This window comes from Strigops habroptila, chromosome W (genome assembly GCF_004027225.2).
Source record: "Strigops habroptila isolate Jane chromosome W, bStrHab1.2.pri, whole genome shotgun sequence".
NCBI classification, from domain to species: Eukaryota; Metazoa; Chordata; class Aves; order Psittaciformes; family Psittacidae; genus Strigops; species Strigops habroptila.
Genome location: NC_044301.2, coordinates 12,514,999 through 12,659,177, shown reverse-complemented (window position 1 = coordinate 12,659,177; position 144,179 = coordinate 12,514,999). Strand labels below are relative to the sequence as shown.

Below are 144,179 nucleotides of genomic sequence, written 5' to 3'. Positions count from 1 at the left end.
ATATTCCGTCATTCCAGGTCATTGATGCCAATGTGTGGGCATATGATGATGGTGCACTCCGTGTAAGTTTCCACCACATGGGTCGTGTACATTCGACTTCATCTGGATCTACGGATGTGTTCCTGGCATCTGGCCTATGATAGATCATCTCTAGAATGGCTGATTCCCTCAGGGACTGGATGCCTTTCTCTATCGTGGTCCAGTTGGCTGAGCAACTCGTAATATCATCTTTGTAGGGAAACCTTTCCTTCACAGCTGCCAGGAGCCACCTCCAAAGACTGAGGGCTCGCTTCTCTCTTACAATCACTTTGTCAATTCCTCCTTCCCTAGCAAGTGATCCCAGCTGCTTGGCTTCCTTACCTTCTAGTTCGTGACCGTCGGCCCCATTGTCCCAGCACCGGAGCAACCAGGTGACAATGTGCTCCCCTGGAAGACGGGTGAAATCTTTTCGCATATTCCGCAGCTCGGTTGAGGTCCGGGGTCGGGAAGCGACCTCTTCTTCTTCTTCCTCTTCCTCTGATCCACGTAGTAGTATCTCTTGTTCAGATGCTGTTCCGTGTAGTAATGGCATTGGGTCTTCATCTTTCTTTGCTTCACGGGTTGCTCTTTGTGCCTTTCATTTGCTTTTGCTTACAGGGGCAACAGACATTGTCACAAACTGGCCATTTGGTTTAGCTGCAGTGTTTGTCACTGTGGTTGGAGTGGCTGCCTTGTCCGTCACTAGGACTGGAGTGACTGCAATGTCTGTTGCCAGGTTTGGTGCATCTGTTGTGCTTGGGAGTTGAGTAACACCAACAGCTGCATTGTCTGTTGCTGTCAGGGTTTGAGTAGCTACTGTGCTTGTCACTGTGGTTGGTGTAGCTGCGGTGCTTGGAGTAGCTATATTGTCTGTTGCTGTCGGGGTTTGAGTAGCTACTGTGCTTGTCACTGGGGTTGGTGTAGCTGCTGTATTTGAAGTTGGAGTAGTTGCGTTGCCTGATGTGGTCAGAGTTTGAGTAGCTGTTGTGCTTGTCACTGGGGTGATGTAGCTGCTGTACTTGGAGTAGCTGTGTTGTCTGTTGTGGTCAGGGTCTGAGTAGCTGCTGTGCTTGTAGTTGGCATAGCTGCTTTGTCTGTTGCTTTGCCATCAAATCCAGAGACATCTTTTTCCCTTTGAAGGTGCTGGAGAGTGTTGAGCAGGGCTCTGTAGGCATAGGCCAAGCCCCAGCACGTTGCCAAGGTTTGTCCCTCTCTGGTATAACCAGGACGACAGCACACCTCGTTTAAGTGTTTTACTAGTTTTTCCGGATGTTGCACTTGTTCAGTGGTGAAGTTCCAAGCACTGGAGGGGCCCACTGGCCTAGATACTTGCCCATACTATCCCACACACCCTGCCACTCATAACTGTCCAGCCTCAGGGAAAATCTCCTGGTGGTCCTCCTATATCGTCGTCTAACCCTAGACCAGATTTGAACCCAATACTGCTTAACTTTCAAGATCAGATGAAATAGGGTGTTCCCTGTCAGAGACGGCGGGAGAAATTGCAACACTACCATCCAGGGAATGATCAGCAAATCTCGTTTATTTTATCAACAGGCTGCGGTTATATAGACATGATAATAAGCCTCATACATAGTGCAAAAGCTAGCTCATCATTGGCTTACAGTCAAATGTCATCCCCGCCCATACTCCCTCGTTCCTGAGACTCTTGTGGTTATACAGACCCTGTTTTTAACACTTCTCCGGCCTTCAGCCAACTCCCCTGTTAGTCAAGGACACAGTGTCCTTGCCTTATATGTTTTTCTTACCCAGTTGTTTCTAAATTCACCAGCTGTATTTTATCATGTCCTCTTTCTTCCATCCAGAGTTCGATAAAACTCTCCACAGTTCCCAGGGCTGGATGGCCATGGGTAAACCACCCTCCGTAAGTGTGCCAACATGCTGATCCCCAGCACAATCAGCAGGCAGGTCTCAAGGGTATTCAAAGGCCATCCAAAACCTTCAGAACTCTCAAATGCTGTTGCAAATAGGCTGGTGGGGGAGCGGGGGGTGTAAGGGAATGCCTCCTTCCTAGGTTGACCCCCCGAGGAGAAAAAAAAAAGATATGCAATTGCTAAAATATTTCCTTATATACCTCCCAAAGTATAGAGGTGATGGCCACGCTGGAAGCACAAACCAGACCAGTTTCCTGATCAATGAGTCTATTGTATTACAAGTCATTACCATGAAGTACAGTGAAACAAGAACCTTAGCCCAGGCCCCCCAGCCGATAAACACTAAAACAGCAAATAGTGGCTGTAAGTAAGGTACAACATGCTGAAACTCTGAGATCAAGCGCAACAAGTCTGAGAGCCAAATAATCACCATTGTGATGAGTAGTAACAATGAATGCTTATCACAAATATGATTAGACACACTCTGGTCAGATCTGTCGTTATCTCAACCCTTCATGCCCCACGTTGGGTGCCAAAAAGAACTGTCATGTTTTGAGCCCAGCCGGTAACTCGGAACCAGGCAGCTGCTTGCTCACTCCCCCCCTTCTTCCTCCCCCTGCTCCCGGAGGGATGGGGAGGAGAATCGAAAGAATGTAACTCCCACGGGTTGAGATAAGAGCAGTCCCGCAACTAAGGTATAATACAAAACCACTACTGCTACCACCAATGATAATAATGATTAGTGAAATAACAAGGGGAGAGGATACAATTGCTCACCACCCGCTGACCGATACCCAGCCTGACCCGAGCAGTGATCTGGGCCTTCCGGGTAACTCCCCCCGGTTTATATACTGGGCATGACGTGCTGTGGTATGGAATACCCCCTTGGCCAGTTTGGGTCAGGTGTCCTGTCTCTGCTTCCTCCTGGCTTCCCCTCCTCCCTGGCAAAGCATGAGACTGAGAAAGTCCTTGGTCGAAGTAAACATTACTTAGCAACAACTGAAACCATCGGTGTTATCAGCGTTGTTCCCAAGCTGAAAGTCAAAAACACAGCACTGCACCAGCTACTAAGAAGGAGAAAAATGTCTTCTATACCTGAACCCAGGACAGCATTGTATCCTGCCTGAGCACAATCGTGTAGGCGGACAGGAAAGGATAGTAGGGATTTATTTGCTTTTGTATGGGAAGATCCAGGTACTGGAAGGGCGCAGCAACTTCGATGTACCTCTCTTCCCCAGGGATTTACAGAATCTCCTAATTTATTTGGACAGGCTTTAGAAGGGGTACTAGAGCATTTTATAGTTCCACCAGGGATAAAAATCCTCCAGTATGTAGATAATTTTCCTTCAGGTAAGAAGGAAGATAATGTCAGAGAAGCATCCATACAATTGCTGAACTTTTTGGGGAACCAAGGACTGAGAGTATCAAAAACCAAGTTACAATTTGTACAAAAAGAAGCGAAATACCTGGGTCATTTAATTAGTGAGGGAAAGCGAAGAATCAATCCCGAACAGATCGCTGGAATTACAACTTTAGCACTGCCAAAAACTAAAAGGGAAGTGAGGCAGCTATTGGGGTTGCTAGGATATTGTCGATTATGGATTGATAAATATACCCAATTGGCCAAATTACTGTATGAAAAATTGGTTGGGGAAGAGCCTATTTGGTGGCAAGAAAATGAGAAGGAGCAATTTGAAAATTTGAAACAGAAATTAATAACGGCTCCAGTTTTAGCACTCCCCTCCGTGGAAAAACCGTTTCATCTCTTTGTGAATGTGGAAGGGGGAATTGCATATGGGGTATTGGCCCAGGAATGGGGGGGTCAGAAAAAGCCAATAGCTTACTTGTCAAAACTAATGGATCCAGTCTCGCGAGGGTGGCCTACTTGTGCGCAGGCTGTAGCAGCCACAGCAATATTAGTAGTGGAATGTGAGAAACTGACCTTTGGAGGAGCTCTCATTGTATCTACCCCCCATACCGTCAGAACAATTCTGAGCCAGAAGTCAGGTCGATGGTTAACCGACTCTCGAATCTTAAAACATGAGGCCATTTTAATGGAAAAAGATGACTTGGTGCTGGTAGTAGATAAGAATCTAAATCCCTCTCAGTTTTTGGATGGAAAAGAGGTAGAAGAGGAGCCAGAACATAATTGCCTGGATTTAATAGACTATCAGACCAAGACTCGAGAGGATTTATTGGATAGTCCTCTCCCTTATGGGAAATCCCTGTTTGTGGATGGGTCTTCCAGGTGTGTGAATGGGAAAAGGTTTAGTGGATATGCTAAGTGGATGGGCAAGAAACCACGGTGATAGAACGAGGACGTCTACCAGGGGATCGGTCCACCCAAATATGCGAATTGTATGCTCTAAAAAGAGCCTTGGAGCTTATCCAGGGGAAGGCAGGGACAATATATACTGATTCCAAATATGCATATGGAGTGGTACATACCTTCGGAAAAATTTGGAAAGAAGGGTCTAATTACTTCCCGAGGTAAAGGATTAATACATGGACAACTAATTATAGAAGTGTTAAATGCTTTAGAGCTACCAGAAGAGATTGCAGTCATGCATATTAGTGGACATCAGAAAGGACCATCATTTGAAGCGAGAGGGAATGACTTGGCAGATGAACAGGCCAAAAAGGCAGCAACAGAGGAACCTATTAGAGTGTTTGCTCTGATTCCAACAGGAGTAAAACTCCCAGAGAAAACCCCAATGTTCACACCTAAGGAAAAGGATGAGGTGTTAAGAATAGGGGGTATTAAGACTTGTGAGGGTAGGTGGGTACTCCTGGATGGAAGACAAATGTTAAACAAAGCTATAATGAGGGAAGCGCTATCACGGCTGCATCAAGAAACTCATTGGGGAGCTCAGGCATTGTGTGATCAATTCCTAAGGCACTATGGGTGTATTGGAGTATACACATTGGCAAAGCAATTAGTGGACCGGTGTCTAATCTGTCAAAAGGTGAATAGAAAAGTAATGAGACAGCGGGCTTGTGGGGGAAGGCCCCTAGCATTAAGACCCTTCCAACACATACAGGTGGATTTCACAGAACTTCCACCAGTCCAGAGGTGGAGATACCTCCTGGTAATAGTAGATCACCTAACCCATTGGGTAGAAGCATTTCCATCTACTCAGGCCACCGCAAACAATGTGGCTAAGGTGCTGCTGGAACAAATAGTTCCCAGATATGGAATCAGTGAGAGGATTGATTCAGACCGAGGTACCCATTTTACCTCTAAAATAATACAAGGTGTAACTCGTGCTCTGGGTATAGAATGGGATTTACATACTCCCTGGCATCCACAAAGCTCAGGGAGAGTTGAGAGGATGAACCAAACTCTAAAACAAATGTTGTCGAAATTAATGATTGAAACCAAATTACCCTGGACTAAGTGCTTGCCTCTGGCTTTGTTGAGAATTCAAACAGCATCCTGAAAAGATTCAGGAGTTTCCCCATATGAAATGATGTTTGGGTTACCTTTGAGTCACCTATGGGAACAGGGCCGCCTTCCCCAAACAACACCTTTAGATTTCTATATACATAAGATACAACCTGGGGACTGGGTATTAATAAGAAGTTGGAAAGAAGATACTCTAAAACCTAATTGGGAAGGGCCATATCAGGTATTGTTGACAACAGAAACAACAATATGGACAAAGGAAAGGGGGTGGACCCATGCTGCTCGAGTAAAAGGCCCTGTTGATCCTCCGGATGGGTGGGCTGTATATCCACATAAAGATCCCTTAAAATTAACTATCAGAAAGAAGTCTCGTATTCTTGTTTTGACAGGAAAGGAGCCAGAATCATCAGAAGAGAATCAGCCCAATTTGGAGTCAGGAGTTCGAAACTACTGGTATCCACCACGCATTGTTCAGAACTACTGGTGTCCACTACACCGTAATAATGACTGTAATCCATTATTCATGGTAGAATGCTACAATGCCCACAATGCTCAGAAAGATAAAGAGTGTGGTAAAACCCTGTGGATACGGGAAGGGGACGACATTCATTGCCCTCGGTACAGACTTTGGTCCAGTTGGGAGAAGTGTGAGAGACAAGTTAGACTAATAGGGGTATGCTGTGTAAAAGGCAGGGAACTACAGGTCTAATAGCATATGGGACAGGAAATGCTAGGAAAAATTCCACAGATACCTGTCGTAACACACCGTCCATTTTTATGTACTCATTGTGGACCCTGTCACATAAGTGTGGTGACACGCTGAGGGACCTGTGGCTCTACAAGTATCCACAAAGGATTCACTGAACTACTTCTGTAACTGGTGTAAAAGGAGTTCTGACTGTAACAAATTGATAGACAAGGTGGGATTTTGCCAAATTGAACGGGACGCTCCCCTAATCCCTGCAGCGGAGTTATATTAGCAAGACAAGAGAGGCCAAGACCAGATTAGCCTCTTTACTCGCCACCAAGAAGATGCATTTCTCTGCTGTTGGTGGCAACCCAATAGGCATGAGAGGTGGGAGTATATGCTATACCAGACCTCAGCTTGTCTCAATGATACTAGCTGCAGTATTGGTCGTCCCTGTGACCCCTGATACTTGCCAAAAGTGCTACCAGACAATCCAGTATGGCCTCCAATAACTCTATACCTTCACAGCGCACACTCACATAAACAAAGTCTGCTATGATCAAAAGAACCTAGAGGTATGTCAATATGGAGGCCAGGAACACTGGGTTGGAGAAAATTTGGGAAAAGGAGGAATTAGACTGGGGTTGAGTTGCCCCAGAGGAGAGCAATGGTTATGTTTTACTAAGGTGGGACACTGGGACATACCAGATGGAGGTGGAGTTCAAGACATGGTCCAAGAAGAAATTGTCAAAAATGTAACCAGGCACTTGATAGAGCAAGGATGACAAAGAGAACAGGATACCCACAATAACATATATATAGATTTAAGAAAAAGAATGAGTAAAGAACTAGGATTTCCCTCGGTAGGCCAAAATCTGTTTGTTAATTTAGCAACCAAAATAGCTAAGGAATTGAATGTAGCAAATTGCTGGATTTGTGGAGGGCCTTTAATGACGGAAGAATGGCCCTGGAGGGGTATGAGTCTAAGTGCATTTGATGTGATCAGGTGGAATCACACATTTACCGCCAGTGGAATAAGAGGACCAGGGGGATGGGTTCTAAGCTCTATTCTTATTGGTATGGAATGCCTAAGGCGAGAAGGACTGAGATTTCAGAGCCCAATGGGTGATACCCCTTGTAAGAGGATCTTGAGCACTAACTCAACTTTTCAAAAGTGGATACCAAGACCCCCGAGATCATATTGGGCAAAATATAATGAGTCTAATAGAGATGGAAAGAGTTGTAATTTAAATCTAAATCTATAGTTATGTAAGTGTACTAAAAAAAATATTAATCCCTTCTCTGGAGTAAGGGCTATACCCAAATTTTGGGAAAATATAGGGACTGTCAGAGAAGGGTTCTGGAAAGCACCAGATGGGTTGTTTTGGATATGTGGCAGATGAGCATACCCTCAACTGCCAGCCGATTGGAAGGGAAGCTGTGCTTTGGAGTTAATCCAGCCTGGATTCTTTCTTTTACCCCCAGAGGACGGAGATGGGCTGGGTGTCCCTTTATATGAGAGCCTGAGACGGGAAAAGCGCTGTCGTTATCTCAACCTTTCAGGCCCCACGTTGGGCGCCAAAAAGAACTGTCGTGGTTTGAGCCCAGCCGGTAACTCAGAACCACACAGCCGCTCGCTCACTCCCCCCCCCCCCCTTCTTCCTCCCCCCGCTCCCGGAGGGATGGGGAGGAGAATGGGAAGAATGCAACTCCCACGGGTTGAGATAAGAGCAGTCCCGCAACTAAGGTATAACACAAAACCACTACTGCTACCACCAATGATAATAACGATTAGTGAAATAACAAGGGGAGAGGATACAATTGCTCACCACCCGCCGACCGACACCCAGCCCGACCCGAGCAGTGATCTGGGCCTTCCGGGTAACTCCCCCCGGTTTATATACTGGGCATGACGTGCTGTGGTATGGAATACCCCTTTGGCTAGTTTGGGTCAGGTGTCCTGTCTCTGCTTCCTCCCGGCTTCCCCTCCTCCCTGGCAAAGCATGAGACTGAGAAAGTCGTTGGTCGAAGTAAACATTACTTAGCAACAACTAAAAACATCGGTGTTATCAGCGTTGTTCCCAGGCTGAAAGTTAAAAAACACAGCACTGCACCAGCTACTAAGCAGGAGAAAAATGACTGCTATAGCTGAACCCAGGACAGGGGCCTGGGCTAAGGTTCTTGTTTCACTGTACTTCATGGTAATGACTTGTAATACAATAGACTCATTGATCATGAAACTGGTCTGGTTTGTGCTTCCAGCGTGGCCATCACCTCTATACATTGGGAGGTATATAATGAAATATTTTAGCAATTGCATATCTTTTTTTTTCTCCTCGGGGGGGTAAACTTACGAAGGAAGCATTCTCTTTCACCCCCCGTTCCCCCACCAGCCTATTTGCAACAGCAATTGAGAGTTCTGAAGGTTTTAGATGGCCTTTGAGTACCCTTGAAACCTGCCTGCTGATTGTGCTGGGGATCAGCATGTTGGCAAACATACGGAGTGTGTTTTACCCATGGCCATCCCGTCGTAGGAACATCCTATTTCGTTTAATCTCAAAAATTCAGCAGTATCAGGTTCGAATCTGGTCTAGGGTTAGACGACGATATAGGAGGACCACCAGGAGATTTTCCCTGAGGCTGGACAGTTATGAGTGGCAGGGTGTGTGGGATAGTATGGGCAAGTACCTAGGCCAGTGGGCCCCTCCAGTGCTTTGGAACTTCACCACTGAACAAGTGCAACATCCGGAAAAACTAGTAAAACACTTAAACGAGGTGTGCTGTCGTCCTGGTTATACCAGAGAGGGACAAATTTTGGCAACGTGCTGGGGCTTGGCCTATGCCTACAGAGCCCTGCTCAACACTCTCCAGCACCTTCAAAGGGAAAAAAATGTCTCTGGATCTGATGGCAAAGCAACAGACAATGCAGCTATGCCAACTACAAGCACAGCAGCTACTCAGACCCTGACCACAACAGACAATGCAGCTACTCCAAGTACAGCAGCTACATCAACCCCAGTGACAAGCACAACAGCTACTCAAACCCCGACAGCAACAGACAATATAGTTACTCCAAGCACCGCAGCTACACCAACCCCAGTGACAAGCACAGTAGCTACTCAAAACCCGAGAGCAACAGACAATGCAGCTGTTGGTGTTACTCAACTCCCAAGCACAACAGATGCACCAACCCCAGCAATAGACATTGCAACCACTCCAGTCCTAGTGACGGACAAGGCAGCCACTCCAACCACAGTGACAAACACTGCAGCTAAACCAAATGGCCAGTTTGTGACAATGTCTGTTGCCCCTGTAAGCAAAAGCAGACGAGAGGCACAAAGAGCAACCCGCGAAGCGAAGAGAGAGGAAGACCCAATGCCATTACTACATGCAACAGCATCTGAACAAGAGTTACTACTACGTGGGTCAGAGGAAGAGGAAGAAGAATAAGAGGTCGCTTCTCGACCCCGGACCTCAACCGAGCTGTGGAATATGCGAAAAGATTTCACCCGTCTTCCAGGGGAGCACATTGTCACCTGGTTGCTCCGATGCTGGGACAATGGGGCCGACGGTCACGAACTAGAAGGTAGGGAAGCCAAGCAGCTGGGATCACTTGCTAAGGAAGGAGGAATTGACAAAGCGATTGCAAGAGAGAAGCGAGCCCTCAGTCTTTGGAGGTGGCTCCTGGCAGCTGTGAAGGAAAGGTTTCCCTACAAAGACGATATTACGAGTCGCTCAGCCAACTGGACCACGATAGAGAAAGGCATCCAGTCCCTGAGGGAATCAGCCATTCTAGAGATGATCTATCGCAGGCCAGATGCCAGGAACACATCCGTAGATCCAGATGAAATCGAATGTACACGACCCATGTGGCGGAAACTTACACGGAGTGCATCATCATGATATGCCCACACATTGGCATCAATGACCTGGAATGACAGAATATCACCAACAGTGGATTGCCTGATTCTTCAACTCCGAGAGTTCGAAGACAATCTCACCCCTTCCATCATTTCAGCTGTGGAAAAACTGTCCCAGGAGTACAAACAATTGAGAGACGATTTATCCGATCAGTCCAGCTCCCCACGTGTACCAACCCATGCCTCAGCTATTAACAGAAGGCGCCCTACTGCTCAAGAAAGAAAATATAGGAGGTACACGCCACGGGCCGCCCTATGGTTTTACCCGCGGGATCACGGAGAAGACATGAGAAAGTGGGATGGAAAACCTACTTCAGCTCTGGAGCAACGGGTGCATGAACTGAAGAGGAGAACAACGGTCAAGGATGATCCTCCCAGGAAAGCTGCTGCTCCAGTCTCTGGTGAACAGTTTCCCAGATGGAGTGGAAGAGCTGATTTTACTCCAGCTCCTGTGATAAGGAATACTAATCCCTTTCTACAAGACAGAAGTGGAGAATTTTATGATCACTATTAGAGGGGCCCTGCCTCCAGCCAGGTGGAGGAGAGGGATAATCGGGTTTACTGGACTGTATGGATCAGATGGCCTGGCACACCAGTCTCACAGAAGTATAAGGCTCTAGGAGATACCGGTGCACAGTGCACCCTGATGCCATCAAGGTATCAAGGGGTGAAACCCATTTATATTTCTGGAGTGACAGGAGGATCCCAAGCGTTAACTATGCTGGAAGCTGAAATCAGCCTGACTGGGAGGAAGTGGCAAAAGCACCCCATTGTGACTGGTCCAGGGGCTCCATGCATCCTTGGCATAGACTATCTCAGGAGAGGGTACTTCAAAGACCCAAAAGGGTATAGATGGGCTTTTGGTATCGCTGCCTTGGAAACAGAGGAAATTAAGCAGCTGTCCACCTTACCCGGTCTCTCAGAGGATCCTTCTGTTGTGGGGTTGCTGAAGGTTGAAGAACAACAAGTGCCAATTGCGACCACAACAGTGCACCGGCGGCAATATCGCACCAACCGAGACTCCTTGATTCCCATCCATAAGCTGATCCGCAGACTGGAGAGCCAAGGAGTTATCAGCAGGACCCGCTCACCCTTTAATAGCCCCATATGGCCAGTGCAAAAGTCTAATGGAGAGTGGAGACTGACAGTAGACTATCGTGGCCTGAATGAAGTCACACCACCATTGAGTGCTGCCGTATCGGACATGCTAGAACTTCAATATGAACTGGAGTCAAAGGCAGCCAAGTGGGATGCCACAATTGATATTGCCAATGCATTTTTCTCAATCCCTTTGGAAGCAGAATGCAGGCCACAGTTTGCTTTCACTTGGAGGGGCGTCCAGTACACTTGGAACCGACTGCCCCAGGGGTGGAAACACAGCCCTACCATCTGCCATGGATTGATCCAGACTGCACTGGAACAGGGGCAAGCTCCAGAACATCTGCAATACATTGATGACATCATCGTGTGGGGTGATACAGCAGAAGAAGTTTTTGAGAAAGGGAGGAAGATAATCCAAATCCTGCTGAAGGCCGGTTTTGCCATAAAACGGAATAAGGTCAAGGGACCTGCACAGGAGATTCAATTTTTGGGAATAAAATGGCAAGATGGATGCCGCCAGATCCCCACAGATGTGATCAACAAGATAACAGCAATGTCTCCACCAACTAACAAGAAAGAAACACAAGCTTTCTTAGGTGTTGTGGGGTTCTGGAGAATGCACATTCCAAATTACAGTCTGATTGTAAGCCCTCTCTACCACGTGACCCGGAAGAAGAATGATTTCAAATGGGGCCCTGAGCAACAACAAGCCTTTGAACAAATTAAACGAGAAATAGTTCATGCAGTAGCCCTTGGACCAGTCCGGGCCAGGCCAGATGTGAAAAATGTGCTCTATACTGCAGCTGGGGAGAATGGTCCTGCCTGGAGCCTCTGGCAGAAAGCTCCAGGGGAGACTCGAGGTCGACCCCTTGGCTTTTGGAGTTGGGGATATAAAGGATCCGAGGCCAACTATACTCCCACTGAAAAAGAGATACTGGCAGCCTATGAAGGGGTTCGAGCTGCCTCAGAAGTGATCGGAACTGATGCGCAGCTCCTCCTGGCACCCCGGTTGCCTGTGCTGGGCTGGATGTTCAAAGGCAGGGTCTCCTCTACACATCATGCAACTGATGCTACATGGAGTAAGTGGGCCGCACTAATTACACAACGAGCTCGAATAGGAAATCCCAGTCATCCAGGAATTCTAGAAGTCATCATGGACTGGCCAGAGGGCAAAGATTTTGGGATGTCACCAGAAGAGGAGGTGACGCGTGCTGAAGAGGCCCCACCATATAATGAACTGTCAGAGAGTGAAAAGCAATATGCCTTGTTTACTGATGGGTCCTGCCCTGTTGTGGGAAAGCATCGGAGGTGGAAGGCAGCTGTGTGGAGTCCCCTGGGACAAGTTGCAGAAACTGCTGAAGGAGAGGGTGAATTGAGTCAGTTTGCAGAGGTGAAAGCCATCCAGCTGGCCTTGGACATTGCTGAACGAGAAAAATGGCCAGTACTTTATCTCTAGACTGACTCATGGATGGTGGCAAATGCCCTGTGGGGGTGGTTGCAGCAATGGAAGCAGAGCAACTGGCAACGCAGAAGTAAACCCATCTGGGCTGCTGCATTGTGGCAAGATATCGCTGCTCGGGTGCAGAACCTGGTGGTGAAGGTACGCCACGTAGATGTTCACGTGCCCAAGAGTCGGGCCACTGAGGAACACCAGAATAACCAGCAAGTGGATAAAGCTGCTAAGATTAAAGTGGCTCAGATGGACTTGGATTGGCAACATAAGGGTGAATTATTTTTAGCCCGGTGGGCCCATGACACCTCAGGCCATCAAGGCAGAGATGCAAGATATAGATGGGCTCGTGATCGAGGGCTGGACTTAACGATGTACACTATTGCCCAGGTTATTCACGAATGTGAAACATGTGCTGCAATTAAGCAAGCCAAGTGGTTAAAGCCTCTCTGGTATGGAGGACGATGGCTGAAGTACAAGTATGGGGAGGCCTGGCAGATTGACTGTATCACACTCCCACCGACCCGCCAAGGCAAGCGCTATGTGCTTACCATGGTGGAAGCAACCACCGGATGGCTGGAAACATACGCTGTGTCCCATGCCACTGCCCGGAACACTATCCTGGGCCTTGAGAAGCAAGTCTTGTGGCGACACGGCACCCCAGAGAGAATTGAGTCAGACAATGGGACTCATTTCCGGAACAACCTCATAGACTCTTGGGCCAAAGAGCATGGCATTGAGTGGGTATATCACATCCCCTACCATGCACCAGCCTCTGGGAAAATCGAATGGTACAATGGGCTGTTAAAAACTACACTGAGAACAATGGGTGGTGGGACTTTCAAACACTGGGATACACATTTACCAAAAGCCACCTGGTTGGTCAACACTAGGGGATCTGCCAACAGGGCTGGCCCAGCCCAATCAGAACTTTTACCTACTGTAGAAGGGGATAAAGTTCCTGTGGTGCACATCAAGAATTTGTTGGGGAAGACAGTCTGGGTTATTCCTGCTTCAGGTAAAGGCAAACCCACTCGTGGGGTTGCTTTTGCTCAGGGACCTGGATATACTTGGTGGGTAATGCGGGAAGATGGGGAAGTCCGATGTGTACCTCAAGGGGATTTGATTTTGGGGGGAAAACAGCCAATGAACTCAATTGTACGCTGTTGCCTGCTCTATAACACTTTTATAGCCCACCAGCTAGATATCTTCAGGTCGCCAGCAATTGACCCTGACTTCCCTCCGATCATCACCTCAACAAAGAATGAATTTTGAGGAAACCAGACGAGCTCAGCAGTGACCAGATGAGTTTGGCGGTATCATCAGCAGGCAACAACCCAACACTACATACCGTCCCTCCTGCCCTGAAAGACTATTACAAGAGATGGAGCCTGACATCATGGACTGGATGAGTTCAGCAATTTTATAGGGATTGGTCCATGGACTAGGGAATGATATCTTTCTCTGTGTGTGGGTGTGGGTGTATATATATGTGTATATATGGGACAGGGGTGATGGTGTGTTGAGAGATGTGGGAACTGAGCATGACGTGAATGGTATGGAATAAGGGGTGGATACTGTCCTGGGTTCAGCTATAGCAGTCATTTTTCTCCTTCTTAGTAGCTGGTGCAGTGCTGTGTTTTTTAACTTTCAGCCTGGGAACAACGCTGATAACACTGATATTTTTAGTTGTTGCTAAGTAATGTTTATTCCAACCAAGGACTTTCTCAGTCTCATGCTTTGCCAGGGAGGAGGGGAAGCCGGGAGGAAGCAGAGACAGGACACCTGACCCAAACTGGCCAAAGGGGTATTCCATACCACAGCTCGTCATGCCCAGTATATAAACCGGGGGGAGTTACCCGGAAGGCCCAGATCACTGCTCTGGTTGGGCTGGGTATCGGTCCCCAGGTGGTGAGCAGTTGTATCCTCTCCCCTTGTTATTTCACTAATCATTATTATCATTGGTGGTAGCAGTAGTGGTTTTGTATTATACCTTAGTTACTGGACTGCTCTTATCTCAACCTGTGGGAGTTACATTCTTCTGATTCTACTCCCCATCCCTCCGGGAGCGGTGGGAGAAAGAAGGGGGGGAGTGAGCGAGCGGCTGTGTGGTTCTGAGTTACCAGCTGGGCTCAAACCACGACACCCCCGAAACGAATAATTGAAATTTATGGACCGGCCACTTAGGCACAAGATGGAAGCTGGGGCTATTGCACCCCTATCTATATGCTTAAACTTATTTTAAGGCTACAGGTTGTGGTCGAGTTAATTACCAATCAGACAGCAGCTGATTTGGAACTATTGGCCCATCAGCAGACTCAGATTAGAGCAGCTGTTTACCAAAATAGGTTAGCCTTGGGTTATCTCCTCACTGGGGAGGGAGGGGTGTGTGGAAAATTTAACATCTCCGACTGCTATCTTAAGATAGACGATAATGGAGAAGCGGTTTTAAATATAGCTACTAACATTTGCAAAATCGCCCAGGTGCCAGTTCAAAAATGGAAATCAATGATAGATGCTAGTTGGCGGGATGGTGTGCTTGGAGTTGCCTGGTGGAAGAAGTTAGGATTCTTTATGTTATGCGCTCTTGCTGGGCTATTGTTTTTGCTATGTTTAATAGCCTGTTTTATAAGATTAATCTCTAGTGTTGTGGAAGGAATGCAGCTATGCCCATGAATTCAAAAATGGCCATGGCATCTGGAGCACAAAAGAAAATGATTTTACAAAACCAAGACAACAACAAACTGGAAAAAGCTAGCCTAATACTAAACAAGCTCGAGAGACTTCAAAAGATTCGAAAAAAAAATACATATAATACTTCAGCAAACTAATGGATAAAAGAGAAAAAGGGTGGTTTGTGATTAATAATAGAAATAGTTTGCTTCAGCAAAAGCTTGCTTTATCTTTGTTTTTGCATTGTATCCTGCTTGAGCACAATCATGTAGGTGGATGGGAAGAATGTAAATTCCTGAAACTGTGAAACAAACAGGAATAAGGGACTTTTGCGGCCGGACATAGGACATATAGCAGTCATGTTTGATTGAACCAACATCTAATCTGGAAGTAACAGAAAAAGGTATAAGATAAGGGCTTTAGGCACATGCACGGGGTTAAGTAGATCAAAGGTTCATATCAAAGAAGACTACTAGCCTTTATCAACTAGCTCTTAAAAGACCCTCCTGGAAGAAAGAATGAAGATTGCATCAGCCATTGGGAGGTGGGATTCGTCTTCCTTAAAGTCCTATGAATATGTAAAAGGCTTGACTATAAGAAACTTCGTACTCACAAGTGTGCATGCAGGATATGAAGGCATGCACCCAGCACTGTAAATAAACCTTTGCTCCACCGACTTTGTCCCCAGTTAAATTTTTCTAAAGGTGAGCACATTTCTCACAGGGAGAATAAGATTTTCAGGGGTTCTGATCTAGTGAAGCTGTGGTGGGTCACATGCTTTTATTATTTGCATTTCTTTAAATCAGTGATGTCAAAAATGCCTATCTTTGTAATGTGGACAACTTTATTTTATAATTCATCTTAATCCAGTTCAAAGGTGTCTCCAAATGATTCTACCACTAGGAAAAACAATAAAGGTATCTGGAAATGTCTCCATGGGAAAAAGAAATGAATGACTTGACAAAGGCAACCTTGTCCTTCCCAAGCTAGACACAAGGCTATTTTGTTCTCCAGATGGGGAGCTCAGCTGGGACATGTGCACGTGCAGACGCAGCGGCCTAAGCACTGCACCAAGTCCTGCCTGTGAGGAGTGTGAATAGCCCTGAATAGCCCTATTTAAGGCCGTGTTTACAGTTCAACCCTTGTTCAGACGCTTTCTGATTAGAGAGGGGTCACTGAGAGCAGTACTGTGCTCTGGGTTTGTTGTGCAGCTTTGAACGAGAGTTTTAGAAGCAGCAGAGGATGCGTTTCATGTCCTGGTATGATGGAAGGTCTAAAATTAATCTGCATGAAACACCAGCAACTTTGCATCACTTATAGTTATAACATACCCGTTTAAAAATATTAGAAGGTTGCTTCTTCTGGCTTGGGTATAATTATGCAGGATGTCAAACGTAGAATGAGGAAGAGCACAACAGATCCAGAGGACACACCCCCAGCTCTCTTTGAGGGTAACGAAAGCAGAGAGCACTCTGCCTCTGAACCACGAGTGAAAGATGTATTTTGCTTGTTATTAATACTTTGGTAATTGCATACCCAAGAGAACATTACTTTAAATTAGTGCAAAAGCTGTCATTGAGTGGCCTGGTTATTTAAAAAGAAAAACACTGGTTTGTTTCTGTGCCTCCTGCATAGGTTGTTGTCCTGGGTTCAGCTGTAGTAGTAATTTTTCTCCTTCTTAGTAGCTGGTGCAGTGCTATATTTTTTACTTTAGCCTGAGAACAACGCTGATAACACACCAATGTTTTTAGTTGTTGCTAAGTAATGCTTACCCCGATCAAGGACTTTTCAGTCTCATGCTCTGCCAGTCAGGAGGGGCACGGGAAGCCGAGAGGAAGCAGAGACAGGACACCTGACCCAAACTAGCCAAAGGGGTATTCCATACCACAGCATGTCATGCCCAGCATATAAACTGGGGGGAGTTACCCGGAAGGCCCAGATCACTGCTTGGGTCGGGCTGGGTACTGATCGGTGGGTGGTGAGGAATTGTATCCTCTCCCCTTGTTATTTCCCTTATCATTGTTATTATTGGTGTTAGTAGAAGTAGTTTTGTACTATACCTAAGTTAGCAGACTGTTCTTATCTCAACCCGTGGGAGTTAGATTCTTTCGATTCTCCTCCCCATCCCTCCATTAGTAGGGGTAGGAAGAAGGGGGGAAGTGAGCGAGCGGCTGCGTGGTTCTGAGTTACCAGCCGGGCTTAAACCATGACAGTTCTTTTTGGCACCCAACGTGGGGCCTGAAAGGTTGAGATAACGACAGATCTGACAGGAGTGTGTCTAATCGTATTTGTGATAAGCAGTCACTGTTTCGGATTAATAGTCACTCGTCACAATGTTGATTCATTTGCTCTCAGAGTTGTTGCACTTGATCTCAGAGTTTCAGCATGTCATACTTTACTTGCAGCCAGTATTTGCTGTTTTAACTTTTATCAGCTTTGGGGCCTGGGCTAAGGTTCTCATTTCGCTATACTTCATGGTGATGACTTGTAATACAATAGACTTATTGATCATGGTTTACATTCTTTTGATTCTCCTCCCTATCCCACCTGGAGAGGGGGGAGAAAAGGGGGGAGTGAGCAAGCGGCTGTGCGGTTTTGAGTTACCAGCTGGGCTTAAACCACGACACTCTTCTGTCAGGTGCAATGCATCTACAGCAGATCTCATCCACAATATACAGTATTTTGTTTGGGCCAGGAACAAAATGTGTCTGGGATGCTAGTGTGGTTTTGAACTGCTAGCACACAATATTTCTAACAATGCCAAACTATCCTCTTTGTCAAGCACTTCAGCATCAGATATTTATTTCTGAAACTTCTGGAGACAGGCCTCTTGATTGTTCAACCAAGGGACAGACATCACATTAGCAGCTGATTTTAATAAACAATATTAAAAAAAGATTGTCTTGAAGGAAAAATAGCAAGCTATTTGCTCTGTGAACAAAGGACAGTATTTCAACAAGGCTTAGTGTAGACCAGGTTAGAGAGGAATTAACTCTATATTAGGTATTGTTTGGTATTATGCTTCCCTATAATCACAGTATCAACATTTTAAGAGCATTTTCATTTATGAAGAAAATTAAAATTTACAACTTCAAATTATATATACTGCCCTATAGTTAAAATTGTTTCTGTTCATCCTTTCTCTACACATCACAATACAGGTGTCGTGGTTTGAGCTCAGCCGGTAACTCAGAACCACACAGCCGCTCGCTCACTCCCCCCCTTCCTCCCCCCGCTCCCGGAGGGATGGGGAGGAGAATCGGAAGAATGTAACTCCCACGGGTTGAGATAAGAGCAGTCCCGTAACTAAGGTATAATACAAAACCACTACTGCTACCACCAATGATAATAATGATTAGTGAAATAACAAGGGGAGAGGATACAATTGCTCACCACCCGCCGACCAATACCCAGCCCGACCCGAGCAGTGATCTGGGCCTTCTGGGTAATTCCCCCCGGTTTATATACTGGGCATGACATGCTGTGGTATGGAATACCCCTTTGGCTAGTTTGGGTCAGGTGTCCTGTCTCTGCTTCCTCCCGGCTTCCCCTCCTCCCTGGCAAAGCATGAGACTGAGAAAGTCCTTGGTTGGAATAAACATTACTTAGCAACAACTAAAAAACATCGGTGTTATCAGCGTCGTTCCCAGGCTGAAAGTTAAAAAACACAGCACTGCACCAGCTACTAAGAAGGAGAAAAATGACTGCTATAGCTGAACCCAGGACAACAGGGAATGGAAATTCTTCTAAAAGAGTTACTTCACTAGTAATATTCAAAGCCAAATTCTTCTGAAAGCAAGATTCTTCATACTGAAAAACCCTGTTTACACAATATTCAAGATGAACCTTTGTAATAGCACATGCCCAGACTGGCTAAGCAGTTCTCAATAAGTTAAAATTAAGAAATTAATGCTACTGGTTTCTAGAAGAGCTGTATCACCACCCCTTAACCTCAGAAGAAAAGAATATGCTAACAAGTTTCTAGAAAATGCTGATAAAAGAAATATCTTACCTGGCACAGAGGGAGGAATCTTAAATAAAATGTATTTTGTCTTCCCTGGAAAATTATGTAAATCACTTGATAACTACAAAGGCATAATAATGGAAATCATCCAAAATAACCATGTCATTGTGGTATTATTCCTGCAACCTTGCTAGATGATGTATGAGTACAAATTGCTCAAAGCCCAGCTTTTCCCAAACTACCTGGGATTTCATTTTGAACTCATGAGTTCTTTAAACAACCGATACCTTCCCTATTTCACTTTACCATGAATTCAGAAGTAAGAGAATGGTAGAAGAAATGTATTTTTCCAGGTTTGTGTCCTGCACATGTTAAACGATCCTTATGAGTCAGCCTGAAACTTTATTCATTAGCAGATGAGGAACCAGAATGACAGACAGACATTTATACCTTCTCTAATGTCTCCAGAGTCTGCGGATTAATTTTCCTGATTAAGTTAGTCTCACCAGTAGAATAAAAATCATCCTCAGTTTTCATAATGTTGATCAGGCAGTTGTCTATGAACTCAGGAATGGTGTGAGACAAATATGAGAATGCCCTGTACAGAGGGAAATTTCGTATTAGTTCATTGACCACAATGCCCAAATCTTGGAAGGCAGATGCAAGGACTGTGAAAATGAAGACCTTAGGCCCACTGTAGGAGAGGATCAGGTTCGAGACCATCTTAACCTGAACATGCAGACGTCCATGGGACCTGATGAAATCCATCTGTGGGTCCTGAAGGAGCTGACGAATGAAGTTGCTAAGCCACTGTCCATCATATTTGAAAAATCCTGGCAGTCAGGTGAAGTTCCCGATGACTGGAAGAAGGGTAATATAACCCCCATTTTCAAGAAGGGGAGAATGGAAGACCCAGGGAACTACAGACCAGTCAGCCTCACCTCTGTGCCTGGCAAAATCTTGGAACAGTTTCTCCTGGAAGGCATGCTAAGGCACATGAAAAACAATGAGGTGGTTGGTGACAGCCAACATGGCTTCACTAAGGGCAAATCCTGCCTGACCAATTTGGTGGCCTTCTATGATGGGGCTATGGAACTGATGGATAGGGGCAGAGCAATTGATGTCATCTACCTGGACTTGTGCAAACCGTTCGACACTGTCCTGCACAACATCCTTGTCTCTAAATTGGAGAGACATCAATTTGATGGATGGACCACTTGGTGGATAAAGAATTGGCTGGATGGCTGCACGCAAAGAGTTGTGGTCAACAGCTCAATGTCCAATTGGAAACCAGTAAAGAGCAGTGTCCCTCAGGGGTGGGTGTTGGGACCTGTCCTGTTCAACACCTTTGTCAGTGACATGGACAGTGGGATTGAGTGCGCCCTCAGCAAGTTTGCCGACGACACCAAGCTATGTGGTTCAGTTGATATGCTGGGCGGAAGGGATGCCATCCAGAGGGACCTTGATATGCTTGTGAGGTGGACTGATGCCAACCTTATGAAGTTTAACCAAGCCAAGTGCAAGGTCCTACACCTGGGTCGGGGCAATCCCAGGCACAACTACAGGTTGGGCAGAGAAGAGATTCAGAGCAGCCCTGCAGAGAAGGACTTGGGGGTGTTGGTTGATGAGAAGCTTAACATGAGCCGGCAGTGTGTGCTCGCAGCCCAGAAAGCCAACCGTATCCTGGGCTGCATTAAAAGAAGCGTGACCAGCAGGTCAAAGGAGGTGATCCTGCCCCTCTACTCTGCTCTTGTGAGACCTCACTTGGAGTATTGTGTACAGTTCTGGTGTCCTCAACATAAAAAGGACATGGAGCTGTTGGAACAAGTCCAGAGGAGGGCCATGAGGATGATAAGAGGGCTGGAGCACCTCCCGTATGAAGATAGGCTGAGAGAGCTGGGGCTGTTCAGCCTGGAGAAGAGAAGGCTGCGTGGAGACCTCACAGCAGCCTTCCAGTATCAGAAGGGGGCCTACAAGGATGCTGGGGAGGGACTCTTCCTTAGGGACTGTAGTGGTAGGGCAAGGGGTAATGGGTTCAAACTTAAACAGGGGAAGTTTACATTAGATATAAGGAAGAAGTTCTTTACAGTGAGGGTGGTGAGGCACTGGAACAGGTTGCCCAAGGAAGTTGTGAATGCTCCATCCCTGGCAGTGTTCAAGGCCAGGTTGGACAGAGCCTTGGGCGACATGGTTTAGTGCGAGGTGTCCCTGCCCATGGCAGGGGGGTTGGAACTAGATGATCTTAAGGTCCTTTCCAACCCTAACTGTTCTATGATTCTATGATTAGAGAAGCTGTACTAGCTGTTACCCTGTGCAAAGCAAGAGTAACCCGAGCAGTGCAGGCTGTGCACAGCAGCAAGGGAAGGAGCTGGGTCTGTCTCTCCCCTGCTGTACCCTCTTCTGGCAGCTCCTACACTGTCTCAGTGGAAAGGCTGGAAAAGTGGAGGAGATGGACTTCTTCACCACCCTTGGCCTGGGCGAGGGTTAAGGACATGTATGCAACTGTTTTTCCATACACAGATGGGTATCCAGGTCCAATCCTGCTGTAAGCTGTAACATATGCACTGGTTTATCAGGATGGGCTAATTATACGCTCTCCCATGCATGCGTTGTGAAAATTTGGCCTAACAGTTTCTACCTAAAAGCTGGTGGGTTTTTCAGTGTATGCCTTAGATGGATTCATATAGTCCCTGATGGAATATTTTAGTTCCCGTTGCTATCCTATACTACAATTATGATTTCAAAGACGACTGAACTTCACATATGGGCTTGCCAGTTTTCCTTATTAGTGTAGGATTTTATCATATTTACCTGAAGCCAAAACAAAGCTGCTTATATCCTTTTCGAACTTAAAATGCCAGCACTACCCTATTACAACTGAAAGAAGGAAGAAAAGCATCTTATCTCAGGGTAACAACTTACAACATATCAACTACTTTGCAATAATTACCCATGCATGTGCTCTTACCAGATATCAAATTCAAGGTCATCAGAGGTAGTTCGGCAAGGAAGGAGGGATGGGTGAGCTACTTGCATTTGTTAGGGAATACCCACAGCCAATTGTACAAGACAGGTGATAGATAACATGATGGCTTACACCTTGCCTCTCATATACATGTACAAAGCTATCATACTTCCCAACGGTATGAAAGCATCTACTGCAGTAATCCTCAGTGTTTCTGATTTTGAATATTGGATTAGCTCAGGCCTATGGGTGTAGTCCTTCAAAGCACGGCACCTGACTCGACTCAAGAAAGAATTGCAATTTTTCATCACTTTTTTTTTTCTAAAAATGGTCTTTAATCAAGAAGTTTTTCTGATTTTATTTCAGTTATTGATTCTTTTCATCTTTTTGTTGAATAGAATTTGCATAAATGCCTCCCCCATCTCTTAATCTTTTCCTTTCTTGCTGCTTCTCTTCTTACAGAGTATCATTTTTATAAACTTCTGCAAAACACTTGAAAAAGAAAATATTTGGGGTTTTTTTCAAAATTACAAAATCTGCTTTCAATAGTGAATAAAACAGCCAACATTGCTGATAAAATAAATTTAAAATATTTGCCTTAGAATAACCCATAGAGAGTACAGTGTTGGATATATCTCTTTCAATATACAGCAATTGTAAATTTCCAAAACAAATTTTGTGTTTGTAAATATGTGCTGAGGGTAAACAGAAAGACATCTGTGCTGGAGAGAGAAGTAAATAGAAGAGTTTTGTTGGAAAAACATTGCTTACTTGTCAAATATGTTTTTGTATGGATCTGGATAAGCCATAGTTCCAAACTCAGACACCAGAATTTGGTTTGCTTCTATACTGCAGTTGTATGTGTCACTTTGACGATACTTACTTCTGTAGTAAACTTCACCTGACAAAGGCCAAACAGGTTTCAATCACATTTCATGCAGAGTTCTTTAGAAAATTGGCACAGGTAAAGTCAGAGAAAGAGTTTCTCAAGCAGCTGTCCTTTAGCTAAGAAAAGTTTGCAGTAAAGCCAACAATGCCCTTAACTCCCTGATTTGGAAGGCTTTTTCAGCTCTCTAAGGAACCTGGGACTGTTCTTGGTGCAGCTGAGATGACTGGTAACAATTTGGCTAGATTCCTTGACTCCCAACACATTTGGACAATACTGGGAGACTGGGGAGAGGAAAGGAGGGATTTGGATAAACTATTCTGGTAAACCAAAACAATTTGTGTAAAAATTATTATTTACACATTAATGTGTGGGTGGTGGTAAATCTCCTGTGTTGACAAAATTTAGTTATGAGAGAATAACAAATTACTTGAAGGAAACAATATCTATCCTAAACAATTTAATGGTCCACTAGAATTGAACTAACTGAGCTCTATTTGCTTTAGGTGAGTAAAATATACTGGTTATTTCTTTATAGGTTATTTTGTTAAGGATGTAGAGCTGAACATGCAAGGAGATCCTGCAGTTGCATTAAATGACTCCAATCATAGAAACGGAAACTAAAAGGTAAACACTGAGAATGGAGGATGACAGGAGTAAAACCCAGTTCTTTTACAGATATATACTTTTTGCAGTAAGAATCTAGGTGTAAATCATCCTGTCTCACATTGTGAAACAGCTGAATGGATAAAAAGTGCTTTAGCTGAAAACAAAATATGAAGTTGTTTTGGTTAGAGGAGCTGCCTGTTTTCTCTCCATAAGTATGACAAGTAGGAGGATTGCTTGCAGGGGTGTCAAGTATACATGAGTGAGGTTTGATATGTTAAGTGACACGGTGGCCCAGTTTCTCTCCCGGCAGCTGTTATAGATGCAACCAAATCCCAAAGGGGTAATGTTAGGCTTCTGTGAAACTAGGTTGTTCATCCACAACAGAAAAGCCTCTGGATATTACAGTACTTGTACTGGTTGATCCAGTTTGAAACAAGTTTTCTTGCTCTGGGTGGAAGGCACAGGCTGCCCTGCAGTGACCAGCTCAGAGCTGGTTGCAGGCTGTCCTGCAGTGCAGACAATTTTGAGCTTTGGCACTCCAGAAAAAAGGAAAAACATAAAAAAAGGGGAAATAGCCCTGCAGAGATATTCCTGCTGCTGCTGTGGAGAGTGAGGTGTGAGTGTGTTTGGAGAGACCTTCCATAAGGTGATTACCACCTCACCACACATGCCACACTGCAGACGAAACATGCAACCTTATAACACTAATCAAACTGAGAATTAGCAACATAAGGCACCAAGATATGGGTTGTCGAGGGTTTGTTTTTTTTTTTTATCTGTTGTGCAACAATTTACCATTTTTAAATGTAAAGCTATGAAGCAGAGCCATGCCATCAAACCAGTGGTTATATTTAGTGTCCCCTATTGTGTGCATCCCTGGGCCATTTTGGAGAAGTATCCCTTGCAACCAAGTGGGCAACTGACCTATAAACAAAAAAGAGATACCAGTATCCATTCATTTAGGTGAGGGGCATGTTAGAGGACAATTTTCCTAACAGCATAGGCGTCATATAGGCAGCTATGCTATGGATGTGTCAAGATTTGTAATAGCATATGATTATGTTGGAGTTTGGGTTTACTAAAATATGATCTGCTCAAAAATGTGGCACTAGTAATATTCTGCATGAATATTGCTATATGAGATCACTGTAAGAAGATGAGATTGCTGGAATGTAATTTGCTAAATATCGGGAAGTAAATAAAATCAGACTTTCCTTTCCTGCACTCAGATTTTAAAGTGATATATTTAAACCTTTGTCCTCATGCCAGGAAAAGCTAGAGCTTATCAGAAGTAAACATATTTTTTAGGTTATATGACTTGCATCAGCTTTCAGTACATCAATTTAAACTTCAGGCTAAATGAATTCCAGTAAAAATTTCATTAATTAAATTACAAAGCATAATGTAGTGTCATTTTGGGAGTGCTTTTGTGACACTAGTCATAAGGTTGGTGTTTTGAACACAAAGGGTAGGAATATTATACTGAAAAGATATAAGTACTGTTGAGGTTTGAATAACAAATGTTCCTCATCAAAACCCTGCAGGAAATACATTACCTACCATTTGACACACAGAATAACAACAATTAAAAATTTTCATTAAAGAGCTGAACAAAGCATATCGGATATTAAATTAAAAGCTTCACTTGCTTCTTTGTGTGTATGCCTCCTGAGGGAACATTGAAGATCACATAGTACTTTCCCACACAATTCCTGCACTGAACATTGTCTCTGCATAAAATGCTATTCCAAACTTTTAATTCCTCTTATCATTTAATCCCATGTTGAATACATTGACACACTTTGTAACTAATACTCCCTTTACAACAGATAGAAATGTCCTCCTATGGAAATACTCAATTTTGTTAAAGCTGACGCAGTTGCAGAGGAGTAACAATTGTTTTGCTGTAAGACTTTCCGAGACCCTAGAGGGACTTTGGCCACTTTCTAAGAGAATATTTCCTGAATTTTGACCTTTTTAGGTAAGGGAGATGGACATTTGCCATTTCTTCAAACAAATGACATTAAGAACACAAGGAAAAACCATCCAAATGCAAAGGAAGGATATGGAGTAAATGTCAGCTTTACCTAAAATATACTCTCAGTCAGGCTAACCAACTGTATGCCACAATACTCACATAACTTCATTACTGTTACAGTTCTGGAATACATGAGGAAGATAAAAAATTGTTGACACAATGGATGGACTTTCATTATTATTACTTTTATTGTTACTATTATTATTACATTCTGGAAGAGCCTTGAAAACCAAATCTTGCTTGCCTTTCTAATACAAGAAATTCCAATGCAATAATTATAGTATTTTTTTGTATAAGATGAACAAGGTTTAACCTTTAATACTTTAATAATTGCACAAAACTTGAGTATCTAAAAGTAGTTGGTGAGAAGACAGTGAGGAAATGACAAGTTAGCAGAAAAAAAGAATCCTTCAGAGAGAATAGGATGGTGATCTTAAGAAAGTATATATTCAAAATAGATACATAATTTTTGCTTGGCTGACTACTGAACATTGATTGCTGAGCAAGTTTAGTCTGCTTATATGCCTAAAATATAAGCGTTTATCTTCTTGCCACTTCCCTTTCTCCAGTTTTCTGTTATTTGGCAATAGGAGAATGTAGGCTCTGCTATTTCCCCACTCCTATGGGCAACTGCAGTGTAGTAAGTGTAGTCTTCTGTGCTCCTACCCTCTTACCAATGCCATTTAGCACTGTAAATCTCTGCAATGAGCATGGGCTGCAAAAAACCTTTTGCTAATGTAACCTTAAATCTTAAACTAACAATAGTGTGTGGGCCTTTAACATAGTAGAATAGGCCAAACTGTTCTAACTTACTAACACATAGAGAGAAAGGAATGTTTGGCTGATGGGGGAAGGAACATCATGGGACTGAAAACAGCTAGGAAAACAGTAAATAACACCAAGGATGCTAGCCTTCAAGACAACAGAGTGGTGCACAGCGTGGAGCAAGACTGGAACAGAAAAGAAGCAAGGGCATACCAACTGCTAACTCAGCACTAGGACCTTGCGAGTGTGCACAAGCACTGAGGTCATTCAGTAAACACAGTGAGGAAGACTATCAGCGACCACCAGAGACCCCCCACTCAGCAATAAAGAGCATGCGTAACTAGGATGCAAATATTATAATTAGTTCCCAAAAAAGCTATGAATATAGAATCATATAATCATAGAATCGTACAATCGTAAGGGTTGGAAAGGACCTTAAGATCATCTAGTTCCAACCCCCCTGCCATGGGCAGGGACACCTTGCCCTAAACCACGTGGTCCAAGGCTCTGTCCAATCTGGCCTTGAACACCGCCAGGGATGAAGCATCCACAATGTCGTGGTTTGAGCCCAGCCGGTAACTCAGAACCACACAGCCGCTCGCTCACTCCCCCCCTTCCTCCCCCCACTCCCGGAGGGATGGGGAGGAGAATGGGAAGAATGTAACTCCCACGGGTTGAGATAAGAGCAGTCCCGCAACTAAGGTATAATACAAAACCACTACTGCTACCACCAATGATAATAACGATTAGTGAAATAACAAGTGGAGAGGATACAATTCCTCACCACCTGCCGACCGATACCCAGCCCAACCCGAGCAGTGATCTGGGCCTTCCGGGTAACTCCCCCCGGTTTATATACTGGGCATGACGTGCTGTGGTATGGAATACCCCTTTGGCTAGTTTGGGTCAGGTGTCCTGTCTCTGCTTCCTCCTGGCTTCCCCTCCTCCCTGGCAAAGCATGAGACTGAGAAAGTCCTTGGTTGGAATAAACATTACTTAGCAACAACTAAAAACATCGGTGTGTTATCAGCGTTGTTCCCAGGCTGAAAGTTAAAAAACACAGCACTGCACCAGCTACTAAGAAGGAGAAAAATGACTGCTATAGCTGAACCCAGGACAGTATCCACCCCTTATTCCATACCATTCACGTCATGCTCAGATCGCACATCTCTCAAGACACCATCACCCCTGTCCCATATATACACATATATATACACCCACACCCACACACAGAGAAAGATATCGTTCCCTAGTCCATGGACCAATCCCTATAAAATTGCTGAACTCATCCAGTCCATGATGTCAGGCTCCATCTCTTGTAATAGTCTTTCAGGGCAGGAGGGACGGTATGTAGTGTTGGGTTGTTGCCTGCTGATGATACCGCCAAAACTCGTCTGGTCACTGCTGAGCTCGTCTGGTTTCCTCAAAACTCATTCTTTGTTGAGGTGATGATCGGAGGGAAGTCAGGGTCAATTGCTGGCGACCTGAAGATATCTAGCCGGTGGGCTATAAAAGTGTTATAGAGCAGGCAACAGCGTACAATTGAGTTCATTGGCTGTTTTCCCCCAAAATCAAATCCCCTTGAGGTACACATCGGACTTCCCCATCTTCCCGCATTACCCACCAAGTATATCCAGGTCCCTGAGCAAAAGCAACCCCACGAGTGGGTTTGCCTTTACCTGAAGCAGGAATAACCCAGACTGTCTTCCCCAACAAATTCTTTATGTGCACCACAGGAACTTTATCCCCCTCTACAGGACGTAAAAGTTCTGATTGGGCTGGGCCAGCCCTGTTGGCAGATCCCTTAGTGTTGACCAACCAGGTGGCTTTTGGTAAATGTGTATCCCAGTGTTTGAAAGTCCCACCACCCATTGTTCTCAGTGTAGTTTTTAACAGCCCATTGTACCATTCGATTTTCCCAGAGGCTGGTGCATGGTAGGGGATGTGATATACCCACTCAATGCCATGCTCTTTGGCCCAAGAGTCTATGAGGTTGTTCCGGAAATGAGTCCCATTGTCTGACTCAATTCTCTCTGGGGTGCCGTGTCGCCACAAGACTTGCTTCTCAAGGCCCAGGATAGTGTTCCGGGCAGTGGCATGGGACACAGCGTATGTTTCCAGCCATCCGGTGGTTGCTTCCACCATGGTAAGCACATAGCGCTTGCCTTGGCAGGTCGGTGGGAGTGTGATACAGTCAATCTGCCAGGCCTCCCCATACTTGTACTTCAGCCATCGTCCTCCATACCAGAGAGGCTTTAACCACTTGGCTTGCTTAATTGCAGCACATGTTTCACATTCGTGAATAACCTGGGCAATAGGGTCCATCGTTAAGTCCACCCCTCGATCACGAGCCCATCTATATGTTGCATCTCTGCCTTGATGGCCTGAGGTGTCATGGGCCCACCGGGCTAAAAATAATTCACCCTTATGTTGCCAATCCAAGTCCATCTGAGCCACTTTAATCTTAGCAGCTTTATCCACTTGCTGGTTATTCTGGTGTTCCTCAGTGGCCCGACTCTTGGGTACATGAGCATCTAGGTGGCGTACCTTCACCACCAGGTTCTGCACCCGAGCAGCGATATCTTGCCACAATGCAGAAGCCCAGATGGGTTTACTTCTGCGTTGCCAGTTGCTCTGCTTCCATTGCTGCAGCCACCCCCACAGGGCATTTGCCACCATCCCTGAGTCAGTCTAGAGATAAAGTACTGGCCATTTTTCTCGTTCAGCAATGTCCAAGGCCAGTTGGATGGCTTTCACCTCTGCAAACTGACTCAATTCACCCTCTCCCTCAGCAGTTTCTGCAACTTGTCCCAGGGGACTCCACACAGCTGCCTTCCATCTCTGATGCTTTCCCACAATAGGGCAGGACCCATCAGTAAACAAGGCATATTGCTTTTCACTCTCTGACAGTTCATTATATGGTGGGGCCTCTTCAGCACACGTCACCTCCTCTTCTGGTGACATCCCAAAATCTTTGCCCTCTGGCCAGTCCATGATGACTTCTAGAATTCCTGGACGACTGGGATTTCCTATTCGAGCTTGTTGTGTAATTAGTGCAGCCCACTTACTCCATGTAGCATCAGTTGCATGATGTGTAGAGGAGACCCTGCCTTTGAACATCCAGCGCAGCACGGGCAACCGGGGTGCCAGGAGGAGCTGCGCTTCAGTTCCGATCACTTCTGAGGCAGCTCGAACCCCTTCATAGGCTGCCAGTATCTCTTTTTCAGTGGGAGTATAGCTGGCCTCGGATCCTTTATATCCCCGACTCCAAAAGCCAAGGGGTCGACCTCGAGTCTCCCCTGGAGCTTTCTGCCAGAGGATCCAGGTAGGACCATTCTCCCCAGCTGCAGTATAGAGCACATTTTTCACATCTGGCCCGGCCCGGACTGGTCCAAGGGCTACTGCATGAACTATTTCTCGTTTAATTTGTTCAAGGCTTGTTGTTGCTCAGGGCCCCATTTGAAATCATTCTTCTTCCAGGTCATGTGATAGAGAGGGCTTACAATCAGACTGTAATTTGGGATGTGCATTCTCCAGAACCCCACAACACCTAAGAAAGCTTGTGTTTCTTTCTTGTTAGTTGGTGGAGACATTGCTGTTATCTTGTTGATCACGTCTGTGGGGATCTGGCGGCGTCCATCTTGCCATTTTATTCCCAAAAATTGAATCTCCTGTGCAGGTCCCTTGACCTTATTCCGTTTTATGGCAAAACCGGCCTTCAGCAGGATTTGGATTATCTTCCTCCCTTTCTCAAAAACTTCTTCCGCTGTATCACCCCACACGATGATGTCATCAATGTATTGCAGGTGTTCTGGAGCTTGCCCCTGTTCCAGTGCAGTCTGGATCAATCCATGGCAGATGGTAGGGCTGTGTTTCCACCCCTGGGGCAGTCGGTTCCAAGTGTACTGGACACCCCTCCAAGTGAAAGCAAACTGTGGCCTGCATTCTGCTGCCAAAGGGATTGAGAAAAATGCATTGGCAATGTCAATTGTGGCATACCACTTGGCTGCCTTTGACTCCAGTTCATATTGAAGTTCTAGCATGTCCGGTACGGCAGCACTCAATGGTGGTGTGACTTCGTTCAGGCCACGATAGTCTACTGTTAATCTCCACTCTCCATTAGACTTTTGCACTGGCCATATGGGGCTATTAAAGGGTGAGCGGGTCCTGCTGATCACTCCTTGGCTCTCCAGTCTGCGGATCAGCTTATGGATGGGAATCAAGGAGTCTCGGTTGGTGCGATATTGCCGCCAGTGCACTGTTGTGGTCGCAATTGGCACTTGTTGTTCTTCAACCTTCAGCAACCCCACAACAGAAGGATCCTCTGAGAGACCGGGTAAAGTGGACAGCTGCTTAATTTCCTCTGTCTCCAAGGCAGGGATACCAAAAGCCCATCTATACCCTTTTGGGTCTTTGAAGTACCCTCTCCTGAGATAGTCTATGCCAAGGATGCATGGAGCCCCTGGACCAGTCACAATGGGGTGCTTTTGCCACTTCCTCCCAGTCAGGCTGATTTCAGCTTCCAGCATAGTTAATGCTTGGGATCCTCCTGTCACTCCAGAAATATAAATGGGTTTCACTCCTTGATACCTTGATGGCATCAGAGTACACTGTGCACCGATATCTACTAGAGCCTTATACTTCTGTGGGACTGATGTGCCAGGCCATCTGATCCACACAGTCCAGTAAACCCGATTATCCCTCTCCTCCACCTGGCTGGAGGCAGGGCCCCTCTAATAGTGATCATAAAATTCTCCACTTCTGTCTTGTAGAAAGGGATTAGTATTCCTTATCACAGGAGCTGGAGTAAAATTAGCTCTTTCACTCCATCTGGGAAACTGCTCACCAAAGACTGGAGCAGCAGCTTTCCTGGGAGGATCATCCTTGACCATTGTTCTCCTCTTCAGTTCACGCACCCGTTGCTCCAGAGCTGAAGTAGGTTTTCCATCCCACTTTCAACCAGGTGACAATGTGCTCCCCTGGAAGACGGGTGAAATCTTTTCACATATTCCACAGCTCGGTTGAGGTCCGGGGTCGAGAAGTGACCTCTTCTTCTTCTTCCTCTTCCTCTGACCCACTTAGTAGTAACTCTTGTTCAGATGCTGTTGCATGTAGTAATGGCATTGGGTCTTCCTCTTCGCTTCGCGGGTTGCTCTTTGTGCCTCTCGTCTGCTTTTGCTTACAGGGGCAACAGACATTGTTGCAAACTGGCCATTTGGTTTAGCTGCAGTGTTTGTCACTGTGGTTGGAGTGGCTGCAGTGTCTGCCACTAGGATTGGAGTGGTTGCAATGTTTATTGCTGGGGTTGGTGCATCTGTTGTGCTTGGGAGTTGAGTAACACCAACAGCTGCATTGTCTGTTGCTGTTGGGGTTTGAGTAGCTACTGTGCTTGTCACTGGGGTTGATGTAGCTGCGGTGCTTGAAGTAGCCATATTGCCTGTTGCTGTCGGGGTTTGAGTAGCTACTGTGCTTGTCACTGGGGTTGATGTAGCTGCGGTGCTTGAAGTAGCCATATTGCCTGTTGCTGTCGGGGTTTGTGTAGCTACTGTGCTTGTCACTGGGGTTGGTGTAGCTGCTGTATTTGAAGTTGGAGTAGTTGCGTTGTCTGTTGTGGTCAGGGTTTGAGTAGCTGCTGTGCTTGTCACTGGGGTTGATGTAGCTGCTGTACTTGGAGTAGCTGTGTTGTCTGTTGTGGTCAGGGTCTGAGTAGGTGCTGTGCTTTTAGTTGGCATAGCTGCGTTGTCTGTTGCTTTGCCATCAGATCCAGAGACATTTTTTTCCCTTTGAAGGTGCTGGAGAGTGTTGAGCAGGGCTCTGTAGGCGTAGGCCAAGCCCCAGCACGTTGCCATGATTTGTCCCTCTCTGGTATAACCAGGACGACAGCACACCTCGTTTAAGTGTTTTACTAGTTTTTCCGGATGTTGCACTTGTTCAGGGGTGAAGTTCCAAAACACTGGAGGGGCCCACTGGCCTAGATACTTGCCCATACTATCCCACACACCCTGCCACTCATGACTGTCCAGCCTCAGGGAAAATCTCTTGGTGGTCCTCCTATATCGTCGCCTAATCCTAGACCAGATTCGAACGTGATACTGCTGAATTTTTGAGATTAAACGAAATAGGATGTTCCTAGGACGGGATGGCCGTAGGTAAAACACACTCCGTATGTCTGCCAACATGCTGATCCCCAGCACAATCAGCAGGCAGGTTTCAAGGGTATTCAAAGGCCATCAAAAACCTTCAGAACTCTCAACTGCTGTTGCAAATAGGCTGGTGGGGGAACGGTGGGTGAAAGAGAATGCCTCCTTCGTAAGTTGACCCCCCCGAGGAGAAAAAAAAAGATATGCAATTGCTAAAATATTTCATTATATACCTCCCAATGTATAGAGGTGATGGCCACGCTGGAAGCACAAACCAGACCAGTTTCATGATCAATGAGTCTATTGTATTACAAGTCATTACCATGAAGTACAGTGAAACAAGAAACTTAGCCCAGGCCCCCCAGCCGATAAACACTAAAACAGCAAATACTGTCTGTAAGTAAGGTACAACATCCTGAAACTCTGAGATCAAGCGCAAAAAGTCTGAGAGCCAAATAATCACCATTGTGAGGAGTAGTAACAATGAATGCTTACCACAAATATGATTAAACACACTCTGGTCAGATCTGTCATTATCTCAACCTTTGGTGCCCCACGTTGGGCGCCAAAAAGAACTGTCATGGTTTGAGCCAAGCCAGTAACTCAGAACCACACAGCCGCTCGCTCACTCCCCCCCTTCTTTCTCCCCCCGCTCCCGGAGGGATGGGGAGGAGAATGGGAAGAATGTAACTCCCACGGGTTGAGATAAGAGCAGTCCCGCAACTAAGGTATAATACAAAACCACTACTGCTACCACCAATGATAATAATGATTAGTGAAATAACAAGGGGAGAGGATACAACTCCTCACCACCCGCCAACCGATACCCAGCCTGACCCGAGCAGTGATCTGGGCCTTCCGGGTAACTCCCCCTGGTTCATATACTGGGCATGACGTGCTGTGGTATGGAATACCCCTTTGGCTAGTTTGGGTCAGGTGTCCTGTCTCTGCTTCCTCCCGGCTTCCCCTCCTCCCTGGCAAAGCATGAGACTGAGAAAGTCGTTGGTCGAAGTAAACATTACTTAGCAACAACTAAAAACATCAGTGTTATCAGTGTTGTTCCCAGGCTGAAAGTTAAAAAACACAGCACTGCACCAGCTACTAAGAAGGAGAAAAATGACTGCTATAGCTGAACCCAGGACACACAACCTCCCTGCGCAACCCATTCCAGGGCTTCACCACCCTCACTGTAAAGAACTTCTTCCTTATATCTAATCTAAGCTTCCCCTGTTTAAGTTTGAACCCATTACCCCTTGCTCTACCACTACAGTCCCTAAGGAAGAGTCCCTCCCCAGCATCCTTGTAGACCCCTTTCAGATACTGGAAGACTGCTATGAGGTCTCCACACAGCCTTCTCTTCTCCAGGCTGAATAGCCCCAACTCTCTCAGCCTGTCTTCATACGGGAGGTGCTCCAGCCCTCTTATCATCCTCGTGGCCCTCCTCTGGACTTGCTCCAACAGCTCCATGTCCTTTTTATGTTGATGACACCAGAACTGTATGCAGTACTCCAAGTGAGGTCTCACAAGAGCAGAGTAGAGGGGCAGGATCACCTCCTTCGACCTGCTGGTCATGCTTCTTTTGATGCAGCCCCGGATACGGTTGGCTTTCTGGGCTGCAAGTGCACACTGCCGGCTCATGTTAAGCTTCTCGTCAACCAACACCCCCAAGTCCTTCTCTGCAGGGCTGCTCTGAATCTCTTCTCTGCCCAACCTGTAGCAGTGCCTGGGATTGCCCCCACCCAGGTGTAGGACCTTACACTTGGCTTGGTTAAACTTCATAAGGTTGGCATTGGCCCACCTCTCAAGTGTGTCAAGGTCCCTCTGGATGGCATCCCTTCCCTCCAGCATATGAACCGAACCACACAGCTTGGTGTCGTCGGCAAACTTGCTGAGGGCGCACTCAATCCCACTGTCCATGTTGCTGACAAAGATGTTGAACAGGACCGGTCCCAACACCGATCCCTGAGGGACACCACTTGTTACAGGTTTCCAACTGGACATCGAGCCATTTACCACAACTCTTTGCATGCGGCCATCGAGCCAGTTCTTTATCCACCGAGTGGTCCATCTATCAAATTGTTGACTCTCCAATTTAGAGACAAGGATGTCGTGCGGGACAGTGTCGAATGCTTTGCACAAGTCCAGGTAGATGACGTCAACTGCTCTGCCCCGTCCATCAGTTCCATGGCTCCATCATAGAAGGCCACCAAATTGGTCAGGCAGGATTTGCCCTTAGTGAAGCCATGTTGGCTGTCACCAACCACCTCGTTGTTTTTCATGTGCCTTAGCATGTTTTCCAGGAGAAACTGTTCCAAGATTTTGCCAGGCACAGAGGTGAGGCTGACTGGTCTGTAGTTCCCTGGGTCTTCCACCTTCCCCTTCTTGAAAATGGGGGTTATATTGCCCTTCTTCCAGTCATCGGGAACTTCACCTGACTGCCAGGATTTTTCAAATATGATGGACAGTGGTTTAGCAACTTCATTCGCCAGCTCCTTCAGGACCTGCGGGTGGATTTCACCAGGTCCCATAGACTTGTGCACGTTCAGGTTCTTAAGATGGTCTCGAACCTGATCCTCTCCTGCCGTGGGCCTAAGGTCTTCATTCTCACAGTCCCTGCATTTGCCTTCCAAGACTTCCGTGGTGTGGTCAGAGCATTTGCTGGTGAAGACTGAGGCAAAGAAATCATTAAGAACCTCAGCCTTCTCCAAATCCATGGTAGCCAGTTCTCCTGATAGCTTCCGGAGAGGGCCTACATTGTCCCTAGTTTGTCTTTTATTTGCTACGTATCTATGGAATCCTTTCCTGTTATCTTTTACATCCCTTGCCAATCTTAATTCTAATTAATTAATATGCATGTGTTCGCTAAATAAATAGCTGCTGTCGGCAAGTATCAGGCATGCTCACTTTTGCAAAATGATTCGCGTTTGTGCCCAGCGCTGCAATAAAAAGAATGCCTGCTTTCTAAAACTCCAAATTGAGTCTTAGAGAGTTTCTCTGACTGACTTTTACGGTAACACTATCAGTGAGTTGAGGCTGACTGCATGTGGTCTTGCTGAAACCAGTCTTTCTTTCACTGTGGTGAAAATGGAATACTTCTGCTGCATATGAGGTCTTGTGAGTTTTTGACCCAGTGAAACTGCCTTCTGCTTCGGGGCTCATCATGCAAGAAATGCAGATATTTCTGCAATCCAGTGAACATCTTGCAGCTCCTAGGGCTAAAAATTTTGTTTAGAGATTATTCCTCTACATCAGAATAATCATGCTTAAAACGTGCCAGGACAGGCCAATAAAATAATTTTGCTGGAAAGAAACAGGGGAAAAGGGGATCTTCTTTTTAAGGCACTGTGAATTAGATGCAGCTTCTGAAACTTCTGGTGTAATTCAGTATAATTTCTGGGATAAATCCAGTATGAAAAACATGGAGCAAAGGGTCATCTAGTTAGGTTTTTAGATGAAAGTTAATCTTAGTAGGAATTAAGAACTTCTGTAAATCACACTGGTATCAATCAGCATCCTAAATTGCTTAAATAGCTTTAAAAAACTGGACCTAGTATCTTTTGTTCTTCAGATTCTTTTCTGAAGTGGAAATAATGATACTTTCCTACAACATGTTGTCCTAGGTTCAGCTATAGCATTTTTCTCCTTCTTAGTAGCTGGGGCAGTGCTGTGTTTTTTGACTTTCAGCCTGGGAACAACGCTGATAACACCGATGTTTTTAGTTGTTGCTAAGAAATGTTTACTCCGACCAAGGACTTTCTCAGTCTCATGCTCTGCCAGGGAGGAGGGGAAGATGGGAGGAAGCAGAAACAGGACAGCTGACCCAAACTAGCCAAAGGGGTATTCCATTCCATGGCAAGTCATGCTCAGAATATAAACCGGGGTGAGTTACCCGGAAGGCCCAGATCACTGCTCGGGTCGGGCTGGATATCGGTCGGTGGGTGGTGAGCAATTGTATCCTCTCCCCTTGTTATTTCACTAATCATTACTATCATTGGTGGTAGCAGTAGTGGTTTTGTATTACACCTTAGTTACTGGACTGCTCTTATCTCAACCCGTGGGAGTTACATTCTTCCCATTCTCCTCCCCATCCCTCCGGGAGCAGGGGGAGGAAGAAGGGGGGGGGGGAGTGAGCGAGTGGCTGCATGGTTCCGAGTTACCGGCTTGGCTCAAACCACAACAGTTCTTTTTGGCGCTCAACGTGGGGCACGAAGGGTTGAGATAACGACAGATCTGACCAGAGTGTGTTTAATCATATTTGTGATAAGCATTCATTGTTACTACTCATCACAATGGTGATTTATTGGTTCTCAGAGTTGTTGTGCTTGATCTCAGAGTTTCAGCATGTTGTACCTTACTTAGAGCCAGTATTTGCTGTTTTAGTGTTTACAGGCTGGGGGGCCTGGGCTAAGGTTCTTGTTTCACTGTACTACATGGTAATGACTTGTAATACAATAGACTCATTGATCATGAAAGTGGTCTGGTTTGTGCTTCCAGCGTGGCCATCACCTCTATACATTGGGAGGTATATAATGAAATATTTTAGCAATTGCATATCTTTTTTTTCTCCTCGGGGGGGTCAACTTACGAAGGAGGCATTCTCTTTCACCCCCCGTTCCCCCACCAGCCTATTTGCAACAGCAGTTGAGAGTTCTGAAGGTTTTAGATGGCCTTTGAATACCCTTGAAACCTGCCTGCTGATTGTGCTGGGGATCAGCATGTTGGCAAACATACGGAGTGTGTTTTACCCACGGCCATCCCACCCTGGGAACACCCTATTTCGTCTGATCTTGAAAGTTAAGCAGTATTGGGTTCAAATCTGGTCTAGGGTTAGATGACGATATAGGAGGACCACCAAGAGATTTTCCCTGAGGCTGGACAGTCATAAGTGGCAGGGTGTGTGGGATAGTATGGGCAAGTATCTAGGCCAGTGGGCCCCTCCAGTGCTTTGGAACTTCACCCCTGAACAAGTGCAACATCCGGAAAAACTAGTAAAACACTTAAACGAGGTGTGCTGTCGTCCTGGTTATACCAGATAGGGACAAAACATGGCAACGTGCTGGGGCTTGGCCTACGCCTACAGAGCCCTGCTCAACACTCTCCAGCACCTTCAAAGGGAAAAAAATGTCTCTGGATCTGATGACAAAGCAACAGACAACGCAGCTATGCCAACTACAAGCACAGCAGCTACTCAGACCCTGACCACAACAGACAACACAGCTACTCCAAGTACAGCAGCTACATCAACCCCAGTGACAAGCACAGCAGCTACTCAAACCCTGACCACAACAGACAACGCAACTACTCCAACTTCACATACAGCAGCTACCCCAACCCCAGTGACAAGCACCGCAGCTACACCAATCCCAGTGACAAGTACAGTAGCTACTCAAACCCTGACAGCAACAGACAATGCAGCTGTTGGTGTTACTCAACCCCCAAGCACAACAGATGCACCAACCCCAGCAACAGACATTACAACCACTCCAATCCTAGTGGCAGACACTGCAGCCACTCCAACCACAGTGACAAACACTGCAGCTAAACCAAATGGCCAGTTTGTGACAATATCTGTTGCCCCTGTAAGCAAAAGCAAACGAGAGGCACAAAGAGCAACCCCTGCAGTGAAGAAAGAGGAAGACCCAATGCAATTACTACATGGAACAGCATCTGAACAAGAGTTACTACTATGTGGATCAGAGGAAGAGGAAGAAGAGGTGACTTCTTGACCCCAGACCTCAACCGAGCTGTGGAATACATAAAAAGATTTCACCCATCTTCCAGGGGAGCACACTGTCACCTGGTTGCTCCCATGCTGGGACAATGGGGCCGACAGTCACGAACTAGAAGGTAGGGAAGCCACGCAGCTGGGATCACTTGCTAGGGAAGGAGGAATTGACAAAGTGATTGCAAGAGAGAAGCGAGCCCTCAGTCTTTGGAGGCGGCTCCTGGCAGCTCTGAAGGAAAGGTTTCTCTACAAAAGCGATATTATGAGTAGCTCAGCCAACTGGACCATGATAGAGAAAGGCATCCAGTCCCTGAGGGAATCAGCCATTCTAGAGATGATCTATCGTAGGCCGGATGCCAGGAACACATCCGTAGATCCAGATGAAGTCGAATGTACACGACCCATGTGGCGGAAACTTGCACGGAGTGCACCATCATCGTATGCCCACTCACTGGCATCAGTGACCTGGAATGATGGAGCATCACCAACAGTGGATGAACAGATTCGTCAACTCCGAGAGTTCAAAGACAATCTCACCCCTTCCATCATTTCAGCTGTGGAAACTGTCCCAGGAGTTCAAACAACTGAGACATGATTTATCGGATCTATCCAGCTCCCCACGTGTACCAACCCATGTCTCAACTATTAACAGAAGGTGCCCTACTGCTCGAGAAAGAAAATATAGGAGGTACATGACATGGGACACCCCATGGTTTTACCTGCAGGATCACGGAGAAGACATGAGAAAGAGGGATGGAAAACCTACCTCAGTTCTGGAGGAACAGGTTAATGATGATCCTCCCAAGAAAGTTGCTGCTCCAGTCTCTGGTGAGCAGTTTCCCAGATGGAGTGCAAGAGCTGATTTTACTCCAGCTCCTGTGATAAGGAATACTAATCCCATTCAGCAAAACATAAAAGGACAATCTTATGACCACCATTAGAGGGGCCCTGCCTCCAGCCAGGTGGAGGAGAGGGATAATCGGGTTTACTGGACTGTGTGGATCAGATGGCCTGGCACATCAGTCTCACAGAAGTATAAGGCTCTAGGAGACAGCGGTGCACAGTGTACTCTGATGCCATCAAGCTGTCAAGGGGTGGAACCCATTTATATTTCTGGAGTGACAGGAGGATCCCAAGCATTAACTATGCTGGAAGCTGAAATCAGCCTGACTGGGAGGAAGTGGCAAAAGCACCCCATTGTGACTGGTCCAGGGGCTCCATGCATCCTTGGCATAGACTATCTCAGGAGAGGGTACTTCAAAGACCCAAAAGGGTATAGATGGGCTTTTGGTATCCCTGCCTTGGAGACAGAGGAAATTAAGCAGCTGTCCACTTTACCCGGTCTCTCAGAGGATCCTTCTGTTGTGGGGTTGCTGAAGGTCGAAGAACAACAAGTGCCAATTGCGACCACAACAGTGCACCAGCGGCAATATCGCACCAACCGAGACTTCTTGATTCCCATCCATAAGCTGATCCGCAGACTGGAGAGCCAAGGAGTGATCAGCAGGACCCGCTCACCCTTTAATAGCCCCATATGGCCAGTGCAAAAGTCTAATGGAGAGTGGAGACTAACAGTAGACTATCGTGGCCTGAATGAAGTCACACCACCATTGAGTGCTGATGTACTGGACATGCTAGGAGTTCAATATGAACTGGAGTCAAAGGCAGCCAAGTGGGATGCCACAATTGACATTGCATTTTTCTCAATCCCTTTGGCAGCAGAATGCAGGCCACAGTTTGCTTTCACTTGGAGAGGCATCCAGTACACTTGGAACCGACTGCCCCAGGGGTGGAAACACAGCCCTACCATCTGCCATGGATTGATCCAGACTGCACTGGAGCAGGGGCAAGCTCCAGAACACCTGCAATACATTGATGACATCATCGTGTGGGGTGATACAGCAGAAGAAGTTTTTGAGAAAGGGAGGAAGATAATCCAAATCCTGCTGAAGGCCGGTTTTGCCATAAAATGGAGTAAGGTCAAGGGACCTGCACAGGAGATTCAATTTTTGGGAATAAAATGGCGAGATGGATGCTGTCAGATCCCCACAGACGCGATCAACAAGATAACAGCAATGTCTCCACCAACTAACAAGAAAGAAACACAAGCTTTCTTAGGTGTTATGGGGTTCTGGAGAATGCACATCCCAAATTACAGTTCGATTGTAAGCCCTCTCTATCACGTGACCCGGAAGAAGTAAGATTTCAAATGGGGCCCTAAGCAACAACAAGCCTTTGAAGAAATTAAACAAGAAATAGTTCATGCAGTAGCCCTTGGACCTGTCCGGGCCGGGCCAGATGTGAAAAATGTGCTCTATACCGCAGCTGGAGAGAATGGTCCTGCCTGAAGCCTCTGGCAGAAAGCTCCAGGGGATACTTGAGGTCGACTCCTCGGCTTTTGGAGTCGGGGATATAAAGGATCTGAGGCCAGCTATAGTCCCACTGAAAAAGAGATACTGGCAGCCTATGAAGGGGTTCGAGCTGCCTCAGAAGTGATTGGCACTGAAGCACAGCTCCTCCTGGCACCCCGGTTGCCTGTGCTGGGCTGGATGTTCAAAGGCCTGGTCTCCATCATGCATCTGATGCTACATGGAGTAAGTGGACCGCACTAATTACACAACGAGCTCGAATAGGAAATCCCAGTCGTCCAGGAATTCTAGAAGTCATCATGGACTGGCCAGAGGGCAAAGATTTTGGGATGTCACCAGAAGAGGAGGTGACACGTGCTGAAGAGGCCCCACCATAAAATGAACTGTCAGAGAGTGAAAAGCAATAAGCCTTGTTTACTGATGGGTCCTGCCCTATTGTGGGAAAGCATCAGAGATGGAAGGCAGCTGTGTGGAGTCCCCTGGGACAAGTATACAAACGCCTGTAGTACGGGGAACAAGCAAGAGGAATTAGAGATGTGTGCAATGCTACGGGAATATGATGTCATTGGTATCACAGAAACATGGTCGGATGGCTCCTATGACTGGAATGTCGGAATGGAAGGTTACAGGCTGTTTAGAAAAGACAGGCCAGGCAGACGGGGAGGGGGCGTTGCTATCTATGTCAGTGATAGGCTAGAGAGTATGGAACTCTGTCTGGGGACGGGTGATGAGGTAACAGAGTGTTTGTGGGTCAGGATCAAAGGGAGAACAGCAATGGGGGACATTACGGTGGGGATCTGTTACAGGCCGCCTGATCAAGAGGACTCTGTGGATGAAGCGCTCTACAGACAGATAGGAGCAGCCTCACGCTCGCAGGCCCTAGTCCTCATGGGGGACTTCAACTATCCTGACATCTGTTGGAGGGACGGTACGGCCCGGCACAAGCAATCCAGGAGGTTCCTCGATTGTGTGGAAGACAACTTCCTCTTTCAAGCAGTAGAGGAGCCGACGAGGAGAGGTGCCATGCTGGACCTTGTGCTCACCAACAGGGAGGGACTGGTTGGAAATGTAACGCTCCAGGGCAGCCTTGGCTCTAGTGATCACAAGATGATTGACTTTGAGATCCTCAGGACGGTGAGAAGAGCATGCAGCAAGCTCACTGCCCTGGACTTCAAGAAAGCAGACTTTGGCCTCTTCAGGAACCTCCTTAGTAAGGTTTCATGGGATACAGTCCTAGAGGGCAGGGGGGCCCAAGACTGCTGGTCGGTATTCAAGGATCACCTGCTACGTGCTCAAGAGTGTTGCATCCCGACTAGAAGTGTGGCAGGAGGGCAAGGAGACCTCCATGGATGGACAAGGAGCTGCTGAGGAAACTTAGAGGGAAAAAAGAAGCTTATAGAAGGTGGAAGCGAGGACAGGCGGCCTGGGAAGAATATAGGAGCATTGCCCGAGAAGCTAGGGACCAGGTTAGGAAAGCTAAGGGCCAGCTAGAATTAAGTTTGGCAAGGGATGTAAAAGATAACAGGAAAGGATTCTATAGATACGTAGCAAATAAAAGACAGGCTAGGGACAATGTGGGCCCTCTCCAGAAGCTATCAGGAGAACTGGCTACCATGGATTTGGAGAAGGCTGAGGTTCTTAATGACTTCTTTACCTCAGTCTTCACCAGCAAATGCTCTGACCACACCACGAAAGTCTTGGAAGGCAGATGCAGGGACTGTGAGAACGAAGACCTTAGGCCCACTGTAGGAGAGGATCAGGTTCGAGACCATCTTAAGAACCTGAAAGTGCACAAGTCCATGGGACCTGATGAAATCCATCCACGGGTCCTGAAGGAGTTGGCGAATGAAGTTGCTAAGCCACTGTCCATCATATTCGAAAAATCCTGGCAGTCAGGTGAAGTTCCCGATGACTGGAAGAAGGGCAATATAACCCCCATTTTCAAGAAGGGGAAGGTGGAAGACCCAGGGAACTACAGACCAGTCAGTCTCACCTCTGTGCCTGGCAAAATCTTGGAACAGTTTCTCCTGGAAAACCTGCTAAGGCACATGAAAAACAATGAGGTGGTTGGTGACAGCCAACATGGCTTCACTCAGGGGAAATCCTGCCTGACCAATTTGGTGGCCTTCTATGATGGAGCCACGGAACTGATGGACAGCGGCAGAGCAGTTGATGTCATCTACCTGGACTTCTGCAAAGCGTTCGACACTGTCCCGCATGACATCCTTGTCTCTAAATTGGAGAGACATCAATTTGATAGATGGACCACTCGGTGGATAAAAAACTGGCTCGATGGCCGCATGCAAAGAGTTGTGGTAAATGGCTCGATGTCCAGTTGGAAACCTGTAACGAGTGGTGTCCCTCAGGGATCGGTGTTGGGACCAGTCCTGTTCAACATCTTTGTCAGTGACATGGACAGTGGGATTGAGTGCGCCCTCAGCAAGTTTGCTGACGACACCAAGCTGTGTGGTTCAGTTGATATGCTGGAGGGAAGGGATGCCATCCAGAGGGACCTTGACATGCTTGTGAGGTGGGCCAATGCCAACCTTATGAAGATTAACCAAGCCAAGTGTAAGGTCCTACACCTGGGTTGGGGCAACCCCAGGCACTGCTACAGGCTGGTCAGAGAAGAGATTCAGAGCAGCCCTGCAGAAAAGGACTTGGGGGTGTTGGTTGACGAGAAGCTTAACATGAGCCGGCAGTGTGCGCTTGCAGCCCTGAAAGCCAACCATATCCTGGGCTGCATCAAAAGAAGCGTGACCAGCAGGTGGAAGGAGGTGATCCTGCCCCTCTACTCTGCTCTCGTGAGACCTCACTTGGAGTATTGTGTACAGTTCTGGTGTCATCAACATAAAAAGGACATGGAGCTGTTGGAGTGAGTCCAGAGGAGGGCCACGAGGATGATAAGAGGGCTGGAGCACCTCCTGTATGAAGACAGGCTGAGAGAGTTGGGGCTGTTCAGCCTGGAGAAGAGAAGGCTGCGTGGTGACCTCATAGCAGCCTTCCAGTATCTGAAGGGGGTCTACAAGGATGCTGGGGAGGGACTCTTCCTTAGGGACTGTAGTGGTAGGACAAGGGGTAATGGGTTCAAGCTTAAACAGGGGAAGTTTAGACTAGGTATAAGGAAGAAGTTCTTTACAGTGAGGGTGGTGAAGCACTGGAATGGGTTGCCCAGGGAGGTTGTGGATGCTCCATCCCTGGCGGTGTTCAAGGCCACGTTGGACAGAGCCTTGAGCCACGTGGTTTAGGGCAAGGTGTCCCTGCCCATGGCAGGGGGGTTGGAACTCTATGATCTTAAGTTCCTTTCCAACCCTTACGATTCTATGATTCTATGATTCTAAGTTGCAGAAACTGCTGAAGGAGAGGGTGAATCGAGTCAGTTTGCAGAGGTGAAAGTCATCCATCTGGCCTTGGACATTGCTGAATGAGAAAAATGGCCAGTACTTTATCTCTATACTGACTCATGGATGGTGGCAAATGCCCTGTGGGGGTGGTTGCAGCAATGGAAGCAGAGCAACTGGCAACGCAGAAGTAAACCCATCTGGGTGCTGCATTGTGGCAAGATATCACTGCCCGGGTGCAGAACCTGGTGGTGAAGGTATGCCATGTAGATGCTCATGTACCCAAGAGTCGGGCCACTGAGGAACACCAAAATAACCAGCAAGTGGATAAAGCAGCTAAGATTAAAGTGGCTCAGATGGACTTGGATTGGCAACATAAGGGTGAATTATTTTTAGCTCGGTGGGCCCATGACACCTCAGGCCATCAAGGCAGAGATGAAACATATAGATGGGCTCCTGATCGAGGGGTGGACTTAACAATGGACACTATTGCCCAGGTTATTCACGAATGTGAAACATGTGCTGCAATTAAGCAAGCCAAGTGGTTAAAGCCTCTCTGATATGGAGGTCGATGGCTGAAGTACAAGTATGGGGAGGCCTGGCAGATTGACTGTATCACACTCCCACCGACCTGCCAAGGCAAGCGCTATGTGCTTACCATGGTGGAAGCAACCACCGCATGGCTGGAAACATACGCTGTGTCCCACGCCACTGCCCGGAACACTATCCTGGGCCTTGAGAAACAAGTCTTGTGGCGACACGGCACCCCAGAGAGAATTGAGTCAGACAATGGGACTCATTTCCGGAACAACCTCATAGACACTTGGGCCAAAGAGCATGGCATTGAGTGGGTATATCACATCCCCTACCATGCACCAGCCTCTGAGAAAATCGAACGGTACAATGGGCTGTTAAAAACTACACTGAGAGCAATGGGTGGTGGGACTTTCAAACACTGGGATACACATTTACCAAAAGCCACCTGGTTGGTCAACACTAGGGGATCTGCCAACAGGGCTGGCCCAGCCCAATCAGAACTTTTACGTACCATAGAGGGGGGGGATAAAGTTCCTGTGGTGCACATAAAGAATTTGTTGGGGAAGACAGTCTGGGTTATTCCTGCTTCAGGTAAAGGCAAACCCACTCGTGGGGTTGCTTTTGCTCAGGGACCTGGATATACTTGGTGGGTAATGCGGGAAGATGGGGAAGTCCGATGTGTACCTCAAGGAGATTTCATTTTGGGGGAAAACAACCAATGAACTCAATTGTACGCCGTTGCCTGCTCTATAACACTTTGATAGCCCACCAGCTAGATATCTTCAGGTCGCCAGCAATTGACCCTGACTTCCCTCCGATCATCACCTCAACAAAGAATGAATTTTGAGGAAACCAGACGAGCTCAGCAGTGACCAGACGAGTTTTGGCGGTATCATCAGCAGGCAACAACCAAACACTACATACTGTCCCTCCTGTCCTGAAAGACTATTACAAGAGATGGAGCCTGACATCATGGACTGGATGAGTTCAGCAATTTTATAGGGATTGGTCCATGGACTAGGGAACGATATCTTTCTCTGTGTGTGGGTGTGGGTGTATATATATGTGTATATATGGGACAGGGGCGATGGTGTCTTGAGAGATGTGGGATCTGAGCATGACGTGAATGGTATGGAATAAGGGGTGGATACTGTCCTGGGTTCAGCTATAGCAGTCATTTTTCTCCTTCTTAGTAGCTGGTGCAGTGCTGTGTTTTTTAACTTTCAGCCTGGGAACAACGCTGATAACACACCGATGTTTTTAGTTGTTGGTAAGTAATGTTTATTCCAACCAAGGACTTTCTCAGTCTCATGCTTTGCCAGGGAGGAGGGGAAGCCAGGAGGAAGCAGAGACAGGACACCTGACCCAAACTAGCCAAAGGGGTATTCCATACCACAGCATGTCATGCCCAGTATATAAACCGGGGGGAGTTACCTGGAAGGCCCAGATCACTGCTCGGGTCAGGCTGGGTATCGGTTGGCGGGTGGTGAGCAATTGTATCCTCTCCCCTTGTTATTTCCCTTATCGTTATTATCATTGGTGGTAGCAGTAGTGGTTTTGTATTATACCTTAGTTGCGGGACTGCTCTTATCTCAACCCGTGGGAGTTACATTCTTCCCATTCTCCTCCCCATCCGTCCGGGAGTGGGGGGAGAAAGAAGGGGGGGAGTGAGCGAGCGGCTGTGTGCTTCTGAGTTACCGGCTGGGCTCAAACCACGACACACGTCATGCCCAGTATGTAAACCGGGGGGAGTTACCCGGAAGGCCCAGATCACTGGTCAGGTCAGGCTGCATATCAGTAGGCGGGTGGTGAGCAATTGTATCCTCTCCCCTTGTTATTTCCCTTATCATTATTATCATTGGTGGTAGCAGTAGTGGTTTTGTATTATACCTTGATTACTGGACTGCTCTTATCTCAACCCGTGGGAGTTGGATTCTTCCAGTTCTCCTCCCCATCCCTCCGGGAGCGGGGAGAGGAAGAAGGGGGGGAGTGAGCGAGCGGCTGCGTGGTTCCGAGTTGCCGGCTGGGCTCAAACCACGACATATGTGAGGACACAAAAGTGTTACAGTAAAATCTCCAAATGTGTGGAATTTTTTAAGTACCCTAGCAACACAGTCTCATGGAGCCAAAATACTGGCAGAGCTCAAGGTTAGCAAAATATTTAAAGAGATCGAAGTTCTCTTTATTTTTCATAATTCAGAAATAATTAATCCCTTTACCAATGAAGGAATATTTACTGAAAAATGCAGGATTTGTTCAAGTAAACCACTGCATAATAAAGATCAGGTCTGATGATAAACATTTTGTTTGCAAACAACTTCAAATGTTTCCATAATATTTTTTTATTTTGAGAAAAAAAATGTAATTAAATATCATAAACCCACTGCAAGTTGTAGCAAAGCACTTTGTCTGCCTTGAAACAAAATCTTTTCCAATTCAGCCACCAAACTGAACAACAACAAAGTCCTGCAGATTTTAGTTATCATCTTTTTACATGTTGTACTTGGGAAGTGACTTTAAAATCGGTATTAGATGCCTACCCTTCTCAGACTATTTATTACAAACAGTGCAGCATGTATTTACTAAATAGAGGTTCTCAGCAATAATCCTCTCCTGTACCTGTAGCAAAAAACTCTTCTGTAAAGTAAAAAAAAGCAGTAAGAATAATAGATTGATCAAGTATTCATCCCTAGAGAGACGTTTAAAACTACTTTGGTAAAGGATACTCTGCAGTTTTTACCAGATTAACTTCTGAACCCTCTTTTTAATGGTAGATCGTGGCCTTCATTACTGCTGCTTTTCTACTTAGCAATACTACTGCAGAAGAGTCTCAATTTTAGTGACTCTCTCCAGGAGGCAGGGAAGAGTGTGAGCAGACACAGAGAGGGTAGGGAAGGGTTACAGCGAAGAGAAATCGAAAGGCAGAGCAGAGCCACGGGGGAGGGGGTGTCTGTCACCAGATTAAATCCCAAGACTTGTCCCTCGCCAGCAACTTTAGTGAATCCTGTTCAAACAGACTTTTTTGAAAAGTACACAAAAATGCACATGAAGTGAGAAAAGTCCTGAAGTCGGGGCATAAATATTATCTGAGATCAGTCCTTTAAAAAAAAACCTCATGTTTCTCTCTTCTGCAGTTTCCCTTTCCAGTGTTGTGTGAACAAGTTTGAAAACACCAACATAACCACACGTATTAGAACAGATTTTCTTTCACTTACCTTGCACTTTAGCTTTTATGGGCTCTGGATGTTCTTCTTTATTTCTACCAAATATTATCTCCATCTCTCATGCAACAAATGTGTTCTGGGTGCTGTGCCCAGCCACTCCTGCAGCCCTAGCACTCCCCTCCTGTCTGGGCTTAGACCAGTGCTTGCCTCTTACATATAAAGATAAGGTCAAACTGCAAAGAGAGCTAGTAGCTGGTGGCTTATAGATTGACAATTTATGCTAGCTGATCTTTAATCCCTAGCACATATACTAGAATTTTGCTCATTCTCATTACAATGAACTCAGTGATTCAAAGGAGGAGCAAGAAAAACCTGTTTGCTCTCTAGGAATCTATGTGAAGCAGCCAGGTACACACAGGAATCAGGCAGAATGACTCTGGAACATCACCTTCAGCATTTCAGGTACAAGTTTAGATGCCTCGTAGGGGTGCTCACCCCATTTGGCAGGTAGAGAGAGAAAAAGAAATCTCTACCCACTGTACTGAACTTGGCTTTTTGGGAGTGACAAACATTTCAGAGCAGGGTGTCATCCTTTCCATTCTGTGAAATTTAAACTGGGCTATTCTATTAATTAACAAAATATCATCACTAACAGTCATGTGCTGTATTTCTTTATATACAAGCTGTTCCAGAGTGAACTGAGTGGCACATCTTTGAATTAAACATCTTTTCACAAATAATCACTATAACATATTTTCCCCACGTGACCTGAATCCACTCTGTGAAAGCATGAGTGAGTGAGGGGGAGTGAGCTAGTGGCTGCATGGTTCTGAGTTACCGGCTGGGCTTAAACCACGACAGCATGGCAGGCATCATTAAAAATAAGGGGAGTTTTAACTTCACGCTTTTGTTTCTATATAAGGTACTTAACTGAGTTCAACATTGTTAATTTTAAAATGCTCTAGGAAAAGAATTATTTCAGTATAAAGCATGTGATTGCAGAGCAAATCATAGGCTCCGTTGAACATGAAGGATAAAAAGATTCTTTGCACAATTTATACTATGCAATTCCATATAAGGTTACCCTAAAATCCGATTTTTCAGCTAAATCAACATTGTTCCAAAAATGTTTTAACATCACTTCTTAAGGCTGACTGGTCTTTTATAAATATATGTATTTATTTTATTTAAAACAGAATTTGTGCTACAGGCTGCTCTGACACACTCATTATACATTGCTCCTCTCTTCCTAACCTATTGCCTGTTTGATGGCTTATCTTCACTTCGGGACATCATTGAGACAGCATGCCTTTCTATGTGAATTCAAGGCTAACCTTAGCCATCATAATAATAACCCTAGCTCAATTAATGTTCTTACAGGGCACACTTATCCTTTTCTTCCCAATAGTCAAAGTTCTGCTGTGGAAGGCAATAAACCATAGGAACTAGGTGGGATAGAAGGAGGTATTGAGACATCAACTGTATGGCAGGTGAGAAAAGTCAAGCTACCGAGCAATAGATGCTTCCAAAGGAATAGTTCCTAGGAGAAGATCCTCAGGGACTTATCCAGACAGCACTTGTGCCAGAAGGTAACCATACACATCCTATAAACAGAAGTTATGCCCAAGCCAGCAACTCCTGAATGTAGTCCTACTTATCTTTTGCTGACCTCATCATGCCAGGCATGAACGTGTAATTTAATTATTGCACCCTGTAAAGGTAAGAATTTTTCCTTGTTTTTCTAAACAAGATAACATCAAAATTGCAATTTGGCAGAGCTCACTGTGTTGCCACATGGAAAATTAGACAGTAGAACAACAACAAAACCAAACCATTTTCAGTCAGCAAATAACTGGGTCTCACTATCAGGACAAGCAGCCTGGGAGAGCAGCAAGGAAGGAAGCGTGACTGTGACCCACCTTCTTAAACTAATTGGCAGATGGGCTTTTTGAAAGCCAGCTGGAGAGATGGAAGATGTAGATGTACCTAGGGGCTTTTCTTCATTCCTTTCTGGACAGTCTGTTCAGTACTCAGTACTTCCTACCTATTTGGGTAATAGTGAAACAAATGCTTTCAAGAGACAGTGATGCACACCACAAAAGTGTACGTGACACACTAAAACGGACTCACGATCTTGTCTCAGGTTAATGATACCTGAAAATAAAATTTTTTTCTACCTCAAAAAGTAATATAAATAACTTTTCCACTTATATGATTATTCAATTCATAGAACAGAGAGATATTTCTACTCCTGATAAAATCTATACAGTACATTGAGTAATATTCAGGAATGTAAAGATGGCAATACCCTACAGAGAGTAAATTTACTTGCTCTGCCTCAAGGCAAATGAACAACAGCCAAAATGAATGGGGATGTGATTTATTCCTTCCCATTGGCAGCTCTTCACTTCCTGAACTCTTCAAATCTAGTACTTTCTGGCCTCCGTTAAGGATTGTCAAGCTATTCTGCTGTGCTGCAATGCCCTTTGGAATCACAGGATGTTCTTAGGCTGTCATGATGTGGCTCTAATCTGCACCAAGGTACAAATCAGGACCAACCTTAAGTCAATGGTGGCACCATACCTCTCCTCCCTGTCTGTGCACCCAGCTCTCCAATAGCCCAGTGAAACTCTGGAACTCATTTTTCTTAGGTCTGGGACACCAAAGTTCAGAAATAGAAAAGTCTTATGAATGAGCCATGTTCTCCCAATAGCAGCAGTTGGTCACGGAGAAATTTGCAGTTGGATTCAGGGTACCCTGAACTATAGAGTTATTGATTACATTGAACAAGAATTCAGGCTTGCATTTTTCAAAAATTGCAATCCAGTGCTTGTTGCCTAATTTGGGGCATGAAAGGCTGATTTGCAAAGGTAAGCCTACCACAGTGACATATGTTAGAAAAGCATTGTGTGTGCTCATCTCCTGTTCTATAAGAATATAGACATATAAAGCTAAACTTTCCAAATGGCATATAGTTGACATATGTAAGTTAGATTAAAAAAAGAAAAAAAAAAAGTTATTATGAGTACTTTGAGATTTCACTACCAAAACTGAGCTGGTTTTAAGGGGTTCAATTTTAGGAGTGGTGATCACCACCTGAAAGGTTCCCTTATAGAATCTCAGAGTAGGCCATGATTATTTTTTTAACACCTATTAACTTTTTCAGAATTATAAACAAAATATGCTTCAGATTTCTTTCACCTCAACAGCTTCAACTTACAAAACAACAAAAAATTAATAAAACTTGAAGGATCCGTTTGAAAACCAGGAATAATTCATTCATCACTATCTTTTGCGGTGTTTTACATAGCTTCTCTGAAGAAACTTTCTCTTGATGGACACCATCTGGTCTAACTCCTAAGGGCAAGTTAGGACTGTCTAAAAGATCTGAAGGGCCCTCTAAAACATTTCTGAGAAAAATGAAAGACTTATTCCAACAGAGGCAAGAGAGTTCGCAAAGGAGTTATTCATAGCTTTATCGCAGCTTGGAGTAAGGGTGTGAAAATATTGAGAAAGCTTTGTCACTAATTTCTAGTTAAAGCTTGCAAAACACAATTGCTTCGTAAGACTTATTTTAGCTGATAATATGTTTTAGTTTAAGTCACTGGTACATAACGTGCTGTAGGGTGGTTGCTACACCAGCCTTTCAGGTGGACAGCTGTAACTGAACAAGGATTAACAAGTCTTGGCTATATGCAAAGGGCTCACAGTTCCTTAAAAACAATGCTTATATACAGACTTCTCTTTTGTGAGTCTGCTCCAGTTCTTCAGAACTATGCAAAAGGCAAACAAAAACTAGCAAATGAATGGTTTTGGTGTATCCAAAATCTATGTCGCTGACATTATGCCCAAAACTTCCCTGAAGTTTCTGGAGTGGCTTTTCAATACCTGTTAGGGGTCAGTTACACTCCCATGGGCAGCCAGAAGAGGAGAACTCAGTGTAATTGCCAGCCACTCCGTTGAGACAATGAGAGAGCTTACATTAAGCATTTCCAGGACTGCCTTTTCAGACATGCAAAATGAGGTTATACAGCAGGGTGCACCAATCTGTCTCTTGCACACTAGTATAGGTGACTAATTAAGTAACTTCTTAGCTATTGAAATTATTTAAATTTAGCAAGCTATACAAAAGTAAATAGCAGGGAAAAAACCACCACCACCCATGCCCCATTATACTGTGAAGCTTCCATGCAGATTTCTGGCATAAGAACACCATTTTAAAAACATGTCTTTCTGTTGAGGAGGAATGCAAAATGCATGTTTCCTAGAAAATGGTGAAATCAAGGAGTGCTGTTTATTTGTAATCAAGCCATTTTTCACTTAAGGGCGAAAAAGGCTTTAAGGAATCTTCTCTCTTCTTGAGGACCATAGTTGCTAATTTTGATACTTTTAAAGCAGTATTTTCTTTTCTGTAAATGCTTTTCTCTTCCTTGCAGTAAACAGAATAAACTGACAGACTGCTTTACTGACATTAAAATACACGAAGTCAACAAATGGCAAAAGAGGGAAACTGTCTTTCTTCCATTCCCCATCTGCTGCAGGCAGCTGAAGAGTTACTTATTAGCAACTGTAGATTAGGAAAAAAATTCACACTGCTGTAGAAATTGCCAACAGTAGACTCACATGGAGAGCTTGGTGTCCTGGTTTCAGCTACAGCAGTCATTTTTTCTCCTTCTTAGTAGCTGGTGCAGTGCTGTGTTTGTGAATTTCAGCCTGGGAACAATGCTGATAACACCGATGTTTTTAGTTGTTGCTAAGTAATGTTTACTCCGACCAAGGACTTTCTCAGTCCCATGCTCTGCCAGGGAGGAGGGGAAGCCGGGAGGAAGGAGAGACAGGACACCTGACCCAAACTGGCCAAAGCGGTATTGCATACCACAGCACGTCATGCCCAGTATATAAACTGGGGGGAGTTACCCAGAAGGCCAAGATCGCTGCTCGGGTCGGGCTGGGTATCGGTCGGCGGGTGGTGAGCACTTGTATCCTCTCCCCTTGTTATTTCCCTTATCATTATTGTTACTGGTGGTAGCAGTAGTGGTTTTGTATTATACCTTAGTTACTGGACGGTCCTTATCTCAACCTGTGGGAGTTGAGTTACATTCTTCCGATCCTCCTCCCCATCTCTCCAGGAGTGGGGGGAGGAAGAAGGGGGGGAGTGAGCAAGCGGCGGCGTGGTTCCGAGTTACCGGCTGGGCTTAAACCACGACACTTGGCTTTATTTGTAGACATTTCCAAACAGTATTTGTTCTTTTTTTAGGGCCTGTTTCAAAATCTGTCAAAGCCAGAGACAAGACTTCCTTTAATTTCAATTGCTTTGGAGCAGATTCACAGGTGGCATCTCCAGCAGTATGTTTATGTAGTCAAATTTCCAGTTGCAGAGAGATAACTGGACGATGCTACATAATCCATTCAGAATCGATTCATAAGAGTATCCAAAAATTGAAAGATTTAAACAAAGACTTGCAGCTAAATCAGGGGTGGGACGCTTTTGGTCTGTTTTCATGGCTCGGGAATTTTGGACCGTGGGTCAAAAATATCGCAGGGTTTATTTTCATAGCTCTAATTGCTGTATTAATGATTGCCTTATGTCTTCCTTGTCTTTTTTCTTGTGTTCAACGATCAGTCGAATGAAGTATGAATCAGGTTATGGTCACACAATTATATGCGAACCTTGCCCTTTCGCAGATAAATAAAGAAGGGGGAGATGTGGGAGAGGATGGAAACTATTTCATTATTGCCAGAGAGAAGTAACTGCTTGGCTGGAGAAGAAAGAGTTAAAGAAGAAACAAAGTACATTGTGCAATCTGGACGATGCTATGTAATCCATTCATCACAAACGTGAGCCAACAGCACCTACTGGAAATGCATAGTCTGCATCACTAAGATGGATACATTGAAGTACAATATCTTCTTCGTCACACCTATGTTTTCAGAAACAGGCTGTTTCTCATATCTAAAAGGATAAAATGGGAGAGCTGGCTGCCAGCTTCTGCAAAGCCTGGCAAGTCATCATGGCCCATGAAGAAGCAAGGACTCTGAAGGAAATATGAAAACACAGTGGCCAACCAACTGAACAGCAAGCTGCCCTCACCCTGACTTTTGCAATAGCTTGAATATAAAACAGTTGGGTTGGGGGTTCCCAAACCTATGAAGCTTTGTATGCAGGCCAAAAAGGACTCCTAATTTGCAGACATCCTCAGCATAACCAGCTGATAATCACAGTTATATGGTCTCTTCCAGGAAGGGGATGGGTGTCTGGCCACTGACTGCGTCATATCCATCAGCTAATTAGAGTATGGATTGGCCTTCTCCAGAGCTGGGAAACCCAGTCCGAATATTCACATCTCAGCTGCGCCATATACCCTCCCTATTAATCAGTGAGAAATAATGTGGGATCTGCTCCAAGGGTTCCATGGTTCCGTAGCTAAGTCTTGATTTTCAAGTGCAGTGGGAAAGGAGACATCCCTCCACCACAGTGCATTTTCTTCCCCTTTCCTCTCCTCCCCCACAATTGTCCTTCCCATTAAACACTTATGAACTTTATCTTGAAAACCCTGATTATAGTTCTGCTTTATCCAAGGTGACTGAACTGGAGGTCCAGAAAGGACTTGGGATTGAAAACCACTCTTAAAAGCTTGCTGGATGCAGTACACATACTTTGCAAGAAAGTGTTATAGTTAGAGCTGCCTGGCATACTGCGCGATACGTGCATTACCTTCAGCTCAACAGTGCAGCACAGGTGGCATTTCTGCAATGCGGGAATTCAATCAAACATCACTGCTTCCTGCATCTCTGTGATGCAGTAGCTGGCTCACTGATCCATGTCTAAATATAAGTGCATGTTCTTTCAGTGTCGGGTTATGGTGGTATAAATTAATAGTAATTGCATTGAATTCAATGGAGTTAATGCCAAGGACAGGAGGATTGCAATAGATAAAGATCCTTATTTGTACTGTATTTCTGCTCACCCAGTGGCCTTGTAAACCTGATGGGTATCTTTTGTAAGGAAGTTCAGAAGTACTTAGGGATTTCAGCTCCTAAATGTTGCTGGGCTGGCTTCCCAAAGTCCATCAACAGCCTTTGGAATGTACACATAGGGCTCCCAAGTAGTTGTGATGATTAAGGCAATACTTTCATCTTTTCTAAATCACTGTTTTAACTTCTGACCTTCTCTTCTACCTCCTAGCAGGTATAAATACTGTAGCTTTATATAATTAAGCAGCTTAGCTTTTAAGGGATGACAGAAGCATTTAATTTGGAGTGTGGAATTCTAAACAGACACAACACTTCAAAATGATGCTTACTTGGGACAGCAGAGATTAACCTGTGTATGTGTAAACAGGTGGGCAGGATATGATACAATAATTATAGACATTGCATTAGCATCCAAAAGAAGCACCTCAAATAATAAATATTAAAAATAAAGCAATCCAAAACAATTAAATGTATATAGAGGAGCACTGTGTGTTTTCCCATCTCATAATTCCTTGTGTTCCTCATTTTCCTCATTCTCCTCTCATTCTTACTATTTTATCTTTGTTGTTGTAAAGACCTCCAGCTTTAATGTTCACACAATGATGCCTTTGATGTAAGAGCTTTATCTCACTTTCCCATGCGTCCAACAGCAGCATATATCAACTTTATCTTCTCAGCTCATGAGAAAAGCAATACTCTAATTAATGTCTTCTTTTCAAACTCACTTCACGTAGAATGAGACATTTATACAATCGACTTCACAATGGCCGTTGCAGTGACGTATCATCGACACCTGTATGTATCCTCAGGCACAATTACCATTATATGTTAGAAGCAATCTGTATGAAGTTCTATTGCTCCTGTTGTTGCAAACGGCAAAGAGGAAGGAGAAATGCTGATGATGTGGCATCTCAAGCTTTTGAAGAAGGCAGCAAAAAGAGTGGTGATGCAATAAGTGAGATGAGTGCCTTGCAAGGCACTGTGCTGAGAATGTGGCTTGGGATCACAGTTCTAATTTCTCTTGCTCTACGTTTAGCTGTGGAAGAAGCAACTGCTGATAAAGGAATCCCTTGTTCAAAGTACCGGGTAGCTTTCTGTGGGAGAGGATGGAAACTATTTGATTATTGCCAAAGAGAAGTAACTACTTGGCTGGAGAACAAAGAGTTAAAGAAGAAGCTTTGTGTGATCAAGCAGAGCAACCCAGCTGGACAGGAGCAGGAGAACAGAAAGATAAGGAACTGGTTATTTTGGGACTGTTTGTGAAACGACGAAGAATGTTGAAAAAACAAAACTGTAAACCAGGAACTAAACATGATGTGCTAAAAATAGCTTGGTATAAGAGTTAGAGCAATAGGCTAAAGATAGCTTTTGCTAGAATGGTATAAAAGCTAGAGCAATAGGTAATAAAGTGATTCGCTGCATGAAGATGCTTTGAGTCCATGCCCTTCATACGCCACAGCTTTCAACTATTCATGCTATGAGTTTGTTAGACTCCAGCGTTCCTTTGCAAGCGCCCAGAGCTGGTGTGAGAGAAGAGGAGGGCACCTGGTCTTTATTGAAAACGAGGAATCTCGAGCTCTTGCAAAAACATATTGCTGAGGATCAGGAATGGTGGATAGGACTGACCTCAAACTCCTTGCTGAATGAAACTTCTGACGGTAGGTGGTTTTGGAATCATGTCTTCTTTAAAAATGTATCAGCCCATGATGCTTACTTAGCATGGTAACGAATGCAATTAGTCCCTCTGTAGACACCTCCTGAAAAGCCACTGTCTTTTGGTTTTGTAACTTCAGATTTATATTAAGATGTTTTTAATTGCCTGCTTCACTTCCCAGTTGCATGTTGTCACCTTTGCCATTGGATCTTGTGATTGTGTGAACACATGGTGAATTAGATCAGCTTGCTGACCCAGTGAAAAAAATGTGCTGGGTTAGGTCTCCAGGGGAAGAATAAGCTGATCCAATTTATCACATTAGGAAGTGCTGCAAGATCCGATGCAAGGGAAATGGTGGAATCTTGAGGCTGGAAGCACAGGGAGAAGTGGTGGTGGCGGCTCTTGTAATGATTATATCAGGTTAAATACAAAATGTAATTGAAGATCCCTATGCATACTAAACCACCTTTGCTTCAGTAGGAGCAGGGCTACAGTCCTGCTCTGCAGGTTCTGACTCTGTAATTGTATTAAATGTGGAAAATAAACATTCGGGACATGTTTACTTTGTTCACAGGGTCAATGATTTGGCTGGACACTTCAATTATAAGCTACAGTAACTGGTACAAGGATCAGCCATCTTCCTTCTCATCCACATGTGGGTACATCCTGAAGAATGCCAAGTATCAGTGGGGTGTGGCTGAAAATTGCAGCCAGGAATTTGACTTCATTTACGAGTTTGGTAAGATACACAACAGCTGGATCTGAGAAGTGAGCATGCCATGTTCACAAGTATGCATAAATTGCCTTGTTGCTTTAAAAGTGGCTGTGCAATAACTAAAATCAAGCTTATTAAAAGTGAACAAGCGAAAAGCCATATAACCCCAGCAGGTGCTCTTTTTCCAGTGTGCTGATGTAAGATCTGATACAAAGAAAGGAAGAACCCTGAATTCACCAGGTGCTTGACAACAAGCCGTTAAGGTCCAGGTTTCCAACAGAGGGCTAGTAAAATAGAAATTGATTTCAGAGTGAATCTAAATGTGTAGCAGTCCGTGTCTACAGTGGACATAAGCTAGCTAGTTTAAAGCCAGTTTGAGAGCAAGTTTTTCTTGTTTCTTCTCAGACCCTTCCACCAGGTGAAGTCTAAGGGCTTCCCCAGGATAAGGAAGCAGAGAGGAACCTGTACTTCCTGGTAGCATTTTAATGCTCAGGCAGAAAATCTGCAGACATTTTGTCCCTTAAATTGTGACCTGGAACAAATAGTCCTGGAAAGGAATGCAGGCAATATCGTCCCATTCAACATATAGATACAAGGGAAATTAGTGTTCCTTGCACTTTGCTCATAAGCCAAGCATTTTAAACCGTAACTAGAACTAAGGTCATAAGCACTGGAAGGACAGTCTGGCTGTAGGCTCACTCATAAAAAGCCCTTGAATCCAGTATGCAAGTACAGGTTTCCACAAGTGTTCTGCTGACAGAGAGGGTATGCCACAGTGACCACACGCTAGCTGTATAATATGCAGAGTTTATTAAACAAGCACACTAAAGCAAATAAGCACACTAAAGCAGCACGCTAATGTGAATTAGGTAAATATCTCTCTATATATAGTGAATAAGTACAATAAAGCAAATCAGAGATATAGGTATATAAGTATAGTGAATAAGTACAATAAAGCAAATCAGAGATATAGGTATATAAGTAAAGTACCGAAGAAAGTTAGCAATGCATTAAATCATTACTGTATAGAGAGAACAGAGATTAAGAAGAAATACATCACCAGTTACCACTGAATCATCATCCAGGCCCACACTTCCAGCTGTGAAGCCCCATTGCAGCCGATGCCAGGAGTCTCAGGTAATTGGGTGTCCGCCCATAGGTGAGGCTTCTCCCATGGTCACAAGAGGGTCCCGCTTTTATACCCTTAGAAAAACAACCGGCTTTATGCCAGATCTCTAATTGTTTACTCGTGAGCCTGTGCAGTTTCTCATGATCTCACCGTTGTCCACGCTGAGAGCATTGGCCAGGCACCCCAGCGCGGCCAAGTATGAAGGTCATAGAACAGCTGCACACCTATTTTTTCCTGTCTCTTTCTGACAGTCATGATGAACATAAACATATATACTCTACCAAATACGCTGTGACAAACAACATACTTTGTTATGTCTCTCAGTCACGAGAGGGAATCAACTCTCAGCTAGGTTTCCATCCATTACAACAAGCCCTAGATTTGCTACTGCCCTTGTCCAGTACTGTACTACTTCTGACATAATTATCAAGTCATTCCACAATCAGCAAAACTAATAATGTTTTGTTTCCTGTCCTGAGTTGCGGTCAATGTCTCAATGTCCAATTGGAGACGGGTAACAAGCGGTGTCCCTCAGGGATCGGTGTTGGGACTGGTCCTGTTCAACATCTTTGTCAGCGACATGGACAGTGGGATTGAGTGCGCCCTCAGCAAGTTTGCTGACGACACCAAGCTGTGTGGTTCGGTTGATACGCTGGAGGGAAGGGACGCCATCCAGAGGGACCTTGACATGCTTGAGAGGTGGGCCAATGCCAACCTCATGTAGTTCAACCAAGCCAAGTGCAAGGTCCTACACCTGGGTCAGGGCAAAATTAGTTATTTAGGTTTGTTTCCACTTCCACCTTGATCTTGGGAACGCTAATGGGTAGGTACATAGTCACAACTCCTGTGGATTTAGTGATTTCTGCTACCTTTGTCAGCTAAGTTTCAGGTATATAAAGATAACCAGTGAAGTTCTCAGTTGAGCTGAGCCACATATTTGTGCATAAAGCACCCCAAAAGCTTGGAGAACACTCCCTTTAATAATTTCTGACTTTATAAGCAGTTACCTGGTGTAGATAAAGGCCCATCAATAGCTGCGTTTTCTTCATCCTCATGTTCCAGCTTCTTCAGAACCAGAGCAAAAAAAAGCAGCAAATCCCAGCACCTGGAAAGAATTAGCTATAGACTCACCATATGCCCATTTCATATGAAGAAGCTCAGGCTTTGACCTGGATCCCTTTGGATCCAGGCACTGCAGGAGAACAACTGTACTTTGGCTTTGTTGAACTCATGCAGCTGAAGCTCATAAACCAGAGAACAGTGCACAGTGCTGGGGTCCATCCAGCTAAACTGACTTTGCCATATTATACATTGTCCCTGGTCAGAAACCTCATCACCTTTTAAACTCTGACAAAACAAGGGAGATGAAACTAATGGAGTTAGTGTCAGCAAAAGACAACAGAACCCTGTAAACCCCCTGCTAGCTCTTGTTTTAAGGGCAAAGACTTCTCATTTTACATGTTAAATCCTGTGGTTCTTTAGAACACATTACATTGTCTTCCTGAAATGATAGTAGAATGAGTTCATATTGGCCAGTGGTTGTATTTCTGAGGAACTCACCTTTAAGGGCTGTGTGATGAAAAGACTTTCCAAGAAGGAGAAGGCCATGGAGATCAGCCATTTGATGTAGTTCTTGCCATAACGCAGCCCATAGAGCATGGTAAAGAACCCAGATACACCACTGGTGGCTGCAACAAGGAACCAAGCAATGAACACAAACCACCAGGGCAGCCCTTTGGAAGAAGAACTTTTCTTGCCATCACCGGAGGAGCTTGGAGTAAGGGACCACCCTGAGAGTCAACCAGAAGAGAAAAAATCAGTCTGCAGTGGAACAGAAGCCAAAATCACAGTCTTTGGGTTCAGTGGGGACAGGCAACATCTTATGATTAAAAATCTCGATCAAAATATTCCAAATACTTTTAACGCAGTTATCGGCGACACGCACAGTGGGATTGAGTGCGCCCAAGTTTGCCGACGACACCAAGCTGTGTGGTTCGGTTGATATGCTGGAGGGAAGGGATGCCATCCAGAGGGACCTGGACACACTTGTGAGGTGGGCCAATGCCAACCTTATGAAGTTTAACCAAGCCAAGTGCAAGGTCCTACACCCGGGTCGGGGCAATCCCAGGCACAGCTACAGGTTGGGCAGAGAAGAGATTCAGAACAGCCCTGCAGAGAAGGACTTGGGGGTGTTGAGCTCATGTTGGCTCAACATGAGCCGGCAGTGTGCCCTTGCAGCCCAGAAAGCCAACCGTATCCTGGGCTGCATCAAAAGAAGCGTGACCAGCAGGTCGAAGGAGGTGATCCTGCCCCTCTACTCTGCTCTCGTGAGACCTCACTTGGAGTATTGTGTACGGTTCTGGTGTCCTCAACATAAAAAGGACGTGGAGCTGTTGGAGCAAGTCCAGAGGAGGGCCACGAGGATGATAAGAGGGCTAGAGCACCTCCCGTATGAAGACAGGCTGAGAGAGTTGGGGCTGTTCGGCCTGGAGAAGAGAAGGCTGTGTGGAGACCTCATAGCAGCCTTCCAGTATCTGAAGGGGGCCTACAAGGATGCCGGGGAGGGACTCTTCCTTAGGGACTGTAGTGGTAGGACAAGGGGTAATGGCTTCAAACTTAAACAGGGGAAGTTTACATTAGATATAAGGAAGAAGTTCTTTACAGTGAGGGTGGTGAGGCACTGGAATGGGTTGCCCAAGGAAGTTGTGAATGCTCCATCCCTGGCAGTGTTCAAGGCCAAGTTGGACAGAGCCTTGGGCGACATGGTTTAGTGCGAGGCGTCCCTGCCCATGGCAGGGGGGTTGGAACTAGATGATCTTAAGGTCCTTTCCAACCCTAACTATTCTATGATTCTATGATTCTATGATTCTATGATATATCCTTCCTCTATCACCAAACAACCAGTACATTTCACTGCTTGCATTTTTTTTAATGCTCCAAGTTTCTTAAATGAGATTTTAAAAATTAAGTAGATTAATAATATGCCATACATTCAAGACATTTGGATTCTGCAGGAACTTGTTTTGAAATTAATACAGAATTATATGTCAAGCTGCCAAGCACAATCTTCCTTCTGCTTATTATTACAAGTGATTCCTATTTCTTACTAAGAGAATTTATTCCAGTTCCTAAGACAAAAAATACTGAAAACATGTGAGTAATTGCCAATGAAACAAGAAAGCATTAATTTCTTAAGTTAAAAGAGTATTTTTTTCGTAATATTTAAAATAATACACTCGCATTCTGGAGTTTTTCTTTTGTTTTAATTGCATAAAAATTGTGTCTTTTAAAGATCAAACATTTTTCTGCTGGATTTAAAAATTCACAGAATTGCTTCTCTGAGAGTATGAGGATTCCACACTGAGCTGGTCACATTTGTCGATGTACATTTCATTCCTGGAATCCACATATATGCTTAAAAAATAAAATTCAGTGGTGTGTTTGAATTCTCTTGACTGCCGTAACACTCCCAGCAGAAAATTTGACAGACTTCCATGGGGGGTCTAAAGGGGCACAAAAGCGCTTGAAGTGACTTTATTAAAACTGACTGCATTGCTGCAGTGTTCTTGGGACTCCTTTGCAAATACCCGAATGCTGCACAAAGCATCTAGAATCCAACAGCCTATTACACAAACTGTGAGAAATTTGAACTCTCTTTTTGCAGGCAATGGAGTGACCTACATTATACTGGCAGATAACATGACACTCACTGAACCCAGTGCAAAGGAAGGAATTGTCCCTCACAATCTGACACTCGACAGTGCCTCTCAACAGCTGCTAGGCCCAGGGATACATCAGCTGGAAATCCAAGCATCCAGCAACACAACCACATCAGAGATCTCTGAGAGTATTGCTATTCCCCTAATTGAGCCAGTATCTAGTCTTCAGGCTGCATTAGTTTCTCACACTCTGCAGCTGGGGGAGGATTTGGAGATGAATGTCTCTGTGTCTTATGGTGCCCCAGATAAGCTGAAGTTTGAGGTGATTGGATCTAATGAAACTCACTCTCACAAAGATGGCCCTCACGGGGAACCTCGAACGTACATCATTCCCATGCACTCTGAAGGTACAGCATGCTGACCTCTGTATTTCCAAGACACTCACAGCTGAGTAGAGGAGTTCACGTAAACAGTCACAGCATCCTGGGGTAGGGGACAATAAAGTACAGCTGAATTTGGTAGCTTTCCTAACTGCTCAAACTTGGTCTGCAGAACAGTATGAACAGCACAGTCTTACCAACTTGTAAGTGAGCAAATAAATTAAACTGGCAAATGGGTCTCCACATGGAGACCAAAAGCAAGGCTTCACCTGATTTTTGCAGTAAAAATACATAGTGAACCAAGGTTTCTTTTTTTATGACACGACCTGATTCAAGTACAAATGATGACATTTTCCTGAATCATAAAGTGTTTTCCTCCTGTTTGTTCATATGTGTAACTTTTTAAGTTTACACACCTCTGCATTTTACACCACAGTAAATAATAATCTGAGGAGATCTCAGTAGAGATAAAGAAAAGGGGAACTTTTCTGTGTGTCAGTCTGCAATGCTTAGTTTTTGTTGGATTTACTTATGAATAAGCTTTTTAGTATTTTTTTCTTTCCATTATTAAGAAATCAAAGCCTTTAAAATGTGGGATTAGGGAGATTGTCCTTAAGAGTTAATTCAAAAGTGGTGGAAGGTAAAAAAAAGTTTCCTCCTCTAATGAACTATTCAAATCCCATGCCAAGGCTGAAACACTAAAGCTAATTATAATTTCATTTTATGTTTTAAAATTATTCAATATTAAAAGTCTTATTGGTTCTCCCTATACCCATTTGAACATCCCTTCAGGCAGAAATTTTCAAACAAGACAGCTGCTCTCTCAAGATGCCTAAACTCATTTGGACTCCAGTATTTGCACATCCCTAGTTTCCTGTGTGGTAATATCGTAGCCAGCTGACAAAGAGTAGCATTGCAAATCCTAGGACAAAGGCAGCTGAATTATTAAAAAGCTGAGATAAAGAGGAATAACATTCCTTGAAAAGCCTTTCAGCAGTGGAAACTCATCACAAAGCCCCCAAAGCTATTAACAGAAAAGAATAGGATTTTCTTTATGAATTGTATTTTATATCCCCAACACGATGGACTGGTCCCGCTGCTATTCTTAACTGGCCATTTGTCTTCTCTAGGTACTTTCCTAGTGAAAGTGGTGGCCATGAATGCCTTCTCAAACATGCAGACTCATGTTCTTGGGTTCAGCACTGTGTTAGCAAACAGTTCTCATAAAAAAGGTAATTGCATTAATCTGACAGTGCTGGGTTTGACCACATAAGTGTCTTTTTGCAATCAGAACATTTCATGGAGTGTTTATGGTTTGCATCTAGTAATTGCTTTCCTTCCAACAACAGTGCTGAAAACATTTGCGGAGGCTTCTTCCTGATGAAGGCAGATTCTCTGGCTTTGAAGTAGTCATAAATTAGCATCACTCTGAATATGTTACACATTGCACATTTGCTATTTGTCCTAGAAATAATTAGTGAAGTTTATGGCTTGGGACATAGCTCTGAAACCAGGAAATATTTGCTTAACAGCAGTCTCATAAATTGCTGTCAGTAAATGCTTCTAGATGGCTCATCCTTACATTTACAAAAGCAGATTATACCAGTAATAAAGTGACTTTAGTACTAATCCCACTGAGACCTTCCCAGTGCTTTCCCTCATTTTTTCTTTGTACATCGATGAAATTCCATCATCTTCTGTTAATTTATTTTGATTTACACCATTATGTTTGAAGAATCAGGATCATCTTTTTTATAGTATGTGACTAGCTTGTTGTTGCAAGTTTACCTATTGTAATTAAACTGCTTATCACAGTTCTAGAGTCTGATTCTTACAGCCCATCTTTCAGACTGCTGGTCATCAAATCCTGTGTATTTAAGTCATATTCACTGAGGATGTCTGAAAGCTTTACAGGTAGCATTAAAATATTCTGCTCCTTTTTGTATTAAACAGATTCTGCTAAGGAAGAAGGCATCTCTGAAAAAAATAACCAAAAGACAAATGTAAGCATTATTTACAGATCTTTCTTTATACTTTATATACTTATACTTTATATATTATATATAAAGTATATATATGTATATTATTATAGATGTGCTGCTTCACAAGAGGGCATGATGCTTTACAGATTGCCTGTAATGATATATTGCATCAGAGAGATATGAATCTAATTCAGAGCTGAGTTTATCACAGTTTGTTGCACAGAAAGACAAATTCAGCCACCCCCTTCTCTTTATAGCTGTAATGTACCCAATTCAGATAAAAAAGGAATGTACTAGAAGAGGTACTAGAAGACAAATGATTGGCCAAGGGTTAAAAGTCTTGGTCCAGAAGTGGAAAATTAAGAGGAATTAGTTTCCTAAGTACCTGCATTAGTTTTGAAAATGGGATCTGGGGTCCTAAGCCACTTTGCATTTAGGAGTATTTTGCCACACAAATTCTCTGTGCCATCTGCTTTTATTCCCGTAGCTTCTACTCCCACTCTACATACAGGGAAAGATCGTTTAAACTACAGATCTGCATACAGTGATTTGGGGCTTAAACTTTAAGACTTTTTTCATTATAAAGAAGCAAGATATGTGTTTATACATGCTCCTGTTCTAACTGATATTTACTTATTATTTAGGATCACAAAAGAAAAAACAAAATATATATTAAACCAAGTGGCCATGTGGATCCTTTCACAACTGTTACACTTGGCCGGCCAGACAACAACAATAATTCCAGTTTTCTTTGGTCCTGTGGTATGTGCATTTCCTGAACTTTACACACCAACTTCTATTTGATGAGTAACAAACTCACTGTCATGTCAGATCATGTGGTGAAAATCTGACTAAAGGATGGTTTACTGTCTGACTTTAATGTTTGCCACTCACTGTACATGGAGAATGTCCTTCTACCTTACCCTGGTTTTAACACTGAACTAATTATTCTATATAATATGGCATAACACTTTTGTCTTTTCCCAAAGGTTTCATTTTTTCAAGAGCTGTCTGTCCTAAGCCCTCACCCTCATAGCCAAGAACTAGTTCCAAGTGACTTGCATAGTTAGGCATTTGCAAGGTACATATGTCTCAATAAAACAGCAAAAATTAGCATTAAACATGATGCAAAAACTTTTATGGCTGAAAACTGGATTGAGATTCAGGACATCTGTGTTCCATCCCCATATTTATCCCTGACCTCATATATTACTTTGAAGAAGTCAGACTGTACTCTGAACTCTGATTACCCACTCTTTAAACTGGGTTCAGGAAACTTGTTTGCTCTATAAATCTCTTTGAAACCTATGGTAGGGAAGTCCTTTATAAGAGACCTGGGATGTTATGACTATTCTAATTATAAAGGAAATGTTTGTGCAGGAGCTTGCTGGCCTGCGTGGAACGAATGTGTGCAGCAACAGATAATCCTAACCAATCAAACTGAGGTGCAAATCCCACCTTCCTGCCTTCCTCCTCCAAAGTCAGCAGTGACTGTCAGGGTTACAGTCCAAAACCATGGCAATGAAGAGGGGCAGGACGAGCAATGTCTCTATGTGACTGCAAAACAAGGACTGCAACTGGAAATCAGGTCTGTTTTTAAACCCTAGTATTCACTGCTTAATATTATTACTGCACAAACATAGTGCAAGGCCACAGTTACCAATAATAATAATAAAGTGATAATGTACTTATTGTTGTAAATCTATTTTAGGAATTATCATCATAGGAATTACAGACAAAATGGGTCTTGCTGCATTTTCCAGTCCACATCTCTGAACATAATCCTTTTATAAACTGAATAATATTCTTCTCAAAACCATTTAGTGTTTTTGACCCCACCACATCCTTTCAATGTTGGATATTTCCATATGCAAACCTCAATGAAATAATGGGAATAAATGCCGTAAGATATATCTGAAGTTTGTACTAAACACCCAGATGCACATTACTGCCTTAAAAATATCTGTTCTTCAGGAGTCTAGTGTCTTATTAAAGAGCAGTGGCAGTTCAATGATCTACTCATAATCATTTAAGGAGCTTAAATAGAGGCAGGCTTCATCTGAGAATAGTTTGCAGGTTCTGGGCCTCAGTCATGTTGAAAATGGAGATGAAGGTTCCTAAATCTCTTGCTTTAAAATTAAGTATTTCACTATTTGCAAGTCATGTGTCATCTGTCTCATATTGCAGGGCTTTTGCAGAGTAAAAGCAATCAACGTCAAGGACTATGACATCTCACACAGTTACCACCTGTAACTACCATCTTACTTCCTTACAGGTGTGAGGCAAACTGCAAGCCGGTGAATGCTAGTGAGGAAGTTGTTTTGAGTGTCTCTGGACAGAAGGACTCCCAGGCCATTTATTATAACTGGTATTTAGATAACACATTCTAAACCAAGGTGAGAGCATCACATTTGCCAGAAATACTGCACACAGAAAAACAAACATCTATCCTGAGGGAAAGCCATGTGGCCTCAGTGATACGTTGTCAAATGGACGCTCTGGAAATAATAGTCAAGACTGAGACAAGGGGGTGTCTGGTTTGGGAGGGGTTATAATGATGGGCACCAAACTGCCACCCCACTCCTGATAAATCACAACAGAAATCAGAGCAAAGTGTCTCTACTGTCATGTTTTCTTTTCTCTCTGATTTTCCAGTCTATGACCCTCCCTCCAGCCTGTGGCCTGACTGGTTTCTGGCAGAATTCTTTGAATTTGCTTCAAAGCAACACATCCTTATTGAAAATAAACAGCTCCTTCTTGCAGACACAGGAAGAAGCTTTTCGGATTAAAGTAACAGGTAGGGGCAAGCAGGGTTTTTCAGACTATCTTTGAGATAGTCTCTGCTGTCGTGACATCACACCGATGTTACACACACACAGCCTCACTGACAAATATGAAGTTAAATTAGTCAACAAGTTGAAAGATGTTACTTTTATATGTGGGTTCTTTAAAATAATTAAGAGCTAAGTTTATTCAGGGCTATTGCACAGCAGGACAAATTCAATTATCTTACTCCAAACTGCTAATAACTTTGTTAAGGCTCATCTGGTAATGAAGCTATGCTAAATGCTTGAACAAATAATACAGCTTTGCTTCATAATGCAAACACTACTATGTTGTTAATAGTTCTTTCCCTTTTACGGCTTATTCAGTAGCAGGATTTCATTTCTGATTAGGCCCACCCTGATGTTTCTGGTGCCTGACAAACAGCGTCATTGCTAAGTAGGCTAGATTAATGTCTGAAGATTGGTGCTGCTGAGGCACTATCATTGCTGACATTCTGCTCCCTCCACTTCCAGCAGTGACTCAGTGTGGCTACGGGGAGGAATCGCACCTTGTCAGCACCATGCCTCCGCCCCAGATCCCCAGTTGTGCCATGTCTCCCAAGCAGGGATCAGTGCTCACCACATTCAGTCTCCTGCAGTGCTCCTTGCTTGGCAGATTCACGTCAATCCAGTCGTAACAGGCAGCTCACATACTGCTTCTATCTGAAATCAAGTCCTGAGATGAACTGTTTGGCTAACTGCTTCTCCCTGTTTTTAGCAAGCACTGTTACTGTTGCAAACAAGAGCAAAGGCACAAGCTGCTCTGCTCCCAGGGAGACTAACAACGTTTAAATCAGGCCTGCACAGAGCACATCCGGAGTCCCCTGTTCAAAAACAGGAGGTGTCTGTGTGGTATCTGGTAGGTGACCCCCTCTTTCCTGTTTCAGGTTCTCTCCTGGACTGTGGCCCGGATCCTGGACTCTTCCCAGTTTATCTTCCACTTGGAGAAGAGGAAAATAATTTAATTTTACATATGACAATTACTGGTAGCAACATCTTTGGTGATACAGTTCAAACTAATGCTTCAGTGGAGGTACACAGTAGAATTACTTTATTTCAAGACCTCTCAAGTAGATACCTAACCCATGATTCACTTTTGAAGCTTCTTCCTATTTTATATGTATTACTTCCTTCTGAATGTGCAATAATGACCATTTTCCTATCTAACAGAGACTATTCCCTGTGGGGTCAACGTAGTCAAAAGAATCTCCCACTGTCCTTTTTCTAGAATAAAGTTTAAAAGATGATCTATTTGGACATTGGACAGCATAAGCTGTATTTAGTGAGACTGAAGTTACTCTGTGTAGGCCCCAGAAAACTGCTTCTGCCCCAGTGCCCAAGTAAGGAGATCCTTATCAGGCCACTAAAACTAAACCATTAAAAATTGGGGAACACAAAGTTTTCTATCCCACTCCAGCTAGGCTGTCAATAAGATGATCATGGAAGCAGTTCAAAGATAATTATAACAGTGTTGGCAATGTTAAGAGCATATCTGATTTCTTCATTAGGTTGGACACGCAGATGTGATTGATGGGAACCTGACCCTGCAGGCTATCGTATCTGAGAAGGCAAACACCATCCTGAAAGACAGCAACAACAGCATGAGTCTTTTCCAGCTGTATAAGTCAGTGACCTCCGTCCTTAATCAGGAGACCCAAGAGGAAAGCTTTAACATATCTTTACAGACAAACACACGAAAATAGGTCAGCCAGACACCTGTTTTCTTACAGTACAATGCAATATAATGGACTCTTTATATTCTTTGACAGCTCCTAAGTAATAAAAAACTCATATATCACCACCTGAAATCAATGGAGGTTTCAAGTTTCTAGCATCTGTCTCAGTGTTTGGCACAGGTTTCAGCTATTTTTCACTATTTGCCCACATAAATAATTTGGTTTATCATCCATCAGTAAAAGAATTTATTCTCAATTGTTATTTCATTAATTTAAACTAGTTTGGATGGTGTTTTAAAACTTAAAATCAACCTGATTTTCCACAAACAAATTAAATATTAATAAAATGGTCTCTCCTGTGGGATAAATATCCTATCTAATTGTCCCCAAAAGTACTAGATGGCAGGTAATTTTAGTTTGTTCATTTCAGCTACCAGCTTATGTTTCAGTTACAAGCTTATATTTGTACAGTGCTTTGAGTGCTTCAGATTAAAAGATCTAGAGAAATGCAATGTATCCTTCAATTATGATTCATTACTTGAGTAACATCAATCATACATGGCTCTGCTTTCTCTGGAAGTGGCATTTATAAAGTAATTCACATCCATTAGTACAAATTCTCACAAGTAACTCTCCTTGCTATTAATGGACGTTAAGTGTATAAATTCTCTGTGCTGGGAGGTAACATAAATCTCATGATTATACAGTTACTAAGGCAAGTGGCATCTTGTCAGTAGACCTAATATCAGTTCAAATGATCCTTGTTGTGGAGTCTTACTCTACCACATAATTTACAGCAAGCCTGGCTGTCAATATACAGCACTACTTGCACAGTCCCAATTAGCATCTTATTCCTTTGCTTAATTATGCCTTTTCATCCCAAGCTCCGAGGGCTGCTGCTGACAACTCTCTCTGTTGTTAATGTAACATCAATGCAGGCTGCTCTTAAGATGTCAGAAGTATTGAAAGAAATCACTTACAGGAGAGAAGAGCTGTCTGTCTCAGCACAAGTAAGAAGCAATCTATCTTATATCTTCTCGCAGTATAGACTCTAGTGCACCCCACTGACCTTGGAAGAGTTTCAGTACCTTACAATTACCTGTTCTTAGCCATTTATTTAACTGTACCAGCATGTGTATTTTGGCCAGAAGGAAATACATTTTTGCTGTTTATAGTAAGCAAATTTGGACTCACAGATATTGTCTCGGCAATGTCTACAGTTCAGGGTATGACCATATGGCCAGTTACATTTTAGGATACATTTTTAAGATAGAAACCTTAACTTTTAGTCAGAAGTATGTTAGGATATATGTTTTATCTTGAAGAAAAACTGTCCAGAAGGGTTTATCTACAATTGCCCAGATCCATTTGTCCCTGATACACGCACTGTCACAAAATGCATGTAGCAAGCTGTCAGTGAGGCAGGAACTTGTCAGCACCCAGAGGAATTTGGCACAAATGTTCAGATTGGCCTCATGAAAGCATTTCTTGAATCTTATCTGGCAATATGACATTATTAGTAGATGATGCTATTTATGCATAAGGAGTGAGTACATGGGAGGACAGAACAAACTGTTACTAGGGAAGTTCCCCAAATATGCTGGCAATAAAAGGAGCTGTCCTGATTTCTGATGTATTATACAGTTGCAGACAGACAATGGCTTGGGAGCATTTCAGCAGTATGTGGTTAACTTTAGCAAGGCAAGAAGATAGCTCAGATTCAGCATTCACCCTACAGTAAGGCTGCTAAGTGTTTGCAGACTGTGGGAATGGCTATGTCCAAGCTTGTAATGAATTTGCTTGGCTCCTTCACCATCCTGGGCTAAAAGCAGGCCAGTGCTTTCACAATCACAAAGCAATCACTGGCTTCATTCAGGCACAAAATAAAACCTGTAAAACTCATTCTCCCTTGGCACTCAGCACAGCATGAGGCCAAAGGTATTACTTGCTTTTAATCCAATAGGGTTTGTGAAAACAAAGATTGAAATACACAGGCACTTGACAATATGGTGGCATTTTTTGGACACACCACCCAAAAGTATAACCTAATTTACAACATTACTATATATCTAAACTGTATCCCTGCCCAGTGTTCAACACACAAGCTTCCTTCAGATGTTATTAATCTTGTTTATGGAATAAATCTGTAAAAGCGGGATGCATTTTTCAGGTCTGTATTACATTTTAGTATACCATCTGGTATATCATCTTTATTGGTGTGTGAGTTATTACCCCAGCACAAATAATTATAGTAAAAACAATGTTAGCCACAAATATTATGTGATTACTTATGTTGCAATGTTCAGTAAATGACACAAGTGTCACTTCTGTCACCTGGGTCGGGACAATCCCAGACACAGCTACAGGTTGGGCACAGAAGAGATTCAGAGCGGAGAAGGACTTGGGGGTGTTGGTTGATGAGAAACTGAACATGAGCCAGCAGTGTGCCCTTGCAGCCCAGAAAGCCAACCGTATCCTGGGTTGCATCAAAAGAAGCGTGACCAGCAGGTCGAAGGAGGTGATCCTGCCCCTCTACTCTGCTCTCGTGAGACCTCACTTGGAGTATTGTGTATGGTTCTGGTGTCCTCAACATAAAAAGGACGTGGAGCTGTTGGAGCAAGTCCAGAGGAGGGCCACGAGGATGACAAGGGGGCTGGAGCACCTCCCATATGAAGACAGGCTGAGAAAATTGTTGGGGCTGTTCAGCTTGGAGAAGAGAAGGCTGCGTGGAGACCTCATAGCAGCCTTCCAGTATCTGAAGGGGGCCTATAAGGATGCTGGGGAGGGACTCTTCATTAGGGACTGTAGTGGTAGGACAAGGGGTAAGTTCTTTACAGTGAGGGTGGTGAGGCACTGGAATGGGTTGCCCAAGGAAGTTGTGAATGCTCCATCCCTGGCAGTGTTCAAGGCCAGGTTGGATGGAGTCTTGGGTGACATGGCTTAGTGTGAGGTGTCCCTGACCATGGCAGGGGGGTTGGAACTAGATGATCTTAATGTCCTTTCCAACCCTAACTATTCTATGATTCTATGATTTGCAGTACTAACACATATAAACTTTTCCCCTTGTTTCCCATGCAGGTGGAAGTGATCAACACTAAAAGATGTCACTTGCTCACTGTAAACACAGAGGATAGTAGAGATGATCAGAAGCTAAAGGATGCAGCCAACTACCTACTTAATGCAGTGAGCAATGTTCTTAAAGCTTCTGTAGAAACTAGAGCTGTCAACACTTCAGTGCCAGAGGCAGAACAGGTAATTTTGCTTTGGTCCAGGACGAGGCAGTAGTCACCTTTGAAATTATGTGGAAAACTCATGTCATGCCAGTGAAGTTTTTTCTTTCCCAAGTTGCCAATAATGACATGTTATACACAATTGTAACCAGCTTGGCAGAAGCAAATTTAAAAAAAAAAAAAAAAAAAAAAAAGCATCCTGACAAGCATTCTCCATTCCCTACAATCATCCCTAAATTGTTTCCCAAGAGCCTGGTTTTCATCCACATTTAACTGCGCATTCAAATCAAGAGCATGTTCACAGAGAAACCAGGTACGTCTTTCACATAAGTACACCTAGTTGGGTACAAGTTCCTATCCAGATACACCAATTCCATCATTTTTTGTATGCTTCTGTGGTAGCGTTGTGTGGGGTACAGATTAATGTACAAAGTATTTACTGGCAGAGTTACAAATAGTTCTGCGACTAAGTTATACTCATGAAGTCAGAAAGCTTTTTCTCTAGATATGAAGTCCATGCTATTGATGGATTTTTCTGTTGTTTGTTCCTTCCTTCTACCCCCTATTTCTTTTTTTCTGTTTTGCTTGTGTCCAACCCTAACTGGACAGATTACAAACAGAAAACATGGATCACACATCCCTTAAGATCTCCAATTCCAGCTCTGACAGCTTTACTCTCCCATCTGCTTCCTTTCTCAGTGTTTTAGGAGTTGATGATGAAGCAGTGGATGTAAGGGCAAGTAAACAGCTTTTCTCTGACTCAATATGATATACAACTTACATTTGTAATCTAGAAGTTTTAGAATCTTTTCTCCTTTTACAGTGAATACACAAGCACACAAGTCATCCCTCCTGTCATGGCAAGAAAATAATTTGAAACATTTTTGGTCAAAGAAGCCTTTATTTATCTTAATTGCATGAGGTTGGTTCAGCAAGCTAAGAAGGACTGAAAGCTTAAATTCCTCATTCCACCAGCCCCTCACATACACTCCTAATTCATACTTGCATGGCTAGATGAGGCAATGGAATGAATCGATACCTATAAATCTATTTGCTGTTTGTTTACATCTCATGCTCTGAGGAGGACACAACAGCTCAGAGTCCATGTCACCGTTAACACTAACCTGCAGCAAGCCTGTGTCATCCCAGCTAGAAGAAGGTAAGTTTGAGGCACCCAGATCCTACAGGAGACAAAAGGTCTGCAAATGTCCTGATGATGACACATCCCCCATCTGAATTAGGAGATGGTGGTTTTTCCCTCAAAACAATAGATTGCATATTATTGCCATATTTTTATAATACATTTTTTAAATGCCTCTCTGGTTGATCTGACACTGTCAGGAAACCCCTACGATACCTGCAAAAAATATTTTTTTTCATTGCATCTTTTACAGCTCTGCTAAAAAATGCCCAGAGCCCACTGAAACCAATGGAAACACATCCATTGACTTATCCGAGTGCTAGGAGAGGCTCCTTGTCCTGGGTTCAGCTGTAGCAGTCAATTTTCTCCTTCTTAGTAGGTGGTGCAGTGCTGTGTTTTCAACTTTAGTCTGAGAACAACGCTGATAACACACCGATGTTTTTAGTTGTTGCTAAGTAATGCTTACTCTGACCGAGGACTTTTCAGTCTCATGCTCTGCCAGGGAGGAGGGGCACAGGAAGCCAGGAGGAAGCAGAGACAGGACACCTGACCCAAACTAGCCAAAGGGGTATTCCATACCATAGAATGTCATGCCCACTATATAAACTGGGGGGAGTTACCCAGAAGGCCCAGATCGCTGCTCGGGTCGGGCTGAGTATCGGTCGGCGGGTGGTGAGCAATTGTATCCTCTCCCCTTGTTATTTCCCTTATTATTATTATTGGTGGTAGCAGTAGTAGTTTTGTATTATACCTTAGTTACTGGACTGTTCTTATCTCAGCCTGTGGGAGTTACATTCTTTCGATTCTCCTCCCCATCCCTCTGGGAGCAGGGGGAGGAAGAAGGGGGGGAGTGAGCGAGCGGCTGTGTGGTTCTGAGTTACCAGCTGGGCTTAAATAACGACACTCCTGAATCCTCTCATTGGATCGATGACTTTAACATATTTTTCTATGCATTGCTGTCATAGTAGATGCAGACTTCTGTTCCTAATTCCAAGAGGGGTGCCACAGCCTAGCTTTGGTGGAGATACTTTGAAAAAGGCTTATGCAATTGCATTTTGATATCTGGTGTCTAAAAGGCAAAAGGGTGACAATGAATGGACAACAACAAACATTGTTGTACACGTATCACATTTCACAAACAAAATCGCTTTCAAGGTTTGTGTTTAACCTACCTTAGAGATAAGGCTACTTCTTATTTAAATCTGGATGTAGGCTTCTTTTAGGTCAAGTACTGTTTGGGTCTGAGCTCAAGCTTTCACTATTCAGCAATTTAGAGTGTGAATATAAGAAATATGGACAGTAGCTCAACTGTCTGATTGTTGATGTCTTGCTAATAGATGGTGAGCTTTGCCATGAATCCCTTTTTCTCCAGTGACACCAATTTTGACATTAGTGGAACAGTGGGAGTTCTAAGTCTTGCTGATCTGGATGGCTTGATGATACCAGTCATCAATCTCAAAGAGAACATTGAGGTAAACCCACTATTTTCTATCCCTCTCCCTCTTTTCTCATTTTTTCCTTTCTCTGTTAATGAATTGTCATTTGTGTTATCATCTTCTGTGAGGTGACTGCAAATGGTGGTAGCGTTCATTACGTCATATAACAGGATCATGGTCTCTGCATTTGTGATGGAGGGATTTGTGTGATGTGACAAATGAAATAACAGATATTTATGTCTTTTCTTAAAAAGGAAGTATCTTATTCTTCATTTAAATGGATGTGAGAATGCTAATGGTTGTAGATAAAGACTCCAGATTACAGTCATCCCAAAACACAATGTAATGCCCGATTTCATCATCCAACAACTGTATGTTTATATTATGACTGTTTGGGCTGCTTAGCCGATGTATAAGCTGACATCCAAATCATTTGTACATGCACTTCATGTAGCCAGTGTTTCAGTCATAATTTAAGCTCTTATGAGCTATGAGAAATGCACCATGGGTCATAGTCTTTGGGATGATTCTACACGTTTCAAATGAACTTTTCAAAGGTTAGCTGAGAGTATTGAGAAAATGTCTTTGAAGCCAGTATTTTTGCTGGCCATGCTTTCCCTATGTTATGAAAAAAGATTATCTAGCATGTGGCTGTATTGTGCTCACAGATAATAGAAGCAAGATGCTTTGCTGTATTTAAAGCTATGTCTTTCTGGTTTAAAACAGATAATGTTACCAAGGCTTTCAGCAACTCAGGAAGATAAGATTCTGTTGAACCTGGGCAATTTTAGTGCTTTCCAAGTTAATGTTACCTCAGAAAACACATCTATAGTGATCCACCTGGAATCTGAATGTGACATTCCACTAATACTCTTATTAGGGTACAGTTATCGCCCAAATGAAACTAGCTACAATATGAAAAATCATCTGTTCTGTAAGAAAACTGCTGGAAGTAAGATAACTTGTTAGTGACCCGTGGACATTGTGCATTCTGGGCTCATATAACCAAAAGACATTCACCACCCATAGCAAGCCAAGCACAGTCAGTATGGGGAGTGCTCATCCACAACTTAACAGCACATGCATATATTTGCAGAATGAACCTTGATCGTGAGTTCAGATGTCTAACTGGAAAGAAACCTCTCAAAGGAGTTTCAATTTGTCATGCTTCAGAGTTCCAATCTCCAGTATTGTGTTCTATTAGTGTTCACTAACAGAAGCAGAGTGGGATGCTTTGAACAATGAGTTGCTAAGAATTATTTCATACCTGTTTCTTCAGTTTGTTTATTTGATTATATGCAATACAGCTGCATACTACTATTTAGCATTTCTATATATACATCAAAACTAAAATATTTATGTTCAAGGTGAGACAAACACCTGGGTTCTTAGCCCAGAAGAACTAATTTTTTGAGAGGGAAGCTACTATTTCACGGTTTTACAAGATATGGGAATAGATTCTACAGCCTATGACTGGCTAATTATAGCTATCACTTGCTTTGCATCCCGCTGTGTATTTTGGGATGAGCACCGGGGGAACTGGAACAGCTACGGATGTCATGTAAGTAGAGCAAAACAAAACAATGTTTATATATTCTTCAAAGCCAGCCATTATAACCACCATCTTGTAGTAAAATGGCAGCACTGAACTCACACCATAAAAAAGATCATTCTGAGATGTTTTAATAAACTGAAGAAGTTTAGTCATACCGGACTAAGCTTCAAATGACATTTCCATTTCAATTTCTTGGGATGAGCTTTTATATAAGAAGAAAGAACCATTCTGACAAGGCTGTATTATATTATAATATTACAATATTACAATATTAAAATATTACAATATGATAATATATTATAATATTATAATATATTATATATTTTAGAATAGAATAGAATAGAATAGAATGTTTGATTATAATATAATATGCTTTTCTGTATAGCAGTTCTCCACACTAATTTACCAATCTCAGCACTGTCTTTTCATTTGCTCGGTAAGTTATATCTAATACTTTGAAGAAAAATGTTTTATCAGGAATTTTTTCTGGCTTTCAAGTAGGACCAAAACCAAATCCTAGAAGCATGCAGTGCTCCCGACCTTCTTTGGGAGCTCCTTTGTCATACCCAATGCCATAGATGTTAGCAAAACTGCACAGCTATTTGGTACATTTGTGGACAACCCTGTGGTGGTGACAACTGTAGGATGCATCTTTCTGATATACGTGCTTGTAGTTATTTGGGCTAGAAGGAAAGACATGCAGGATGATGCCAAAGTAAGTCTTCAGCTAATAACAACTGAATGTATTTAGGCCAATTCCCATTTTGCCTAGCCTGTTTTAATAGGAAGTCTTCAACCAGTCCTACTCCCTTCCCTATAATTCTGTTTACTGGTAAGTGTTCACAAGATGATAAACTCCTATCCACAGCTTTAAGGAATCCATACTTACAGAACAGCTAACACACTGCTTGTATTGTGTCACTCTGCAGGTGAAAATCACAGTACTGGAAGACAATGACCCCTTTGTTCAGTATTGTTATCTTGTGACAGTTTTTGCAGGACACTGCCATGGGGCAGCCACAACCTCCAAGGTATCAATGGCACTGTGTGGTAAGACAGTTTAGGTACGCATTTAGAGAATTGGATGAATAATGGAGCACTTGAGGCTGTTAAACAGGACAGCTCAAATGGAACGTCTAAGCCAGAAAGTCCTTAGATTTGATAAAAATAGGAAGAGCATGCCAGAGAAATAATCATACATAGAATCGAGATGCGCAAGTCCTTATTTTGCCATCTTATTCTCCAGGTGACTCTCACTCTCCATGGACTGGAAGGACAGAGTGAGTCACATTATCTAACTGATCCTGATACACCAGTCTTTGAACGTGGAGGAGTGGATGATTTCCTACTCTGTACCTTCTTCCCTCTTGGGGGACTACAGAGTATTAGATTGTGCATGATAATTGAGGGGACAGTTCATCCTGGTAAGTGGAGATCTGGAGATCCTGGAAAGTAAAGATCCACAAGTTTGGGGTTTTTTAATAATGATAACAGTTTTCCTTTTCTAGCACTTGATAATTATCCTTTCTACAGTTCTAGAAAGGAAAGAAGTGTTAGTGTCTTGTTTTTGCAGATGAACAGGTCAAATCATAATCTAAACTGCAGGACCAAGAGTGCTTTCCATATCCTGTGTCCAAACAGGATGGGATGTGTTCTGTGCCTTACAGTTTAGACACAACCTAAGAAGCTGAAGGCCAGAATTTGTCTTCCATAGTCCTGTTGAGTTCTGAATTTCATACCACTCAGTTATGTGGGAGATTATTTAGAACAAAGTGGACATGTGAGCGATCCAGAACTCATGTCAATGGCAAGAGTTTGAGTTAGGCATCACGGCCTAGCATCAAGGTTATCTAAAGGACATTTGCGGTGGCAGAATGAGGAAGGTGGCTCGAGAAAAACAACTCCCGGAAACAGAATAAGGAACTTGGCAGACCTAAGGACTTATAAGGCCTTCGCTTCTGTTGAGAGCTTAAGCCAATCATAAGCTGTATCTATGTGCGTGTTTTATTAGGCTCAACCAAATGGAATGTTACAATACAATGCCACATGATACTAAAGGGCTGGGATAATCACTGAGCTCCAAAATCTCAGTAGTCTCTTAAAATGTGCGGATAAAGACAAACTAATAACTAGACTAAAGTATTTCAGTGAAATACAATAACTAAGTCGGAAATATTGAAAACAACAGCACTAATTATCTCTCTGGCCTTTATATGGTGATCGCAAGAGATGTATCCAGCAGCTAAAATGCACTCCTGGTTTTATTTGTTAATACTTATACTGGAGGTTCAATTATGCATGTACTGAGGAGCAAATAAGCTCATCAACCTTTGTTTTATTTTATTTTAGATGATCTCTGCACACTTCCTCATAGTTTTGCTCACTGTACTTTTTACTATTCATATATCCAATATAATCATAGAATCATAGAATAGTAAGGGTTGGAAAGGACCTTAAGATCATCTAGTTCCAACCCCCCTGCCATGGGCAGGGATGCCTCGCACTAAACCATGTCGCCCAAGGCTCTGTCCAACTTGGCCTTGAACACTGCCAGGGATGGAGCATTCACAACTTCCTTGGGCAACCCATTCCAGTGCCTCACCACCCTCACTGTAAAGAACTTCTTCCTTATATCTAATCTAAACTTCCCCTGTTTAAGTTTGAAGCCATTACCCCTTGTCCTACCACTACAGTCCCTAAGGAAGAGTCCCTCCCCAGCATCCTTATAGGCCCCCTTCAGATACTGGAAGGCTGCTATGAGGTCACCACACATCCTTCTCTTCTCCAGGCTGAACAGCCCCAACTCTCTCAGCCTGTCTTCATATGGGAGTGTTAAAACCAGGGTAAGGTAGAAGGACATTCTCCATGTACAGTGAGTGGCAAACATTAAAGTCAGACAGTAAACCATCCTTTAGTCAGATTTTCACCACATGATCTGACATGACAGTGAGTTTGTTACTCATCAAATAGAAGTTGGTGTGTAAAGTTCAGGAAATGCACATACCACAGGACCAAAGAAAACTGGAATTATTGTTGTTGTCTGGCCGGCCAAGTGTAACAGTTGTGAAAGGATCCACATGGCCACTTGGTTTAATATATATTTTGTTTTTTCTTTTGTGATCCTAAATAATAAGTAAATATCAGTTAGAACAGGAGCATGTATAAACACATATCTTGCTTCTTTATAATGAAAAAAGTCTTAAAGTTTAAGCCCCAAATCACTGTATGCAGATCTGTAGTTTAAACGATCTTTCCCTGTATGTAGAGTGGGAGTAGAAGCTACGGGAATAAAAGCAGATGGCACAGAGAATTTGTGTGGCAAAATACTCCTAAATGCAAAGTGGCTTAGGACCCCAGATCCCATTTTCAAAACTAATGCAGGTACTTAGGAAACTAATTCCTCTTAATTTTCCACTTCTGGACCAAGACTTTTAACCCTTGGCCAATCATTTGTCTTCTAGTACCTCTTCTAGTACATTCCTTTTTTATCTGAATTGGGTACATTACAGCTATAAAGAGAAGGGGGTGGCTGAATTTGTCTTTCTGTGCAACAAACTGTGATAAACTCAGCTCTGAATTAGATTCATATCTCTCTGATGCAATATATCATTACAGGCAATCTGTAAAGCATCATGCCCTCTTGTGAAGCAGCACATCTATAATAATATACATATATATACTTTATATATAATATATAAAGTATAAGTATATAAAGTATAAAGAAAGATCTGTAAATAATGCTTACATTTGTCTTTTGGTTATTTTTTTCAGAGATGCCTTCTTCCTTAGCAGAATCTGTTTAATACAAAAAGGAGCAGAATATTTTAATGCTACCTGTAAAGCTTTCAGACATCCTCAGTGAATATGACTTAAATACACAGGATTTGATGACCAGCAGTCTGAAAGATGGGCTGTAAGAATCAGACTCTAGAACTGTGATAAGCAGTTTAATTACAATAGGTAAACTTGCAACAACAAGCTAGTCACATACTATAAAAAAGATGATCCTGATTCTTCAAACATAATGGTGTAAATCAAAATAAATTAACAGAAGATGATGGAATTTCATCGATGTACAAAGAAAAAATGAGGGAAAGCACTGGGAAGGTCTCAGTGGGATTAGTACTAAAGTCACTTTATTACTGGTATAATCTGCTTTTGTAAATGTAAGGATGAGCCATCTAGAAGCATTTACTGACAGCAATTTATGAGACTGCTGTTAAGCAAATATTTCCTGGTTTCAGAGCTATGTCCCAAGCCATAAACTTCACTAATTATTTCTAGGACAAATAGCAAATGTGCAATGTGTAACATATTCAGAGTGATGCTAATTTATGACTACTTCAAAGCCAGAGAATCTGCCTTCATCAGGAAGAAGCCTCCGCAAATGTTTTCAGCACTGTTGTTGGAAGGAAAGCAATTACTAGATGCAAACCATAAACACTCCATGAAATGTTCTGATTGCAAAAAGACACTTATGTGGTCAAACCCAGCACTGTCAGATTAATGCAATTACCTTTTTTATGAGAACTGTTTGCTAACACAGTGCTGAACCCAAGAACATGAGTCTGCATGTTTGAGAAGGCATTCATGGCCACCACTTTCACTAGGAAAGTACCTAGAGAAGACAAATGGCCAGTTAAGAATAGCAGCGGGACCAGTCCATCGTGTTGGGGATATAAAATACAATTCATAAAGAAAATCCTATTCTTTTCTGTTAATAGCTTTGGGGGCTTTGTGATGAGTTTCCACTGCTGAAAGGCTTTTCAAGGAATGTTATTCCTCTTTATCTCAGCTTTTTAATAATTCAGCTGCCTTTGTCCTAGGATTTGCAATGCTACTCTTTGTCAGCTGGCTACGATATTACCACACAGGAAACTAGGGATGTGCAAATACTGGAGTCCAAATGAGTTTAGGCATCTTGAGAGAGCAGCTGTCTTGTTTGAAAATTTCTGCCTGAAGGGATGTTCAAATGGGTATAGGGAGAACCAATAAGACTTTTAATATTGAATAATTTTAAAACATAAAATGAAATTATAATTAGCTTTAGTGTTTCAGCCTTGGCATGGGATTTGAATAGTTCATTAGAGGAGGAAACTTTTTTTTACCTTCCACCACTTTTGAATTAACTCTTAAGGACAATCTCCCTAATCCCACATTTTAAAGGCTTTGATTTCTTAATAATGGAAAGAAAAAAATACTAAAAAGCTTATTCATAAGTAAATCCAACAAAAACTAAGCATTGCAGACTGACACACAGAAAAGTTCCCCTTTTCTTTATCTCTACTGAGATCTCCTCAGATTATTATTTACTGTGGTGTAAAATGCAGAGGTGTGTAAACTTAAAAAGTTACACATATGAACAAACAGGAGGAAAACACTTTATGATTCAGGAAAATGTCATCATTTGTACTTGAATCAGGTCGTGTCATAAAAAAAGAAACCTTGGTTCACTATGTATTTTTACTGCAAAAATCAGGTGAAGCCTTGCTTTTGGTCTCCATGTGGAGACCCATTTGCCAGTTTAATTTATTTGCTCACTTACAAGTTGGTAAGACTGTGCTGTTCATACTGTTCTGCAGACCAAGTTTGAGCAGTTAGGAAAGCTACCAAATTCAGCTGTACTTTATTGTCCCCTACCCCAGGATGCTGTGACTGTTTACGTGAACTCCTCTACTCAGCTGTGAGTGTCTTGGAAATACAGAGGTCAGCATGCTGTACCTTCAGAGTGCATGGGAATGATGTACGTTCGAGGTTCCCCGTGAGGGCCATCTTTGTGAGAGTGAGTTTCATTAGATCCAATCACCTCAAACTTCAGCTTATCTGGGGCACCATAAGACACAGAGACATTCATCTCCAAATCCTCCCCCAGCTGCAGAGTGTGAGAAACTAATGCAGCCTGAAGACTAGATACTGGCTCAATTAGGGGAATAGCAATACTCTCAGAGATCTCTGATGTGGTTGTGTTGCTGGATGCTTGGATTTCCAGCTGATGTATCCCTGGGCCTAGCAGCTGTTGAGAGGCACTGTCGAGTGTCAGATTGTGAGGGACAATTCCTTCCTTTGCACTGGGTTCAGTGAGTGTCATGTTATCTGCCAGTATAATGTAGGTCACTCCATTGCCTGCAAAAAGAGAGTTCAAATTTCTCACAGTTTGTGTAATAGGCTGTTGGATTCTAGATGCTTTGTGCAGCATTCGGGTATTTGCAAAGGAGTCCCAAGAACACTGCAGCAATGCAGTCAGTTTTAATAAAGTCACTTCAAGCGCTTTTGTGCCCCTTTAGACCCCCATGGAAGTCTGTCAAATTTTCTGCTGGGAGTGTTACGGCAGTCAAGAGAATTCAAACACACCACTGAATTTTATTTTTTAAGCATATATGTGGATTCCAGGAATGAAATGTACATCGACAAATGTGACCAGCTCAGTGTGGAATCCTCATACTCTCAGAGAAGCAATTCTGTGAATTTTTAAATCCAGCAGAAAAATGTTTGATCTTTAAAAGACACAATTTTTATGCAATTAAAACAAAAGAAAAACTCCAGAATGCGAGTGTATTATTTTAAATATTACGAAAAAAATACTCTTTTAACTTAAGAAATTAATGCTTTCTTGTTTCATTGGCAATTACTCACATGTTTTCAGTATTTTTTTGTCTTAGGAACTGGAATAAATTCTCTTAGTAAGAAATAGGAATCACTTGTAATAATAAGCAGAAGGAAGATTGTGCTTGGCAGCTTGACATATAATTCTGTATTAATTTCAAAACAAGTTCCTGCAGAATCCAAATGTCTTGAATGTATGGCATATTATTAATCTACTTAATTTTTAAAATCTCATTTAAGAAACTTGGAGCATTAAAAAAAATGCAAGCAGTGAAATGTACTGGTTGTTTGGTGATAGAGGAAGGATATATCATAGAATCATAGAATCATAGAATCATAGAATAGTTAGGGTTGGAAAGGACCTTAAGATCATCTAGTTCCAACCCCCCTGCCATGGGCAGGGACGCCTCGCACTAAACCATGTCGCCCAAGGCTCTGTCCAACTTGGCCTTGAACACTGCCAGGGATGGAGCATTCACAACTTCCTTGGGCAACCCATTCCAGTGCCTCACCACCCTCACTGTAAAGAACTTCTTCCTTATATCTAATGTAAACTTCCCCTGTTTAAGTTTGAAGCCATTACCCCTTGTCCTACCACTACAGTCCCTAAGGAAGAGTCCCTCCCCGGCATCCTTGTAGGCCCCCTTCAGATACTGGAAGGCTGCTATGAGGTCTCCACACAGCCTTCTCTTCTCCAGGCCGAACAGCCCCAACTCTCTCAGCCTGTCTTCATACGGGAGGTGCTCTAGCCCTCTTATCATCCTCGTGGCCCTCCTCTGGACTTGCTCCAACAGCTCCACGTCCTTTTTATGTTGAGGACACCAGAACCGTACACAATACTCCAAGTGAGGTCTCACGAGAGCAGAGTAGAGGGGCAGGATCACCTCCTTCGACCTGCTGGTCACGCTTCTTTTGATGCAGCCCAGGATACGGTTGGCTTTCTGGGCTGCAAGGGCACACTGCCGGCTCATGTTGAGCCAACATGAGCTCAACACCCCCAAGTCCTTCTCTGCAGGGCTGTTCTGAATCTCTTCTCTGCCCAACCTGTAGCTGTGCCTGGGATTGCCCCGACCCGGGTGTAGGACCTTGCACTTGGCTTGGTTAAACTTCATAAGGTTGGCATTGGCCCACCTCACAAGTGTGTCCAGGTCCCTCTGGATGGCATCCCTTCCCTCCAGCATATCAACCGAACCACACAGCTTGGTGTCGTCGGCAAACTTGGGCGCACTCAATCCCACTGTGCGTGTCGCCGATAACTGCGTTAAAAGTATTTGGAATATTTTGATCGAGATTTTTAATCATAAGATGTTGCCTGTCCCCACTGAACCCAAAGACTGTGATTTTGGCTTCTGTTCCACTGCAGACTGATTTTTTCTCTTCTGGTTGACTCTCAGGGTGGTCCCTTACTCCAAGCTCCTCCGGTGATGGCAAGAAAAGTTCTTCTTCCAAAGGGCTGCCCTGGTGGTTTGTGTTCATTGCTTGGTTCCTTGTTGCAGCCACCAGTGGTGTATCTGGGTTCTTTACCATGCTCTATGGGCTGCGTTATGGCAAGAACTACATCAAATGGCTGATCTCCATGGCCTTCTCCTTCTTGGAAAGTCTTTTCATCACACAGCCCTTAAAGGTGAGTTCCTCAGAAATACAACCACTGGCCAATATGAACTCATTCTACTATCATTTCAGGAAGACAATGTAATGTGTTCTAAAGAACCACAGGATTTAACATGTAAAATGAGAAGTCTTTGCCCTTAAAACAAGAGCTAGCAGGGGGTTTACAGGGTTCTGTTGTCTTTTGCTGACACTAACTCCATTAGTTTCATCTCCCTTGTTTTGTCAGAGTTTAAAAGGTGATGAGGTTTCTGACCAGGGACAATGTATAATATGGCAAAGTCAGTTTAGCTGGATGGACCCCAGCACTGTGCACTGTTCTCTGGTTTATGAGCTTCAGCTGCATGAGTTCAACAAAGCCAAAGTACAGTTGTTCTCCTGCAGTGCCTGGATCCAAAGGGATCCAGGTCAAAGCCTGAGCTTGTTCATATGAAATGGGCATATGGTGAGTCTATAGCTAATTCTTTCCAGGTGCTGGGATTTGCTGCTTTTTTTTGCTCTGGTTCTGAAGAAGCTGGAACATGAGGATGAAGAAAACGCAGCTATTGATGGGCCTTTATCTACACCAGGTAACTGCTTATAAAGTCAGAAATTATTAAAGGGAGTGTTCTCCAAGCTTTTGGGGTGCTTTATGCACAAATATGTGGCTCAGCTCAACTGAGAACTTCACTGGTTATCTTTATATACCTGAAACTTAGCTGACAAAGGTAGCAGAAATCACTAAATCCACAGGAGTTGTGACTATGTACCTACCCATTAGCGTTCCCAAGATCAAGGTGGAAGTGGAAACAAACCTAAATAACTAATTTTGCCCTGACCCAGGTGTAGGACCTTGCACTTGGCTTGGTTGAACTACATGAGGTTGGCATTGGCCCACCTCTCAAGCATGTCAAGGTCCCTCTGGATGGCGTCCCTTCCCTCCAGCGTATCAACCGAACCACACAGCTTGGTGTCGTCAGCAAACTTGCTGAGGGCGCACTCAATCCCACTGTCCATGTCGCTGACAAAGATGTTGAACAGGACCAGTCCCAACACCGATCCCTGAGGGACACCGCTTGTTACCCGTCTCCAATTGGACATTGAGACATTGACCGCAACTCAGGACAGGAAACAAAACATTATTAGTTTTGCTGATTGTGGAATGACTTGATAATTATGTCAGAAGTAGTACAGTACTGGACAAGGGCAGTAGCAAATCTAGGGCTTGTTGTAATGGATGGAAACCTAGCTGAGAGTTGATTCCCTCTCGTGACTGAGAGACATAACAAAGTATGTTGTTTGTCACAGCGTATTTGGTAGAGTATATATGTTTATGTTCATCATGACTGTCAGAAAGAGACAGGAAAAAATAGGTGTGCAGCTGTTCTATGACCTTCATACTTGGCCGCGCTGGGGTGCCTGGCCAATGCTCTCAGCGTGGACAACGGTGAGATCATGAGAAACTGCACAGGCTCACGAGTAAACAATTAGAGATCTGGCATAAAGCCGGTTGTTTTTCTAAGGGTATAAAAGCGGGACCCTCTTGTGACCATGGGAGAAGCCTCACCTATGGGCGGACACCCAATTACCTGAGACTCCTGGCATCGGCTGCAATGGGGCTTCACAGCTGGAAGTGTGGGCCTGGATGATGATTCAGTGGTAACTGGTGATGTATTTCTTCTTAATCTCTGTTCTCTCTATACAGTAATGATTTAATGCATTGCTAACTTTCTTCGGTACTTTACTTATATACCTATATCTCTGATTTGCTTTATTGTACTTATTCACTATACTTATATACCTATATCTCTGATTTGCTTTATTGTACTTATTCACTATATATAGAGAGATATTTACCTAATTCACATTAGCGTGCTGCTTTAGTGTGCTTATTTGCTTTAGTGTGCTTGTTTAATAAACTCTGCATATTATACAGCTAGCGTGTGGTCACTGTGGCATACCCTCTCTGTCAGCAGAACACTTGTGGAAACCTGTACTTGCATACTGGATTCAAGGGCTTTTTATGAGTGAGCCTACAGCCAGACTGTCCTTCCAGTGCTTATGACCTTAGTTCTAGTTACGGTTTAAAATGCTTGGCTTATGAGCAAAGTGCAAGGAACACTAATTTCCCTTGTATCTATATGTTGAATGGGACGATATTGCCTGCATTCCTTTCCAGGACTATTTGTTCCAGGTCACAATTTAAGGGACAAAATGTCTGCAGATTTTCTGCCTGAGCATTAAAATGCTACCAGGAAGTACAGGTTCCTCTCTGCTTCCTTATCCTGGGGAAGCCCTTAGACTTCACCTGGTGGAAGGGTCTGAGAAGAAACAAGAAAAACTTGCTCTCAAACTGGCTTTAAACTAGCTAGCTTATGTCCACTGTAGACACGGACTGCTACACATTTAGATTCACTCTGAAATCAATTTCTATTTTACTAGCCCTCTGTTGGAAACCTGGACCTTAACGGCTTGTTGTCAAGCACCTGGTGAATTCAGGGTTCTTCCTTTCTTTGTATCAGATCTTACATCAGCACACTGGAAAAAGAGCACCTGCTGGGGTTATATGGCTTTTCGCTTGTTCACTTTTAATAAGCTTGATTTTAGTTATTGCACAGCCACTTTTAAAGCAACAAGGCAATTTATGCATACTTGTGAACATGGCATGCTCACTTCTCAGATCCAGCTGTTGTGTATCTTACCAAACTCGTAAATGAAGTCAAATTCCTGGCTGCAATTTTCAGCCACACCCCACTGATACTTGGCATTCTTCAGGATGTACCCACATGTGGATGAGAAGGAAGATGGCTGATCCTTGTACCAGTTACTGTAGCTTATAATTGAAGTGTCCAGCCAAATCATTGACCCTGTGAACAAAGTAAACATGTCCCGAATGTTTATTTTCCACATTTAATACAATTACAGAGTCAGAACCTGCAGAGCAGGACTGTAGCCCTGCTCCTACTGAAGCAAAGGTGGTTTAGTATGCATAGGGATCTTCAATTACATTTTGTATTTAACCTGATATAATCATTACAAGAGCCGCCACCACCACTTCTCCCTGTGCTTCCAGCCTCAAGATTCCACCATTTCCCTTGCATCGGATCTTGCAGCACTTCCTAATGTGATAAATTGGATCAGCTTATTCTTCCCCTGGAGACCTAACCCAGCACATTTTTTTCACTGGGTCAGCAAGCTGATCTAATTCACCATGTGTTCACACAATCACAAGATCCAATGGCAAAGGTGACAACATGCAACTGGGAAGTGAAGCAGGCAATTAAAAACATCTTAATATAAATCTGAAGTTACAAAACCAAAAGACAGTGGCTTTTCAGGAGGTGTCTACAGAGGGACTAATTGCATTCGTTACCATGCTAAGTAAGCATCATGGGCTGATACATTTTTAAAGAAGACATGATTCCAAAACCACCTACCGTCAGAAGTTTCATTCAGCAAGGAGTTTGAGGTCAGTCCTATCCACCATTCCTGATCCTCAGCAATATGTTTTTGCAAGAGCTCGAGATTCCTCGTTTTCAATAAAGACCAGGTGCCCTCCTCTTCTCTCACACCAGCTCTGGGCGCTTGCAAAGGAACGCTGGAGTCTAACAAACTCATAGCATGAATAGTTGAAAGCTGTGGCGTATGAAGGGCATGGACTCAAAGCATCTTCATGCAGCGAATCACTTTATTACCTATTGCTCTAGCTTTTATACCATTCTAGCAAAAGCTATCTTTAGCCTATTGCTCTAACTCTTATACCAAGCTATTTTTAGCACATCATGTTTAGTTCCTGGTTTACAGTTTTGTTTTTTCAACCTTCTTTGTCGTTTCACAAACAGTCCCAAAATAACCAGTTCCTTATCTTTCTGTTCTCCTGCTTCTGTCCAGCTGGGTTGCTCTGCTTGATCACACAAAGTTTCTTCTTTAACTCTTTCTTCTCCAGCCAAGTAGTTACTTCTCTTTGGCAATAATCAAATAGTTTCCATCCTCTCCCACAGAAAGCTACCCGGTACTTTGAACAAGGGATTCCTTTATCAGCAGTTGCTTCTTCCACAGCTAAACGTAGAGCAAGAGAAATTAGAACTGTGATCCCAAGCCACATTCTCAGCACAGTGCCTTGCAAGGCACTCATCTCACTTATTGCATCACCACTCTTTTTGCTGCCTTCTTCAAAAGCTTGAGATGCCACATCATCAGCATTTCTCCTTCCTCTTTGCCGTTTGCAACAACAGGAGCAATAGAACTTCATACAGATTGCTTCTAACATATAATGGTAATTGTGCCTGAGGATACATACAGGTGTCGATGATACGTCACTGCAACGGCCATTGTGAAGTCGATTGTATAAATGTCTCATTCTACGTGAAGTGAGTTTGAAAAGAAGACATTAATTAGAGTATTGCTTTTCTCATGAGCTGAGAAGATAAAGTTGATATATGCTGCTGTTGGACGCATGGGAAAGTGAGATAAAGCTCTTACATCAAAGGCATCATTGTGTGAACATTAAAGCTGGAGGTCTTTACAACAACAAAGATAAAATAGTAAGAATGAGAGGAGAATGAGGAAAATGAGGAACACAAGGAATTATGAGATGGGAAAACACACAGTGCTCCTCTATATACATTTAATTGTTTTGGATTGCTTTATTTTTAATATTTATTATTTGAGGTGCTTCTTTTGGATGCTAATGCAATGTCTATAATTATTGTATCATATCCTGCCCACCTGTTTACACATACACAGGTTAATCTCTGCTGTCCCAAGTAAGCATCATTTTGAAGTGTTGTGTCTGTTTAGAATTCCACACTCCAAATTAAATGCTTCTGTCATCCCTTAAAAGCTAAGCTGCTTAATTATATAAAGCTACAGTATTTATACCTGCTAGGAGGTAGAAGAGAAGGTCAGAAGTTAAAACAGTGATTTAGAAAAGATGAAAGTATTGCCTTAATCATCACAACTACTTGGGAGCCCTATGTGTACATTCCAAAGGCTGTTGATGGACTTTGGGAAGCCAGCCCAGCAACATTTAGGAGCTGAAATCCCTAAGTACTTCTGAACTTCCTTACAAAAGATACCCATCAGGTTTACAAGGCCACTGGGTGAGCAGAAATACAGTACAAATAAGGATCTTTATCTATTGCAATCCTCCTGTCCTTGGCATTAACTCCATTGAATTCAATGCAATTACTATTAATTTATACCACCATAACCCGACACTGAAAGAACATGCACTTATATTTAGACATGGATCAGTGAGCCAGCTACTGCATCACAGAGATGCAGGAAGCAGTGATGTTTGATTGAATTCCCGCATTGCAGAAATGCCACCTGTGCTGCACTGTTGAGCTGAAGGTAATGCACGTATCGCGCAGTATGCCAGGCAGCTCTAACTATAACACTTTCTTGCAAAGTATGTGTACTGCATCCAGCAAGCTTTTAAGAGTGGTTTTCAATCCCAAGTCCTTTCTGGACCTCCAGTTCAGTCACCTTGGATAAAGCAGAACTATAATCAGGGTTTTCAAGATAAAGTTCATAAGTGTTTAATGGGAAGGACAATTGTGGGGGAGGAGAGGAAAGGGGAAGAAAATGCACTGTGGTGGAGGGATGTCTCCTTTCCCACTGCACTTGAAAATCAAGACTTAGCTACGGAACCATGGAACCCTTGGAGCAGATCCCACATTATTTCTCACTGATTAATAGGGAGGGTATATGGCGCAGCTGAGATGTGAATATTCGGACTGGGTTTCCCAGCTCTGGAGAAGGCCAATCCATACTCTAATTAGCTGATGGATATGACGCAGTCAGTGGCCAGACACCCATCCCCTTCCTGGAAGAGACCATATAACTGTGATTATCAGCTGGTTATGCTGAGGATGTCTGCAAATTAGGAGTCCTTTTTGGCCTGCATACAAAGCTTCATAGGTTTGGGAACCCCCAACCCAACTGTTTTATATTCAAGCTATTGCAAAAGTCAGGGTGAGGGCAGCTTGCTGTTCAGTTGGTTGGCCACTGTGTTTTCATATTTCCTTCAGAGTCCTTGCTTCTTCATGGGCCATGATGACTTGCCAGGCTTTGCAGAAGCTGGCAGCCAGCTCTCCCATTTTATCCTTTTAGATATGAGAAACAGCCTGTTTCTGAAAACATAGGTGTGACGAAGAAGATATTGTACTTCAATGTATCCATCTTAGTGATGCAGACTATGCATTTCCAGTAGGTGCTGTTGGCTCACGTTTGTGATGAATGGATTACATAGCATCGTCCAGATTGCACAATGTACTTTGTTTCTTCTTTAACTCTTTCTTCTCCAGCCAAGCAGTTACTTCTCTCTGGCAATAATGAAATAGTTTCCATCCTCTCCCACATCTCCCCCTTCTTTATTTATCTGCGAAAGGGCAAGGTTCGCATATAATTGTGTGACCATAACCTGATTCATACTTCATTCGACTGATCGTTGAACACAAGAAAAAAGACAAGGAAGACATAAGGCAATCATTAATACAGCAATTAGAGCTATGAAAATAAACCCTGCGATATTTTTGACCCACGGTCCAAAATTCCCGAGCCATGAAAACAGACCAAAAGCGTCCCACCCCTGATTTAGCTGCAAGTCTTTGTTTAAATCTTTCAATTTTTGGATACTCTTATGAATCGATTCTGAATGGATTATGTAGCATCGTCCAGTTATCTCTCTGCAACTGGAAATTTGACTACATAAACATACTGCTGGAGATGCCACCTGTGAATCTGCTCCAAAGCAATTGAAATTAAAGGAAGTCTTGTCTCTGGCTTTGACAGATTTTGAAACAGGCCCTAAAAAAAGAACAAATACTGTTTGGAAATGTCTACAAATAAAGCCAAGTGTCGTGGTTTAAGCCCAGCCGGTAACTCGGAACCACGCCGCCGCTTGCTCACTCCCCCCCTTCTTCCTCCCCCCACTCCTGGAGAGATGGGGAGGAGGATCGGAAGAATGTAACTCAACTCCCACAGGTTGAGATAAGGACCGTCCAGTAACTAAGGTATAATACAAAACCACTACTGCTACCACCAGTAACAATAATGATAAGGGAAATAACAAGGGGAGAGGATACAAGTGCTCACCACCCGCCGACCGATACCCAGCCCGACCCGAGCAGCGATCTTGGCCTTCTGGGTAACTCCCCCCAGTTTATATACTGGGCATGACGTGCTGTGGTATGCAATACCGCTTTGGCCAGTTTGGGTCAGGTGTCCTGTCTCTCCTTCCTCCCGGCTTCCCCTCCTCCCTGGCAGAGCATGGGACTGAGAAAGTCCTTGGTCGGAGTAAACATTACTTAGCAACAACTAAAAACATCGGTGTTATCAGCATTGTTCCCAGGCTGAAATTCACAAACACAGCACTGCACCAGCTACTAAGAAGGAGAAAAAATGACTGCTGTAGCTGAAACCAGGACACCAAGCTCTCCATGTGAGTCTACTGTTGGCAATTTCTACAGCAGTGTGAATTTTTTTCCTAATCTACAGTTGCTAATAAGTAACTCTTCAGCTGCCTGCAGCAGATGGGGAATGGAAGAAAGACAGTTTCCCTCTTTTGCCATTTGTTGACTTCGTGTATTTTAATGTCAGTAAAGCAGTCTGTCAGTTTATTCTGTTTACTGCAAGGAAGAGAAAAGCATTTACAGAAAAGAAAATACTGCTTTAAAAGTATCAAAATTAGCAACTATGGTCCTCAAGAAGAGAGAAGATTCCTTAAAGCCTTTTTCGCCCTTAAGTGAAAAATGGCTTGATTACAAATAAACAGCACTCCTTGATTTCACCATTTTCTAGGAAACATGCATTTTGCATTCCTCCTCAACAGAAAGACATGTTTTTAAAATGGTGTTCTTATGCCAGAAATCTGCATGGAAGCTTCACAGTATAATGGGGCATGGGTGGTGGTGGTTTTTTCCCTGCTATTTACTTTTGTATAGCTTGCTAAATTTAAATAATTTCAATAGCTAAGAAGTTACTTAATTAGTCACCTATACTAGTGTGCAAGAGACAGATTGGTGCACCCTGCTGTATAACCTCATTTTGCATGTCTGAAAAGGCAGTCCTGGAAATGCTTAATGTAAGCTCTCTCATTGTCTCAACGGAGTGGCTGGCAATTACACTGAGTTCTCCTCTTCTGGCTGCCCATGGGAGTGTAACTGACCCCTAACAGGTATTGAAAAGCCACTCCAGAAACTTCAGGGAAGTTTTGGGCATAATGTCAGCGACATAGATTTTGGATACACCAAAACCATTCATTTGCTAGTTTTTGTTTGCCTTTTGCATAGTTCTGAAGAACTGGAGCAGACTCACAAAAGAGAAGTCTGTATATAAGCATTGTTTTTAAGGAACTGTGAGCCCTTTGCATATAGCCAAGACTTGTTAATCCTTGTTCAGTTACAGCTGTCCACCTGAAAGGCTGGTGTAGCAACCACCCTACAGCACGTTATGTACCAGTGACTTAAACTAAAACATATTATCAGCTAAAATAAGTCTTACGAAGCAATTGTGTTTTGCAAGCTTTAACTAGAAATTAGTGACAAAGCTTTCTCAATATTTTCACACCCTTACTCCAAGCTGCGATAAAGCTATGAATAACTCCTTTGCGAACTCTCTTGCCTCTGTTGGAATAAGTCTTTCATTTTTCTCAGAAATGTTTTAGAGGGCCCTTCAGATCTTTTAGACAGTCCTAACTTGCCCTTAGGAGTTAGACCAGATGGTGTCCATCAAGAGAAAGTTTCTTCAGAGAAGCTATGTAAAACACCGCAAAAGATAGTGATGAATGAATTATTCCTGGTTTTCAAACGGATCCTTCAAGTTTTATTAATTTTTTGTTGTTTTGTAAGTTGAAGCTGTTGAGGTGAAAGAAATCTGAAGCATATTTTGTTTATAATTCTGAAAAAGTTAATAGGTGTTAAAAAAAATAATCATGGCCTACTCTGAGATTCTATAAGGGAACCTTTCAGGTGGTGATCACCACTCCTAAAATTGAACCCCTTAAAACCAGCTCAGTTTTGGTAGTGAAATCTCAAAGTACTCATAATAACTTTTTTTTTTTCTTTTTTTAATCTAACTTACATATGTCAACTATATGCCATTTGGAAAGTTTAGCTTTATATGTCTATATTCTTATAGAACAGGAGATGAGCACACACAATGCTTTTCTAACATATGTCACTGTGGTAGGCTTACCTTTGCAAATCAGCCTTTCATGCCCCAAATTAGGCAACAAGCACTGGATTGCAATTTTTGAAAAATGCAAGCCTGAATTCTTGTTCAATGTAATCAATAACTCTATAGTTCAGGGTACCCTGAATCCAACTGCAAATTTCTCCGTGACCAACTGCTGCTATTGGGAGAACATGGCTCATTCATAAGACTTTTCTATTTCTGAACTTTGGTGTCCCAGACCTAAGAAAAATGAGTTCCAGAGTTTCACTGGGCTATTGGAGAGCTGGGTGCACAGACAGGGAGGAGAGGTATGGTGCCACCATTGACTTAAGGTTGGTCCTGATTTGTACCTTGGTGCAGATTAGAGCCACATCATGACAGCCTAAGAACATCCTGTGATTCCAAAGGGCATTGCAGCACAGCAGAATAGCTTGACAATCCTTAACGGAGGCCAGAAAGTACTAGATTTGAAGAGTTCAGGAAGTGAAGAGCTGCCAATGGGAAGGAATAAATCACATCCCCATTCATTTTGGCTGTTGTTCATTTGCCTTGAGGCAGAGCAAGTAAATTTACTCTCTGTAGGGTATTGCCATCTTTACATTCCTGAATATTACTCAATGTACTGTATAGATTTTATCAGGAGTAGAAATATCTCTCTGTTCTATGAATTGAATAATCATATAAGTGGAAAAGTTATTTATATTACTTTTTGAGGTAGAAAAAAATTTTATTTTCAGGTATCATTAACCTGATTCTGAGTGGTCGCTTAGATTCATGCAACATATCCCATCAAAATCCTCGCACTCATGTTTAAATAACACAGACACAATCACACTCTTGCTCAGCTGTGCGTGCACCTGCTCATTAGTTTTATCTATACAATATATAAAAGTGAATTGATATATTTTAACACACTTATGTACCAGCATTAAAAAAATGTGGCTATTGAAAAACATTTTAAAATTCTATTTTCATAAACCATATTTAGCAGTATTTATTGTTAAAGGTTAGCTTTATATTTATCAATACATATAGTAGATTTTATCAATATAAATGCCGGGTTTAATGAGACACAAAGTGTATTTGTTCTAACAGACACACACAGACACACAAATGCACATAGAGCTCTCTACATAGCTGTAGATCCATATCGGTTTAAATTGGGTAATTACACTGTCATAGCATGCATTTAGCAGCATTTACTATGACTATATTTTTTTATACACGCACACTATATTTGCTATAATACACGCCACACCCCATATCATCAGATTTTACTAATTGAATATGGCTTTAAAATATATATTTTTAAAGCTTTTATTGTTTTAAAGGGGGGGTTTATGATAAATGCTGTGTATTATGCACACAATTTGTCATAATACATCCATATGCCTGCACACTCTGTGTATCTAGATGTCTATATACTGTTGCACATACAGCTATAAATAATATAAATATATATTCATACAGCATATTTAACAGGCTTTAATAATCTAGGTTTATATTCATGTGTCTATAATTACATATTTTACTGTTATAAAGGTCTGTGTTTAATATCCATTATGCATTATGCACAATGTATGTTTGTTACACCACACAGATGCATGTGCAAGTGCTCACACACACGCACATGTGTGCACAGCCCTTACTCTCACTGTGTCTATTCATATAGCAATTTAATAATTGTATTTCCATATAGCATATGGAACAATTAATTTTAATAAGTTTTAAATTATTTTAACACAAAGGTGCATATAAAGATGTGGCGTAACTTCCACGCTGTTATGGCTGAGTTGTTGGGGTGAAAGAAAGAGAGCCTACCAAATGTGCAAGGCCCCCCAACTGCTCTACCGACTGAGCTAGCCATTACGATTTAAAAAGTTCGAGACAAATGTGGCTTTCCATAGTCTATCTTGATCCCAGTTCCCCCCTTTTTTTTTTTTTTTTTTTGTTAATATGTCTTTGAGGGAGCCTGGTGTGGCCGATAGACAACTGGGCACGCCACCGCTACCCCCATGTCCCCTCGCTTAAGAGCTTCCCACCTGCAGTCCTGCCATCGGTCCTCTGGACCCCACCCCTGCTTCCCTGAAAATGTCTGCAACTCAGCAGGAGGAGGAAACAAGTCCGGCTCCTTCTCCGGATCAACAAAACCAGGATCAAAGGGGTCCGTAGTGTCGTTAGGATCATCAGGGTTATCAGGGTCATCACCCGACTCAGCCGCTCCTGACAGAGGCGCTTGCGCTGTGAGGATCGTCGTGGTCAGCAGTGAGGACTGCGACGACAAAGGAGGCGCAGACAGGGAGACAGAAGGGGGCGCGGGGGGGGGCAGCTGGTGATGAGGCTTCAGGAGATTTTACCCCCTCACAAGCATCGGTAGCTTCCTTAGACGTGACAGCATCAGAGGCAGCGCTGGTCTGTACCTGGCAAAGAGTGGCCAGGATCTGCCACCAGGTTGTCAAATGCTTCCCTGCTGTGGGGTCCCCGTTTGAAGCAGCATCATGCAGCCATTTACCAACAATTTGCCAAGCAGGGATTTGGAAAGTGCCGCCAGCTGGAAAGTCAGGCACTTTATCACGGATCCATTCTAACAAAGTCACAAGTTGCGGACCCGATACGGGCCGATGCTGAGTTTCAAGCAGACGGCGCATTACTTCCAGACTGCGCTGCTGATCTCGGGATAGCTTCCCTCCCATGGTTCCCGACCACTCACCTGCTTAAAGGTGATGGGTGCACAATATCAAAATCTCCATGGCTCCTGGTTCAGTCAGGCTATGCCACCGGTTCGGGCTCTGTGAGCCTCCTATTCATGTCCCTCTTCGAGTGGCCATTTCTGGCGTATGAAGGGCACGGACTCAAAGCATCTTCATGCAGCGAATCACTTTATTACCTATTGCTCTAGCTTTTATACCATTCTAGCAAAAGCTATTTTTAGCCTATTGCCTATTACCTACCCATTAGCGTTCCCAAGATCAAGGTGGAAGTGGAAACAAACCTAAATAACTAATTTTGTTCCAGTTGAAGAACATACGAAGAACATATCTATACCACTGTATGCTGGATAAATCTTGCAGAACACTTAATGAAAGAGACCACAAGGTCAAAAAGATACAAGAAAAGAAGTTCTGGATCAAAAGAATAATACCTCCTTTTTTATCCTTTTACTGCTGCAAATATATATATATACATGCACAATCTCCCCTAGCCCCGTTTTAAGATTGCCCCTGTTACTAGAGGACCTACTTGCTGCCAGGATACCGATATCCAACTCCTTCCTGCCCTACATCCCTGGCTTGCCTATGTCAGGAAAAAAATATTCTCCTATATCGATTCATACTAGATCAAGAATTGTACAAGAGGATAGTAAATCACTTTTCAGTCCATCCATTTTCAAGTAACATCTAGAAAAGAAAATAATAAAATGTGATGAACTGACTGAAGCCATTATAATAAAAATGAATGAAGCAGTGCTATTAGTATGCAGTAACCATTTTAGCTCTCACATCAGATGTAAGAAAAATCAGATATACAAGGAGGCTTGTTTTAGTTCTGTGCATACATCTCTGTATTCATGGTATGGCTTGCAACAAAACCTGTAACTATTCCACAACCTAGTGAAAATAAACGTGATGCAGCACAAAATGCACTCTTCGGCTAGATTGGTAGATCTTTACCTGGCAAGCATATCTAAAACTTCCTCTCAGGGAAATTTCCCACCTCCTTTAAGTCTTTTATGAAAGTTCTCAGTTTACATACTTTTCCACAACCACAATTATCTGTATTACTCCATTAAACCAAACATTGGCTTCTGCAATCACAATCATGTCTAAAAAAAGCTGATACCAGCAGGCAGAAGTCCTAGGGCACAGCAAAGAATCCTGATATATAGCTTCCTCCCTGATCAGCCTCAGGCTCTGAATACATCACCTTCTGAGATGCTCAGCCTAGAGAGAGACTGGACTACACCTGGTCCTAAACCTAACACACAGTGTTTGTGAGCTCCTTCCCTCCTGACTGTTTGCCTTACTATACTAACTGTTTAAATCACATTCCCTGTCTTCATAAGGGAAAGTGTTAAATAGAAATGTTAACTTATAATGTTCGAAGAAACAAAAAGCAGGACATAGACAATCTGTTGACTAATTCCAGGGTTACTGCTCTCACTCACAGGGGATTCAGACCCTCTCTTTGGAGCCCAATGGGACAGTAGAAGCAATATTTACCTGCCACCTCCTGCAGCTGATGTGGAGAAAATTAAAATCAGCTGCACGAAGGAGCAGAAAGCATTTGCCCTCATCAGAGAAATCCTAGATATTATCCATATGTAGATTATCTTGGTTTATTCAGTAGTATTCATCAGTATTTTTACATCAGTGAAAATATTGTTCTCTTGGGTGAAAAAGTTTTGGCATATCTTTAGCTTTCTGCCAACCATTACAGTGTAGAGACAGGCTGTTCAGTGGTAGCTGGCACTGAGGTGGGAATATTAGCTGGAGATAAAAGTGTAGCTAAGACTTGATTTTATGGTAAAGAAACACATTACAGACACATGAGACATTACAGAAGAGATAGAAAGAAGTTGAAATACATAAAAAAAAGCAAACAGATGGAGGACATCTTTCTAAAAGCAGATAGAATCTACAGATAATGATTTATATCCCAGTTTTATTTCCTCTAAAAACAATGGAAAAAATGACCTCAACTTTACTTGGAGCAAAGTTAGATTACTCATTTTATTTAGAGCTGCCATTCCAAATGTGGTATGCTTAAACTACAGCGCATTGAAGTAGCTTGTGTAAATTCATTAGCACTGGTCAGTCAGAGTCTAGCAAAGCATCTCCTTAACCTAATAAGTGATGACAGCAGTAACTATTCATGCAATCTATTCTGAATAGAAGTGTTAATTCTGAGCTCACATGTACTATCTCGTCTTGGGTTTTTCTTTTTCCAGTCTATCTGGGGTTTTTATGGATGCTGTTACTGGTTGCCTATGGGCAGAGAGATCCCAACTCCTACTACTTAAACACATTGAGAACAGCTTTACAGATGGATTCCAAGATGTCTACAGTTATCAGGATTTTTTCACATGGGCAAACACTACCTTGGTCAAAAATCTTTATGGATCATATAAAGGTGCAGAGTCATATTGTTTCACTTCAGTTTGCCAGATTCTGAAACATTATCTTTTATACATATCCCTAACTTGCACATGCATATTTGACTGGAGAAAGAGACTGTGAGTGTGTAAGGCTAGCTTGGATTCTTAAAATATGAATACTTGCGGATAACAAAAACCCTATAGCTTGATGCCAAGTTTAAAGTGCTCTGACATTTTCCTTATATTTAATATAAACCAAAAGTACTTCACTGTTGTCGTGGTTTAAGCCCAGCCGGTAACTCAGAACCATGCAGCCGCTCGCTCGCTCCCCCACTTCTTCCCCCCACTCCCGAAGGGATGGGGAGAAGAAATGAAAGAATAAAAATCCCATGGGTTGAAATAAGAACAATCCAGTAACTAAGGCATAATACAAAACTACTACTACCACCACCATTAATAATGATAAGAGAAATAACAAGGGGAGAGGATACAACTCCTCACCACCTACTGACCAATACGAGCCTGACCCGAGCAGTGATCTGGGCCTTCCGGGTGACTCACGCCAGTTTATATACTGGGCATGACATGCTGTGGTATGGAATACCCCTTTGGCTAGCTTGGGTCAGGTGTCCTGTCTCTGCTTCCTCCTGGCTTCCTGTGCCCCTCCTCACTGGCAGAGCATGAGACTGAAAAAGTCCTTGATCAGAGTAAGCATAACTTAGCAACAACTAAAAACATCGGTGTGTTATCAGCGTTGTTTTCAGACTAAAGTCGAAAACACAGCACTGCACCACCTACTAAGAAGGAGAAAAATGAATGCTATATCTGAACCCAGGACAGTATCCAACCCTTATTCCATACCATTCATGCCATGCTCAGATCCCATTTTTTTTTCAATATACTATCAATTTTTGTCTCATATATATATACACACACACAAAGAGACAGATATCATTCCTTAGTCAATGGACCATCCCTATAATGTTTGCTGATTCATTCAGTCCATGATGTCAGGCTCCATCTCTTGCAACAGTATTTCAGGGCAGGAGAGATCGCTGAACTCATCTGGTTTCATCAAAGTTCATTCTTTGTTGGGGTGAAGACTGGAGGGAAGTCAGGGTCAGTTGATGGTGACCTGAGGAAAGTTGTGCTGCTGCTGGCTTTTCCCATGACTTTATTCTCTGCTGATGACCATGACATCACACATCTATTTTTCAAAGCCCAGACTGGTGGAGATGGGCATCTAGCTGATGGGATATAGAAGTGTTATATAGCAGGCAACAGCATACAAATGAGTTCATTGGCTGTTTTACCCCAAAATTAAATCCCCTTGAGGTACACAACAGACATGCCCATCTTCCCGCATTACACACCAAGTATATCCAGGTCCCTGAGCAAAAGCAACCCCACGAGTGGGTTTGCCTTTACCTGAAGCAGGAATAACCCAGACTGTCTTCCCCAACAAATTCTTTATGTGCACCACAGGAACTTTATCCCCTTCTACAGGACGTAAAAGTTCTGATTGGGCTGGGCCAGCCCTGTTGGCAGATCCCCTAGTGTTGACCAACCAGGTGGCTTTTGGTAAATGTGTATCCCAGTGTTTGAAAGTCCCACCACCCATTGCTCTCAGTGTAGTTTTTAACAGCCCATTATACCGTTCGATTTTCCCAGAGGCTGGTGCATGGTAGGGGATGTGATATACCCACTCAATGCCATGCTCTTTGGCCCAAGTGTCTATAAGGTTGTTCCAGAAATGAGTCCCATTGTCTGACTCATTTCTTTCCAGAGTGCCATGTCGCCACACGACTTGTTTCTCAAGGCCAGGATAGTGTTCTGGGCAGTGGCGTGGGGCACAGCATATGTTTCCGGCCATCCAGTGGTTGCTTCCACCATGGTAAGCACATGGCACTTGCCTTGGCAGGTTGGTGAGAGTGTGATATAGTCAATCTGCCAGGCCTCCCCATACTTGTACTTCAGCCATCGTCCTCCATACCAGAGAGGCTTTAACCGCTTGGCTTGCTTCACTGAAGCACGTTTCACATTCGTGAACAACCTGGGTAATAGTGTCCATTGTTAAGTCCACCCCTCCATCATAAGCCCATCTATATGTTGCATCTCTGTCTTGATGGCCTGAGGTGTCATGGGCCCACCGGGCTAAAAATAATTCACCCTTATGTTGCCAATCCAAGTCCATCTGAGCCACTTCAATCTTAGCAGCTTTATCCACTTGCTGGTTATTCTGGTGTTCCTCAGTGGCCCGACTCTTGGGCACGTGAACATCTACGTGGCGTACCTTCACCACCAGGTTCTGCACCTGGGCAGCGATATCTTGCCACAATGCAGCAGCCCAGATGGGTTTACTTCTGCGTTGCCAGTTGCTCTGCTTCCATTGCTGTAACCACCCCCACAGGGCATTTGCCACCATCCATGAGTCAGTATAGAGATAAAGTACTGGCCATTTTTCTCATTCAGCAATGTCCAAGGCCAGCTGGATGACTTTCACCTCTGCAAACTGACTTGATTCACCCTCTCCTTCAGCATTTTCTGCAACTTGTCCCAGGGGACTCCACACAGCTGCCTTCCATCTCCGACGCTTTCCCACAATACGGCAGGACCCATCAGTAAACAAGGCATATTGCTTCTCACTTTCTGACAGTTTATTATATGGTTGTACTTCTTCAGCACACATCACCTCCTCCTATGATGACATTCCAAAATCTTTGCCCTCTGGCCAGTCCATGATGACTTCCAGAATTCCTGGATGACTATTTCCTATTCGAGCTTGTTGTGTGTGCCGTATGAAAGGCACGGACTCAAAGCATCTTCATGCAGCGAATCACTTTATTACCTATTGCTCTAGCTTTTATACCATTCTAGCAAAAGCTATCTTTAGCCTATTGCTCTAACTCTTATATACCAAGCTATTTTATCACATCATGTGTAGTTCCTGGTTTACAGTTTTGTTTTTTCAACATTCTTCGTCGTTTCACAAACAGTCCCAAAATAACCATTTCCTTATCTTTCTGTTCTCCTGCTCCTGTCCAGCTGGGTTGCTCTGCTTGATCACACAAAGCTTCTTCTTTAACTCTTTGTTCTCCAGCCAAGCAGATACCTCTCTCTGGCAATAATGAAATAGTTTCCATCCTCTCCTACATCTCCCCCTTCTTTATTTATCTATGAAAGGGCAAGGTTTGCATATAATTGTGTGACCATAACCTGATTCATACTTCGTTCGCTTGATTGTTGAACACAAGAAAAAAGACAAGGAAGACATAAGGCAATCATTATTACAGCAATTAGAGCTATGAAAATAAACCCTGTGATATTTTTGACCCACAGTCCAAAATTCCTGAGCCATGAAGACGAACCAAAAGCGTCCCACCCCTGATTTAGCTGCAAGGGATACTCTTATGAATCGATTCTGAGTAGTTGCTTAGATTCATGCAACACATCCCACCAAAATCCTCGCACCCATGTTTAAATAACACAGACACAATCACACTCTTGCTCAGCCTCCTCCATGTGTGTGTATCTGCTCATTAGTTTTATCAAATGTGCAAGGCCCCCCAACTGCTCTACCGAATGAGCTAGCCATTAAGAGTCCCTTTTTATTTTTTAGTTAACATGTGTTTGAGGGAGCCTGGTGTGGCCGACAGACAATTGGGCACGCCACCGCTACCCCCATGTCCCCTCACTTAAGAGCTTCCCACGTGCAGTCCTGCCACTGGTCCTCCAAACCCCACCCCTTCTTCCCTGTAAATGCCTGCAACTCAGCAGGAGGAGGAAACAAGTCCGGCTCCTTCTCTGGATCTACAAAACCAGAATCAAAGGATTCTGTAGGGTCGTTAGGATCATCAAGGTTATCAAGGTCATCACCCAACTCAGCTGTTTCTGATAGAGGTGCTCGCGCTGCGAGGATCGTCGTGGTCAGCAGTGAGGACTGCGACGACAAAGGAGGCGCAGACAGGGAGACAGAAGGGGGCGCGGGGGGGGCAGCTGGCGATGAGGCTTCAGGAGATTTTACCCCCTCACAAGCATCGGTAGCTTCCTTAGATGTGACGGCATCAGAGGCAGTGCTGGTCTGTACCTGGCAAAGAGTGGCCAGGATCTGCCACCAGGTTGTCAAATGCTTCCCTGCTGTGGGGTCCCCGTTTGAAGCAGCATCATGCAGCCATTTACCAACAATTTGCCAAGCAGGGATTTGGAAAGTGCCGCCAGCTGGAAAATCAGGCACTTTATCACAGATCCATTCTAACAAAGTCACAAGTTGTGGACCCGATATGGGCCGATGCCGAGTTTCAAGCAGACGGTGCATTACATCCAGACTGCGCTGCTGATCTCAGGATAACTGTGATGGTGTTCCCCATTGCGTTCTCAGCCGCTTACCTTCTGTCCTGCAGAATGGTAATTATGGTGCTCCTCGAGCTTCCTTTCAGCTCTATGTCTCGAGCTTCCTTTCAGCTCTGTCTCTCGACAGTTGTGTAATTAGTGTGGCCCACTTACTCCATGTAGCATCAGTTGCATGATGTGTAGAGGAGACCCTGCCTTTGAACATCCAGCCCAGCACAGGCAACCAGGGTGCCAGGAGAAGCTGTGCCGCAGTACCAATCACTTCTAAAGCAGCTCAAACCCCTTCATAAGCTGCCAGTATCTCTTTTTCAGTTGGAGTATAGCTGGCCTCAGATCTTCTGTATCCCTGACTCCAAAAGCCAAGGGGTCGACCTCAAGTCTCCACTGGAACTTTCTGCCAGAGGCTCCAGGTAGGACCATTCTCCCCAGCTGCAGTATAGAGCATATTTTTCACATCTGGCCCCGTCCAGACTGGTCCAAGGGCTACTGCATGAACTATCGTTTAATTTGTTCAAAGGCTTGTTGTTGCTCAGGGCCCCATTTGAAATCATTCTTCTTCCAGGTCACGTGGTAGAGAGGGCTTACAATCAGACTGTAATTTGGGATGTGCATTCTCCAGAACCCCACAACACCTAAGAAAGCTTGTGTTTCTTTCTTGTTAGTTGGTGGAGACATTGCTGTTATCTGGTTGATCACATCTGTGGGGATCTGGCAACATCCATCTTGCCACTTTATTCCCAAAAAGTCAATCTCCTCTCCAAGTCCCTTGACCATACTCCGTGTTATGGCAAAACCGGCCTTCAGAAGGATTTGGATTATCTTCCTCCCTTTCTCAAAAACTACTTCTGCTGTATTGCCCCACACCATGATGTCATCAATGTATTGCAGGTGTTCTGGAGCTTGCCCCTGTTCCAGTGCAGTCTGGATCAATTCATGGCAGATGGTAGGGCTGTGTTTCCACCCCTGGGGCAGTCGGTTCCAAGTGTACTGAATGCCTCTCCAAGTAAAAGCGAACTGTGGCCTGCACTCTGCTGCCAAAGGGATTGAGAAAAACACATTGGCAATATCAATTGTGGCATCCCACTTGGCTGCCTTTGACTCCAGTTCATATTGAAGTTCTAGCATGTCTGGTACGGCAGCACTCAATGGTGGTGTGACTTCATTCAGGCCACAATAGTCTACTGTTACTCTCCACTCTCTGTTAGACTTTTGCACTGGCCATATGGGGCTATTAAAGGGTGAGCAGGTCCTGCTGATCACTCCTTGGCTCTCCAGTCTATGGATCAGCTTATGGATGGGAATCAGGGAGTCTCGGCTGGTGCAATATTGCCACCAGTGCACTGTTGTGGTCGCGATTAGCACTTGTTGTTCTTCGACCTTCAGTAACTCCACAACAGAAGGATCCTCTGAGAGACCAGGCAAGGTGGACAGCTGCTTCATTTCCTCTGTCTCCAAGGCAGCTATACCAAAAGCCTATCAGTACCCTTTGGGTCTTTGAAGTACCCTCTCCTGAGATAGTCTATGCCAAGGATGCATGGAGCCCCTGGACCAGTCACAATGGGGTGCTTTTGCCACTCCTTCCCCATCAGGCTGATTTCAGCCTCCAGTACAGTCAACTCTTGGGATCCTCCTGTCACTCCGGAAATACAAATGGGTTCCCCCCCTTGATACCTTGATAGCATCAGGGTACACTGTGCACTGGTATCTAATAGAGCCTTATACTCCTGTGGGAGTGATGTGCCAGGCCATCTATAACTGTAATGTTACATTTTTCAAATTTTACATACTTTTTCCACATATTCATATATATGCCACAGTTTTACATGAGTTTCATCCTGTGATTCAAAATAAGATTGGCAGATAGGTGGCCCTATAAAGCTTTTCCTCAGGAGAGCTCTGTTTGCATCATGACTTAGGTCACTGTGAAGGCTAATTATGCAATATCCCCATGTTTCTCTAGGCATATTCAGTAATAAACATGACCCATTTTCCAGCTCACACTGAAGAGTAAATATTGAAATGCATTAGCAGAGCTGTTCATTGGACATGACAGGCACTGACCAACTGTGGCCAAATGAACACTGCATACAGCTACTCTGCTTTGTGACTTGAAGCAAGTCCCTTTTCTCCTCCAGGCCTCATTTTCCTTCTGTATAAAATACAGATAGGTAGTGATACTGACCTCTGTTATATATGGATGTAATCTAAGAACTCAGTTCAAATCAACACAAGGGCTTAAATTTCATTACTATTTTGCTTACAGTGTTTTTCAGCAAAGAACCTATAACAAAACATTAATGCATCAGTGAATCATAAATTAAATGAAGAAATATTATTAGTAATTCTGTCATATTGCCATTGCTGCTCTTTTCCATCTCCTCTTTAGGATTCATTACAGATGGCAATTCCAAGCTGGTGAGTAGCGCTCGAATTCACCAAATAAGAGTGAAAGAAGACACCTGCCCTATTTCTCCCAAACTCCAGCATGTAATTCAGGAATGCCATGCTCCGTATTCCCTACAAACAGAAGATACATCAATTTATGGGGAACACTGAAACGCTTCAGTTGTTGATAACTCCTCTGACTTGAGCTCAGCGTGGCAGTATCAGAATCAGTTCAAACTGAGAGGGCAGCCCAACTGGGGCAAACTTGCCATCTACAGGGGAGGGGGATACATGATTCACCTGGGAACTGATCCTAAGAATGCCTCCAGGTACCACTTGTATTCTTGTAAATTATTAGTGTATCTGCTGTGGCATCAGTGATGCTCTTTCCTCTACCCTATTTAAGATTCATTTCAGATTGTATCCTGAGTTTTCCTGCTGTACACTGTGCTGAATATTGTAGATATTACTGTAGTGCTATCATTGTGGTTTATGTTCCTATCATCTTGGTCCATGCTAGGTAACAACCAGGATCCAAAATTAGAACCTTTTCCACCTAACCTGTATGAGGTAAATGATCGGATATCTGATGCATCTCAGGTTTAGCACTGGCCAATATCTGGTACCTGCTTCTCCAGAGGAGCCAAAAAGAAACCTAATAGTACAAATATCCCCTATACCCAGACTTGACCAGATGTCCTCTTGAATATCTTACCTCTGGTTTACTCTTTCTCTGTGATAATATCCAAACACCCCCATCCTCCATGTGATACTGTCTCTTTCCAGTATGAGTTAGACCACTGGCTATACATTTTTCCACAGAATTCTCCAGTACCTTTTCAATGTCTGGCTAGACACCTTGTGTAAATCTTCTGGCAGAGTGATGGGGGAAATTCAGCACATCTCAATTGCAAAATCCCTGAAAAAGTGGAAAGCATCTGAGCCAAATCCAAACTGTCCTGTAAAGGGCAGTCCTCTGACAAATGAGACCTGCTGCAGCCTCACACTGCCTGACTTCACATTCCTCATCTCTCTCTCCAGTGCTGACACTTTAGTAACTGAGTAACTTTAGGCATTGGTGTGGCCACAGGCAAAGCAAGTGATCAGATCAGTTCCATGGCAAAGCCTGTTGTCACATCATGCAAGTAATGGAGCTGTGAAAGAAAGCAGCAGAGGGATGGAGAAAAGGTGAGATTGCAGCAGTCTCCATTTAAATCAGACACAGTAGGCCCACAAGATACAAATTAAGAAAGTAGCATCTTGGTTACTGAGGGCAAACAAGGAGGTTGCCTATTTGGAATGATCTGTGCACTGAAAGCCAAGTGTTTGTGACTATGATTAATTTGGTCAATTATGCAGGGATAAATCTGCTCCATGGAGGTGGGCTAAATTACTTTCATGTTTTATCATGTATTTGCATACTTTTACATATCTAGTGGCTGAGCAGATATAAGACATTCTCATATCCATGATAAAAGGTCTTACAGCTAAACACATTCAGAAAGTGTGAACCCAGTTCTTAGTTCTTCTTCTGTGACCTTATCTGGTGTTTCCCCTGTTTGTAAACAAAACAAAACAAAAAAACCACAGAAAAAGCTTCATGGCTCCAGTGACAAGCTGTGAGGGCTTTCTCTGCATATACAGCAGTCATTAGCTGATTTTGCAGCAAGAACTCCGATTGCGACACAAGATATGCCTTCTTCCCTCTGCAGACAAACTTGATATTTGGCTGGAAGCTCTACTCTTACAAAACTCTCTTTGATTCAGCAGAGACCATTGTCAGTCTTCAGCTGGAAAACTTCAACTATGATGAGGTACCACCTCTAATTTTCAAAGTTTAGTACTCTATAATTGGCATCTCAGCTATCAAATATGCTTTGACCCAGCAAATAGAAAGACTTTCAATTAGTGCTAGACATTAATCTAATTTTGGAAGCTCCACAGCTTCCTAAAGCAGACACATTTCTCATCAAGAAAAAGACCCCAAGCGAAATATATCTCACATCCCATTTTGACCATCAGTCTCAGACTCAGGATGATCAGACTCAGAATGAACCTTGCATTGAGAAAGGTGTTCACATTTTAACTAGATATGTTACTTATTGATTACAGAAAGTTAAGAGCAATTTCCTTAGAAAGCTACAGAGAGAAATGAACACACACCCATCAGCTTCCCAAGAAAGGCAAAGCCTTCCACAAGGGAACTTTATGTTACATTTGTTTTTATTATTCTTGAACTTTTCATTAAGTTCTTTCAAATATTACAATATCCTTCAAACAGCTCTTTGTGGATTAAGCTAGTTCTCAGACATCTCTGACTCTGAAGTCCTCCTTGGTGGATGTTTTTAGACCACAGATCCAACAGGGTATGGGTATCTTTGAAGATCAGTAATTTGGCACAAAGTTTTTCACATCTTCATCCCACTCGTTATTAATAATCAAAATATATTCCTAGGATATAGCTTACATGAAAATTATAATTTTTTATTTTTACACAACCCTTAGTTTATGTCTATGACAGTCTGACTGGGCTTCTTTGTAAAGCATACAATAAAATAAGAGCATACAGAGATTTCATCTATACTTTGAAAGCTGAGGCATGATGTTCTGTGCATAAACAGGTCTCCAGGCTTGTCAACTTTCACGTGAAATTTTCATACCATTACAATCAAATGCAAATACTTAAAAAACCCCAAAGATTACCCATATTAATATATCATAGATATAAAATATTCTATCATCTTTGTACTATATCATACCACTAGCTGTATCGCAGCCAGCAAGGGAACTCCAGGCTCATGTAACAAGATTTCCATGGGCTTTGACAGAGCCAAAACTTCCTCACCCATGTTCATAGAATCATAGAACACAAAGTTGGAAGGGACCTCAAGGATCATCTGGTCCATCTGGGACTTTTGTCTTGATAAAAATATTGGCATGATGTTTTGCTTTGGCAGTTACTCATAGTTGTGGTTTAACTCCTGCTCTGCTTAGAGTGAAAGTTGGCTTATCTCACCTCAAATAGTGATTTTTTCTTGCGACTTTTTCCGGCTTCAGCAGAGACTGTATCCACTTCTGGTCTATGCATCCAAGTAACTTACTTCTTGCTGTTATTTCAGGCTTCAGAAGAAGAGAAGATTGTTGATCTAATGCTAATGAAACTTTTCAGTTTCTTCAGGATTAAATGCAAGAAGGAAAAGAAGCCAGTCACTAACAATCAACTGGAATCACCCATCAATGATTAAATAATAGCCACATCAAAAAGTCGCTTTGTGGGTAAAAGATTTACTTTTTAACTATCAGCTGCAGTAGCTTGACTTAGGTTATCATAGCTTCTGACTAAAACACTGTGGCATTCAACTAATAAACTGTTGTCAACATGTTATTTAGGAGTATTAGCTAAGAAATAGCTAAGCCTAAGACAAAACGTCCCGCGTGTGCTTCCTGTAGAGTTGGCACCTGTATTTAATAAACACGGAGCGTTTGTTGCATGGTTTGAGCTAAAGTCACTCGCTTTCCGCCGAACAAGCGCCATGGGAAAACAGCAACTTCCGAAAACCGCCATCCTGAAGGAATCCAGCCACAGCCACCCCTCCCGCGCGCCGTAACGACCGCCCCTGGCATGCCCCCGTGAGGTGGGAGCTTGGCGCGGCACCGCCCCTTCGCCCCAGTGAAGATGGCGTGGCGAGCACTGTGGTCGAGTGGGTTGGGTTTGGTGCCGCGCTGCTTGTATTTTTTGCCAATGCCGTTGCTACTACGAATGCCCGCGGCTCGGAGGCTGGTCACCAGTTCGCTGGTGCTGTCCGGTGAGTGGCAGAGTCGTCGGTTGCGCTCTGTCAGGACTGCCGGGAGGGGAGGGAGGGAGGGTGGGTGGGTTGCGGTTATAGCCGGGCCGGCCTTCACAGGGTGCGGGTCACAGCCGGTGGGGGCTGAGGCGACCCCGCTCGGTGCGCGAAGTAGTCTTGGAGCGTGCCTCTCCGCCTGCCTGGACCCGGCGAGCAGAAGCGCTCTGTGTGCGGCGCGCCCGGAGCTTCCGCGGCTGGGAAGAGCAGGATGCTGCAGTCTTCCCCGGGCTGGGGCCGGACATCTCCACCCCGGGTGGGGACTGGGAGGGCTCTGCAAGATGGCTGAAACCCGGCGAGGGCTCGTAGCTGCAGGGGGCAATCAGAGTGCGATTTCACCTGCCCCAGGTGCTAACACTCCCGGTTCCTCCTCCTCCCGTGAAGAGTGGGTTCGTCTCTGTTAATTGGCAGAAGACTTTTAACCTCCTGTCCATGATGCAGCTTTTTAGCCAAGTGGCCCTGTCCTATTCCAACCCCAGCCAGGGGCTTTGCAAAGTGGGGCGAGCATGGAGAACATGAACTTGATAAAGGAAGCAGGTAGCTTTTCTTAGAATCCTTGTCCAAGGAGCATTAGCAGCAGGACTAGAAAGGGGTACAGCCGGGTGGATCGAGGAGGCAGGCCAGCAGCAGTTAGGTTGGGTGGGATGACAGGAAACCTGAGTCAGGTTTTTAGGGCCTTGGGCCTGTTCGGGCTAAAGAAGTTTGGCTCTGCCTCAGCAGCTCCTGTGCAGCACAGCTACAGAAGTGGTAAGGCAGGAGGTGGACTTGCACATTAGTGCTTGGTGTGATTTTTGCACTTAATGTAGTTAATTCTGAAAGTATCTGCTGCTGTCAAAGCTCCCTTTGAATGAAAGTCTGAAAAATAGTCAGTGGTACCCCAGCAAACAAATTTTGAAAAGGTAGAAGAGGAGAATATGCTATAAAAGTAATGATTGCCACTAAGAAGAGATCATAAATTTCCTTCCAGATAGTTAAAAAGATAGGTTAAAAGACTGTCTTCTGCACCAAGTGAGAGAAACTATATTTATTAGTCATTATTTGCAAATCAAGTAAAAAATTTAAGCTTTTTTCACTATTCTAATTAATGTACCCATTATTTTTTTCTATAGCTATAACTTGAAGCAATAACAAACGATGCTTTTATTTTAGGCAGAGAGGAAAAAATTTGTATGCTTCTTGGTGGAGGTGTGAGTCTTCCTTCACTCTTCAGGTATATATTTATGAAATACTTAATAGAGGCAGGCTAAGCTAAGTGAAGGTCTGAATTCAGAATGTGCTAGTTGAGCTGAAAGCGAAGTCCTGTTGAAATGAAGCTAGAGTAAATTTCACTGCTCTCCTGAAAAAGAATGCTCACAGAAGAGAGTTGGTATGCTTTGACAGTTCATATTTGTTTAATTTGATTTATTTAGTGGGCGGATGACATAAGATCAAAGGTCAGATTTTGAGATTACTTATTAACTCTTTAATTTGACCTTTATTTGCAGTGGTTTTGTTGCATGCTTAGAATTTTTCATTTCTTTTTTCTTTCTTCTACAAGAAACTTAAGCGTTCTTCCTACTGTTGAGAACATTTTACTGCTCTGTTAGAAACTGATTGTGGAAGTCTTCTGGTTTTCTTTTATTTTTAACCTTGACTTATTAACTAATCCTATGCAATATTGATATCCTACATAAAAAAAATAGTGGTTGGCTTTTGTGACATGTGTAGTGTCACAGATTTTCAGCTTGGGTTTGAGATAGTGTCATTCTCCATTCTTATGGTTCATCACTCAGGAAACTAAAGACCAGTCAGTCACACCTCTGTGCCTGGCAGGATCTTGGAGCAGATTCTCCTGGAAAGCATGATAGGGCACATGAAAAACAACAAGGTGGATGGTGACAGCCAGCATGGCTTAACTGAGGGCAAATCCTGCCTGATCAATTTGGTGGCCTTCTACAATGGGACTATGGAACTGATGGACAGGGGCAGAGCAGGTGACGTCATCTACTTGGACTCGTGCAAAGTGTTTGACACTGTCTCGCATGACATCCTTGTCTCTAAACTGGAGAGACATCAATTTGATGGACGGACCACTCAGTGAATAAAGAAGTGGTTGGATGGCCGCATGCAAAGAGTTGTGGTCAACGGCTCAATGTCCAATGGGAGACCAGTAATTAATTCCACAAGAGGAATTAGAGATGTGTGCAAGGCTACGGGAATATGATGTCATTGGTATCACAGAAACATGGTGGGATGGCTCCTATCACTGGAGTGTCGGAATGGAAGGTTACAGGCTGTTTAGAAAAGACAGGCCAGGCAGACGGGGAGGGGGCGTTGCTATCTATGTCAGTGATAGGCTAGAGAGTATGGAACTCTGTCTGGGGATGGGTGATGAGGTAACAGAGTGTTTGTGGGTCAGGATCAAAGGGAGAACAGCAATGGGGGACAATACGGTGGGGATCTGTTACAGGCCGCCTGATCAAGAGGACTCTGTGGATGAAGCACTCTACAGACAGATAGGAGCAGCCTCACGCTCGCAGGCCCTTGTCCTCATGGGGGACTTCAACCATCCTGACATCTGTTGGAGGGACGGTACGGCCCAGCAGAAGCAATCCAGGAGGTTCCTCGATTGTGTGGAAGACAACTTCCTCTTTCAAGCAATAGAGGAGCTGACAAGGAGAGGTGCCATGCTGGACCTTGTGCTCACCAACAGGGAGGGACTGGAAATGTGACGCTCCAGGGCAGCCTTGGCTCTAGTGATCACGAGATGGTTGAGTTTGAGATCCTCAGGACAGTGAGAAGAGCATGCAGCAAGCTCACTGCCCTGGACTTCAAGAAAGCAGACTTTGGCCTCTTCAGGAACCTCCTTAGTAAGGTTTCATGGGATACAGTCCTAGAGGGCAGGGGGGCCCAAGACTGCTGGTCGATATTCAAGGATCACCTGCTACGTGCTCAAGAGTGTTGCATCCCGACTAGAAGAAAGTGCAGCAGGAGGGTCAGGAGACCTCCATGGATGGACAAGGAGCTGCTGAGGAAACTTAGAGGGGAAAAAAGAAGCTTATAGAAGGTGGAAGCGAGGACAGGCGGCCTGGGAAGAATATAGGAGCATTGCCCGGGAAGCTAGGGACCAGGTTAGGAAAGCTAAGGCCCAGCTAGAATTAAGTTTGGCAAGGGATGTAAAACATAACAGGAAAGGATTCTATAGATACATAGCAAATAAAAGACAGACTAGGGACAATGTGGGCCCTCTCCAGAAGCTATCAGGAGAACTGGCTACCATGGCTTTGGAGAAGGCTGAGGTTCTTAATGACTTCTTTGCCTCAGTCTTCACCAGCAAATGCTCTGACCACACCACGGAAGTCTTGGAAAGCAAATGCAGGGACTGTGAGAATGAAGACCTTAAGCCCACTGCAGGAGAGGATCAGGTTCGAGACCATCTTAAGAACCTGAACGTGCACAAGTCCATGGGACCTGATGAAATCCATCCACGGGTCCTGAAGGAGCTGGTGAATGAAGTTGCTAAACCACTGTCTATCATATTTGAAAAATCCTGACAGTCAGGTGAAGTTCCCGATGACTGGAAGAAGGGTAATATAACCCCCATTTTCAAGAAGGGGAAGATGGAAGACCCAGGGAACTACAGACCAGTCAGCCTCACCTCTGTGCCTGGCAAAATCTTGGAACAGTTTCTCCTGGAAAACATTCTAAGGCACAAGAAAGACAACGAGGTGGTTGGTGACAGCCAACATGGTTTCACTCAGGGCAAATCCTGCCTGACCAATTTGGTGGCCTTCTATGATGGAGCCACGGAACTGATGGACAGGGGCAGAGCAGTTGATGTCATCTACCTGGACTTGTGCAAAGCGACACTGTCCCGCATGACATCCTTGTCTCTAAATTGGAGAGACATCAATTTGATAGATGGACCACTCGGTGGATAAAGAACTGGCTCGATGGCCGCACGCAAAGAGTTGTGGTAAATGGCTCGATGTCCAGTTGGAAACCTGTAACGAGTGGTGTCCCTCAGGGATCGGTGTTGGGACCGGTCCTGTTCAACATCTTTGTCGGCGACATGGACAGTGGGATTGAGTGCGCCCTCAGCAAGTTTGCCGACAACACCAAGCTGTGTGGTTCGGTTGATACACTGGAGGGAAGGGATGCCATCCAGAGGGACCTTGACACGCTTGTGAGGTGGGTCAATGCCAACCTTATGAAGTTTAACCAAGCCAAGTGTAAGGTCCTACACCTGGGTCGGGGCAATCCCAGGCACTGCTACAGGTTGGGCAGAGAAGAGATTCAGAGCAGCCCTGCAGAGAAGGACTTGGGGGTGTTGGTTGACGAGAAGCTTAACATGAGCCGGCAGTGTGTGCTTGCAGCCCAGAAAGCCAACTGTATCCTGGGCCGCATCAAAAGAAGCGTGACCAGCAGGTCGAAGGAGGTGATCCTGCCCCTCTACTCTGCTCTCGTGAGACCTCACTTGGAGTATTGTGTATGGTTCTGGTGTCCTCAACATAAAAAAGACATGGAGCTGTTGGAGTGAGTCCAGAGGAGGGTCACGAGGATGATAAGGGGGCTGGAGCACCTCCCATATGAAGACAGGCTGAGAGATCTGGGGCTGTTCAGCCTGGAGAAGAGAAGGCTGTGTGGAGACCTCATAGCAGCCTTCCAGTATCTGAAGGGGGTCTACAAGGATGCTGGGGAGGGACTCTTCCTTAGGGACTGTAGTGGTAGGACAAGGGGTAATGGGTTCAAACTTAAACAGGGGAAGTTTAGATTAGATATAAGGATATAAGTTCTTTACAGTGAGGGTGGTGAAGCACTGGAATGGGTTGCCCAGGGAGGTTGTGGATGCTCCATCCCTGGTGGTGTTCAAGGCCAGGTTGGACAGAGCCTTGGACCATGTGGTTTAGGGCAAGGTGTCCCTGCCCGTGGCAGGGGGGTTGGAACTAGATGATCTTAAGGTCCTTTCCAACCCTTACGATTCTATGATTCTATGAGTAATGAGTGGTGTTCCTCAGAGGTGGGTGTTGGGACCGGTCCTGTTCAACATCTTTGTCAGTGACATTGACGCTGGGATTGAGTGCACCCTCATCAAGCTGGCTAATGACACCAAGCTGTGTGGTTCGGTTGATGCGCTGGAGGGAAGGGATGCCATCCAGAGGAGCCTTCACATGCTTGAGAGGTGGGCCAATGCTGACTTTATGAAATTCAACCAAGCCAAGTGGGTCGGGGCAATCCCAGTGTCCTGGGTTCAGCTACAGCAGTCATTTTTTTTCTCCTTCTTAGTAGCTGATGTAGTGCTGTGTTACTGACTTTCAGCCTATTAACAATGCTGATAACACTGATGTTCTTAGTTCTTGCTTAGTAATGTTTACTCCAACCAAGGACTTTGTCAGTCTCATGCTCTGCCAGGGAGGAGGGGAAGCCGGGAGGAAGGAGAGACAGGACACCTGACCCAAACTGGCAAATGGGGTATTCCATACCACAGCACGTCATGCCCAGTATATAAACTAGGGGGAGTTACCCGGAAGGCCCAGATCACTGCTTGGGTCGGGCTGGGTGTCGGTCAGCGGGTGGTGAGCAATTGTATACTCTCCTCTTGTTGTTTCCCTTATCAGTATTATTATTGGTGGTAGTAGTAGTTTTGTATTATACCTTAGTTACTGGATGGTTCTTATCTCAACCCATGGGAGTTAAATTCTTTTGACTGTCCTCCCCATCCCTCCAGGAGCAGGGGGAGGAAGAAGGGGCGGGGAGTGAGCAAGCGGCTGTGTGGTTCTGAGTTACTGGCTGGGCTTAAACCATGACAGTTCTTTGTGGCGCCCTATGTGGGGCACGAAGGGTTGAGATAACGACACATCTGACAAGAGTGTGTCTAATAGTAATTGTGATAAGCATTCATTGTTTTGGGTTAATAGTCATCACAATGTTGATTTATTTGCGCTCAGAGTTGTTGCGCTGTATTTCAGAGTTTCAGCATGTTGTACCTTAATTTCAGACAGTATTTGCTGCTTTAGTGTTTATCGGCTGGGGAGCCTGGGCTAAGGTTATTGTTTCACTGTACTTCATGGTAATGATGTATAACACAATAGATGGATCATGAAACTGGTCCGGCTTGCGTTCCCAGCGTGGCCATCACCTCTATACTTTGGGAGGTATATAATGAAATTTTTTAGCAATTACTTTTTTTTTTTCGTCCCCCCTCGTCGGGGGTTCAACCTACGAAGGAGGCATTCCCTTACACCCTCCGCTCCCCCACCAGGCTATTTACAACAGCATTTCAGAATTCTGAAGGTTTTGGATGGCCTTTGAATACCCTTGAGACCTGCCTGCTGATTGTGCTGGGGATCAGCATGTTGGCACACATATGGAGGGTGGTTTACCCACGGCCATCCCACCCTGGGAACACCCTATTTCGTTTAATCTTGAAAGTTAAGCAGTATCGGGTTCAAATCTGGTCTAGGGTTAGACGACGATATAGGAGGACCACCAAGAGATTTTCCTCGAGGCAGGACAGTCATGAGTGGCAGGGTGTGTGGGATAGTATGGGCAAGTACCTAGGCCAGTGGGCCCCTCCAGTGCTTTGGAACTTCACCCCTGAACAAGTGCAAAATCTGGAAAAATTAGTCAAACATTTAAACGAGGTGTGCTGTTGTCCTGGTTATACCAGAGAGGGACAAATGATGGCAACGTGCTGGGGCTTGTCCTACACCTACAGAGCCCTGCTGAACAGTATCCAGCACCTTCAAAGGGAAAAAAATGTCTCTGGATCTGATGGCAAAGCAACAGACAAGGCAGCTACTCCAACTACAAGCACAGCAGCTACACCAACCCCAGTGACAAGCACAGCAGCTGCTCAAACCCAGGCAACAGACACTGCAGCCACTCCAACCCTAGTGGCAGACACTGCAGCTAAACCAAATGGCCAGTTTGTGACGATATCTGTTGCCCCTGTAAGCAATGGGAAAAGCAAACGAGAGGCACAAAGAGCAACCTGTGCAGCGAAGAAAGATGAAGTCCCAATGCATTTACTGCAGGGGACAGCATCTGAACGAGAGTTACTACTAAGTGGATCAGAGGAAGAAGAAGAAGAGGTGACTTCTCAACCCCAGACCTTGACCGAGCTGCAGAATATGCGAAAAGATTTCACCCATCTTCAGGGGAGCACATTGTCACCTGGTTGCTCTGATGCTGGGACAATGGGGCCGACAGTCATGAACTAGAAGGTAGGGAAGCCAAGCAGCTGGGATCACTTGCTAGGGAAGGAGGAATTGACAAAGCAATTGCAGAAGAGAAGCGAACCCTCAGCCTTTGGAGGCAGCTCTTGGCAGCTGTGAAGGAAAGGTTTCCCTACAAGGGCAATGTAATGAGTTTCTCAGCTAACTGGACCACAATAGAGAGAGCCAGATGCTGGGAATGCATCCGTAGATCCAGATGAAGTTGAATGTACATGACGTATGTGGTGGAAACTTAGACGGAGTGCCCTATCATCATATGCCCACTCATTGGCATCAATGACCTGGAGTGAGGCAGCACCACCAACAGTGGATGAACTGATTCGTCAACTCCGAGAGTTCGAAGACAGTTTCACCCCTTCCATCATTTCAGCTATGGAAAAACTGTCCCAGGAGTTCAAACAATTGAGAGATGATTTATCCCATCTATCCAGCTCCCCACGTGTGCCAACCCATGTGTCAACTATGAAGAGAAGGTGCCCTACTGCTCAAGAGAGAAAATATAGGAGGTACATGCCACAGGCCACCCTATGGTTTTACCTGTGGGATGATGGAGAAGACATGAGAAAATGGGATGGAAAATCTCTAGCAGGAGGCCCTGACTTGGATGGTAACAGAATAGGAGTATTTGACCTTGATGATAGAGCCATGTGCCTCTGAAGGGAAAAGAAAAAATAACTTTGAGAAAGTTATCTGAGTGAAGAGACATAGTTAGTAGAAAAGCAGGGACTTGGCTTACAGAGGCTGTGCACGTGTAGGTAACACCTTAACCAGTCATCGTATAGCAGGGGTGTGTGAACAAAGGCTGTACCCTATCAGGAGTTGCCTGGTGGCAAAATACATCTGTTAGTGTAGAACAAAGGGTTATACCTATTAGGAGTTGCCGAGTGGCAAATGCTACGCCTTAACCAATCAACGTATAGCAGGGGTGTCTGAAGAAAAGGCTAAACCCTATCAGGAGTTGCCTGGTGGCAACCGCTTACATTTATTACTGTATAAATAAGGCTCTGTTAAAGCAGTAAAGATCTTTGGTCTGCAGATCGCCAGAGTCCGTGCCTTAATCTCCACAAAAACCTACCTCAGTTTCGGAGCAATGAAGAGGAAAACAATGGTCAAGGATGATCCTCCCAAGAAAGTTGCTGCTCCATTCTCTGGTGAGCAGTTTCCCAGATGGAGTGGAAGAGCAGATTTTACTCCTATGATAAGGAATACTAATCGCTTTCCACAAGAAGGAAGTGGACAATCTTATGATCACTATTAGAGGGGCCCTGCCTCCAGCCAGGTGGAGGAGAGGGACAAGTGGGTTTACTGGACTTTGTGGATCAGATGGCCTGGCACATCAGTCCCACAGAAGTATAAGGCTCTAGTAGATACCGGTGCACAGTGCACCCTGATGCCATCAAGGTATCAAGGGGTGGAACCCATATATATTTCTGGAGTGACAAGAGGATCCCAGGAGTTGACTGTACTGGAGGCTGAAATCAGCCTGACTGGGAGGAAGTGGCAAAAGCACCCCATTGTGACTGGTCCAGGGGCTCCATGCATCCTTGGCATAGACTATCTCAGGAGAGGGTACTTCAAAGACCCAAAAGGGTATAGATGGGCTTTTGGTATCGCTGCCTTGGAGACAGAGGAAATTAAGCAGCTGTCCACCTTGCCCGGTCTCTCAGAGGATCCTTCTGTTGTGGGGTTGCTGAAGGTTGAAGATCAATAAGTGCCAATCGGGACCACAACAGTGCACTGGTAGCAATATTGCACCAGCCGAGACTCCCTGATTGCCATCCATAAGCTGATCCATAGACTGGAGAGCCAAGGAGTGATCAGCGGGACCCACTCACCCTTTAATAGCCCTATATGGCCAGTGCAAAAGTCTAATGGAGAGTGGAGACTGACAGTAGACTATCGTGGCCTGAACGAAGTCACACCACCATTGAGTGCTGCTGTACTGGACATGCTAGAACTTCATTATGAACTGGAGTCAAAGGCAGCCAAGTGGGATGCCACAATTGATATTGCCAATGTGTTTTTCTCAATCCCTTTGGCAGCAGAGTGCAGGCCACAGTTCGCTTTTACTTGGAGAGGCATTCAGTACACTTGGAACCGACTGCCCCAGGGGTGGAAACACAGCCCTACCATCTGCCATGAATTGATCCAGACTGCACTGGAACAGGGGCAAGCTCCAGAACACCTGCAATACATTGATGACATCATGGTGTGGGGCAATACAGCAGAAGTAGTTTTTGAGAAAGGGAGGAAGATAATCCAAATCCTTCTGAAGGCCGGTTTTGCCATAACACGGAGTATGGTCAAGGGACTTGGAGAGGAGATTGACTTTTTGGGAATAAAGTGGCAAGATGGATGTCGCCAGATCCCCACAGATGTGATCAACCAGATAACAGCAATGTCTCCACCAACTAACAAGAAAGAAACACAAGCTTTCTTAGGTGTTGTGGGGTTCTGGAGAATCAACATCTCAAATTACAGTCTGATTGTAAGCCCTCTCTATCACGTGACCCGGAAGAAGAATGATTTCAAATGGGGCCCTGAGCAACAACAAGCCTTTGAACAAATTAAATGAGAAATAGTTCATGCAGTAGCCCTTGGACCAGTCTGGATGGGGCCAGATGTGAAATAAGTTCTCTATACTGCAGCTGGGGAGAATGGTCCTACCTGGAGCCTCTGGCAGAAAGTTCCAGTGGAGACTTGAGGTCGACCCCTTGGCTTTTGGAGTCAGGGATACAGAGGTTCTGAGGCCAGCTCTACTCCCATTGAAAAAGAGATACTGGCAGCCTATAAAGGGGTTCGAGCTGCCTCAGAAGTGATTGGAACTGAAGTGCAGCTCCTCCTGGCACCCCGGTTGCCTGTGCTGGGCTGGATGTTCAAAGGCAGGGTCTCCTCTACACATCATGCAACTGATGCTACATGGAGTAAGTGGGCCGCACTAATTACACAAGAAGCTCGAACAGGATATCCCAGTCGTCCAGGAATTCTGGAAGTCATCATGTAGTGGCCAGAGGGCCAAGATTTTGGGATGTCACCAGAAGAGGAGGTGACGTGTGCTGAAGAGGCCCCACCATATAATGAACTGTCAGAGAGTGAAAAGCAATATGCCTTGTTTACTGATGGGTCCTGCCCTATTGTGGGAAAGCATTGGAGATGGAAGGCAGCTGTGTGGAGTCCCTGGGACAAGTTGCAGAAACTGCTGAAGGAGAGGGTGAATGGAGTCAGTTTGCAGAGGTGAAAGCCATCCAGCTGGCCTTGGACATTGCTGAATGAGAAAAATGGCCAGTACTTTATCTCTAGACTGACTCATGGATGGTGGCAAATGCCCTGTGGGGGTGGTTACAGCAATGGAAGCAGAGCAACTGGCAACGCAGAAGTAAACTTATCTGGGCTTCTGCACTCTGTTAAGATATTGCTGCCTGGGTGCAGAACCTGGTGGTGAAGGTACGCCACGTAGATGCCCATGTACCCAAGAGTTGGGCCACTGAGGAACACCAGAACAACCAGCAAGTGGATCAAGCTGCTAAGATTGAAGTGGCTCAGATGGACTTAGATTGGCAACATAAGGGTGAATTATTTTTAGCCCAGTGGGCCCATGACACCTCAGGCCATCAAGACAGAGATGCAACATATAGATGGGCTTATGATGGAGGGGTGGACTTAACAATGGACGCTATTACCCAGGTTGTTCACGAATGTGAAACGTGCTTCAGTGAAGCAAGCCAAACGGTTAGAGCCTCTCTGGTATGGAGGACGATGGCTGAAGTACAAGTATGGGGAGGCCTGGCAGATTGACTATATCACACTCTCACCGACCCGCCAAGGCAAGCGCTATGTGCTTACCATGGTGGGAGCAACCACCGGATGGCTGGAAACATACTCTGTGCCCCACGCCACTGCCCAGAACACTATCCTGGGCCTTGAGAAACATGTCTTGTAGCGACATGGAACCTCAGAGAGAATTGAGTCAGAGAAAGGGACTTATTTCCATAGACACTTGGGCCAAAGAGCATGGCATTGAGTGGGTATATCACATCCCCTACCATGCACCAGCCTCTGGGAAAATCGAATGGTAGAATGGGCTGTTAAAAACTACCCTGAGAGCAATGGGTGGTGGGACTTTCAAACACTGGGATACCCATTTACTAAAAGCCGTCTGGTTGGTCAGCATGAGGTGATCTGCCAACAGGGCTGGCCCAGCCCAATCAGAACTTTTACGTACCATAGAGGGGGATAAAGTTCCCGTGGTGCGCATAAAGAATTTGTTGGGGAAGACAGTCTGGGTTATTCCTGCTTCAGGTAAAGGCAAACCCACTCGTGGGGTTGCTTTTGCTCAGGGACCTGGATATACTTGGTGGGTAATGCAGGAAGATGGGCATGTCTGTTGTGTACCTCAAGGGGATTTAATTTTGGGGGAAAACAGCCAATGAACTCAATTGTATTCTCTTGCCTGCTCTATAACACTTTTATAGCCCACCAGCTAGATATCTTCAGGTCACCAGCAACTGACCCTGACTTCCCTCCGATCATCACCCCAAGAAAGAATGAATTTTGATGAAACCAGATGAGCTCAGCAGTGATCTGACGAGTTCGGCGGTGTCATTAGCAGGCAACAACCCATCACTACACACTGTCCCTCCTGCTCTGAAAGACTATTACAAGAGATGGAGCCTGAAATCATGGACTGGATGAATTCACGACCTATATAGGGATTGGTCCATGGACTAAGGAATGATATCTCTTTCTTTGTGGGTGTTGAGGGGGGGGGTGTGTGTATATATATATAAAAAAGACAAAAGCGATGTTATATTGAAAAATATGGGATCTGAGCATGACGTGAGTGGTGTGGAATAAGGGGTGCATACTGTCCTGTATTCAGCTATAGCAGTCATTTTTCCTTCTTCCTAGTAGCTAGTGCAATGCTGTTTTTTTGTTTTTCAGCCTGGGAACAATGCTGAACACCCATGTTTTTAGTTGTTGCTAAGTAACGTTTACTCTGACCAAGGACTTTCTTAGTCTCATGCTTTGCCAGGGAGGAGGGGAAGCCGGGAGGAAGCAGAGACAGGACACCTGACCCAAACTGGCTAAAGGGGTATTCCATACCACAGCATGTCATGCCCAGTATATAAACTGGGGGGACTTACCCGAAAGGCAGAGATCGCTGCTCGGGTCAGGCTGGATATCGGTCAGCGGGTGGTGAGCAATTGTATCCTCTCCCCTTGTTATTTCCCTTTTAATTATTATAATTGGTGGTAGTAGTAGTGGTTTCATATTTTATCTCTGTTACTGGACTGTTCTTATCTCAACCCGTGAGAGTTACGTTCCTTTGATTCTCCTCCCCATTCCTCTGGGAGTGGGGGGAGGAAGAAGGGGGGGGGTGAGCGAGTGGCTGCGTGGTTCTTAGTTACCAGCTGGGCTTAAACCATGGCACCCAGGCACATCTGTAGGTTTGGCGGCAAAGTGATTCAGAGCAGGCCTGTGGAGAAGGACTTGGGGGTGTTGGTTGATGAGAAACTGAATGTGAGCTGGCAGTGTGTGCTTGCAGCCCAGAAAGCTAGCTCTATACTGGGCTGCCTCAAAAGGAGCGTTACCAGCAGGTCAAAGGAGGTGATCTTTCCTCTCTACTACTCTACTCTTTTGTCGTGCTTTAAGCCCAGCCAGTAACTCAGAACCATGCAGCTGCTCGCTTACTCCCTTCTTCTTTCCCCCCTGCTCCTGGAGGGATGGGGAGGAGAATCGGAAGAATGTAAACCCCATGGGTTGAGATAAGAACAGTCCAGTAACTAAGGTATAATACAAAACTACTACTACCACCAGTAATAATAATTGTAAGGGAAATAACAAGAGGAGGATATAAAATTAAAAGGGAAAAAGGAAAACTAACCTAAGTGGTGCGCAATACAATTGCTCACCACCCGCCAGCTGATACCCAGCCTGACCCAAGCAGTGATCTGGGCCTTCCGCATAACTCCCCCCCCGGTTTATATACTGGGCATGATGTGCTGTGGTATGGAATACCCCTTTAGCCAGTTTGGGTAAGGTGTCCTGTCTCTGCTTCCTCCTGGCTTCTTGTTCCCTTCCTCACTGGCAGAGCACGAGACTGAAATGTCCTTGATCAGATTAAACATTACTTAGCAACAACTCAAAACATTGGTGTGTCCTCAGCATTGTTCTTGGTCTAAAGTTGCAAACACAGCACTGCACCATCTACTAAGAAGGAGAAAAATAACTGTTACAGCTGAACCCAGGACATCATGTGAGACCCTACTTGGCATACTGTGTGCACTTCTGGTGCTTTCAACGTAAGAAGGACATGGAGCTGTTGGAGGAAGTCCAGAGGAGGACCATGAGGATGATAAGGGGCCTGGAGCACCTTCCATATGAAGACACGCTAATAATGTTGGGGCTCTTCAGCCTGGAGAAGAGAAGGCTGCATGGAGACCTCATGGCAGCCTTCCAGTATCTGAAGGGGGCCTACATGGATGCTGGAGAGAGACTCTTCATTAGGGACTGTAGTGACAGGGCAAGGGGTAGTGGGTTTAAGCTTAAACAGGGGCAGTTCAGGCTACATATAAGGAAGAAGTTCTTTACATTGAGGGTGGTGAGGCACCGGAATGGGTTGCCCAAAGAAGTGTTCAATGTTCCATCCTTGTCCGTGTTCATGGTCAGGTTTGACACAGTCTTGGGTGACATGGTGAGGTGTCCCTGCCTATGGTGGGGGGGTTGGAACTAGATGATGTTAAGGTCTTTTCCAACCCTAACCATTCTATGATTACTCATTTGCCAAGAAGTTCCTGCGGGTTTAATGTCTTGACCTAAAGTTATCTAAGACTTTTGATTTCTTTTGTTCATCAGAATGTGTCTCGAGACATTTTTGTAGGTAGAAATAATGCTAGCTGAAGTTCTCTGAGGTTTTGGAGTGAGAATTCATTGAAAAATACTTCATATTTACATTTTATTTCTGATGTTTCATGTACTATACTTACAAAAGCATGTATTGCCCTATTGAGGTCTATAAAACTTGGGTCTTCTTCAAAGACAAACTATTTTATCTGAGACTTGCTTCTCTTAAACGTGTTCAGGCATAAATGACATGATCACTACAGCTGAAACAGCTTAAAATATGACTGAGTTAGAGTAGAAAGATTGTAGCAGGTCTATAGAGAAAATTTGTATTTTCTTTCATGTTTAGAAAATATACAAGGATTTACAGAACTATAGTTTCTCTAGCTGGTATAAGGAGTCCAGCCTAGAGGAAAAGCCTGAGGGAATAATTTGGAACTCAAGGGAAGGTCCAGCTGTACTACTCTAGTGCTAATCACACAGGGAGCTCTGTTTAAGAAATTATCTTCTCCAGCTTCTGGCACATCCCTTGCCTGATTGGATAGGTGCTACAAGTGAAAATTAAAAATATTTTAATAAAAAAGGGGGAGATATCTTTGTGGAAACTATGGAACTGAGAAAGCAAACAAAGCAGGGTGAAAATGCTCAGAGTAATAAAAGTTCCAGGTAAAATGTCAGTGAAAAAAATGTTGCCTATTTCACGTGCTTCTTTTGAAGCTTCTCCGTATGACTTTATAGGAAGAATTTCTAATAATAAAAGCCGGTACAAGCTGCCCTGAATGTTATAGATCTAAAATATATGTAGAGTTGCAAGATTGCTGTGAAAAGACTTAACAGGGTCTTAATCATGCTTATTTTAAAACTATACAGAATAACTGTGTTTTTCTCACAGTAACAGTAGTAACAGCGAGCAAATTCTTTTAAGTAGCAGTTGCCTGTATGAACGGTTTTATTTATTTACCCTGTATCAATTTGCCTTAATTTTACACAGATCTGTGACAACATTAAACTGAGAGAAATAGGCTCTATAGGAAATGTCAGGGGAGGGAAGGGAATCAGTCCCTTTTGCTAGTTAGGTTGTAACTCTTTTACTTCATGGCTCTATAAGTACTTTGAATGAAATGCTGTAATACTGATGCTGTTTCTAACGGTCATTGACCCAGGCCTTCCCTGGAATAATAAAGTGGTTGTTGGAAACAAACACTAAATATACCTGAAAAGTCACTATGCTATCATAGGAATGAGTACACATATGCTTCAGACTTAGACTTTTGTTTGAAGTAGTACTCTCAGCAGAACACCTAGTGAGTTTCTATTGCATCACTAAGCATGTCATGAGCAAAACAAAATGCTTCTGTAAATTTTGTCCTGTTTAAAATGTTTTCCAAGAAAAACTAACAAAACTGACCTCAGTAAAAAAAAGTTTGACCCTGCAAATGTGTTACTGTATTTAAGTGAGTAATATGTCACTTATTTCTGAAATATCAAGTTTGTTTCATTTTAGCCCGCAAGTTCACAGACAAGCATGAATGGATATCTGTTGAAAATAGCATTGGAACAGTAGGAATCAGCAATTTTGCACAGGTATCGATCCCTCCCCCCTTACCGAAGTCTGCAATATTTATTTATGCATACCTGCTCTTGTCCTTGCTCTTTGCACAGGTTTTTTTTACTATTCTAACTGCATATGCTCTCCACTGGGCATGATTTTTGGACTTGGTTCTATCACATTTTTTGTGAAGTGAATGCTGCTTCAGCATCCTGATAAATTCTTAATCATTTCAAATTGAGGCTATGGAGAGCTGAACTTGATGAGAAATTCAGTGGTTCAGCAGAATTCAAAACCTCCTTTATTACTTGAGTTCTTATAGGCCTGAGGAGTTCATGGCTATGTAAGAGGATATTGTGCACTTTTTAGGTCAAATTTCCCTTGAACATGAATATGGTGCAGTCCCTCTGGCTAAAGAACAATTGTGAATAGTAGTACAACATGGTATATATTTCTTACTCTAGGATAGGAATTCCTTTGGATTTTTTGTTTTGTTCTTGTGCAAGTACTTGATTTGGAATAGTTGTAGGCAAATTCAAGGTAAGATTCACTGTATGTGAAACTTCAGAAAATCTAATGTGAGAAGCTATTGATAAAGTGGAATTAATGCTTTGTAGGACAAACAGCGTTTCTCATGATCTCTGTTTTCTGTAAGTAACACTAATACTCTGTAAGATCCCTAGACTTTTGTGAGATGGGTTACATTTGTCAGTGAAGAGGCAGATGCCTGTTCTGGTTGAGCTGATCCTTATGATGATAAGGCTCCTCATTAAGTCAGTCAGGACAAACTGTCCAGCTGTCTGTGTGTCTGGAGTGGAATTGCTGCATTTTCTTTTTTTGCACTGGAAGTAACAAAAAACGAATTCCCTCCAATCATTGGGAATGTTGTCCTTTAAAACAGTTGTTACTCTAGCTGATGTGAATAAGATCAGCCGATGTATATATACCTTGTAACTCATCATGAGGGTTATTAGCACTGTAATATATAAACAATAATTTGGCATTTGGGGCATGATAACAAACCTTTTCCAAGTTAAATGTTTAAAAATAAAAAGTGAAAAACATGTAGGCCTTAAAGAATGAGAACTAAATTTGGAGACAGAGATTACTTATATACAGATTCTGGAGTTACTGTATCGGATCTCTCCTACGTATAGTTCCTTTAATGTGTGCTTTGATCCTTTTGTTTTTCTTTTAAGGAAGCATTAGGAGATGTTGTTTACTGTAGTCTTCCAGAAATTGGGACAAAATTGAGTAAACATGGTAAGTTTCAGCTCTAATTTCTAATGAAGTCATTATTCTACTCATCCCACTCTCCCTTTGCAGAGATTAATTTTGCAAAGTAATCTTTATGTTCATTAATACCATTACAAATCTTCTGGATGCAAAACAAATTCGGGTATTTCTACAAGAGACATTTATTTTAAATGATCACTGTCAGACCATGTGTGGTAGCAGAAAATACCTGCTTATTAAACTGTGAAGACATTTATTAAAAAAATTTGAAATATCTTTTTGTAATAACTTTACCTATGCTCTGTTTTAAAAATTTTTATGCTTTGATTTGGACTTGCTAGTGTTCAGGCTGGTTTATTTGTAATTCTGCAGTTAAGTATTTCATGAGTTGCACAGTGTGAAGCATCTAATTGATATCAAGCTCTAATTTTTCTGTGAACATACAGACTCAGTAATTTTGGGGGTATCAGCTGTAATCATAGGTTTTTGCTCATTAGTGATGTACAAATTGTTACATTCTTAATTAAGTTGTGTAGTTTTCCATGTTAAAGAAGGGTGGGCATTAACAGGTAGAAAGGAAAAGTTTATTCCTGTGCTTACAGAGAGAGCTCTTTGCTAGTATATGAAGAAGTTGTAATTAGCTTTAGAGGTTGCAGAAAAAGAATAGAGAGTTACTGAGGTAAAGTAGCAGGCCTTTCTTTTTGCCATTCTCCTTTGTGGAATAGGTTTGTAGTGAACTGTTTTGGCCAAATCTAGTACGTCACATTGAATGGTGAATGTTAGACAAAAGGTCTTCCTGTTTTAGGGTTTTAATTAACCAATTTGTAGTTTTATCTGAAGGAATTTAATTTCCATTTAGTTCCTTTCTACACATTCTGGCTTTAGTCTAATTCCAAGCTTTCACAGAACACGTTGTTCTCCGATTCCTTGTGCTGCTGCCTATCTACTCTTTTGACAGCTCTGTTCCTCCAGCCTCTGTCTTGTTTCCTTGTGGCTTGGAGTTACTCAGGACTAACATTGCTCCAGGCACCATTTCCATAACTGCCTACAGAACAGAAAAAAGGGAAGAGCAGCTGGGTGATTCCAGTATGGTGCTTCTGAATACTAATGTGTGTTTTCTGAGTGCAAATGTAACACTTGATAGTGTTTCTGAAGAAAAACTGGCATTCCTCAAATAGCGTCTGTGTATTTTATAACCAAATTATATATAAAAATGTTTGAATTGTAGATAAAAGGGTTATTTAGGTCTTTTTGCCCCAAGAGCTGGATGTGATTCCTTCTAACCTGATATCCTACCATAAGCTGTAGGGCTTTAGCTGAAGGATCAGTCTAAATGTAAGAAATTTCTGTCCCTTCTGTAGTGGCCAGATAGCTAATGTTATGCAAGTTCCCCAGAATAATTCAGGAGCATAAATATAAAATTTAACTGCTGATCATTGTCATAAAGTTGGTGACTTCAATCTCTGACAGTTTTCCTTGCTCAAGATCAAGATACTTCTTCAATAGCTAGGTCATCACCAGAATGTCTGACTAAAAAAAACCTAAGTGCTTTATATTCTCATCTTAGAATATGATAGAACACTTTTGTGTTTCAGATGAGTTTGGAGCTTTGGAAAGTGTGAAAGCTGCTAGTGAACTCTACTCTCCTCTCTCAGGAGAAGTGACTGAGATTAATGATGCCCTTGCAGATAATCCAGGGCTTGTCAATAAATCCTGTTATCAAGATGGTAAGAGATCATTTTTATCTTTTGATAATGAATACCACCTGGATTACTGCTAGCACAAATGGCTCTTCAATTCCTAGTTCTTTCAGTTTAATGGTGTGGAGGTGTCATAGTTTAAGCCCAGCCAGTAACTTGGAACCATGCAGCTGTTTGCTCACTTCCCCCCCCCCCGCCAGGCAGGATGGGGAGGAGAATTGAAAGAATGTAAATCCCACAGGTTGAGATAAGAACAGTCCAATAACTAATGTATAATATAAAACTAACAATAATAATAATAAGGGAAATAACAAGGGGAGGGAATATAAAACTAAAAGGGGAAGGGAAAAACCAAACCAATAAACAGAAGTGATGCACAATACAATTGCTCACCACCTGCCAAATGATACCCAGCCTGACCCGAGCAGTGATCTGGGCCTTCCGGGTAACTCCCCCCAGTTTATATACTGGGCATGACATGCTGTGGTATGGAATACTCCTTTGGCTAGTTTGGGTCAGGTGTCCTGTCTCTGCTTCCTCCTGGCTTCTCATGCCCCTCCTCACTGGCAGAGCATGAGAGACTGAAAAGTCCTTGATCAGAGTAAGCATTACTTAACGCACCAGTATTTTAGTTGTTGCTATCAGCATTGTTTTCAGACTAAAGCCGAAACACAGCACTGCACTAGCTACTAGGAAGGAGAAAAATAACTGTTACAGCTGAACCCAGGACAGTATCCACCCCTTGTTCCATGCCATTTGCGTCATGCTCAGGTCCCACATTTTTCAATATACCATTGCTTTCTCTCTCTCCCCACATGAGACAGATATAATTCCTTAGGCCATGGACCATCCCTTTAATGGTGTGGAGGCTTAAATGGAATATATTGAATACAGTTCAAGCCCAGTAAAATTTAACATCAAAGTATTACTATATTCTTGTCTTTTCTGACAGCTGTTTTAGTGTGTTCTTTTCAGGCATAGGCTGTGGTTGCATTTAAATCTATTTCTCTTCATCGCATTTCTCTCAGACAGCTGGTCTGGCTCAAAAGGCCATTTCTTATGACAAGTTGTTTATTCATTTAAAAAAAAAATAAAAAATTATTAAAACATTGTTTTGCCTGCACAAGAAATCCTGTTGATTGTACCAGTGTTAGAGGGCTTGTAGCCTACTGGGCGTACTTTTCTAAAGCAGAGACATGAATTAATCTTTCTCATAGGATGTTAGCAATTGTTTTTCATTTCCTAACTACAGGTTGGCTTATCAAGATGACTGTGGAAAACCCTGCTGAACTTGATGAACTGATGAATGAAGATGCCTATGAGAAATACATAAAATCCATTGAGGACTGAGCTGGAATAATGGAATAAATCCATATAAAATATTTCCATGTAGTTTGTCATCAATCACTGAAGTACAGAATATCCAGTTTTGGCAACCTGAAAAATACTGCTTATGATCACATATACAAGGCCATAAATAATTACAGTGATAAAAACATTTAACATCTCTATATCTGCAAGGGGTTTTTATTCTACTGTCTGATTTATGTAACTTCAGGATGTTCTCTATAATATTTTGGGAAACACAATTTATTTGCTAAAATATATACTTTCCAAGAATGATTTGACAATCAAGTTTAGTAACAACAGCCTTAATATGGTAATTCTGTAGTTGGCACATGACCATTTTCATAACCTGGACTAGACCTTTCCCTGACATACTTTTCTAATGCTCCCAAGATACTGAAAAGTGGTGTCTCCCTAACCTCCTAATATTTTTCTTAATTATAGTTGCAAAGATGATACCAAAAAAGAAACCATATCAACTACCTCTTTGATTTTTACTTCTTTGCAGAATTTATTAATCCCTTGTTTTCCTTTTTCACTTTACTATGTAATCAAATAGTTTTGTCTTCTGATTTATATGCTTTCTTAGTACACAAACTTCCTGTGATGATAGTTTATCAAGTTTCTATAGTGGATTGTTTAGGCTGTATTATTTTTGTCTAGTAAATACCTATGTCACAAGTAATTAAGGAATTCTACACCTTGTGCCTAGCAACTGTGGTGATTTCAGAAGAGTAGATACATGTGAAAATTGTGTGATCAGTCATAGTTTGACATATAATGTGTCCATGTGTCTGTCAGATCGAGTAGGCATACTGCTGTAAAGGACATCATGGGCATGAAACTAAAACTTTCACTTGGCAAACCATTAAACTGAAGCAGCTGATCCCATTAGACTTAATAGTTAATGAATCCACAAACATGCATCCAAAGTTGATGTGACATCTAAGGGTACGGTTGAGTTACACGTGAGTGTGGCTAAATGACAACTTTCCAGAGGAAACCACCTGAAACAGAATTCAACCTTTCCTTCCTGGTGCACAGTTGGAGAATGGACATTATTTTGCTTAAAGAGGAGGACCAGGAACCTCTATCCCTACTCCTTTTAGGGTTTTTATATGACCTTAAAGTGATTTATTAAATTTCCCAATTCCTCTTAAAATGGGAACAATAATACTTAGGTGCTTTTCTTTGTGTGGTTTAGGCTGAGAGCTCTGGTGTTCTGCAGTTATTTAGGCTGAAGGATGGCTGTTGGAGCAAATATTTTTATTTCTTTCTACACTCAACTACCTGAATTATGCTGCCAAAAGAATGTGTTCTTCCTTGTTTGATGTATGCTACTCAAGCAGAGCTCTTACCTTTAAAATAATCCCATAGCCTCACCACACTCAGCAGCAGCAGGAAGCCTCAGATAGGCCACCATGGACTGGATGGAGCAAGACTGCAAGAGCAGGCACACAAAACTTGCCAATATGAATCCATAATGAATGCTTTTCCTCAAAGTGAAAAGATGGAATGAATGTGTATTAGCTTTGGTCTATGACACAATTTGAAATGCTTTCGTATAAATCATGGGGGAGAACATCAAAGTCGTTCACCAGTGTGTGCTCCTACAGAAAATTAATAAAGGAGGTGATTTTTTACAAAATAACCATTTATCTCTGACCTCTTAAGTCTTGATCCTGAGCTTAAGAACTTAACACTCACAATTACTGGATACTAAACATTACATACTCAGTAGAGAGATTGGTTTTATGGCAATTATGATTTCCATACTTTACCCACAACCAATAATTATGTCTCTGTATTTCCTAAGAGTTAATTATATCATCACCTTTCTTCTTGCTAACACTTCCTTTCCATTCCACAAGTACCAACCACTTTATCTCTCAATATATCTAACTGAATAATATAAACTAAACTTGGAACTAATTTTTTCCATCCATATTTAGTTTTCTAAGATTATCATCATCCGTCCTGGAAAGATTGCATACCTAAAATTTGGTCTGGTTTTCGCAGCCTTCTCTTCTCCAGGCTGAATAGCCCCAACTTTCTCAGCCTGTCTTCATATGGGAGGTGCTCCAGCCCTCTTATCATCCTCATGGTCCTCCTGTGGACTTGCTCCAACAGCTCCATGTCCTTTTTATGTTGAGGACACCAGAACTGTATGCAGTACTCCAAGTGAGGTCTCACGAGAGCAGAGTAGAGGGGCAGGATCACCTCCTTCGAACTGCTGGTCACGCTTCTTTTAATGCAGCCCAGGATACGGTTGGCTTTCTGGGCTGCAAGCACATGCTGCCAGCTCATGTTCAGTTTCTCATCAACCAGCACCCCCAAGTCCTCCACAGGGCTGCTCTGAATCTCTTCTCTGCCCAACCTGTAGCAGTGCCTGGGATTGCCCCGGCCCAGGTATAGTACCTTGCACTTGGCTTGGTTGAACTTCATGAGGTCGGCATTGGCCCACCTCTCAAGCATGTCCAGGTCCCTCTGGATGGCATCCCTTCCCTCCAGCATATCAACCAAACCACGCAGCTTGGTGTCGTTGGCAAGCTTGATGAGGGTGCACTCAATCCCACTGTCCATGTTGCTGACAAAGATATTGAACAGGACAGGTCCCAACACCGATCCCTGAGGGACACCACTCGTTACTGGTTTCCAATTGGACATTGAGCCATTGACCGCAACTCTTTGCGTGCAGCCATCCAGCCAATTCTTTATCCACTGAGTTGTACATCCATCAAATTGATGTCTCTCCAGTTTAGAGACAAGGATGTCATGTGGGACAGTGTCAAATGCTTTGCACAAGTCCAGGTAGATGACGTCAACTTCTTTGCCCCATCCATCATTTCTGTAGCCCCATCATAGAAGGCCACCAAATTGGTCAGACAGGATTTCCCCTTAGTGAAGCCGTTGGCTGTCACCAACCACCTCATTGTTTTTCATGTGCCTTAGCATGCTTTCCAGGAGAATCTGCTCCAAGATTTTGCCAGGCACAGAGGTGAGGCTGACTGGTCTGTAGTTCCCTGGGTTTTCCATTTTCCCCTTCTTGAAAATGGGGCTTATATTTCCCTTTTTCCAGTCGTAAGGATCCTCTTTCATTTTTCTTCACACCGATAGATTGGGAATTTACAATCTTCCTGTAGTAATGGCTCCCATCACAGAGTTCTAACATGCCAAACGGACACATAAAGGCTGTAACATCTATCTTCATGTCAGCCTAGTCATGTGAATAAACAGAACTGCACTGATAAATCAATCTAGAATGATCCTCAGTTCCTCAATAGAGTATGTGAGGCTTTTCTGTTGTGATGTTGGGAGACATCACCTAGCCAGAGGCAAAGAAGTTGCACTACCTGCACTGCGTATTTTGGAGAAGAGAAAGAAACCATAAGAACAGTGCATGATTACTTAACAATGCGAGTTCACCAGTGGGTGGAATGCTCCAGGTTGTCAAATGATGACGTGCTGATGTAAATAATTCCATGTTAAAAAAGAAGTTATTGCATAATTTCTCCACACGATGGCACTCAACGTTAAAGATGGGAACACGGGAGGGAAAGGCGGTTTTGTGGTTCAGCTGCTCGTGGCTGACAGGTGACAGCTCTGCTTCAGTGCCAGATAGCTCCCTCGGTCAGCTTCAAGATCAGAACAAATATTAAGCACATCTTGCTTCATTGAAAATGCTTACAAACCACTTCTTACAGCACTATCTGTAACAAAGGAATTAACTTAAACTTTGTTTTATTGTACCTATCACCTTAGCATCTCTCTCCTCCCCCAGTCTGCTCTTCCCCTTTCTTGCAGCACATCTAAAATCTGGCCTAGTGGGGAAAGGGTGTGCATGGACAGGCTAAAATGTTACCAAGTTCCAAACATGATGCCAGCCATTAAGTAAACAGGAGCCTTTCAATAACAGAGCAGAGATTGGCTGGGAGCTTTGGGAAGAAGAGTCTTCCACCAAAGTCACAGGTGAAACTGCTTTAACATTAATGAAGCTGCATCAAGCATAGGGAGACTGCAAAAGCCATCTATGTGACAGTACCATTTCTGCAGACAAATGCGTTTTAATGTGGTGAAATGTGACTGGACTGATGGAATGCTGAACACCTCTGGGCAAGCCATATGACCTCATGGCTTTAAAACATTGCTCCTGAGCAATGTCCATCAGTGTAAATTATCAGCATGATATGCTGCAGATGGCACAGACAGGCTTTGAGAGTATCTTCAATGTAACTTTCTCCACTTTCCCCACACTACTTGAGAGACAGTCCTAGAGGAATGGTCCTTGGCAGGAGAACCTGCGGTATCTGGATTGGTTAGAGTTTGCCTCACAATATTGATATCCCTCTCTTCTTGACAAAACATAATTCAGCCACTTGATCTATTTTAATGCAGTACAAGCATCCTACATTCTCTGCTATTAGGCTGTTTTATTTGTCATTTGTTTATAGTGTTTATTTATGCTATTGAATGTATTTTTCTTAGAGATGTATTTTAATGGAGGTACAGCACTTGTACCTTTCTCTAACCATGAAAATCAATCCACAAGATAGGATGAGTCTGCACTTAGGACTCTAGAGCACTTCTTGCTTTCAGCCATCACCCCTCTCCCTTCTTCACTGCTAAAGTATTCTTGGCAACTCCTGTCTATTCTGACAACCCCCACTTGTGCCACAACTAGTAAGGCAAAGCCAGCGATAAAGCTGGTGCAGCATCACCATTGCATGGCGCTTTTTTTTTTTTTCTGCAATGTATTATCCTCATCTACAACTGAAACACCTTTTTTGTCTACTTCCCATATCTTCCATAGGTGTAACAAGTAACCGAAGGACATCATGGTCCTTTAATGCATGCCCCTGCTTCTATGTGATCTAAAGTAGAGGCAGTCATCCTGAGGCCAAAAAAAAAGGTTGGGAACCATGGCTCTAGACCATAACAGCTCGAGCACTCAGGATGAGGTTGCATGAGAACCTGAGCTGATCTCACTGCTCCCTGCTGCTGAAAGAGCAGGCTCTTGCTCTCTCCCCCTCTTCTTTGTCCTCTCCCTTCTCTCTGCACCTGACCCTCCCAACTCCTGCTGCCTCTGCCCATCACAGGGGCTCCCCATTTGAGATGGCCATGGCATTCAGTCATGGCCCAGTCCCCTCAGCCAATTCAACAGTTGGACCAAAAATTGTTGGTAGATTCCAGAAAGTGCCCAGAGAGGGACATTAAGAAATAGGGACTGTTATCATCATGGTTAGTAGCACTACTATATGAATACTTCACACATTTTAACACTTGTTATTAATAAGGCTCTTTCTACTGTAATTCCGATTAGTAGTCAGATGAATTACTGTAGCATGTAAGAGTGAAAAAAAAAAGAAAGAAAAATTAATCCAAGACTAAAGAACAATTTAAAATTATTCTTTTTTTTTTTTCATTTTAGAGCACCATGACTTCATTATAATCTTCACCCAGAACTGTAATCTCATTACTTTGGGACCACTCAAGCATAACAGCAGTTTTAAATTCAAAGCCTCACCAAAAAGAAAAGCAAAATTACACTCTATTATACTAATTATTACAGCCTAATATTTATATAATGGCACCATCAGAAAGCAGTTCTGGATTCTTTAATTTATGTGAGTTAAGAGTTCAGTTTTACTTGAACAAAAAGATTAGATAGACGTTAAATCAGAAAACATTCCCTCTGGGAAAAAAAATGAAATCAGGGGCTATGTTTTAATTACTTCGCCCTTCCAAAGAAACACATGAAAATATCATTATTATAATAATAATAATGAGAAAGCTAAGCAGATGTTTCTGAAAGAATACAGAAAAATAAGTTGTATTAATTACATAAGAACAAACATGTAACTTTTTTTCTCCTTATGGCTATATGGCTTTTATCTGTATTACAAAAAAGGCTTAAAAAGAGTTGTTAAAGAAAAGCTAGAAACTGTTCTGGCCATTGTAAGGTAAGATGCTATCTACAGTGAAAGACTGAAAATTAGCACATTATAACAATTCAAGAAGCAAATACTTTGAACTCAGCAATTAGCAGAGAAAGAATATTTGAAAGAGTCCTTACAATTCGTTTAGCTAATACCTAGGTAGACTCAATTCTGCCTCACCACTGGAGGAAGACATGTGCTTGTTAAAGAAACAGCTTGCCCGCAGTTTCTGCTGCATAACGGGGTTTAGGAACCTTCCTCCTAGTCCTTCAGCACTGAAAAATTTAAATTGGGTTTTTTGGTTTTTGGTTTGTTTGGTTTGGTTTTTTTTATAAATATCACAGTTCTTTTCACATATCCCACATCTTCCCTCACATCTATCCCTCCCTCCTCTCTGGAAACACTGGTGCTCCTGTACATTCTAGCACCTAGCACAGGCCTTTGGCAGCTAAATGTTGAATTGCACTTAAGAACGTTTCAACTGTTACTAGTGACCATCATGACGCAAAGCTGGGAAGGAGTAAAGCCATGACCAGCTGAAGTATAGATATCCCTTTCTGAACTCAAGAGTGCTAAACCATGTCTGAAAAGGTGTTAAGGATACAAGAATGTAAAGACAGCTCCATACATCTATGCTCACCGATAATCTCGTCCCATCTTCTTGAAAGATGGTTACACTTCAGAAGACACGATTACCAATATAACTCAGCATACTGCACCTTCCACAGAGAACACTCTCAATGGAGACTGCCTGAAATCAGTTGGCTGGAAAATCAGGCCCAAATATTGGATATTTTTCCTCAGAAGCGCAAGTACATCACATGTCTTCACGCATGCACTATGGATGAATAGAACATAATTGTTTCAGATCCTCAACAAAAAAGATCTTATGGTTTGTCAGTTTAAAAAAAAGGTTTATATTCACCACATGCTCACAATTTGTATCATTAATCTTTAATATGACAGCTAGAATCTACAGGTTTATAAATATATTTTTTCATAATTGTGACAACCAGTGACTACATGTGGTTTTGGTGGAAAATCATCTGAAATACTGTAAGGCTAGGTAAATTACAAGGCATTATTATAAAACACTAATGTTGAATTTTTGGTGATATTACGTTACTTTTATAAACATTAGAAACAAACATTATTTGGTGAAATATAAACATTGCAGAAGAAACTACAACCAAAAGTAATTTACTAGTTAAATACACAGTTAAGAAACAACTTTTCTTTTTAAACAAAGTCAAGGTAAATCAAAGAAACAGTAATAAAAACTGTCTTCAATAGACATCATCTCCATTACAGAGAGAAATAGTTTGTGTAACACTGTAATGGAGGAGTTGAGTTTCTTTAAATCGTTCCAAGAACAGTAATTTTCTGTGTCGTGGTTTAAGCCCGAGCTGGTAACTCAAAAGCATGCAGCTGCTCGCTCGCTCGCTCACTCCCCCCCCCCCCCCCCCCCCCCCCCCCGCAGGGATGAGGAGAAGAATCAAAAGAATGTAAGTCTGTAAATCCCACGGGTTGAGATAAGAACAGTCCAGTAACTAAGGTATAATACAAAACCACTACTACTACCACCAATAATAATAATGATAAGGGAAATAGCAAGGGAAGAGAATATAAAACCCAGGACATTCTGTCACAGCAGTCAGTTTTCCCACATTACAACATGGATTCATGTCCAGATGTAGGCAGATTTTGCACCCAGGTAGAGCTCATTTTGTATCAACCTTAAAATGCATGAACTTCACATCAGGGTGCACCTCCATGAAGCCAGTTGCAGGATGTACACGGATGTTTATTATACCACAGTTTAGAAACTGGACTTAGAGTAATCCCAACTGATTTTAGTTTTAATACTTTTCAACAGCTTTAAAAACATATATATTAGCTCTTTGAGTTTAAAAGTATAATACAATTTGGCTTATTTTAAAGACACAAATACAAAAAAATTAAACCTCACAACAGTAACACAACTTTTTGTCCTAAAAGTGATAAAAAGTATAATGTGTGAGACTTCATTACCCAATTTTATGAAATATTGTCTTGTTACTGTCATTCAAAGGACTATGATTATGATTTAACAAAGTCAGATTGGACAAAAAAGAGCCTAAGGATATAACACTATTTAAGACATACAGTTTCCTTAATGACACTTTAAACAGATTATTCTATAGACAACACACCAATACATCAACTATATCAATCAAGTTAATCTCTAAAAAAAACAGGTACACTATAATATTGCATAGAAAGAAATCCCTGGCATTAATACACTTGCACTGGAGAATAGGACTTTCTCCCTGCCTTACTAAATCAAAGCACATACATTTTATTAAAGCACATCTCACATTTGCCATTTTTCTTAGCTTTATTCTTTGGAATTGCTAGTGTATGTGTTATTTCAAGCACATTTTTATTTTGCATGCTATTTAATATTAAAAAACTAAAATTGAAAGGAAAACGGTCTTCCTACCTTCTCCCCTAAAAATATAATGTAAAATAATCTTCCTATGTCACATAAAAATGAAACAAGACCTTTCTCAAACAACAGAAAGCTCAAACAAAACCCAGGACAGCTGAATGAAGGGGATATTCATACACGATGGGGAAATCCAGGGTCAAAAATCCTCTGTAGAATTATTTAAAAGATGTATTTATAAGTTGGCTAAAGAAAGAGTCCAACCAATAGCCCATGGTTTTATAGCTCAGTATTTACTTTGATCATGGAAGACATACATTCAAGTCCATACACTGATTTAGGAAGTACTCTTACTGCTTAACTATTTTAGGGCAATTTTCTCATATAAGCTGAACCTGAGAAAACCTTCCTATTGACACAGGTATGTTTCCCTAAACATGTTTCATTTTGAGATATGTCACTATCTTCCATTTAAAAAAAAAACAACACTGATCAGCTCTACATAAGGCTAGGGTTCTTTATTTTACAGCTCAACTGACTATATTTACTTCCTACCTTAACTACTTGTTTGAAAAACCTTAATTTCAGTGCTTAAAAATATTTTCATTTCAGTAAGTAATCCTTTCATGTATTCAGAACAAGTACACGTGAAGTGCATACAGGAAACAGAATTAAATTATTAAGATTTGCCAAAAAGCCATGCAGTATAATTGGAAGGTAAAAACCATTTTCTTCAGATATTCCTTATAGTGAGCACTTTTATCTCATGTTATAAACCGTGCAGACAGTTTAAATTCATCCAAAAGTTTTTACAGTATGCATTATGCAGCATCAGATAAATAAAAGTAAAAGCTGAAAAGTCCGTGTCTCCACAAATAGAGTTCATAAACTAGAAATTCTGGTTTCAGATAGAATATATATTCATAATATCTGTGTAAGAGGTGAATATATACAATAAACATATTTTGTTATATTAACTATAGTCACAGTTTTGGGTTTTTTACTTGACTACATAACTGTAGAGGTATACCAGGAAGACAGATTTCTAACTGTAATTTCTTTCACTTTAAGATAGGAAAATATTATCAAATTCTTCTGGCTGTTATAGATACAGGATTTCTGGCACAGCTGAAAATGTATCAGGAATTAGAATTGATTATTATATTTTTAGTACAATTTTCATTTTAATGACAAAAACATTACTGGACTTTTGGCGAGAGAACTAAGGAACCCACGAGATTTCTTCCTAGGAAATGTTGAAAGGCACATAAAAATTTCAATATATATTTGATATTATGCTAAAAAGCAGGCTCTGAGTATTTTTGTAGTTACATTAAAATATAGAATTAGCAGATGTTTGCCTGTTGGAGCTATGGAAAAACTGTTTACTGCTAATGTGATTTAAAACATACCTTTGAAGGCAGAAGTCAGCATGCCCTGTAATTTTTATTGATATATTTTTATATGGCAAGATATGGCTTTCTTCAATTTGTCTGACTAAAATGAGCCAGTTTTGTGAAATCTGTCACTTACTGAAATTATTATGAAACATTTGGAGCATTTTGTTTTTCAGAAAGCAGGCTCCTGCACCCATACCCTGGCATAGGAAACTCAACTAAACTGTTAATAGGAATAAAACTGAAAGTCTTGCTTGGGATGCAGACTGGAATTACGGCTTCAACTCTTGCCACCTCTAATTCCTTTGGTGTAATTCCACACCCTTCCCGCTAACCCGAGCACAAGCAGCTTCGTGGGACCGATCTTACTGAAACAAACAGCAGATCCTGACAAACTTTTATGACAACATACCATGTGAATTTTAAAACATGCTTTTCAAAATCTCTCAGTGTGTTGCATTTCAACTAGTGTGACGTTATTTTTCTTTTCTAAGTATGTTTAAACACATGAAACAGGGTTCAAAATTAAAAAATAAAATTAAAATATAATTGCTTAAATCCATTAATAATTTTTACAGCATGATGTAACACAGCTACACCTAGGGGCATCTGTGCTCTTGTCTTTCTGGGCTCAAAACCGCAATCTAACCCTTAACTTTGCCCTATCAGGCCCTTAATCCCGCAGGGAAATTAACACGAGCCAGCGAGGCTCTGAACATGGACCCAGCCAATCACCGGAGCCGGGCTTTGCTTAAACGGGATTAGGGAAGGACGGCGGCTGGGCGATGTCCTCCGACACTGCCCTGCGCGTTACCAGAGCCTAAACCTGCTGAGGGGGTCGCAGCTGGTGCTGACCGCCGGCACCGGGAGTCTGTGTCTGCACCTGTTGATCCCGGTCCTGACCAGGGGATTCTGCCAATGCCCTGCGGTCCTCCCCGCCCTCTCTCCCTGTTCTGGAGGGAGCCGCAGCGCACCGGGAGGCCGGAGGAGCGTCGAGTTCTCCCGCCGGCCCCCCGGGGCTGCACACTCCCTCCGCGCCTCAGATGAAGTGGATCCAGGCGGAGCTGTCGGGGTCCTGCGGCGGGCCGAGCTGCTGGCCCCACAGCCGGTAGTTCTTGCCCTCGTTGTTGTCCCAGTATTCGGCGCCAGCGATGCGGTAGCGGACGGCGAACTCCAGCGTGGCCTTGGCAGCGGCGGCAACACCCAGGGGCAGGAGGAAGGCGAAGCGGTCAGTGATGCCGTCCGCCGGGCCGGGCGCCTGGTAGGCGGCGGGCACTTCGGCGCAACTGGCCCAGCTGTTGAGGGTGTAGCGCACCGACACGGCCTTTTCGTAGGCCAGGTCGAGGACGCGCACGGCGCCGCGCAGCCCTGCCGGCTCGGCCCGCACCCACTCCAGCCTCACCTTGTGCTGCTGCACCCACTCTATGAAGCCGGGGCTGGCTCTGGGCTGCGGCGGGAAGAGCGGCTCCAGCAGCGGCGGTGTCCCGAACAGCACCGGCGGCTTCCTGGTCTTGAAGAGGTCTGCGGTGCACGGTGGTGGCGGGGCGGGCAGTGGCACCTGCGGCAGGTCGGCCTCGCAGAAGTGGCGCACGGAGGTAAGCTCCAGGCCGAGAGAGTCGGCGAACTGCACCGTCTTGCGGCGGGACGGGCTCTGCTGCAGCGCCGGGCGTGGGCAGCGACTTGGTGCGGCGGCACTGCTAGAGGCTGAGCGGTACGGCGGGCAGCGAGGGCTCCCGGCCGCGGGGCGGCGGCTTCTCGCCCGCTGCTTCCCGCACTACGGGCGGGGGCGCGGCGTCGCCGTCGGGGCTGCAGCCCGCCCTGCGCTGCTCGACCAGGCTGCCATGGAGGCAGGCGCTGCAGCTGAAGTTGCGTTGCAGGTAGAGCCGGGACGGCAGCGTGGGCACCGAGGTGTGCAGCGAGCCCGCTTTATCCATGGGGGAGCCGGCGGGAGCGGCGGCCGTGTCAGCGGCTGGCGCAGGACCCGGGACCCACGACCCACCGCCCGGCCGGGGCTCCTCCTCTCGGGCCGCGGCGTGCGGATGGCGAGGCGGTCTAGCGCCCGGGCCGCAGGCTCTGCCTCTCGCCTGGACCCGGGGGCAGCGGGATCATCTCGGTGTTGTCCCCTTCGCAGCCGGTTCCGGCGGCTGCCGCTGCTGGCGTGCCGGGGTCAGGCAGTGAAATACGCCCCGAGTCATCCTTCTTCCTCCCACATCACGTCGCGCTGCCCACCCCGGGGTCGTCCTCGCCTCCTTCCCTAATAAGCACCCCGCCGGCGGCTGGCCCCTTGTCCTGGGTTCAGCTATAGCAGTCATTTTTCTCCTTCTTAGTAGCTGGTGCAGTGCTGTGTTTTTTAACTTTCAGCCTGGGAACGACGCTGGTAACACTGATGTTTTTAGTTGTTGCTAAGTAATGTTTATTCCAACCAAGGACTTTCTCAGTCTCATGCTTTGCCAGGGAGGAGGGGAAGCCGGGAGGAAGCAGAGACAGGACACCTGACCCAAACTAGCCAAAGGGGTATTCCATACCACAGTACGTCATGCCCAGTATATAAACCGGGGGGAGTTACCTGGAAGGCCCAGATCACTGCTCGGGTCGGGCTCGGTATCGGTCGGCGGGTGGTGAGCAATTGTATCCTCTCCCCTTGTTATTTCACTAATCATTATTATCATTGGTGGTAGCAGTAGTGGTTTTGTATTATACCTTAGTTACGGGACTGCTCTTATCTCAACCCGTGGGAGTTACATTCTTCCGATTCTCCTCCCCATCCCTCCGGGAGCGGGGGGAGGAAGGGGGGGAGTGAGCGAGCGGCTGTGTGGTTCTGAGTTACCGGCTGGGCTCAAACCACGACACCCCTCTCTCTCGGCGGCTCCCCCTGCCCGCTCTCCCCAGTACCGCGACTACACCGTCCCTCTCCTCCTCCTCCTCGTTGTGTTCTGGGTCTTTCCTTGAGGAACTCATACAGAAAGAGGAGGCGGGAGGGATTCCCCCGTGGAAGCATTAAAATTCATCGCGGCGCTCTCGCTCGTCCGATCCGTTACAGAAATAGCCGCTGAAGGAGGACGCCGAGCCGGGCTCTGTAAGGTTGCGCGGGCCGGTAAGAAAGAACCGGCTTGTAAACTGGACCTCGCAGTGTACATCTAAAGGAAGAAATCCAGCTAATCTGCTGTAATGCGTTTACAGTGCATCTGCTGAATAAAATACCCCTGCCACAGCCCTGCTACAGATTTCCATCTGCAGTCGAAGCAGCTCCAGCCTAAACACGGAGGGTGGTTCTGAACCAGAACCGTCTCTGCTCGTTTCAGAAAAGTATTTGATAATTGCCGAGCAATATTCAAGTGAATTAAAGCTTAATGAAAAGCAGACTCTGATGCAGCCGATTCAAGGAGCTAACCCACTATTTTAGTAAGCTGCTTCATTCCATACTTCCCCTAATCTGGTACTCATTTTTAATTAGTAAATTACATTAAAAATAATGATCCTACCATTCTGCCAGAGACTGAGCCTGACCTGTGTTGACGTGTGATTCTGATTTAGCTTCTGGGCAGGAGCTTTTACACCTTCATCATTTTATCTGCAGCACTTTTAGTATTCCTTTGAAAGTCTAGGCAGGGGAAATGCGGCTGATGAGATTAAGAATGGGACAAGTAAACCTGACAGGGACCAAGAGTTAAATTAAAAAAGTCACTAGAACAGGTGTAAAAGCTCCCCACTGGCTCATATTAGAACTATCAGCTTTAATTCCTTTATTAATAAGTAGAAAATAATTCCTAGGTTACTGCTGCTGGGTTCCAAGTCTTTTTAATGACAGATGGTTGCTAAGCAGGGAACAAAAAAATGATGCCCCACAGTGATAAATTTGACACCATTAAGCTTCCCAGCGATTTGTTGTGTCATTGTCTTACATTCACAGGATGATCAAAGGTTTTGAAAAATCAGATAGGAATTACATAAAGAATTACATCTGAATTCATTAGCCCAGGATCTTAAAATTGTCTCACTTGTCTTTTAATGCACGCTACAGGAAAGATTCATTAAGCCTCTTTCCCGTGCCTCCCTCCCCAAAATGCGTATTTCAGGAAAATAACATGAACTCATGGTTGGTTTTCATCTGCTCATACTGATTTGGGAGAGAAAAAGAACAGACCCAGAGAATTGTTCAAACAGGCTTTAAGGCTACATCATTTTGAGTTATTTTTTAGTAATTTCCACCTGTCATAATGAAAATTTTCTAAGGAATTAACACTTGGTTTTGCTGATGCTAATTTCACTTTTAAAACAGCAAATAGTAAGAACTTTATTTTTTACAAAGTCTTTTCGTTTTTAAACTATTGTGAAACTATCAAAACTAACAAGCTAAATCAGTTTAAACCTGATTACACAGTCAGTTTTGAATATGTCTTTGTGGTGCACATGGGGAACATGACTTTGGAGTAATTTAACTTCTGTTATACCTTACACAATTGGGGTGCCTTAGTAGAGGTTGACTTCCCTTCTTCTGGTAATTTCAGTTGCCCAACTTCTCCTTATCATAAACTTGTGTAATACTCTTGCCTTTTGTCTTTTTCAGGCCTCCTCTTTTCTCCCAGAGAATAATATTCATGGAACAAAAAAACCCCAAGCAACTCCTTTCTTCACTGGTGATTGTAGGTGATGTAGCTCATGTAACAGAGTTGAAAATACAGATTCCCCAAAGTTAGTTATCCAAAGAGTGGAATAAAAAATGAAAAAAGCCTGTGATAAGTAAAACAAAACAAACCAACACAATAAGCTTTGGACTAGCCAGGTCAAGGCAACATGAGATGCAGATGAACACCCATATAAACTGATTAACTTGATGAGAAGAGAAATTTCAGTTGAGTCCTGATTCGTAGAACTCATTAAGAACTTGCCAACGAAGTTTAAGTTGACAAGCAGGTATTCTTTATTGCAGCTCTGGGAGACACAGGGGATATCTCCTCCTAGTGTGTCTTGTTTAAGCATCAGACCGTGATTATATTGTTGCTTAACATACATATTCATTACATTTCCAGTAAACATCATACATATTCATTAGTTGTCCGAGAATCATTTTACATAATTCCACGCCCATTTTCGCATGCGCATAACAAAGTGGTAGTGGTCTTTGGTGGTCGTTTTACTTCTTCCAACAATCTTCATCACTTGGCCATTCCTCAAGCTCCTGTTCTGGTAGTCTTTGAAGCATGCTGTCCTGGGTTCAGCTATAGCAGTCATTTTTCTCCTTCTTAGTAGCTGGTGCAGTGCTGTGTTTTTTTTAACTTTCAGCCTGGGAACAATGCTGATAACACTGATGTTTTTAGTTGTTGCTAAGTAATGTTTATTCCAACCAAGGACTTTCTCAGTCTCATGCTTTGCCAGGGAGGAGGGGAAGCCGGGAGGAAGCAGAGACAGGACACCTGACCCAAACTAGCCAAAGGGGTATTCCATACCACAGCACGTCATGCCCAGTATATAA

At 43.6% G+C, this 144,179-nt stretch overlaps 1 protein-coding gene, 1 long non-coding RNA gene and 2 pseudogenes across 2 annotated transcripts; 2 read left to right on the top strand and 2 right to left on the bottom strand.

Annotated features, from left to right (window-relative positions):
• Positions 1 to 22,962: 22,962 nt before the first annotated feature.
• Positions 22,963 to 47,732, bottom strand: LOC115618973. The gene is made up of 3 exons (XR_003994886.1): positions 47,706 to 47,732; positions 24,371 to 24,499; positions 22,963 to 22,981 (listed from the first exon to the last, which is right to left on the bottom strand). It is a non-coding gene; the product is annotated as an uncharacterized LOC115618973 (long non-coding RNA).
• A 7,740-nt stretch (positions 47,733 to 55,472) lies between these two features.
• On the top strand, positions 55,473 to 109,362 carry LOC115619246 (annotated as a pseudogene).
• Positions 109,363 to 109,697: 335 nt separating this feature from the next.
• On the top strand, positions 109,698 to 128,980 carry LOC115619245 (glycine cleavage system H protein, mitochondrial-like). The gene is made up of 5 exons (XM_030511295.1): positions 109,698 to 109,800; positions 124,618 to 124,697; positions 125,862 to 125,925; positions 127,494 to 127,625; positions 128,851 to 128,980. The coding sequence occupies exons 1-5, from the start codon at positions 109,698 to 109,700 to the stop codon at positions 128,946 to 128,948; spliced, it is 477 nt and encodes a 158-aa protein (XP_030367155.1). The 3' UTR covers positions 128,949 to 128,980.
• A 10,765-nt stretch (positions 128,981 to 139,745) lies between these two features.
• Positions 139,746 to 140,640, bottom strand: LOC115618970 (annotated as a pseudogene).
• Between the last annotated feature and the right edge of the window lie 3,539 nt (positions 140,641 to 144,179).

Coding starts and splice junctions, on each gene's coding strand:
- LOC115619245 (XM_030511295.1), top strand. CDS start 109,698: ATGACAGGAAACCTGAGTCAGGTTTTTAGGGCCTTGGGCCTGTTCGGG. Junction 109,801..124,617: donor GCAGCACAGCTACAGAAGTG/GTAAGGCAGGAG, acceptor GTTTCATTTTAG/CCCGCAAGTTCACAGACAAG. Junction 127,626..128,850: donor TAAATCCTGTTATCAAGATG/GTAAGAGATCAT, acceptor TCCTAACTACAG/GTTGGCTTATCAAGATGACT.